Source organism: Vicugna pacos, chromosome 12 (genome assembly GCF_048564905.1).
Source record: "Vicugna pacos chromosome 12, VicPac4, whole genome shotgun sequence".
NCBI lineage: Eukaryota > Metazoa > Chordata > Mammalia > Artiodactyla > Camelidae > Vicugna > Vicugna pacos.
In genome coordinates this window covers 50,414,979-50,536,874 of record NC_132998.1, presented here as the reverse complement: position 1 = coordinate 50,536,874, position 121,896 = coordinate 50,414,979, and the positions used below count along the sequence as shown (strand labels likewise).

Below are 121,896 nucleotides of genomic sequence, written 5' to 3'. Positions count from 1 at the left end.
TCTGCCGATCAAATTGGCAACAATAAAAATAAAAAATTACCAAGAACTAATGGTAAGGTATGGGGCGAAGGGAACTCTTGTCCACTGCTGGCAGATCTGTAAATTGGCACAGCCCCTCTGGAGAGCAGTTTCACACTCTCTAGTGAAGTGGGAGACGCACATGTATTATAACTCAGCAATTACATTTCCCCGAGAAATGGCCACATGTGCCCAGGGAGACATGTACAAGAATGTTTATAATAGCACTGTTTGTGATATTGAAAAATAGAAAACAATAGAAATTTTTCTTTTTTTCTGAATTTTATTTAAGAGAATAAATCAAGAAGTTGTATTACTCAAACAGCACTGCAGTATATATTCACTAAAATGGCAGAACAAGAGCCTCTTGTAATAAGGTGGATAATTTATTTTAAAATATCGACTAAAAAAGCAAGTTCCAGATGATCATAAAGTATAATATCTTTAAATTAATTTTAAAGCATGCAGAATAAATTACATGCTGTTTGAAGACAACTCCATCTAAAATAAAATGTAAAAATTTGCATGGGAATTTAAATGCCAAATCTGGAGTAGAAGTTATCTATAAGTAAGAACATTGGAGATGAGATCTGGGAGGAATAAACTGATGATTTCAATTCTATTTTATTTCTTAAGCTTGATAATGGATGCACAAGTGCAAATTATATCATTAAATATATTTTCTTGTGTCAGAAATAGTTTCCTAAGCAATATACTGCTTATTGTACACTTTACTTAAAATTTTGTGCTTCAACTTTGTACTTTTATTTTTCAACTCGGAATCTCCTAGCTTAAGTAGACAATAATTTCTGAACCCCTATCTCTTAAAAACTATTTGTAACCTGTAGTTATAACTGCCCGAAAGAGTTTTAGTGTACACATTTTGGATCAGGATTGCTGACGGTTAAATCTTTTAACCTAAAATTATTTTTCAAACTGAAAAGTGAAGATAATGTTTTTAGACTATTTCTTTTTGCTTTGCTCCATACTGTGTCTAAAAGTTTGCAGATACTGCTTTTTTTTATCACTTCTGAAGAGAGAGACACCGCCTGAGAATTAAGGAGTTTCTCAGTTCTGTTCACATAAACACTGAATTAGTTGTCCTACAGTTTCTGCCTGGAAAGTAGCTGACTGATGCTCCAGGGGGCTCACGGGTGTTCCCAGGACCTTTGCCATTCTCAGTGTTATCACCCCAGGAGATTCTACCTTAAATGTTGTCAATCCTGGCTTTTAATTCCACTTTACCTTGCCTGTTCTCTGTTCTGTTTCTGTTAATGATTTATTCACCCCAGCAGTTTTAACCAAGGTTGGTAAAATTAACCATATGACTATAAATGGCTTCTTTTTACACACACTCACTTTATAGTATAGGTACCACCTGGCATACTCCTTTAGGGGGAAAAAAATCTTTCTCTTATTTCCAGCTACTCAAACATTTAGAGTAACATACCAAAGATCATCTAGAAAAACAGTCTGGTAATCTAGCACAATCTTGCTTCCCCTTGACATTCTAATATCATCCTAAAAATCCTCTAGACACATGGGTAGGCTAAAGCCATGTCTGCCATGTCAGTGTAGTTGTAGTTGTTCTAATGATAATGTAGTTTGAAAAATGATACTTAATAGTACAGTGGGAAAAAAAAATCCAGTATCCTTTAGTATTGTTGCATAGAAAAGGCTACAAAGAATAAGAGACAAAAACAATCCTAACTGAAGATGGGTATTTGCCTATCATTCAGAGTCCTGCAACATTCTACTAATGATACTATGTTATGGAGTAGGAATTCCGTCTGGTCCTTCAGCACACTTTTCTCTCTTATGCTCTTAAAGTTTCTAACCTCCTATTAAGTCCTAATTGCTATAGAAAGTCTTCTTATATACCTACCTGACCACAAAGGATCATCAAGTAAAGGTGAAAATTCCAGCATATTTATAAGTCTTCACTAACGGATATGGTAAAACAAATTTTAATTTTAGAAGTCAAGTTTTTGGCTAAATTGTTTTTCTAGTAGACTTATATTTTAGGCTATTTTAATTACCATAATTTACAAGTTACTAATTTTACATAAAATTATTCTCCAGTATTTCTGAAAAGTAAAATAAAACTTGAAATTGGCATGTATGACTGTTATCAGTCAGAATTCTTGTTAACAAAAAAATAAAACCTGAAGTAGAAAGTAGTTGTTAAAATGATAGATATTTCACAGAATTTTTCAGTCTGAGGAAATAAATTCTAGACTGAGATTCTAGAAGTGACTTTCCAACCCACACTGTAGAACTGACTCATTAAAAGAGCTATTTCCCTCCCCTGCCATGAATAGAAAGCTACAAATCAGGAAGCCGTTCTACTCCTGCAGTTTCAGGTCTTTCACTGGCATCAGCACATGATATATGTGGTACCCTAGTTCTTTTTCCATTTATCTAATCAAAATTTCCCTTGGTTGCATGTAATTGGTGGAATCTAAATTTCACATCCAAGCCTTAGCAGAGAAAAGAGGAAGTGATTTCTCTAAGTGTGGGGGAGTGGTTTGGGGGGGACTGTATTGGAAGGGCAAGTAAAATAGGACCGAGTGAAATGTAAAGAGAGTAACCCAAACGTGTAGGCAGTTACAGTCTTCCAGATCAGATAGTCATCACTACAGACACCCACCACAATTCCAGTATCGAAACAGCAGTAGCAGTATCCTACAACATAATATGTTACAACTGTACACATATAAATAAAAATATGGTCATCCCTTCCCACAAAAGACAAAGTTCCCAGTATCATCAATCACTGAATATAGCTTCAAGTCTAGGATTTCTAATCAATAGAATTTAATAGAATCTCTCCAATTTATTCACGGACTTATCTCAATATCCTCTAAACTACGTATTTAGGAATAAGATGAACCTCAATCAGTACAACCTATATAAATAAAAAGTAGAAGAGTGTGTTAAAAAAATTAATTAATACAGCTAATCCATGAGTTATTTCTATGGCCTTTATTTCTTCAACTTTTCACAAGGCGAAAATTACTATTTAAACAGCTTTTCTTGTTTTCTGGTTTGATATTCCCTTTGCTTTCAGTTAGCACTTCACTTGACCAGGACTATTTAACTGGTGGGATGTCTAAACTTTCCTGATGATTATGAACCTGTCTTAATAATACTATATGGTATTGCTGTTATCATGCACTACCCTTAAGCACTACATGTGGAATTTCTTGAAGGTGCCTTCGATCTCCCATGTTTGCATCTTATAACAGTAACAGTATTGCTCTTTGTTAATCAGCAGCAATAATTCCAGACTTGAGAAGTCTCTCTTTTCCTGTTTAACTCAATGACATGAGAAGCCCCAAAGGGCCACTTTGATGGTTAATTTTATGTGTCAACTTAATTGGCTTAAGAGATGCCCAGAGAGCAGATACAGCATTATTTGTAGGTGTGTCTGTGAGAGTATTTCTGGAAGAGATTAGCATTTGACTCAGTAGATTGAGGAAAGAAGATTCAGCCTCAACAAAGTGGGTGGGCATTATCCAATCCTTTGAGGGCCCGCATAGAGCAAAAGGTGAAGGAAGGGCAAGTTCTTTCTCTCTCCTCTTGTGCTGGAACATCCATTTTTTGTTGTCCTTGAACATTGGAGCTCCTGATTCATAGGGCTTTGGCTTCAGATTGACATACACCATCAGCTCCCCTGGTTCTCAGACCTCTGACTTTGAGCTGAATTGTACCACTGACTTTCCTGATTCTGCAACTTGCAGATGGAATACTGTAGGATTTCTCCATAATCACATGGGCCAGTTCCTGTAATAAATCTCTGTGTGTGTGTGTGTGTGTGTGTGTGTGTGTGTGTATATATATATATATATATATACATATATTAATAGTGTATATATATATTAATAGATAGATATTAATATCTCCAATTGATTCTGTTCATCTGAAAAACCCTAGCTAATATTACCATTTAGCAGTCACAGATTGTAAATTCAATAGAAACATGTTTTGAATCCTCTGATGGAAGGTTTTTATTTTTTCACTACTATTGTAAGATCTTTAAAATAATGGAAGTCTAAATGTTATATGTAAGAAAATCAATATTTTGAAAATTGGCCAGAAATTCTTATTGGAAACTGCCACTCTAGCTTGTAATCCTTGTTCCCTTGGGTCTGTATTTCTAACTCTGGGAGGAATGGCACTATTTACTCATCTTTTGTTCAGAGCCTATGTCCCATATCCCAAACCCAAAGTGTCATCCCCCTTAGAACATCTTAACTGAGTGTTCTATAGAATGTTCCACGCTTTCAGGCCAGCTGTTTTTGGGTGATGAGGAATATGGTAAAACTAATAACCTTATAAGCATGAGTTTATTTTCTTTTTTCTCTTTCTATAAGAATAATTTCTTCATCAAAGAAATATTCTGTGAGATATATAAGTGAATGAGGATTCAGTAAAGATGCAAATGGTGGCAGAATGAGGGTGAGGAAGGAAAATCCACCTCCATAATCCATCCCTTCACTGGTAAGTGAAAAGAGGGTCCCTTCCATGGTGGATAATATTCAATATAATCAACCTGCCAATGATAGGCAGGCTGGTCCCTCCACAGTATGGTGCCACGTGAAAGGCTCTGAATTGCAGATAGCTGGGTCCTGTCAAGTCATTAAGAACCTCATCGTAGTGGTAGCCAAGTCAGCTTTGGTTAAGGAAAAGAAAAAAAAAAAAACAGCAAAACATATTAATGAGCCCACGCATTGCTTCCATTCTTGCTACATACATTCTGTTCATTAGCCCACTTAGTAAGCAGTGTAGTAGTTGAAGAAAAGTCTTACTAACATCTACAGGGTAGATCATTTTGTCACTTGGTTATTGGGACGTTTTTTGCTGTGAGTATCACTTAATGAGCATTCACTTAAAACATGCATATTTTCAGTCCGGGTCTACAATGAAAATTTCTTCATCATCCACATTTCTTTCCCAAACTTCCTTGCCACCAGTATTACAATCTTGGTTCTTCCAAGTTCCCAGATATGTTTGTGGGCTTAGGGATAAAGTAATTACACAATAAATGCTGAGGTGATTACAGAAGGACCAGGTGAATGAATGAATAAATAAATGAAGCAATAAATTTACTCAAATCATACAACAAATAGGAAGCATGCAATTCTAAATGAACTGTTGGATCTGCCACAAGTTACTGTTTAACTTTAGATAAGTCTTTTTATAGTAACTTAGGCTCTTCATATTAGATAAAATTACATAAGGATATCCAGTGTATATAGACAGAATAAAAATTATTTGAGGAGAAAAGGGAATATGAACTAAATTTTTATCTTTCTGATATACTACAAACAAAAAGTGAGCTCACCAGTATTAGGATTTAATATTTTAGACGAAGATTTTTGCCACATTACAAAGGAAAAATAGTTGTTTTTAAGTTGTATCAACGGCCTTAAGACCATAGTATAATCAGAGACTATCTCTTCAAATAACATCACTCTTGATACCATTAATTGACATTACTGTTTTCTACTGAAGCAATGTATTTTAAACACATTTTGAAAATACTCATGATTCAATGCAGTATACCATCTTCGTTTAAAAACAACTTTTTTTTTTCTGGAGAGATTCAGAAAATGGTATTTATTGCTGGGAATGAATATCATTTGATGAGAAATTTATCATTAATAATGGCAAATACTAACTGGGTATTAGTACCCAGTTAAAATAATCCCTTAAAAAGACTCATTAATTATAACTTATACACAGTTTCCTTTTCATAAATAGTTTCAGTGACTCTTTGTATCTCTAGAATATCATTCATGTTGCCATATAGTTAATTGAATTGGAAACAAATTCAAGCGAATGAAATGATAGAAAGAATGACTTATTGATCGTGATTGTCTTCACATTCAACATCACCATTGTTTGTCTTAGGTTCACAGGTATGTCACTTTAGATTTTTTTTTTTTATTTTGTTGTTTTTTGTTGCAAGAATGAATTAGATGTGTTTTTAAAACTGTATAACTGGTTAGAAGAAGCAGTAGTTACGTGATTTTTCTGCTAATGTTAGTGATGTACGATAAGGCTCTAGCTGTTTGCTGTAATTGAGCGTTAAGAAACCAATATATCAAGAAAATATTAGATCAAATTAATCAATACTGAAACACAGGGAGACTATAGCTTGAAATGATTTTGACTGCTATCTAGGATAATTCATCTACATTTGTTATGTTAGTAAAATTTGCAGTAAACAATTTTCTCCCATAAATGGAAAGATTAATTGCAACGTTAACCAAATCTCTTTCATGTACCGGATGAATCCCTTTTTCTTTTGTTGAGAGTGCATTAATCATTGGAGATGAGGGTGTGCTAGAGTCTAATTAGTAACTAGATAATGCTTATAATGGGTTTTCTTCAGACTCATGCTGCTTAATTTTCTACCTTGATCCTACCGTGTGTGTATCTCATTGTAAAGAGGTAAATGGGGCAAACTAGATAAAAAAGCAGCTGGCAGCAAGAGTTAGCTATTAATATCCATGCTCAGCTAATGAAATATCACAAACCGCTACACTTTATGTGTATCATCTCCCATATAAGCCTGCCACACCAGATGGAAAAAAATAATTGCTCTTTCAAGGAAAAGAAGGTTATTTTGGATTCTATAAGGAATCATTTCAGAAGTGTGATTCCATCTCATTAATGGCAGACACTGTTAATAGTAAAGACACTATTATCTGTGCTAGTTAATATGACTCTCTCTGGAATTCGGGACTTTAATTAGACTGGTAAAGAATCAACCCTTGCACTACTGGCACTATAGAATGTTTTTATTTATTAATCACTTACATGAGTCAGTCTTCAGTTTTGCATTAGTTATATGTTCTGTAAGTAAAACCCATGCTTGTTTCTGCATTCATTGTTATTTTGAGCCCAGCATATATTAATAAATGAAGTAAGGAATGCAATCATGCATGCCATGACTTCTTCAGGGGGCGAAAACAGGATAATCACCGCAATTCATGCAGAACCAGGATCCTTACTTGCTTCCTCATTCTGAGATGATAGTTAATATTCATTACAAACTTAACTAGTGGTAACAGCAGAGGGCAAGGGTTTCTTTTTATAGACTTTCATTCTGTTTTGAGGCTGACAGGTATTATGTTTCAAAATTCATGGCTCCATCAGATTTCAGAGTAGCATTATCGGTAATTCTGTAGAGTCATGAAATGTACAGTTTTTTTATCCCCTAAGACTCTAAATCTTGTTCTTCCTATTTTTGTACTTTCTGAGTAAAATACCAGCTCTACAGTTGATTTCTTCTCTCCTATATATGCATGAAAGACTCAGAAAGAACCAGAATATCATGAAATGATTATACCCTCTTTTACTTTTATGATCATTTAAACAGAAAATGCACGTTTGTAACGCATCCTCCATTGTAAAATACAGTTTTACAGATATTATTTTAATTTGTTCTCACACTTCTCACTAAATGACAAGGACAGGTAATACTAATTCAATTTTAATAGGACATAGGGCTCATAGGGCAAAATTAATGAATCTGTCTTAAGTTGAATAGCTAGTAAGTGTGAGAGTCAAAATTTCAACTCAGTTCTCCAGGTTTTCAATCTGGTTCTCTTCCCTTTATGAAATATGGAGTTTTGGTTGTTTTTTTGTTTTGTTTTGTTTTAGATGGTCATCATTAAATAGACTAATCAAATTATCGCAGGCTTCTAGGTAGCACTCAATTGTTTCATCATTTGAAATTAAGCAGTGTTTAAAATTTGGCTCAGTAAAACTCATTTGTATCTTATTTGATTAAAAGCTTTTAACATACATACTCATACAGTAAGCATATGTATGCTTACCCAGTGAACCATATATGTATGTGTGTATATATATACACACACACACACACACACATATATATATACACACACACACACACAGCCTACTGCCACTGAGTATGTGAAGGAAAATCTGGGCTGGTCTAACAAGATAACTCACAAGTCTAGGAATGTGAAGGAGAGGCTGGGCTGGTCTAACAAGATAACTCTCAAATCTAAGTATTGGAAAACTGATTGATCTGAGTTCTGCTAGACTAACTTGTAAATCTAGGTTAATTAGTGTTGGTTTGCTGTTCATGTTTTTTTGCTAGCCAGCTGGATTTTCAAAGATACATATCTGGCTTTGGATGTTGGTTTGCTGCCTCCCTACCTCCACTTTTGTGATGATAATGCTGCTAAAGTTGTTCCATGCCTATTGGCCGAATACCCCAAGCTTGTACTTTACCCTATAAAGCCTCATGCGCACGTCTTGGAGGTGCTCAGAGCTTCAGAGCAGAAGCCCCTCTGAGCCCACCGGCGTAATACATCTGAGTGCTCCAACCCTCCGAGTGGTGCTTGTTTCTTGACTGGCCTGTCGTTTCCGTAACAAGTATGGTGAACTCTTACCCAGAACAAACCTAAAACAAACGAGAAAATGTCTGTACTTCTTATATTCAAATTCCCCACTAGAGGAGGATCTAAGGAGACAAAGGCAAAAACAAACAAAGAAATAAATACATTATAACTACATGACTAGCTTTTGTGTAAATTCCGTTAAGCAATATTATGCTACATACTAAAATAAAACCCTGAACAACTTTCTAGAAATAGTGCCTATAAATAAATTGTGTCACCTGACATTTTCTTAAAAGTCCTCTTTGTAAAATGAGAGTTGTGCCTCGTGTTCTAGTGTATATAGCTAAGGACATTTTAGGATTTGTCTGATAAGTGAACACCATCATCTGAGTGAATACCTCACCCATTTTGGCATCTAAACACGTGGCTTGAGGGAAATCCCAGCACCCATACGTTCATAACTCTTGCTGTTAATTTTGGCACCGATAGATCCTTCACGTCTGTGTGATACCAGATTTTCAAGTTCCGAGTGCTTTGTATGTGCTAGGAACATTTCATACAGCACAGAGACACTTCCCGTTTTTCAGACAGAGAAACCGAGGTTTGGAAAAATGAAGCAATTTACCAAAAATTCTACACCTAGGAACATCAATGAGCACAGATCTCTCTGACTGTAAAAGTCTTGAACTTGCCCTGTGTCCACAGTACTGTTGCTGAAATAATTTACTCACTCTCCAGCTTCTTGCTGTCTGATTGGCCCTGGGCAAATTTCTGAATGTGGAAAAATAAAAATGGTACAAAACTACTTCTCTTTTCCAATTTTTTTTTCTTCATATTCTTTGATCCCTAAAGAGGTTATGATTTAAAGAGAAGATAAAGTGCAAGATGTTCTGGAAGGTGCAAAGCTGAAATTATGAGAAGTTAATACAGAAGGGAAATTCTGTATTACCAGCATATTTCCTAAGTCTTTGAGGATATTCATGAAACATCTTTCATGTTATAGAATGTTCTACACTAAACAATGTAGCTATTGTGATATTTTGCATATGACTTATGAGCCTTTTAGGAAATGCTTAAACTTGTCCGCAACCTAAGGAAAAAGTATGAAAGACTTGACTTTACAGATGGGAAAAACTAAGGCCCAGAGAAGTTAATGGATTGCTTAAAATCATAGATCCAGAATTCAAATGCTACTCTTTTTGATTTAGATACATATGTTTTTAACTACTTCATTTCATTGCCACTGATCTTAATTGTAGTGTCAAGCCCAGTAGGGTATTGTTTTCATTAGATATTTTTATGAAGAAAGAGCCGGGCTGGGCTAACAAGATAACTCACAAATCTAAGTATCAGAATACTGATCTGAGTTCTGCTGAACTAACTCGTAAATCTAAGTTAATTAGTGTTGGTTTGCTGTTCGTGTTTTTTTTTTTTTTTTTGCTAGCCAGCTGGATTTTCAAAGAGATATATCTGGCTTTGGAATGTTGGTTTGCTGCCTCCCTGCCTCCGCTTTTGTGATAATGATGCTGCTAAAGCTGTTCCATGCCTATTGGCCGAATACCCCTTGTATTTTAAAGCTTGTACTTTACCCTATAAAACCTCATGCGCACGTCTTGGAGGTGCTCGGAGCTTCGGAGCAGAAGCCCCTCTGAGCCCGCTGGTGTAATACGTCTGAGTATGCCAACCCTCCGAGTGGTGCTTGTTTCTTGGCTGGCTTGTCGTTTCCGTAACAGCTTAAAGTTCACTTTAGGTTTACAAACAGGTAAACCATTTCAGGAATGCTCTTCGGAAATGATCAAATCCCAACAGACAATTAAAAATATTTCAGTAAAAAAGAATGTGGGTAAAGGAACAAGAAATAAAAAATCAATTATTTAAATTATGTAGCAGAAACAAATTAGAGAATTAAAATCAAGTTTCAAGAGTGCCTTCTATCTGTCACGTAAATAAGGGCACCCCCCCCACACACACACACAGAGATCAAAGACTATAGACTTATCTTTTACAGGATGTCAAAGCAGTCTTAGGTAAGTTTAGCCACAAAGAATTACAGTGTCAAAGCTGGTATTTGAAGGAAAGCAGATTCTTTAGATACGAAATGTCACTGAAGAAATCCCATACCCACTGTCAGAATCCCCTTGCCTAGAAATTGTGATCAGAGCATCACTCCTTTATTTACAAAGCTGAAGTTCTATTGTCTCAACCTTCTGTCAGTCACTTCAGTCAAAGGTTTTTGCTTATGCCGTATCACTCAACTGAAAGGTATTCTTTTATCTTTCAGTAACCACCCAACCACATTCCATGAAAATCTCTTGAAATGCATTCTGGTGATAAAGAAATGGAGTGAGGTTCGTCCCCTTCTAGAAGAATTTCTTCTAGTATCTAATCTTATCATGCATTGCCTATTCTAGTCCTTCTAGGATTTTTTTTAATTATTATATTAGTTGAGGCTCAACATCTATGCTACTCAGATGAGGAAAATATGTAGCTTTATTTTTGTCGACTGAAATAAATGCGCAGCCTAAAAGCTGAGAGTTACGTTTCATTTGGCGGGAGGACTCCAGCAGGGATGACAGCCCCTCAGATCGCTCTGAGGGACTGCTCCCAAGAGGTAGGGGAGGAGCTAGGATATATAGGAGCTTTACAAGAAAGACCAGGTAGTGGGAACAATAAAAGATTGCTTGTTATCTAAAGAAAACCAGGCATCTCAAGTTCAAGAATTGAGTGCTTTTCTATGTATGGGAGGAAGCAAACATTTGGGCTCATTGAATTCATTCCTTTGACAAGCACCTAGCTATCTAGGGCCAGTGTCCTGTCCTTTGTTATTCTGAGTCCCTCAGAGGGCACCACTGTGAGCGGCTGCAGAGGCTAGGCTGCAGGCTTGTCTTCCCTGGGGGGTGGGGGCAGCAGCTGATGACTTGATGGCTTCAGCATTCTTTGTTTACTGATGTGGTTTGCAGTATTTTTCGTTCACATTTTCTGTAACAGATATTATCTTTTTCTAGAATCTACATTCCTGCTCAATAATCAGGGAATAACAAATCAACAAACAAATAAATAAGAAAAGTTACAATTATAGGTAAAGTCTCCTATCTTTTTATTTAAAACCATCTCTTCCAGGTTAATTTACTATCTCTCTCTTATCTGAGCTCTGCCTGGCTCTTGCAACTGAATCCAATGAATTAAATATTGTTTGATTTGTAGAAGCATCGTCAAAGTCATTCTAGAGTAGTTTTACCATTTGCCAAATCAAAGCTTTTCTAGGGGCAACAAATGATGATTTTCAGAGCTGGAATAAGGCAATTCAAAGTAGGTTTAAGTTTTAGTGTCACAGAAAATGCTCTCATTTTTCAGATCTTTTTTCCTACTTTGTATTATGGGTCAAAACTTGCCTCTGTCAAAACTGTATGTCTTCTTTTACTCTAAGTGATATAATCCCATCAAAAGCTTAACTTGTGTAGCAACTTTTCAGTTGTTTTGGTTCTAATATATTTTAATAACATGGCATAGTATTCTACCTGTCTTTTTTCCAATCTCCAAATAAAATGTACATTGTTCATCATCCATGAATTATGTAGAAAAATAAAACTTCTAGATATAACCACATGCATATAAATTAAACTTTGAAGGTACATAGAGAGCTCTTTAATATACTTTCTTTATAAATGTGTGTATAAGAAACATATGTTAGAATCTATTTAGCAGGTAAACAAATGACGAATTTAAAATTACTTTTCAAAAATGCAAGTTTTTAATAACATGTATCAAGTGTTACAACTTTGAATACCAATAGTCTTGTGGTTTATTTAGAGAAGAAAGTTAATTTCTCAGATCACTTCACTCATCTGCAAAATGAAAAATGACTTGATTCTCATGGATGTTGTTAAGTTAAAACAATGTCAGTAAAGCATTTTTAGATTTACTTTGTGTTATAGATTTTAGAAACTGAGGATCTCTGTAAGTGAGAAGAAAAAGGGAAATGCTTTTTGTGAAGAAAATCAGGAAATGGTTGGTTCCTTCCATGCATAGCAGTCTGCTGCCTTTGTGTCAACCTGATATTTTTTCAAGTCCCATTTTTCCCCCTTTCTCTCATTTTGAAGCTCTCTGACATTTGGGTTTCTGACTTGAAAAAAAAATAGTTAAGAAATGGTCAGAAGATTGAAGATTTTGAAATAATGACAATTTTCATATGTTAGAAAGAGTTTCAAGGATCAGAAGATTGGTATAAATATATAGACAATGAAGGAAACTTGAAATTCTCAAATAACTTGTTTTTGTTCATTTTCAGGTGTTTGTCAATTTTTCCCTTTCCTGGCTTTTCTTCTCTTTGGTGTAAGAAATTTTTAAAATGTGTGTATTTTTATGTGTGTATATGTGCATGATGCCTGTTTTTCTTAAAGAATTATAGTATTCTGGTATAATTAAATTCTTCAGGCATTAAATAACCTTGTAAAGAAAGCAGAAGCTGGCTATAAATATATACTCACACAGCAAAAACATGATTATTATTTAAATGTGCACTTTTAATTGCATGAAATAGGAACTTGATTTTTAAAATACTTGTAAGATCTGTTTGTGTGAGTCATTAATTGAGTTAATTCCAATGAACAAAAATACAAATGTTTGTCTGTGTTTTTCTCCCCCCCTTACCAATATTACGTTCATGCAGGCTATGAAGGTACTTTTACATCCTGATATTTAAAATAAAGATGTACTATGCTATAAATTGACTACCTAGAAACATTCTTAATATTGGCTCAATTATGCAGTTAATAAATTGAAGTCCTCTGGAGAAAACTAGGATTAATCACCACTTTTAATATAACATTAGAGAAAATTTAATTTAAAAAGAAAAAAAGTTTTGTCACCTGAGAAATAGTTTTTGGTGGCTTTGGGAGTGGAAGGATTTCTAGGGTGGTAGAAAGAAGTGTCTCCATCTACCTTGAATATCTTGTTTTGCTCCAACAAGTCCGCCTTTACTGTGATTTTTTTTACAGGGTTGACTTACATTCAATGAATTCATTAGATCATGACTTAATTTACACAGAGACTATTTCTGGGAAACAATTTGTTGACCCAAACTGACGCTAAAAATCGCCAAATTGCAAAAGGGCACTGCCATATAGTGAGTAATCCATGTGATGAACTGAAACCATGTGTGTGAATGTGGATGTGGATTCTCCAGCCCAGTAAAGCCTTCAGATGGCAATTCTCGCTTATCATCCTGACTGCAGCCTCAGGAAATACCCAGACCAGGGCTATCCAGTTAGGATGCTGTCAGATTCCTGACGCTAACAAATTGTGTGAGATAATAAATAAGGTTTTGTTTGTTTGTTTTAAACAGTTAAGTTTTGGGATAATTTGTTACATTGAAGTAGATAACAACTATATCACACATATAAAGCATAAAACATTTATAATATATTAACTTTTTAATATTTTAAATGACCTGTGAGAAATTGTCATGTCTATGTTTTGAAGAAGACTCTCAAGATTGTAGTAGAGGTTAAGTATGCCCATTCTAGAAGGCTTTCACTCTATTATAGTTGCCTCTCCTATCAGCTATTAAAATAAATTATTACTTTAGAAGAGCTCAGGCAGTTGAAGTAAGGAAGAGTCTGAAGGCATGTGACAGAACACGGATGATACCACCCTTTTAAAGTAAGGAGTTACAAGCTTTTCCATTGAATAAACTGATAATTTATTACAGAAAATCCTAGAATCTGCTTTTAAGTTTCCAGAGCAATATACAGAAACACAACATTATGGAATATGTATATCAAAAAAAAACAGATTGCAGCAGAAAAATCTGATTTGCTGTAGAATTAAAAGTATACATAATGAGTTCTGTTTGCATAAAAAATATACCTTATTTTCGTAAGTATATGAAAACAAGAAATCACATTTATCAATCTCTCTAATCTTTACAAATTTAAACATTTTATGTAAATACGAGCTAACTCAAATCATTCATTCTATTTTGGATGGCCATTCACTTGTAAATTGAAAGGCTGCCATGTAAATATATATAAAAGAGTTATAAATCAGAGGGAAGCAGGATGTGTATGAATATGCAAATTGCATGGAAACTTGAAACTCATAGTATTCCACTAATCCAATTACCAGGAAGCTGATTGCCAATCTGATTCAAATATGTGAAGATGGCTGCCTCGTTAAAGTTAATGGCTCCCTCTGGCTAGAAATGAGTGGGGTTACCAACTGTTAAATTCTGGTAGCCCAATCAAAAATGTGTTAGCAGCCATCTAAACATAACTATTAGAACTGAGTATGAAGTACAGCCCTTTCTTATAGCTAAGACTCTGAGAATAAAACGAGGAGGTGACAAACACGACTCCCTTGATGCGGCAATAGATGGCGTCAAAAGATTTTCTGGCAAAAGAGGGTAAAAGGTGTGGTATAAGGAAAGCTTCATTTCATTATATTATATAAAACTGAGAACATTACAACTGACAGAACAGAGACTCTTTTTTTTTTTCTGCAGTTAACCTCTCTTTTCATGTTTATGAAGTGCTAAATTGAACATTTAAAAAATACAATAAAAGAATAATAATACATCAAATGAAATTTGGCATTTTACAAAGTCTCCAAGTACTGTTTTAACATTCACAAAGCATTCATTTAAACACTTTAGAAAACATTAACAAAACGTATATGTCTTGTGAAGTGTCATTTAATAAGATAATCATGCTTGTAGAGAAGTTTCCGAGTTTGGTGAATTAATAAAATCTGTGTCCATCAAGCTTATTTCATAAATTAATTTGTTTCACTGAAAGGTCCTTTTTTCCCCTTAATTAACAGCGTCATCTGAAGTACAGGGACCAAGCTATAATTAATGTGATGGGGATTGCATATTTTAAAAACTCATGGATAAAAATTGCTTTATTCCTGAATCTAGGCATCATTTTAGTTCCTCTGTTAGGCACATAAAAAATAGCAGGGAAATGTATAACCTTCTAGGACAACAGCACAGAATTTTGCGTCTCTCCTGGGATGTGCAAAGCCAGGACTTAAAGCAGCCCTGGGATGTTTCTTACCCTGTAACTGCTTTAGAGTCTTAACTTCAAAAATTGTAAACGAACTTGCATGGCAGAAGAGGAATCAGTTTCAACTGTCTAGAATGTAGTATATTTGCTTGAAACTGGTTTTTTTTTTTAAGTTTCTTTAAAATTAGCATTTGTTGACATGAACAATCAAGATGAAGAAAACAATAATTTTATACTCTGGTGAGCAAAGCATTTAAAGGGTCTACTAGTTTCAGTGACAGGAAAATTGCTGTGCCACTGACAAACATATTACTAGAAAAAGAGTTAAACTAAATTTTACATCAAGGCTCAAGCCAACAAACAAGTTTTCATGTTAGGCTTTGATTGAGAGATGAAACCATGAAAAATCGATAACCTTTTTGAAAGAGTAAAAGATACGATATTAAAGCTATACTTGATATAGAAATGAATCCTGAGAATCTCATATACCAAAAAAGAAAAGATGTTTTTCACTGCCGTTTTCCAAATTTGTGTGTGACTGTTAAAAGTGGAGTGTCTCTGAATAAGACTGAGGTTTGAAACATTCTAATTTGAAATAATTATTTTGAATTTGATGGTGAATAGAATTTCTCACAGGAATTTACATGCCTACTTTTCTTATTCTCTAAACAGGAGTACAGAATTATTTACATCTTTAAGATTGAAATAAGCATCTTGATAAAGTCTGCTTGAGTTCTATTTTTCCCCTAAGTGAAAAGTTTAGGGACAAAATAAAACAAGTAGTTATTCTATAAGCAACGGCTTAAGACAAATAACTTAAATGATGATAGAGCCCTCTCTGAAAATAAAAGGGCACAGAATATTTTAGCTCATTTTTTGTTCTGGCCAGGTGAAGATTATTTTTCAATTACTTGTTCAGAATGAAAGCTTGTGACCCAAACACCTGTGCCAGATTGGTATTTGAGATCACTAATTTGCTGTGCATGCTATCCCTTAGAACAGATGCGGGGGGACAGAAGTGACTGAAACTGCTCTGCTCTGATGGCTGACCAGAGGCTGATGTAGAAAACGAGAAACAGAGGAACAGAGGCTTAACTGAGAATCACTTACTGCATCAACAGTCCATCACGGAACCAGGGTCTGCAAACAAATAGATCGAGAATGTTATCAGTACTTGAAAGCACTAAATGTCTGTGGTAACTGTGGAAGCCACCTTCTCATGTGTTATTGAGAGTTATCATGAGACAGTATAAATTAAACCTACCAAATAATATACAGTGATATTACTTTAGGAGATGCTGTTTGCTGTTGATTTAAGATTATGCAATATCACTGTTAAAAACTTGCATTATCTACCTTGGAATTTATTTCAGCTAATGATTTGATATTCCCAAATAAAGGTGAAAGCGAAGTTAGGTTAACTATTTAGAGAGTTAGGTTAACTATTGTACCTTATGTTGAGATTTTTAATACCTAGAATATTCAATCATACAGAATCTCCTGCAAACCTAAATGGTTAATAAACAGGCAGCAATTTTTGCTTAGAACAGTGGTTTCCAAAGAAGTTTGCATGCAACCCATGGAAGGATGAGCAAAAATATTAGCACTTTTATTCATATTCATCTTTATAACTAAAAACTATAACATAATACAAAAAAAACCAGGATGTTCTAATATTTATCATATTAATTACAATGCTCCTTTCCTTATTTGAAACATCCTGTACTTAGGCAACTGAGTTATCCTAAGAGTGGGAATCTCATAATAGGCAAGATTGACAGTGGCACCCTCAAATTTTATTCATTTCTGTTAAGTTTATTTCATTTTAAACTATATTACTTCCCATAATTGACAGAAAAAAATAAAACCAGTAATGCAAGCACAGAGAATATGGCTGTGTAATTTAAACATATCAAATAATTCTCATATTTCTTACATGAGCTAATTCCCAGCCATGTCACATGGTTAAAAAAAGAAAAAAGAAAAAGAAAAATTCTAATCAGAGGTTACAACTAATAACTCCAAATGCTTTTTAAAAATTGAATTTGAATGGCAACCTTCACTTAAATATTGGAGATGAAGATGAAGATTGTTCTCATGCCCATAAAGAGAGAATTGCTTTGGAATGGACCCACAGTATCTCCATCGAAGCAAATCCTTGACCACAGTTCAGAAAGTTTAAGAAAGCTTGGAGTTCTGGGATTTGTTGAATTTTTATGGAACAGGATGAGAAAAAGTGAGACTTTTCAGGGCATGCTTACACGAGGGAGGCAGGGGCTGGTAAGTAGGAAGGTGGAGGATAACTGCCCAGCAGTTGTGAACCCCTCCTCCTGCCCTGCATGGTGATGGTCTTGCGTTGATGAACATACTGGATTGTCAGCAGTCTGGCTTATATTCCCCCTTCCTGGGGAGAAATTCTTTGTTTTCATCATTAACAAGAAAGCTGTATGAAACAGAGATTTCATAGGTGACTATGTGAAACTAGTGTGAAGGCTGAACTTCACCCAGAATAAAATTGCAACTTGAAATATAACTTCTTATAATTATAACTTTCATGTCATCAGTAAGATTTTTAAAAACTGAATATACAGAATATGAAGATAAGCTTTATAAATAACTGGAGAGTAAAAATCATTTTTATAGCCATATAAAATAAAGTGCTATTTTTTTCTCCTTAGCTCTTTACACTCTATTTCATATGTGCTTTATAATGCACATCATTCATCAGTAGAATAGCATATGCATATATAGTCTACATTAAATACATATATTTGGGTTATACGCTCATTACTTTTTATTGATGAGCATATACCATATTGCATGTGTTTGGAGATGTCTCATCTCCCAGATACACGAGAGCAGTTTGAAGGTATTCGGTGGTATTTAGAGTCTTTAACCATGAGGTTTTACCCACTAGGCTTCACCCATCTTTTCAACCTCATCTTCTTTCTTTTTCCCCTCATCCTTGCCTTAAGCTTACAACCATGTGAAGTCCTTCAGCAGACCAGTTTACTCTCACAAACCTATGCCTTTGCAACGATGAATAATACTAGGATGCAACCAAGTGAATTTCACTGTTTTTTATTGAAACTGGCCTATGGTCTTAGAAGTCTATTTTATAAGGATGGAAAATTTGTGAGAAATATTAGCATATTTGAAATAACCATTTATTACCCTGTTGTCTAAACCTGTAAACACATATAAAATTCCCTAGGAACTAACTATATAGAGACTTCAAAGAAAAAGTATTTTAAAGTAATAGACAATGAAAACTAATGAACATGGAGAAAAATAATGTCCTCATGTTCCTTATGAATCAAAACCACAAAAAAGAAAAAGTTAAATTAAGTTTAGCATCGTTAAAAAGTTCACATGTAAGATGGATTGTTAATTGTCTGCAAATTTTATTTTTACCTTTTTAGTCATAGACTCCCTTGTGTCTTAGCTTGTGCATAGTAGAGTTGGAGACCACGTGTCCCAGGCCCTTTCGCAACTAGTCATGACCAGGACTAAGTTCCACCTACTGACAAAGCAACTTAAGCAGTTTCTGAGTAACATCCTTAAAAGAAACCTGATTGTCCCTACTGAATGACTCTCCAACTTCACATGGGCTGTAACTTAAAGGTGGTTGTATTGTGCAAACTTGAACCAGGAAGGAAAACAGAAAATCTAAGGAAGGAAATCTGAGTCACCTCATGAATGAATCCTCCTGTCCCCCAAACCACCTATCAGCTTGGACTGGAAAGAAAGAAACATCCCATCCTTTTTGATCCTGTAGATTGGGTATAATTAGTGCATATTATATCAAGATATTTAATAACCATAATATCCAATTAAAAGAGTCTCATGCAAACCCAAATATGGGAAGTTTTTCATTTCTTTAAAGACAGTTCATAAGACACTCAGTGGTTTATTTATATCCTAGAAAGATAATAAACCGGTTCTTGCTTGCTATAATTTTTTCTATATCTTACTTTGGGAAATGGAGAAAGATAAATACATCCATCCATATATATATATGGATATATATATATCCATATATATATAGTGCTATTATAAGTGAAGAGGTTTAGCTCAGTGGTATAGTGCATGAAGGTCCTAGGTTCAATTCCCAGTACTGCCATTAAAAAAAGAAAGAAAGAAACCTCATAACCTGCCCCTCCAAAAGAAAAAAATTTTTACTTATTATGAAAATGATCTATTAAATGTCGTCAAATCTTTTGGAAATGTATACTGCCATTGAAATAGATTATTTCATCTACTCATGGTATAAAAATAAACAAACTTGTCACCTTAAAATTACGATCTGCTTTTATGGGTCAACATTACATATGTATATAGCTTACCCAAACAGGATTCTGAATATTTCTTCTGTACAGCTGTCCTGCTTAAAAAAAAGAAAGACCAAAAGGCCATGACATGTGAACAACACATTATAAATTTCAAGCATCTCACAAAAAATTTTGCTCTTCCTATTTTAAAAGAAAGTGAAGTGTCACCAGCTGCTTCCTATCAGTGTTATGGTAGGCACACCGTGTAATCTCACTTTTCTAGCATTTGGAGTGAGGGAAATGAAGAGTTCTCTAAGAAGCTTTAGTTCTGACGGGTTCCAATGCAGTCAACATAATAGAAATTTTGTTTATTGTTTTGGTCGGTGATTGCAGTAGAGAAATTAAAGAATTTTTGGAATTTAAAAAAATGACCATCTTAAAATTACAGAGATCGTAGAGTAATAAAACTTGAGTTGATTGATAGCCTTTAAAACTATTATCATATATTATTTGATAGTATATGAAATTAAAATATTATAGCTTTCCAGTCAATAAATACAGATCTGCAGTAAAGGTATTTTACTATAAATCAGTAACTTCAGTGTTATAGTAAAGGTATTTTTAAAGACAGTGAAGTATAATTATCTTGATTTTCTTCAATCTTACTCTGTTCTAAGATTATAAACAACTCTTAAGATATGGGAAAAAAAAAGATGTTGACATTCCATTAATTTTTCAGTATTTAGCAACCACTTTTTTTTAGGACTGGGAAGATACCTTTCACTTCTAAAACTTCTAAAAATTTTATCTGTTATTTGAAAGGGAGGGACTAATCCTCTTCTATTTTTATTCATTATCTGAGGCATGGTAATTTAATCTTTCTCAGCTGTAGGCAGGTACTAGACTCTACCTTCGCTCACTGCTATAATGTGAATTTGAACAATTGGATGTCCCAGCCCAGACAGAAATATTATATATGAATCTTGAGTGAAAAAGCATAGTGTTAAGTAAGACAAAACTGGATGAAGCAATTTGGGATGAGGTGAGCAAATGCTAACCTGTAAATGCACACCTGTTTTACATATATATGTGTGAAGCTTTGTATTGTATCATGTCCCTCTGCATTTTTTTTATCAATTCTGTAATACAGGCATATATGTAGTATTGGTTGTGTATGTGTGCATGCATGCATGCAAACAGTGTAAGCTAGATATGGTGGAGTTTTGTAGCAGACAAATGAAATTTCTTCTTTACTGTGAGGTACTGGTATGCACTAAAGCCATGTATAACGATGTTCAGAGTAACTTTATTCATAACAAAAAGCTGAAATCAACCCAAATGGTCATGAATAGATGTATCATTGTATAGTCACACAATGGAATTTCAGCAGACAAGACACAGCAGGAACTTTAAATATGCCAGCATAGTTTGGGCCGACAACTTGCACTCATATCATCTTTCATATCAAAAGCATCGCTCAGGTAGCCACGGGTCCTAGAATGAGGAGTTATGTGCAGAAGTTCAGTGGAAAGTTAAGCCTGCACAATCCAGTAAGAGTGTGTCAGAGCCAGAACTGACCTGCACAACTGTGGGTAAAAACCAAAATATTTGTTATTTTAATTCATTGACGTTAGGTAGCTACTTGTTACATAATAGTTTTGAATTAAAAGCTGGCATTGTAATACTTACAGAATAACATTTTATATTGTTTATTTTCTCTGTTTTGGTGAAGTATATTTTCTCGAGAGTCAGTCCATTTTACTATGTAGCCTAATTTATTTTATAAAGCTTTTTTAAACTTTCCTTTTGTTACCTTATTTGTGCTTGCAGAATATGTTAATAGTGTTTCCTATTACATTCTAAAAATTGATCATTTATGTACTTTTCATCTTTTTTTCTTAATCAGTCTCACAAGGGGTAGATAGATTTTATCAGCCTTTTGAAATTATTAACTTATGTCTTAGTAATCTTCTTTATAGAATGTTTGTTTTATAAATCAGTATTTTATATTATTTATTACATTGATTTCCTTTTTCCAGTTTGTGTTCATTTTACTTTCTCTCCAGTCTTAGTTTCCTAAAGCATGTGCTTAAACCTATCAATTTTCTTCCAAAAATTTCAACATGTTGTCAGTATGTGTACATTTTCTGTTTGCTTGAAAATAAGGTGTATTTTATTTTAAGTGCAATATTTTATATGCAATTAGGTAACTGGTAACTGTATTGCCTAAATACTCTACCACTCACTGATACTACATCAATGTTCTATCAGCTGCTGAATTAATTACATAAAAATTCCCTAGTATAGTTGTGGATTTATCTGCTTTTCCTTATAATGTATCTTGAGAATGGCTGTGTTTGGTGAATACACATTTAGAATTGTTTTGTGTTTTGGGGAATTGAAATTTCTTGTTAGTATATGTTTAAATCTAGTTACAGTTTTTCTATTAGAAGCTAATTTTTTCTAGTAATATCACTGCATAAGCATTCTTTTGTTAGTTTTTTGGCTGTACTTTACTTTTCTGGTCTATATTGATGAATGTTCTGTGTGAGGTTCAGAAGAATGTACACTCTGCTGTTGTTGGATAGAGTGTTCTATAAATGTCAATTACATCAAGATGTTTGATAATGCTGTTTAGGTCACTATGTCTTAACTGATTTTTCTGCCTGCTAATTTTGTCAATTAATGATAGAGGGGTGTTGAAGTCTCCAATTACAATAGTAGATTTGTCTACTTCTCCATGAACTTATATCAGCTTTTGCTTTATATATTTTGATTCTCTGTTGTTAGGTGCATACACATTAAGGATTGTTATGTCTTCTTAAGAAAGTGACCACTTTATAGTAATGTAATGCCTTCCTTTTTCATTGATAATATTTTTTGTTCTGTCGCTGATTCTTTTGAAATGAATATTAGTACTCTATAGTTTTCTTTTGATTAGCATTTGAATGCTTCATCTTTTTAAACTCCTTTAATTTTTTTATTGAGATATAGTTAATGTACAATATTCTATAAGTTTCAGGTGTACAACATAGTGATTCACAATTTTAAAGGTTACATTCCACTTGTAGTTATTATGGAATATTGACTATGTTTCTTGCATTGTACTATATATCTTTGTAGCTTATTTATTTTATCTATAGTAGATTGTATCTTTTAATCCCCTACCCCTAACTTGTCCCTCCCCACTTCCCTCTCTCCACTGGTAACTAATAGTTTGTTCTCTATATCTGTAAGTCTGCTTCTTATTGGTAGCATTCACTAGTTTGTTGTAGTTTTTAGATCCCACACATAAGGGATATCAGACAGTGTTTGACTTACTTCACTTAGCATAATAGCCTACAAGTCCATCCATGTTGTTGTAAATGGCAAAATTTTGTTCTTTTTTTTTATAACTAATATTCTATTATGTATGTATACCACCTCTTCTTTATCCATTCATCTGTTGATGGACACTTAGGTTTCTTCCATATCTTGACTATTGTAAATAATGCTGCTATGAACATTGGGGTGCATACACCTCTTCAAATTAGTGTTTTTGTTTTTTTAGGATAAATACCCAGGAGTGGAATTGCTGAGTCATATGACAGTTCAATTTTTAGTTTTATGAGGAGTTCCATACTGTTTTCCATAGTGGCTGCACCAATTTACATTCCCACCACCAGTGGATGAGGGTTCCCTTTTCTCCACATCCTTACTGACATTTGCTATTTATGTCTTTTTGATAATAGCCATTCCAACAGACGTGAGGTGATATGTCATTGTGGTTTTGATTTGCATTTCCCTGATGATTAGTGACACTGAGCATCTTTTCATGTGCCTGTTGGCCATCTGTATGTCTTCTATGGAAAAAATGTCCATTCAGGTCCTCTGCTGAATTTTTAATTGGGTATTTTTTTTTGATGTTTTGTTGTACAAGCTGTTTGTGTAGTTGATAATGAGGGAAGCTATACATATGTGAGTGCAAGGGATGTACAGGAAATTTCTGTGCCTCCTTGAATTGTGTTGTAAACCAAAAACTGCTCTAAAAAATACAGTATTAAAAATCTTATGAATAAAATGTGAGGTCTTTTAAGAATGGTCTAATTTTTATTTATAACCTCAATATAACAGGATACTTCACCTTAAGTATGTACTAAATTTTTGTGGAATAGGCTGTCATGAACAAAATACTTATTCACCTAATTTTAAAAAACATAAGTCATTCCCAGCTCATAACTCACTACACAAAATCATTTTTAATAAATATTTTTAATTTATGAATACATTCAAAAACCTTCAATTTTATTCTCACTTTACAGAAAGAGTCAAAATAACTATTGTATGATTTCCTAGCTCAAAGCAGTTATTCCTCAGACATCTCTCACAGTAAAATGTGTGTGTTTTTAGTCACAGAAAGAGATCTCTGTAAGGGAAATGCTGCTGAAATCTGTTTAGGTTTATGTTAATTACATCCCTAAATTCCCATACTTCTAATAGTTGAAGTGAGGAGCCCAGAGTTTTCCTAATTCTCTTCAAACATTCTAATGGGAAAAAAATTACTGTAATTCTGTGTGGTATATTCCTTCTCGGTTAATAGTCTTACTTGTATTTGTAGGGCAAGTCAGGTAATTTTCTACTAAAGAAGATTATGAGTACTACTGAGGAAAGATTAACAATAATAGAAAGTATTTTCCTAAAGATTCATGTTCAAAACTAGTTGGTAATACCAACATTATTTTTCAAAATTCTAACCTTCAGTTTACTCCCATGTGAGAAATTTAGTTAAGAGAAAAGATACTTGAATATATACTGTGGTATAATTATCTTGAAGTGACTAATTTCCACCAATAAGAATTTTGATACAAATAAGGCCCAGTGTGTTACTGTGATATTTTCCTTGATGAAAAAAGAGAAACTGATGTTCTCACCAATACTCAACTGGATTTGTTTTGGTAGTAATGTATTTTGTTACAGAAATGGATGTCCAAATTGTGTTTGATTGGACCAGTACTCAGGAAAGTAGAGGAGGACCTACTTGTAAAGAAACCATTAAATGGAGAAACCTTTCATTTTGTTTCCAGCTTTTACTTATAGCCACTGTATTCGTTCTGCCTATGTTTTCTATATTTTCTTATAGCACGTTTATTAAACACCATAGCCTGCTTTTATTGATTTAATCATAAGCCTTGAGAAATATATACTCCAATTCTTATTTTATTTAAAGGCTCAGTTTTATGAAGAGGGTATAAAGAAGGTGGAGTAAGAAGACCCTGAGCTCACCCTGTTTTATGAGCACAGCAAAGTTACAGCTACATACAGAGCAACTGTCTATGAGAATGGCCTAGCAGAAAAGATTTTCCATGATGGAAAATATTAAAAAAAAAACAAAACACAATGAGATGGGTAGGATGGGTGGAAATGTGGTCTTGTCGGAATGCACACCCCAGGCTGGTGACTCATAAACAGGTGGGACGTCACAACCGCTGAGGTCCTCCCCAAAGAGTAAGGGAACTAGGCCCACTTCTGGCTCCCCAGCCTGAATGTTCTGCACCAGGAAGAAGAGCCCTCAGAAAGTCAGACTTTGAAAACCAACAGGGCTTACATTTGAGAGAGCTGAACGAAATAGAAATTCTGCTCTTGGAGGGTACACACAAAATCTCACAGGCTCTGAGTCCCAGCACAGAGGCAGCGGTTTGAAAAGTGCCTGTGTCAGACCCATTTGCTGATCTTGGAGAGTCTTCCAGAGAGGCAAGAGGGAGCTGGGATTCTCCCTGTGGACTACGACATTGGAGGCAGCCATTTTTGGGATCTCACTGTATCATGTGACTTGGACACTGGCAAATGTCACGTTGGAATCCTCTCTTTAGCTCATTAGTGCTGGGACCAGCCCCACCCACCAGTGGGCCCACAGCAACTGCAGGAAGCAAAGTCTCACAGATAGCTGGACCAGGGCTAGCCCTGTCTACCAGCACACCGACGGCAGTTAACCCCACCACAGCAGAGGGCCACAGGCAGCCCACGTAGGGAACACTCCAGAAGCACTTAGCTCTGGTGACAGAGGGGGGCATGCTGCTAGTCCCCATAGGGCATCTCTTGCATAGAGTCACTTCTCCAAGTTCAGGAGACATAGCAAGCCTACGTAATGTATAAAAATAAACACAGAGATCTGGCAAAGTGAGGAGACAGAGGAATATGTTCCAAATGAAGGAACAAGACAAAACCTAGGGAAAATAACTAAATGAAAGAGATAAGCAATCTACCTAATAAAGAGTTCAAGATAATGATAATAAAGATACTCACCAATTTTGGAGAAGAATGGATGAACACAGTGAGAACTCCAATGAAGAGCTAGAAAATATTTTTTTAAAAATACACTAGAAGACATCAACAATATTATATAGACAAATGGGTTAACAAAACTGAAGACAGAGTGGTAGAAATCACTCAAGCTAAACTGAGGAAAAAATTTTTTTAATAAAGACAGTTTAAGAAACCTTTCAGATAACATCTAATGTACTAACATTCATATTACAAGGATCTCAGAAAAAAAGAAAGAGGGTTAAAGGGCAAAGAACTTATTAGAGGAAATAATAGTGGAAAATTTCCCTAACCTGGGAAGGACACTGACATCCAGGTCCAGGAAGCAGAGAAAATCCCAAAGAAGATGAACCCAAAGAAGTCCACACCAAGACTCTATATTACAATTAAAATAGTCATTTTTCATTCTTTTTCCTTTGTGTTTTAATTTCTGAGGTTTCTTTTGACCTGTCTTCCATATCACTGATTCTCTGCCATGTCAAGTCTACTGATAGTTTCTCAGAAGGTATTACTTACTTCTGTTAACCGTGGATTCTTTTTTCCCCCATCATTTTCATGATTCTTTCTTACAGTTTCCATTTCTCTGTTCACATCTGTTCTTGCATGTTATCTACTTTTGCCAATAGCATCCTTAACAGATTAACCATAGTTATTTTAAGTGACTTCTCTGATCATTTCAACATCTGTGTCACAGCTGTGTTTGGCTTTGGTGATCACTTCACCTTTCAGAATGTATTTTCCTTGCTTTTGGGAGTACTTTGTAATTTTTGTTGTCATTGTTGAAAGCCAACGATGTGGACTAATATGAATAAAGAAAACAGGTCTTTAATATGAGAATCTACATTAATTTAGCTAGGATTTAGGCTCTAATTAATGTTTGCTGTGGCTACAGGTGCCTCGGCTTCATATTCCTCTGGTGTCTTAGTTTTTAATCTCTCCTTTACTTTGGGCTTTTCTAAGTATGCCTCTTTGGAAAAATGTATGTCTTCTGGCTCCTTCAGCTGTAATCTTTGATCTTATATGGGAGCCATGAAGATATCGTGGAAAACTGTAGCTAAAAGAAATCTCTAAAATCTGATTAAATCTCATTGTTTTAACATCCTGTATCAGAAGATTGTGACTTTCCCAACTTTTTTTTTTTAATTGCTTTCTTCTTTCTTCTCCCTCATCCTTTCTTTGGTGTCACTCTTCTCAATCTGTTTCCTTGATGTTCTGACCGCTATTGACTATTTTCCATCTTTGGTGACACAAGAAGGCTAAAGAAGGCAGGAGTGGGAGCAGTGCCCTCCCCTGGCTGGAGTAATGCAGTGGCGGTCTTTTCCCATGTGGAGTAGCCTTTCTTATGGGGAAGGCTCTGCGCAGTATTTACACTGATTCTCTTCCCCTCCCCTAACATAGTTAGAGGGTATCTTTCCTTATCTGCATTATGAGAACCTAGTGTGATCCCTGGAGGTTAAACACACAAAAACTTAACCTTGGCTTTACCCCCAAGAGTTTCTCACTCTCAAACTGAAATCCACACCCAGTCTAGAATAATTTGTCAAAACAGCTTCTGCTCCCAGGTAACAAAATCTTGGCCATGTCTCCCTGGATGAGCACATCTCTACAGATTTTGGAGTGGTGGTTTGCCCTCTGATAGGTCCAAGTAGAATCCTTGGTTTTAAGTTTTTAAATTTGTTCATTTTTTCCTTGTTTTAAGAACAGGAGTGATGACTGCCAAGTTTTTACATGCGAGTCCCTTACTAGCAGTCCCCTTTAGACAGTTTAAATTTTCTCATTTATGGGATCAGAATGTTATTGTAGATCATAGTGAAAAAAACTCTTTTCATGGGTAACAAATGCTCTTCATTGAAATCACTTTGATGTACAAAGATTTAAACATAAAAAAATTTCATAAGTATTTTCCTAATTTAACTGTTATCAATTAATCAGTGAGTTCTGATTTTCTAATTTTTGTTGTAAGTGAAATAGCCATATGTTATATATTTTCAACTGAGCAGTTCCATTTGTTGATAAACATTTAGACTCATGTGATTTATCTTTTCTTCCAGATACACAGCTCCAACCCTGGCTACAGAAGATTGACAGAGTTGAGTGTGTCATGACTCTACCAAGATCCCTAAAGGTATTTTATGAGGAAGATAAATGTTTTTTTTTTGCTCCAGATAAATCTTGTAAAATCTTAGATTAATATAATTCCACTTATGGGCTAGAGAAAAGAAGGCAGATTTTACAGTACAGAAACGTTATTTTTTAATGCTAATGATGACATTTGTTTCTCTCCTACAGACATATTTTTAAAATTTTTAAATTTTATCTAGAGTATTATTTTTAATGAGAATTGTGGTAATTATTTTTCCACTTTACATAAATGATCTTATAGTTGATTATCTGATATAATTCTTTTCTTCCTGGGAGGCATTTGCCAAAATGTTTTCTTTTTTTTTTTAATTGAAGTATGGTCACTTACGATGTGTCAATTTCAAGTGTACATCATAATGTCCCAGTCATAGATATAGATATATACATATACACACAAACATACATATATTTGTTTTTATATTCTTTTTCATTAGAAATTATTATAAGATATTGAATATAGTTCCCCTATGCTATACAGAAGAAATTTTTGGGTTTTTTTAATCTAGTTTTATATATAGTGGTTAACACTTGCAAATCTCAAATGCCCAAATTTACCTCTTCCCACTCCCTTTCCCCCGGTAACCATAAGATTGTTTACTATGTCTGCAAGTCTGTTTCTTTTTTGTAGATGAGTTCATTAGTGTCTTCTTTTTTTCTTTTTCTGGATTCTCTGTATGATATCATATGGTATTTTTATTTCTCTTTCCTACAGACATATTCAGTGATAAATATGAATATTTTTGTATTTTGGGTTCCTTGGGGCAAAAAATCCATAATGTTATCTACTTTACTTGGTTTAATCATGAGTCAGAATTCAATCTAGCTTAGGATTCAGGAAATCTTCCTAGAGGTGAATAGTTGAGGAAAACTGACAATTAGCTAAGTAAGAAAGAATAACGGCCTTCTGTGTGGAAAGAATGGTTTCCAAGCAGAGAAGAAAAAAACGAATATATTAGGAAGCAAGAAACAGCATGACGTTTCCTAAGAACAGCAAGTGACTCCTCCTTATTCCAGCATGAAGGGGACGGGCAGAAAAGGAGTGCGGTCAGAGAGCTGTTGTGATGGTGCTGTTACTTCCTAAGTGAGAAGGAAAAATGAGGAGGGAGACACACCTGAGAGGGGGTGAACATGGGGAAGAAGGAGTAGACCCAGGTCGGTACTCTACGAATGGGGAATTTGTAACCTGCTGCGTATTTATAGTCAATAGCACAGCACTGATAGTGAGAGCAATGTGGGTGATTGCAGAGAGGAACGAGCGAAGGTGAGCAATTCAGGAAAAACCAGAATTTAATCAATAGAAAAAGGAGTCAAGGAAAATGAAGGTATACTAATGTCTAAATGGGAGAGAAAGCAGGGTGAATGGTGTCACAGTTATAACTCAGTGGGCAAATTATATATTCTCCTCACTTTAAGGAGAAAAATAAGGTCGCCAATATTAAAATCAGTGCATCAGTGACAAAGTACAGAGTGTCTGCTTTTCTTACAAATATAGAATTTGCCTATTGAATTGCTTTTTCCAGAGTACTTTCAGTAAAAATATAAAGATGTTAGTGGGTTAAGAAATGACGGAAACTGATGAAAGATATCATACCAACAGACTGAAGAAATTTAGTTGCAAAGTTAAAAGAGAGAGGGAGGGAGGGAACTGTAAATGGAGGGGAAACTCTTGAGTGTGTGTGTGCACTGCCATGGGAAAGACTTGAGCCTACTTGCAGTCTAGGGGAAAAGAGCAGGTAATGATGAATAAGGATGCAAATGCAGACGAGAGGAGAGTGCCCAGGTAGTGGAAAAGGGCTAGAGGGACACTTCCCTTCCTGCCACTTTGGATAATTGGTTAGTTCTGTGCTTGGATAACTGTGTGGGTTGGGGATGATATGGAGGGCAGAGAATTGCAGAAACCGTAGTTTATGATTTTATTTTCCTTGTTCTAAATCTGAGGAGACACTGTCAAGTTAGACATTCAGTTCTTTCAGTTTCTAAAAGTGTTTACATGGAAGCAAATGTTTATCTACCATCTTTACAAAGCCTCATGGTTTGTTGGTGATCTGTCCTTCTGAAAACAAACACATTTTTGAAAAAATAACCCCCCAAAATATATAAACAAGCCTATGTCCTCTTACGTAGCGTACTGAAAATAAATACTGAATTGCTTGGAACTTTGCGAACCCTTTGGAATTACATTACCTGAGGTAAAACTATGACCACATGTGAATTTGTCACTAACTTAATCAAGGGGAAAATACAGTAAATTCTTAGTGTGAAAAGAGAGGAAATAAGATAGACTTGCTGATTTGCCTTCCTGTTTCTTATCTGCTCCATTTTCCTTTCTGCATCTTTACTAAGCTCAGGGGAAGGGCAGCAGCTGCTCTGGAAGTGCCACACCAGCTTGTGCACAGGCACTTCTTCCCCATTGTGAGTGAAATTGACTAGAATCACACAATCTTCATCAATTTCCCACTCAGTAGAAATCAGTTCTTCTATGCAAGAGGGCTGCGCTACATTCGCTGTGCAGCTGGCAGTCCCATGGAGCTACGTTGGAGAGAGAAAAGAAGATGACCTGCTGCTAGTGAGTGAATGCACTCTGGGTGGGTGTGCTCACCTGATGCTGTGATTGGAATCAGCCTTCTATAGACGGAGAGCAGTGGAGGCTCAGATTGATCTGACGGAAATGAAGTTTCTTGTTTTGATGCTCAAGTTCCACTCTAACTCGTAACTAACGAACTAGCATCCTGCACAGTGGTACCCCGTTCCACACGCAGCAATTATGTAAGAATAGCATTCCAGACTTGCGTTCTGTGACTGGCTGGCGTACAGGCTGCTAGTGTGGGAAAAGCTTTCCACACAGATGTTAGCTGAAAACAATGGAAGTGACGGCAGCCTTACTGCGATCACAATAAGAGGACAAAGATTTAAATTTAAAATCTTTAAACTAAGGCACAGGATGATTCATGCTGAAAATAGTTTTGTTTTGTTTTTTTCTTTGTGTGATTTATGAGACTTCTAAATGAGTAGATTTCAAGTAAAAGCACTAAATGGGGTGATCTTAGTAACCAGCCTGGTGTAATCTCCCAATAGTCTGAATTGGAATTTCCTGCAAATTTATTACAAAACAGATGCCATAATTTTGTAATCTAGACCTTGTGGGTCTAATCAGTAATTATGGATGAGGCACAAGAATCAGTCATATAGAACAACTTCCCAGATAATTAATGTGCACAGTAAAGTTTAAGAACAATCCTTGTATACTGACCTTAGTAAATGACAAATTGGCAGCATAAGTATGAAAAAAGAATTCAAAGTCACCTTCAGTTTAAATGTTATCATTTTTAAACTAGTACCAGTGAAATAAACCCACACATGAAAAAAAAACAGAAAATGAAAATTGTATGAATAGAGGACAATTATCTGAGTAATTTTAGTTATCATTTGAATGGCAGAATCCATGTTTCTTTTCGTACAGACAATAATTGAGCCAAGCATTTGAAGACATTTAGTAATTGCTTTTGACTTCTCTGAGCATCTTAGAGTTAGATACCAAATGTGCCTACTGGAAAAGAAGGCTCACGTGGCTTGCTGAAATCATCATAATCCAACGTATTACAGAATTTAAGCTGTACATCACTTTAGCACACAAATGCGAAATATATGGCACAATAAGTGCCTCTCCCCTTCTTGAATCAGTGGTATCACTCCTTCATTATCGCAGTCCCACCCCATCCTCACTCCCAACCCACGGTCTGCCTGTGCCAGAATCTGTGTCAACGAGGCTCTCCATTTTCCTAATCTGTAAATTACAGGTAACCACGCTGAATACATAAATTATCTCATGGAAAACAATTTCCTTTTAGTTTAGGGACTCGGATTAGATTAAAGACCCTCGTAATCTTCAAAAGGAAAATTCTACACAATGTAGGGACATGCACTAATTAATAAGCCTTTGTTGGCTTAGTTTGAAAAACTCCAATATAGACTGATAACTTACTTTACCTAACTAAAAATTATCTTGGTTTTTATCATGGTCTTGGAAATAGAAATTCTTGTTTTTCATAAGCTATTTACTTATATAAAAAGATGCAACCAAAGAAGTAAAGATATTATCCTAAATGTCTCCATTGTTTCAATTAGTTCCTAGGAAATTAATTCACTGAAGAAAAAAATATTATTCAGCAAAAGTGAGCATAAGATGTATAACTGAAACAGTTTAGAAACAGTCTTTGAAATTTAACTAACCTAGGTAGAACAAAAAATAGTGAGCATGATTAGAATCTATCTTTAAAATGTTCAGATGTCTGTTGCCTTATTATCAAACATTATTGGTGAGTGCACCCCCGCCTCTGCTACATGCACTGGGGAAGGAAGAGTTTACACACTGAAATAAAGACACTTTGTAATGTTTATTCTGAACTTTCTGTATCAATGAACAAGAAAGCAAATTGTAGCCCATCAACTGGTGATAACCTTTTCTCTTTTGGGGGATGTTTTATCTGGCTTTCCAAATACTAGCATTGTCACGTACTGAATAGTTTCACTGTGGGAAAGAAAGGATGGGGAGTGATTCTTATGCACAGTTTTTGTGTTTTGTGTAACCACTCACATAATTTGTGTATCCCAAAAGGCATTAGGAACAGAACACATGAAATCAAATAAAAAGGAGTGACAAAGAAATTATCGTAAATCTTTTTTACCCTTAAATGCATAAATGATCCAAAACCAAAAAAGTTGTACTTCATAATGATACGCTGCATCCCAGGCTCTGTAATGATCCCTGTGACATCTTTTTTCCACCAACCCCAGCTAATAGCCAGGTCAACTTCGTAACTCTTTGCCCTTCTATCTTGTATTCATAATTTTCCAGTAATTACAAGATTACATTGTGAGATTACTCATTCTCTACTACTAGTCTTTTAATTCCTTGAGACTATGGACCAAGATTTGTTTATTTGTTATCCTCAGAATCTGCAGTATATTTTGTATATATCAGACAGCTAATACAATTTCGTTGAAAGCATAATGAGTCATTTGGGAAAAAAATCTTAAATATTAATGTGATACCAGATATCTTTTGAAAAATATAGATTATCTCCCCATAAATCTTTCTTTCCTCTCCAGGCTTTACAAACCAGAACAATATTCAGGGATTAAGAGTAGAGAGCTGTTAACTCATACTGCTTATGTTTCAATCATGAGACAAGTAACCTTTGTCCAAACTGTGCTCCAAGTGAATTGTGTTGAATTTATTCAGATCTGGATCAGCTACACTTAACATCAGATTTTTCAATAGCTTGCCGTTCTCTGTTGAACTGGAAGGAATTAAAGGATGAATCTGTTTAATTAAAAGCAAATACTACCTCGGTAAGTGTAGCTTATTTACTTCATGGATGTATTTTGAGGGTTAGTTTTTGTTTGCCAATTACTAAGAATAGGAGACAAGAATTACACAAAAACAAAATCATAACATTTAGAAAAAATATCTTGGGTAGATAACTTATTTTTACGATATGTGATGTGGTCTGTGCCTCACAACAGAGTTCTTTCTCTGAGCCCCTAAGGTAATCCTGAGCTGTTTGAACTGAAGGCACACAAAATAGAAAAGATAAAAATACATTTAATTTGATGGTGATTGACTTGAGCTTTGCAGTTTCTTCCATGTTAGTTTACAGATTGTGGTTTGTTTTCCATTCTAGCACTATGTATAACCTTCAAGTAATACTGATAGTGAACAGTTACCACACCTCAAAATAAATGTTATGTCCAATTTTCTAATCTGTGTTTTTCTTTACCCCCAGCTGATCTTTGTGTCATTTAAAGTTCATATAATGCTTTTGTCTTTCTAAGATGTCCAGCCATTCTTCAGGCTGGTATTTTCCATCTTTCCAGTCTTACCTGTCACACAATAAAATTACAGAAAAGAACAGAAACTCCAGTGATAAAGGAAATCAGCCGTGCATTTCCCAAGGTAATCCAGAGCAGAAAAGGAAGAAGGTAGTGTGTCTAAGGGGAGAATATTCTATTTTAGGAAATTCACTTGCAATACAACACTATTTTTAGATGGATACTCTTAAGTTTTTCCTCTTTCATTAATTATGATCAAAGTCTGAGAAACAGGAATAATTAAGTGTATATACATATATTCTACTGAAAGAATAATTCATAAAGAGACAGTTTACCTTCAAAGAGAAAAATGTATCAAGGCATAAGATGACCACTTTATCATGAGAGGGAGAAATAAATGATATGGCAAACTTGTTGAGATGAGAGACACAAGTTTCTCATTTCTTATCATTATTTAGGAATGTACATTTATTTTGGGGTAGACTTTTAAAAACAGAAACACATGAACTTCTGCTATACCCCATCACAGGTATCAAATGGCAAGTGAAGGGCTGAGAAGTTGCTGATTGGGACTGGAAAATGATCCTATTAAATAAAAGAAAAAGGAGAAAATGTTTCTTAATTATACCATATTTTGAAGCAATGACTGTCATGTATAAAATAAATTCTAATTGAGTATATCTCTTTATATATGAAGAAATAATATGAAGAATATATAGAAATAACAATGTAGAAACAGAGTCATAGAAGGGCTTAAGTCAAAGTTATCTATTATTAAATAATACGGACCTTTTAAAAACACTAAGCAAAAATTAGTCAACAGAGTGAATGCAATATATAATATCTTAACTAATATTGCCTGGGGCTTGCAAAACACCAAAAATGTATTCCCTCCTTTTTGTTTCCATTTTCTCTCTGATTTTCTAAGAAATCTGTATTCCATGAAGAATTCTAAAATTTGAAGCTATCAAAGGCAAAGGGCTATCAGTTACGAGGTGAGTAACTGAGACTTTTATGGATGCCATGAGATTTGTGTGTTGTGGTATGACTAACATGATTAACAGATTAGATAGAATATTGTTAGATTAAAATATGAGAGTTAGATTTTTTATATTCATTAGAATTACATAAAACTTTACTTAGAAGTATGCGTGTATAGACTAAGTGTGCCTCACACTGAGGGGAGATGCCAGCTTTAAATGCTGCTGTTATCTCCTCTGTTAGCGATTTTTCTATTCATATGCACTTTCCACACAGTCTTTCTGAAGATACAGAAATCTGGCCTCAGGAATAGACCCTTGCATTTACAAAACAAAACAAAACAAAAGAAGTATGTGTGTATGTGTATAATTAGAAGTACATACATGCATAAAATACATGATGAAGTGTACACAGTGGTAACAAAATGTATATACTGTATTATATAATACAGTGCAGATATATATATAGTCAGGCTATCGAAATATAAATATTACCAAATCAGTATATTGAAATAATAATTATATATTTTTATATATTAAAACAACATAACTCTTTAGGTCTGACAGAGAACTGAAATCACTGCCCCCAGAATTGGAGAGAAAGGAGGATACAGAGAGTCGCAACGTACTGGCACACCAACCCATGAGCAGAAGTGTCTGAGGGAACGAGTGCTGGGTGGGAGAACCTAACATGTAACTGACAGATAGCTGGAGGCTCAGTGTGGACAAGTCTGAGAGTTAAAAACTCCAGAGGGAACTGATCATAGACTAGCCCCCACAATTCTGCATTTTGCCTCCAAGAACTGGACCTGGTTCTCATAGTGAATATCAGACAAAAATCCCATCATGATTCCAGCCAAGGGTGGGGGGATTTTACTAAACACTAACCCAGTGGATTGTTTGTTTTCAATAACTGACCTGGAGGAAAGGATGTATCTAATTCTAGCCACCTCTGGCGTTCATGTGGAGAAGGGAAATGTCCAGCTCCAGCCACTTCTAGCCATCCCGCCCCATCCGAGGGGGCAGGGTTAGGGACTGAGAAGCATTCGTCAAGTTCACAGTCCCGTGGCACAGGCTCACTAAAAGACTGAGACTGAGTCATGAGACTATAGGAACATTCCCTTCTCCCATATCTTATCATCACATTACTAAGGCCCAGATTACTACAGTTCCTTTTACCCAGTACCTCATGTCCACCTATCAAGAAAAAATTTTCAAGGCATACCAAAAAGCAAAAACGTAATTTGAAAAGACAATGCAAGCATCAGAACCAGATATGGCAAGGATGGAATTATCAGACTGGGAGTTAAAAACAACTATGGTTAATATGCTAAAGGCTCTAATGGGTAAAATAAACACTATGCAAGAACACAGAGGCAATGTAAGAAGAGCTGGAAATTCTAAGAAAAAATGAAAAAGAAATGCTAGAGATTTAAAAAAAACGACTGTAACAGAAATGAAGAATGCCTTTAGTGGGCTCAGTAGTAGACTGGACCTGATTAGGAAAAAAATCTTTGAGCTTAAGAATATATCAATGCAAACATTTGAAACAGAAGAGCAAAGAGGAAAAAGACAAAAAAAAAATGGCACAGAATATCCATGAACACTGGAGCAGTTATGAAAAATATAACGTGTAATGGGAATATCTAAGAAGAAGAAAGAAAGAAAGGAATATAAGAAATATTTGAAGCAACAATGACTGAACATTTCCCCCAAATTAATGTCAGAAACCAAATCATAGTTCCAGAAAGCTCAGAAAACACCCACCTAACTAAATGCCTCTAAAAGGCATTTTATATGCAAATTAGGCACATTATATTTAACCTACAGAAAAAATCTTGAAAACAGCCAGAGAGAGAGAAAAACAAAACAAAATGAAACAAAACCCTTACGTTCAGAGGAGCAAAGACAAGAATAACATCTGACCCTTCCTTAGAAACCATGTAAGTGTGGAGTGAAATATTTGAAGTGTTGAAAGAAAAAGATTGCAAGCCTAGAATTTTGTACCCTTCAAAGCCTAGAATTTTGTACCCTTTCAAAGGAGAAATAAGGACTTTCTTATACAAACAAAAATTGAGGGAATTTGTTGCCAGTAGGCCGACCTTACAAGACATGTTAAAAATTCTTCAGAGAGAAGGGAAAACATATAGGTTAGAAACTCAGATCTTTAGGACAGTTAAAAAGACTGTATTTCAAAATACTTTAAAACTTTGTAAATATTATATATGTTAAAAAATTTTGCAAATCATTTAAAACTCAAGTAACAGTTAAAATATTTGTAATAATGGTACTTTAAAAATAATGTGTCAGACATTGTGCTAAATTCTGTAAATACAAAAATGAGTGAAAATATGTCCCATTTTGGGGGAAAGTTTGCAGTTCAGTGTAGGGATTTCTTGAGGGAAAAATTATAGATATATTCATATGGATTAATGTACTATCACTTCGTAAACAAACAGCAACCCAACTTTCTTCACAGAGGTGATTCTTGATATTTGCTCTGAAAAATTTTGATACCTTAATTGATATTCATAATGAACTATACATGTAAAAACCATTAAATTGAGAAAAATATCATTAATTAACAAACTAATCATATTCCTTCAATTAACTGTATTCTCCTCCTTTGAGATCACAACAAAGACAATCAGTCTATGGTGGAAATCAAATACAGAATTGTGGGAGTTTGTCTGATTTGACCAAATTTTTTGCAAATCTGAAATGGTAATTGCAATGTTATTTGTAGGCTCATAGGATTCCCAGGAATACATGAATTACACCAATTATCTGTAATAGGGATGGCAGAGGAAGAAACATGGAGTGGCTCAGAAATAATTTATATTACATGAATAAATTGTTCCTTTGGCTCACATCAACAGATTTTATGATTATATAACCAGTTACCAAATGAGATGAAAATAGAAATTGTCACTTACAGGAACTCTCCCTTATGCAGAACTTTTTAAAGTTTTCACAAGTTTGAAAACTATTTTTGCCTGAAAAACACTTTTATTACTTAGATTTTGACCATAGATAAAAATAAAGAGCTATACAAAATAAATGTGGTAGAATAATTTATATTTCGCTTTTAAGTTAAATATTTACTCCTTATGAAGACTTTTCAGATAAATAAAAATTACAAGTGTTAACCTTGAAAGAACTAGTATTTCAGTACTACTTATACCATCATGGCCAAGAGCAGAGAAATGCCTATTTAGCTATATTTGCTTTTCCTTTTGTACAAAGCATTAAAAAGTCCTGGCTCTAAAGAGCTTCCTTCAAAGTAGGAGAAAAATCTATTAAGGTGATAGGTGGAAATTGTAATGCAGGTACAAAATGTACATATATATTTGTAAATAATGAATTATGCTTTTTAAAATATTTTATCTGATTATAGCATTTCAGTGTTTAAAAAATTGTTTACTTTATTTAAAAATTCAGACTTCTTCTTTCTATTGAGGAATCTATAGCTCTTACAACGTTGGACCCTGATATATGTTAACACTTAGTTGGATTTTGAAAAGCCCGGTTCTCCACAGGTGTCTCCCTCTTTATCTCACCTATTAATAAAATAGTCTTATATTTTATAATAGTCTTATAATAGTCTGAAGCCATTGGAGCCTGACTTACCCAACGTGGAAAATTATGAACAAAAAAATCCTGGTCTATGTGGAAGAATAGGAAGAGAGTAACTAAAAAAATGGACAGTTGTTTAAAAGCTACGTGTATTTCCAAGTATTTATATCACTAGGAGTTCCCAGTTTCCAATTGCTCCACAGTCTACCTCCTAATTAAGCGAACACAATGCTTCTTACCACCCTTTACCCCCTCCATATTCTTGCTCTCCTGAAATTTAAGCCCTTGATATGAGCATTAAATCCCTTGACACAGGAGGCAACATGTACCTGATTAAAATTATAATTTGGCACATATTCTTATGTAAATCATGTTATATAGGGGCTGAGATTTTAGAGAATTACTTAAATAATATTTTATCTGGCATGTTCAAGATGACTTTGAGGTTAGTTATTTTATAAAAAAATAATCTCACTCTTAAAGATAAAAATTATTTCAAATTAAAGAGAAAAGTTATACACAAGCTTTTATAAAAATTTATAAAGTTTGTGAGCATGATATATTATTTACATAGGTACCTAGATAAGATAGACTTTAGATAGATGATAAGTAGATAGATAGACAGACAGACAGACGAACTTGATTTATCCAAATCACGTTACTTTCTCTGGAAGTAGGTTAATTTTCCTCACATTTCCTGTTATTAGACCAAATGATAGTTCACGGCTTTCTGATATCTTGATTTAGGATATCTTGATTTGTTATCATCTACTAAAGTATAATAAAATTGACCCAGTGATACCTGAAATTAGATTAAATGTCATCATTCCTGTAAAAATTTATAATTGATTTTCCTTCCTTATTTCCCCAATTTATTATGGTATATTATCACTTACAAATAATTCCACCAAAATATCAATAACTGAAACACTGTTTCACTTTGAGTATGAAAGGGGAGATTTTAGAGTCTACATTGTGGCCTGTTTAACTGTAAAAGCTTCATGGACTTCCTTCGAGTGGAAGCTTGCAACCTACTTTTTAGTCACATTCTTAGGTGATATGATTCACTTTCTTTAAAAATAGAAACATTCCGACTGGTGATAATATTGTCATAACTAAAACTCAGTTGCTCATAGATTCAGAAAATAGGCTGTCATATAATATGACTGTCTGAATGTTTCAAATAATCAACAAATTTGAGCATGGAACCCACCCAGCACAATGTTTGAATAGTGCAGTGTTTGACATGTGTATTGAAATTAATAAGATTAAATTTTACACTATTTTAAAAAAAGTTTATACTATTAACTTAGTTATTTCACCTAGAAATTCACCTAAGAATAAGAAAAAATATTGAAATTCAAGTGTAATTATTTAAAATAAGCATACAACTTTGCTGTTCTCGTGCTGAATTTATCAATTTGTTTTGACACTGGGTTGACACAGCCTTGGGCCGTTTTCTTGCTTTTTCTTATAAAATAGGCAATACTGCAATGAAAGAATAGAGCTGATATTTTCGTTCAACACACAAAGATAACAACTGTACATGCTCGAATGCATTTCCCTCCTCCCCACTCCTACAATCCCATGATAACTTTATTGTAAACCAAGAAGTTAAAATGTAATTGAGAGCTGGGTGTCCATATGATATGCCCGCAGTGACTTTGATGAAAATCTCATTGGTTAAGAATGGCTTACTTAAACACTTAGTAATCTAAGACAAAGCCATTTCAAATCTGTGTTCTTTAACATCACCCCATCTTTCAGCAAATCTGTACTGTTAGGAAAAAAATGCAATTCACTGTAAAATAGAGGTAGTTACTTAATCTTAGAAATCTGTTCTATTTTCTTTCTTTAGTCTTTCAGAATCCTTGTCTAGTTTTACATTATCATAATTTATTTCTCTAAAAATAACCTGACAATTATATCTATAGTCTGGACCACTAAATTGTTACTTGACTATGCAAAAAGCTTTGTTGATTGTCACCTCAAACTCACTTTATGCAAAATTTAACTCCTCCATATCATCCTTCAACATATATTTGCTTTCCAGAGCTAACCCAATTCTGTCAATGAGTTTTTTTTTTCTTTTGATGACTGTCTAGATTCCCTGTCTAGAAGCTTGCTTATATTTGATACATTTTTCTTTTTAAAAATCATTTTATGATCTTTACATCACTGAATCCTGCTAATTCTTTCAAAATAAGTTCAAATTTGATCTTTCTCCATGTCTACAGAAGGTTCCAGGAATACAGCCACGATTACCTTCTACCTGGGTAATTATAACAGATTAAAATTTACCTCCTTTCTATTTTAACCATTTAATTCACTACTGTCACAGGCTCTTAGGAACAGTGGTTTTCAAAGGAAATCTACACAAAATTAAATAATTATTGAAAAAAAGTTGCAAGTGATATGTTTACTTGATTGTAATAGCCCTGTCTTAAAGCACTATTTAAATGCATCCAAGAAATTCAAATACTATCACAATTTGATAAAACCATTATCTATTAAAATATCTGAATAAGCTCTTCATTAATTTTAGGTAATTATGCATCAACTATATTTTTAAAAGAGAACTTAATGGAAAAAAATCTTCCTGAGTTTGTAAGGTCCTAATAGTTATGTCAGGCCAGGTTGAGTGAATATAAGATACAGGCTTAATTTTCCTTGCTTGAATATCTTAAATATGTTATTCCATTGTCTTACAGTATTAAGTGTTGTCAAAAAGTCTGACAACAAACTGATTTTCCTTTCCTTATAATTATGTAACCTGTCTGCCTAAATGCCCAAATGGTTCTTTTCCTTTTTCTTTTCACTCAAAGCCAATAGTTTTGCTGGGATAGGTAAATCTATGGATAATTCTGTGTTGATTTACTCATTTATAAACTAGGACATTGCAATACTATGTTCCCAGTAGTTTTTTTTTTTAATGATTTTAAAAAATTACATTTCTGCTACATTGCTTGGTTTTCTTCTTGAAGAGTCTTATTTTTAATTAAGTTGGATTATTTTAGCCTGTCTTCTATTTCTTGTGATTTTGCTCCAATCCATTTTATTTATTTAAAATTTTCAAATGTCATTTTGTCAACATTTTATATTTCTTATGACATTATTCATAATTTTTCTTTCCTTTCAATTCAGTATTTCTGAAATGACTTCTTAAAAAATTTCTAATTACTTCCTATCGTATATGTTTCGTATATTTTCTCAAGTACATTTTTATTTTATTCTGTTTCTGATCTAAGCTGTTCTTTCAGAACTTCCATTATTTTTGTATTAATTTTAACCCAATATTAGGTTATATTTCAAAAATTGTTTTGTGCGCAGGTCTTTGTTACACTTTCACTTTTTTAGGGATGTTATTTTGCCTTTTATTGCTCTGTACTGATCTCTGTGGAATTCAGCCAACATTCTTTATTGGTTGCTCATTTTTACGTGATGTTAGTGTTTCTCTCCTTTTTTAGACAATAATTGTGGGCCTTCATAGCATGCTACCTCTACTCCTGTAGAACTTGTTTCTCCTGCTATTTTCATAAAATGATTAGATGTATCCACATGCATTTTGGAGATCTCTTTCCTCATTTTTTCTGCCCCTTATACCTTTGTCTTGCTCATTTTGACCATATTCCCAGTGCTTTCCCCTCAGTGTAAGGTCTTATCCTGATGTGAGCTTTGGTTTGTTGGATTTCACAGGAATCAGACTGCTTCAGCCCTTTCTTCCAACGATCGCTCATAAACTTAGTCCTGAAAACTCCCTCTCGGGTTCGGATGCTCGTCTCAGTTTGAGCTGGGACGCTTAGCAGTGGGTGTCCCTGGTGACCCGTGTATTCCTCAGGTCCCAGCGCTGTCACAGCCCAGTGCTTTCCCTCTGCTTTCCTTCCTGCAGTTTCTGATTCCATGTGGGTCTTGCAGGCTTGACTCCACACACGTATTTTTGAGTTCCTGAAACCGTTTTGCCACTTAATTTTATATATTTTCCATGGAACTTTTGGTCTTGCTATCTTAATTTGTTCTTGTTTTGTTTTTGGTTTTGTGGGGATTTTGGGTTAGTTTGGTTGGTTTTTCAAATTAGGAGATTGAAGAAGATTCACTAACCTTCCAGCCACTGCATTCATTTTTCCAGAATCCCTATTTTTGATAGTAAATTCTCAGCGATGGAGGACTAACTTGTATGTAGCCATATTTTTTTTTATTGCTTTTGAAGGTATAATCTCTTCACATTTTACTTGAAGAATTGTTTACTTGATTAACTCTGGATATTTTATCAATTTATAATAATAGATTTTCAATATCCAATGCATATAAAGTTGCCAAAAATATTTAAAGGAGGAACTCCTTATGTTTTTGGCGTTTTTAACATTTGACTTCCTATAAATCTAAATTTACGGTTAAGTCAGATGTTAATGCTTAGAAATATCTATAAGAATCAAACACACACCTTCCTTTCCATGATGTAATCTCCAAAAATCTTTTCATACATGATTATCTTAAGTTTACAGTTACTTTCAATGGCAATTCATAGGCTTTCATTGATTAGATGTTTTTAAATGTATACTCAGACTTCAGGCACAACTAAAATCCAGTAATATGAGATTTTTGTATCTGGAAGTTTACACTGAATATGATGCCATCTCTTCAGATATTTAACCCTCTTCCATAACTAACTTTATTTTTATCTTATACAATCAATTTACCTAAAGCCACAAAGTTCTCTCTTAATTTGAACCAGTTCTCTTAACATACATTCATAGCACTAATATATACGTTTGCACTTACATGTATAAGTTAGACCTATTAAATTCATTCCAAAGAAATAACTAGTTTCTTAAGTATTATTATCCAACCCAAACAATTATTAGTTATTAATACAATTTTCCCCTTCCTCTACCCTAGCTAGTCTGCATTCTGTTCTCTAAACAGCTACAGAAGAGGTCTTTTTAAAATCATTAGTCAAAATATAACTCTCTTTTACCCAAAACCATTCAGTAGCTCCCCACTTCACTCAGAGTGAAAGCAAAAGCTGTCTCTACAGCCCGAATTGAACTACAAGATCTGGCCTCTCTTTGTCTTTCTGTCTCAAATCTGGGTCACTCACTTGGTCACCAGTGCAACCTGTGTCATCATACAAGGTCCTTTGCTCAAATAGACCCCATACGTTAATTCTCCCTTTTCACCATCTTTAAATTCTTAATATTTTTAACACTTTTTTTTTTTGTAAATTATGTAACTAGCCCTGCTAGTCCTTTTGGTATTTCTTAAATATGACAGTCATCCCCATCATGTTTAGTTAGTTGTTCCCTCTTCCTCAAACCTTGTTCCCCCAGAACATTTCATGATTACCTTTCTCATCTCTTTACAATCTTTACTCCGCTGTCAGACATAATCTGAACACCCTGTAGTTAAGAACTAGTGCTGTTCCATTACCATCAGGCGTGTTAAATTTAAGATTGCTTGTTGCCATTCACATTTTTTTTCTATATTTCCTATTGCTTTACAATTCCCTTATTTACTGTGATTTTGTTTTCTTCTATTTCTTTATATCCCTCCATTTGTTTGTCTGTAAACTACACAAAGGCAGGACCTTTTGTTCACTGACAGAGTCCAACCACCAAGAAGAATGCTTGGCATAAGTAGGAGTTCAGTAAATGTGTGTTAAATAAATAAATCAATTTGGTCCCCTTAACTAGGAGTTAGCCTTTGTAGTTTTCCTCATATATATCATGGATCCACAAATGCAACAGAATTGCTGTTTAGGTCCCAATTTCCTAAGTGACATTTTCTTGATCAAAAGAATGTTATCCATCTAGAAATTAAACCACTTCTTTGGATTTTAGAAAAACGCTGATCTGATATTTATTAAGAACTTGCAATATGCTCTTTAAGCATTGTAATCTCTCATAAATTAGAATCAGAAGAGCTCTAGACTAGACTTATTACATTAATGCTTATGTAACAATGTGAGGAAAAAGTCACCCTTTCATGAGGCCCTAAGTTCTTTATTTGAGATGTGAGAGTCAGAAGAATACAAAGGTTAAAATGGACATTAGGGGGAGTCAGTTTGACTAGGATGTATTCTGGTTCCACCATTCTAGCTGTGGGATGCTGGGAACTTACCCACTTTCTATGCTTTGATTTCCTCATTCAATGTAAAGGAGGACAATTATAGAACTTCCTCAGAGTTGAAGTTTTGAAGACTAAATGAATTCATCAACACAGCACACTCTGTACAGGCAAATACTAAACACATACTAAACAGGAACATACTAGACACTATCAATTTGCTAACATTACACATAAAATGGGACTATCATTATTTGTGTGCTGTGTACATCTGTGGTTCTCATGAAACTCAAAAATAAAGTGAAAAATGTCAGGTTTAAAATTAAAAAAGAAATACATAAAATGTATTATATTGATTCAGTTTAATAACTATCATAAAATAATATTTCTTAAGAAAAAACTAATTTGGATGTAAAATAAACTTTTTTACCATATTTTACCTCCTCTCTCTGTCTGTATTTATCACTAAGATGACAGGTCCATTTTGTGGATTGTTGTCTGGACATTAGGAGGTTGAGAAATTATCAAGCCTGTATGACTCATGTGAAGTGTATGGTTATCTAGATATGGTCTCTTTGGGAAACATGATTGATGGGAAGGCAATTGTTTGGGGATTGAGATTTGTAAATAAGCACAAACTTTACAGGTAACCATTAGCTCCATGTTTTTTGAGCAATGCCATTTCTTAGAGTAAATAGTGCTAGCATTTGTATCTGTTAGAACTGTTAATTAAAGGGCCATTTTAGTCATTGTTATACAATGATGTTTATTTTTATAGACCATTTAATTTCAAGAAAAATTGCACTTTTATCTCCCAGTTCTTCCTGTGCATTTCTAGTTCGCATCATCAAACATTTAATTGCAGTTCAGTTACATGCTTTCTTTGGCTCTTGAAACTAAAAATTTTTTCTTACTAGATCAGAATCCTGTGAGAACATTAATAATTAAGCATAGGATTAAGAGAAAAAAGCACCCTATTTATTCTGTTCAACGAAGAATTTAGTCTGTAACTCTGGAGGACTATGTAAACTGACATGTTAAGTAAGAGAACAAAGAGCCAAAATGAAATTTTATCAAGGGCTCACATTTCTAAAATCAGTTTGATAACAGTTAGAAACATTCTTTATTTCCTGGGGACCAAGAAATGTCCCAGTTTGCTAAACAACCATTTGGAAAGCATGAAATCTAATTCTAACTCTGAGGCCAGCTTAATTCACAGTTGCTGAATAGTTGATATCTGATTGGTCCCGAGCAGGTATCTACTTGGAAAACTAAGCTATGAAAATGTTCAGATGCACTTAAATAAATCCAGATTTCACAACTGAAAGACACATCAAGCAGAGGTTTAAGCTGTAAGCAAAACCAGAATAAATGATACAGTTCTTTGGTGGTACCAGGACTCAGATCCCCCTAGAGACCAAGGAACATACATTTGCCTTAACTATATCACCTGCAATGTTATGGCTAACATGCAGCCTAACTTTAACATAATTTTGTCTTTGCCATTAACTTGGTAAATATCATTGGGAAACTTTTTTTTTATTTCAGTTACTTAATCTGTAAAATAATGGTGATTTTTCTTCTATATGAGGCAGACTAGAGATCTCACTCTAAATCTGTCATAAAAAATTTTATTTTGGAAAATAAAACCATTTATTGAAAAATAAAGAAGAAAGAAAATACTGAATTACCTTCAATTTATTGAAGGTAACTGGATATTTTTTAAGACATAATATACTTGACAAGAAAACAGTGCAGTTACCTGATAACAATCATCAATCAGCAAATCAGGTGTGCCTCACCCTCATTTTAAAAAAAATCAAATAAATCAAAAAAAAATAATAAAACAAAAAAACAATATGCTAAAGGTTTCTGGAGGCAACAGAAAAAAATGTTAAAAGATGCAGGTAGAGATAGGCATAAATAAATAAAGAGAGCAAGGAGTAATTTTCATTACTGTCGAGGTCAAGGCTTGGGGCCACAAGCATCAAAAGGAAAATTGCGACTCAAAAATTATCCTCCCCAAGTCACCATGACTGTATGTTCTACATGGGAGTCTGAGGTCAAAGCCTTGCACAATTACCTCTTCTGTAACCTCTGCATATCTTACCATGTGAGCTTGGCTAGGACAGAAAAGTGGTCAAGGATTCAGGATCCTAGTAGGTCTAAGAAGATGCATATAAAATATAGCATCGTATGATTGAACCTGATTTACCGTCACAGAAGTTTAGAGAGGGAAAGGTTACTGTGGGATGCTGTGCTTCAGTTTAAATGACTAACCTGCTTATGGGAAGTTGTGTCATCCCAGAACAATCTCATTTACTATAAATACTGAGTCTCGAAAATGCCACTTACTAATTCTGTGACATAAATGAGTCATGGGGAGTATCAGGCTGAGTATTTAAACAAATCATTTCAGGATGATTATCCACTAGGACTTACTGGTGAACTTTCTTATTAAGAAAGAAAGCTGACTGAAGACATAATCATTGAATTTTTAATCCAATATAATAATCATTCAATAGAGGAGATAGAAAGATACTGATGAGAGAGAATCCATTTACCGTTAACTATAGTGAAGTTTCACAGCAATTCTAACCTCTTTTGTGATTTTTTGAAAGATTTTATATTTTACCTAAACTCAAGTACCTTAATGCAGGTATGTGGATAATGGCAGTTTAGAGGCTTATAAAATCCCTGAATAGTTTATATGGCTGCCCAGAAGGGCTTTGGGGCCAAGATGTACTTTAGGTTGACATTCTGTGCGGTCATTTATATTGTAATGAAATGGGTCCACAAAGTATGTAGCAGACCAGAAAAAAATTGATTTTTTTTAAGAATAACATCCTTTTATCCCTTCTAATGCCCTTACCCTCTCAGGTTACCGAGTTTGTCAAAGCAATAAATAGCTTCTACCTCCTGCTATGCTATGCTCAGTGGGTGCTTAGTAAGGTCAGATAACTAAATAAGAACAAAAGAAAAAAAAATGAAAAGGGAACATTTTTATAAAAAGGCAGAAATATTAGAAAGAAATGAAAAGATAGATATGGTTAGTTCATGGTAGTATTTTGCAGGGCATGCTTCAAGTTACATTAATTCTATAAAATACTTTTATCGTGACACAATCAGTGAAAAAAGTGCCATGTTCAAATACATGTGGAAGATCTGCATATGCTAAAAACTTCTAGGGCATATTTGCATATCCAGTGCTCTAACTCATGAAGAGAAGAGACTTACTTAACTTTGCTTAGCTCTGTGATTCCCAGATGTGTCTGATTATAGAAGTCTTTCTATCATTCAATTCCTGTTAGGCAGCTTCTCAAATCAAGGCTTTGCAAATCACACTTTGGGAAAACATGGTTTGGATTAGAAAGCCAAGAGTTGAATGTTCTCTTCCAAAATGAAACCTGAAAGGGTTAAATATGTTCAAAAGATAATTTTTTATATTTTATATTTGGTTTTCTCATGTGGATATTCTTTATTTAGAAAATTAAAAATAAAACAACTGTCTGTGAGTTTTTCTTAGTAAAGCTGGGGCTCCTGTCACTCTATGGGCTAGATGGCACTTCCATCCCTTAGATCAAAATTAAAAATTAACTGTGGGCACAGAGAGATGCCATTTCCTTTTCCTCTACCCAATATACAGACAAGTAGAGTACAGCTATTTCCCAGCTGTTCCTATCTTTTGCAAGTATCCCGCTAGTCTTGTGACCAAGAGGAAAAAGCATGGCTCATGTAGAGAATGATGCTGGCAGAAGGATCCCACTCTAAAGCCACATATCTATGAATTTCACTGGTCAAACTTACCAACAGTCTGAGGAAGTGTTTTGACAATCTTATTAATTTTTCAGAGCAGAAATTGAAGACCCGTGTGACCTCAAGTCATAAATTTCAGATCTCACTGGTAATAAGAAGAGAAAGGTTTCTCTCAATTATTTATATAGAAATTAAAAAAGCAACCTAACATGATTTCTAAACAAAGAAATTCTTGATTTTTGTAGGTGTTATGTGTTTTCTATTAATTCAGACATGTCTGTTTTCAGAAAGGGATACATTGATCTTGGTGTACAATGAATAGTATTCTAGAACTTCTAATACCATCTTCTTCACATGAGAAGCCTCCATATGTGGGATAATCTTGATGGCAAGAGGTTAGGGGCATAGTCCTTGATGCAGTTACAGTCTAATAGAAAATATGCAAATTAGACACATAATTATAATACAATTAGTTTACTGGAAATAGGTGTATGCAGAGTACAAGAAAGAGTTTGAGAATTAGAGATATTTGAGCTGCTTCTAAAAATGATTTTTAAAATAGGAGTAATCAGAGAGACAAGAAACCATAATATGTCGTGTATAAAGAACTATTAAGCATATAATCAAAGATACAAAATGACTGGAAGTGGCCAATTATAAAACTGAGGAGGTCAAGTATGACACAGTGTTCTTAGCTGGGTGAGTGGTGAGGGGGGTTAAATGTGATGCTGCAAAATAATGCTGAGAATTTATAAATAGGTTTAGAGGAGAGGATGATGAGCTTATTGTAAGATTTTTTTTTCTAGAAGCATCTAAATGTTCAAATAGTAAACCCAGAGCAGAGAAGTCTTACTTAATGTTGACAATATTCATCATATAGGAGATAATTAAAAATATGACAGAGAATTAGATAATCCATATGGACAACGGGTTGGAAAAGATTTAGTGAGAACACCTTAATTTGAAGGAATGCATACGGACTATTACATCTAAATGTATTTTTTTTCCCTGTGGGGAAGGTAATTAGGCATATTTATTTTTTTGAAGAAGTACTGGGGATTGAACCCAGGACCTCATGCATGCTAAGCATGCCCTTTACCAACATCTAAATGCACATTATTTTAACATTACGTACTATTTTCATATCTTATTTCCCTATAGATGATACTTACTTTTTAAAGTATGTTTAGACCCCAAAATCACAGTCTTTTGGTATTACCCAAATAATTTAAATATTTGTAAAAAGAAAGCATCTATTTTTTAAATAGCTTATCAGAATTAGTATTGAGCCCACAAACTATGAGGATAAGAAAAGTCCTACTTTTTTACTTTCTCTTCAATATGAGCAGAGAAATTCCAATTTTTAAATCATAAATGGCTCTCCATTTGTGATGATACTGTATGCAGAATATTTGGTGAATTACATTGAATTGTTATCCCTACGTTAGTATGACTTCTTCAGTGTTCTTAATCAGGATAAATTCTCTTCCACTTTTCAAGGCTACTGAGCTGTAGAATTAGATCTAGATGGCACTATTTATCTCAGGAGGGCAACATGACATAATGGAGATTACCATGGATCTGAAATTTGAAAAATCCAAGCTAAAATAAGAAGCTACTTTCAGAGTAAGAAAGTATACCTCCACCTGCTGTGCTCACCTCCACCTGTCACAGAGCTTAAACGTAGATCTCAAAGACTGTTTACATATGTAACACTCAATATCATATATACCTCTGTGAAGTAGAAGGCCAGGCTGCTTTGCTTCCAAGGAATTTGGATACTGCCTTCAAAATCTCATATCAGAATCGTCCATCACTGGAAGGAATCCATTCTGAAGGTGCATGTTATAGCTGTTGACACCTTCTGCCACACCATTTCGCTTACTGAGTGGTGAAGAGTCTTCCATCTCTGATGAGTCTTTTGGAGTCAAATTCCCATCCAACGTTCTGCTTTTCACTGCAGCACAAACTTACTTCCATGACTCTCAGCATTTGACTGACAGAGAATCTACTTCTAACAAAGTTGCCTCGCCTGTTCCTAGTATTGGGTTTGCCTGCTCACATCAGGTTTATCCTTCTTCCCTGTTCGAAGCTGGAAAACATAGTTAACTTGACCTAATGTCATGTCAAATAAGTATACAGTTGCTCTCTTATCTCGTTACCCAAATTATTTTTAGAAGAAAACTCAACCTGTATCACTTCACTGATAGAATTAGCTTTTAAGAACTAATTTTATTTCAAGAACTACCTATATTTAAATACCGTAATTGTCGGTTTAAAACAAATTACTGGAACACAGCAGTAGTTTTTAGACAAAGGGTAACAGCGATATTTTTCCATAGAATTTTAATTTTTTTTAGTATGCACTGAATAATCACGTGCCACTCTGTAGTTGCTTTGAATGAAAAATAATAGTCAAACCCTGTGACTTGCTAGACTAGTGATAGTTATGTGTCCCCCCTTTCCTTCTTTCAGAAAAGCATTATGGAGGCACAGTTTGCTTTCTCTCTGCAGTTTGGTTACTCATTATCTGAATATACACATAACAAGGTGGTTTTCAACTATGTTTTTTTTTTCCTTCCTGTTCTCCCCTGAGAATTGTGTCTTGAAGTTGTTTACTTGAAAGCTTAAATGGTAAAGGGACGAGAATTGGTATTTAGGATTCTGCAAGGGAGTAAGGAATTGAGGGCAGACCCCTGAGACTAGTCTGTGGTGACATATCAACACAATTATGGTCCTAAATTGGCCACTGAGAATCCATGAACCAAGGAGTAGGCTGTAAAAAGAGTCGGTGCCCTTTTGCTGAGAGAGGCTTGGTTCCTCGGCTACTTTCATAGACAGCTCAGATAGAACAAAGAAAGACAAACATGCACGCTGAATGGTAACCAGGGCAGAGGAAGAAAGGTTAATTAATAGCAGAGATGGTAAGGTTACCCTGAAATCCAAGAAAAAGACCTTCTTCAGGACACCACTGAAAAGCAGATCATAAAAAGTTCTTAAAGGGCAACAGGCACACATAGTGGAGAAAAAGTTAGATTTTTGTTGTGCTGTAGAGTCTACATTTTTAAAGCGCTACTACGATGTAACTACAAAAGTGTACACCGATCTCTTGAACCTCTGAGTTCATATCTTCCCCCACAGGATTGTATTAGTGAATTACAAATGAAAAAAAAATTGTTAATATTATAATTTTATCAGCTGCTTCATGTTCAGATGGATTCTGAATATTTGGAGCTAACAGTATCATCGCTGTTCTCTTCTTTTGTGAATTGTCAATGCACAGTGTTCTCATTTACCTATTATCAATTAGTATTTCCTTCTAATTGTCTGAGGCATTTAAACTTTAATGATATAGACAGGGTCTATTTTAAATATTTTGATGCATAGTTATTTGTGCTTTAATTGTGGTTTTCTTACATTCGAAGTTGTGATGTTTTATCCTGGAAATCTACTGATACTCTCCTTTGGGAGTTCCGTTACTTTTAAATTCGGAAAATTCCCCTACCCTAAATATTTTATTTATAATATCTTTATAGTATATAACGCAGTCACTATTATATACAGCCTTGTTGTGATGTTATTAGGGCGTCTTAAAAATGTACATTTGTGTTTGTTTCTGTCTTAATTTGAAAGCTCCGAATCCTAGCCACTAGGCCACCAGGGAACCACACTGTTTCTGTCTTAATGTGAAAATAGATAGTATTTCTAAAGCAGTCTATCTGTTCCCTTGGATTTTTTTTTTTAATAGAACAAAACAAAGGGGTGGAGGGAGATGATGGAGGAAATACTGCCTATTTCAGCAAGAGTGTTTGAAAAGTACTGGTGGTTGAGTAACGTATTAATAATACAGTAGAATTCTTAAGGGCAGTAATTTCTTCAAAGCCATTACAAGCACCGTATCTTTTAAAATGACACGTGTGACAAAAAGAACAGAAGAAATGATGGCATCTTCCCTGCTAAGCTACAACCCAAGGAGAATAGGAAATTGTCAAAATATATATAATTTTCCTTTTCCACATAACATATATAGTAAAACATTGCAAGAACATGGAATGCCATAGAATGTCAAAGGAAACCTATCAGTTTGTTTAGCATTATGACATACCTATTAATTATGTAATTGAAAACTATATGGTGTGTGTATTTAAAATAAAAAATATCTAAAATCTATAATATATACATATTATTGGAGAAGACAATTTAGAATAATAAGGGACTTTATTCCAATTTTCTCACAAAAGAAAAGTGGTAATTGTAAGTTATTGAAATTTGTAAAAAGTCATGAAAGGGTCAGCACATGCATGTTTCACTTTATGTAGTTATTGGAGTGGGATATGGTATGCTTGGACAGGAATAGAGTCGATTCTGATGTAATTTTCCATGGCATTCGGTTTATTTTGACCATCTACAGGAGCATGAGGGCACTGACTATATGAATTGATATAGAATTATGGGTTTCATAATTATTTTCTTAACAAGCATGGAAAAAACAATTTTAATTAAAAGAGTAATTTGTTTAACAGCAAAAATATCAACTGAGAACTAAGCCAAGACTTTGGATTGAACAATGTTGATTGATTAAACAGTCATTAAATCATAAGCCAGAATTACAGTTATTAAATCATAAGCAAGAATTACACATATACAGCAACATAAAATAATGATAATAATATTAATCATCATAATAAAAACGATTAAAAAAAACATTCAGTATGCACCAAGCATTGCTTTGAGCACTTTAGATACCTCTTAATCTTCTTAGATTCGTTCAGTCTTCTTGAAAACTCTGCAAGGAAGGTATTAACAATACCTCCGACACCTTTTTATTTAGTTTTTTTAAGTTCAGAACAAAAATGTTAAAGCTACAGAGATAATATGAAACAACAGTAAGAAAAACTAAAACAAAAACAAATAAGTAAGATATGAATCCAATTCTGTCTGATTTTAGTGTGTTATACGGGTATTTAGCACTTCTAAAGCATTTTATTTTTTATCATATGTGATAAAATTATTTAAAAAAAAAAGAGAATCATCTCATAATTCAGGATAGTGGTTTCCAATGGGAGGGAGGAGGAGAGGATGATGTAGGGAAGGAGCAGATAGGCATTTTTTGCAGTGCTTGCTACTTAAGTTGGATGGTAGATTCATGGGTGTTTCTATATTTACTACCATTATGTGACATTTATTGTTCATATGTATATGTATCAAATTGTACATAATGAAACCATTTTAGAAGTTCCTACAAAATATTCTTAATTTAAAAAATCCCTTTAGATAATATAAAAGATATATGTTATGTGGACTGGTTGGACCTTTCCCGAACTTTTGTACTCAAAATACTGGGCCTATAAGAGCAAATGAGATCATCAGTATTATTTCCAGAAAGTTGGCTTAGTTATGCTTACTTATGGAATATATTAGGGTGAACAAACCCAACAGAATGTACATGATTTAACACAGGATCTAATTTTTATTATTATCATACACAATGCAGAAAAAAAGGATTTGCCTGTAACATCTTACTCACTTTCTCCATAAGCACTTATTTTGAAATGTTCATTGAACTGGCACAACAGAAAAGACAACTAATTTCCCTTCCCTAGCCTTTAAATAGATTGTTTTGTTTTGTCATGTAGACACACTCTCACACACACACACACACACACTCACAAATGGCAGCACTGTCTAAACACAGGACAAAAGGGTACACTGGTGCATAAGCAAGGAGTAACTGAGTATTACATCACAGTGGGTTTCCTCTGTAACTCTTGCTAGTGGTTCCGGAGACATATACAGTAAACAGTGAAATACACAGCATTAATCTATAGGGAAATGCTTTCCTAAGTGGAAAAGCTACATAAACATTCAAATATGATAAAATATTTAGCTCTTCATCTTCAATATCTTTTAGTAAACTTTCAAAGCTCAGGACAAGATTTTATGGACTTATAATTAATATAAATGCACAACATTAGAGGATAATTTCTGGAAGTTGGACATAGTCCCTAGATTTCACTCTTAGCTAGATTCATCTCAAATATTTATGTCTTAATTCTAAATATAAAACACACTGGTTTTTTTAGAGATCCTAAAACAAACTCATTGGTAATTACTTGAATGTAAAACAAAGCAAAAAAAACAATAAATTTAATTTTATATTGAAGAATTCCCTACTAGTTAGATAAGAACTTTACAAGTATTTTCTATACACATTTTCACATAATTAAGAAACATTGTCTGTATTAGTGTCAGCTTAATTTTTCAGGAAGTCCTCAGGAGAAAGCAGAATAATTTAACAGCTATGTTTGTGATTTTATCTTTATTACCATAAATCATTTGCTAAATTTATGAGGGTGAAGGAAAACAAAATTTTAATCTCAATAAAACTATTGAAGTCTGAATATTAACTTCAGATTTATGTACTAATTAAAAACAGCATTCCCCTTTCCGTGGCTTGTACTTTCTACCTGCCTGGTGTAACAAACAGGGTTTTCGTAGACAACTCAAGGAGAGAACACACTGCCTTGTATTTTCGAAGTAACTCAGATTTTCACATTTCATGTACTTGCATCTTGTGAACTTTCAGATTCTGAGATATAAGCCCTTTTGTAATGCTTTATAACATCTCTAAAACTACTAATAATGTAGAATTATTAATCATCTACATGTTATGAAATCTACTACCTTCTCTTACTCTCTTTGCATCAGGAAATTCTGAGCCCACTTTTTCCAATTTTCTAAGTAATCAGTATATGTCTTTAGCTTTAACCACTGCCATCTTCTCATTTTTAATTTGTTGTTATGAACCTATAAAACAAAGCAGAGGTTTCTACATCTCTTTTAACTTCCTTGAAAATGTGTATACCTTTTATCTGCCCCCTAAAATGTTTCTTCAGAGTAGCACTTTGTGTAATAAAACTTTTTCCTATAGAACTCCACTGTCCAGTAAGGTATCTGCAAGCTACATTAACTACCTAAATTTAATTTTAAGTTAATTACAATTAAATGAAAGTTAAAATTTGGTTCCTCAGGGCACTAGGCACATTTTAACGGCTCGATAGCTACATGTGGCTTGTGATTATCCTATTGTACGGTGCAAAAACATTTTCATAATTACATTAAAACAACAAAAAAAGAAAGATGTGAAAATATATATATTTATATTATTAAATATATAGTAAGATATTATATATATGTATATATTTATTTTGGCTTCTTCTAAGGGAATTAGTATTCTGTGTGCCTCCTAAAATTCTGAAATTGTGCCATCAAGGGTAAAGTGATGTGAATGTCCAGAAAGTGTGGAGTTGTCATAATCCACCAAAGCCATCCAAATACACCTAGAAATTTTTTCATATGGAAGTTAGTTTCATATTAAAATAATGTTCACATCATTTTTTCAATTTTCTTACTGGTTTTAAGGCCGTGTCTACACATAGTTAGTGGATAATTTATGCAGTTCTCTCAAAAGCCGAACAAAATATTCATCGTTCAAAATGCTTAAAAGTTTGGGAATAAGAGTGGAGGGTTTTTCTGATTTCATTTCAGTTACATAGATCGTTGCCTATACTATCAATTCACCATTTACTGTTTAAAGCATAGCCCTATTATTCTTTTTAATTAGGTTGAATTTTATATTTTTTCCTGATTAGCAACTCTAATAAATGTGAACATTTAAAGTTTTATAGTCTCTATAGTAATATTCCTGCAGTTTTGCATTTTAGTGAGTTTCTCATCATCCTCAAATTAAACACTTATTTTATTAAATAAATACTTATTTATTTTTTAGTCAGTGCTTAGGATCTGTGCATGTCTTAAACATCTTGAAAAATATAACGACTTTTTTTTCTAAGTTGTTTAAAACCTACATAGTTTAGTGCCCTGTATTCATATGTAATACATAAACCCCTTGAATTAAACACAATTTACAGTGTCTATTTAAGAATGTTACAAAGAGATAATACTTATATAACACAGGAAGAAATAAACCATAGATCCAGAGAATATTAGCTTCTTGAATGTTAAAGTTTTTCAGGAAGTAGAAATGTCAGTCCAACTTAAAATATCTGTATAGGTCTCTGTAGAGTCTCTCTAGTGATGGAGGTTTGGTCCGTGACATTTCAGAGTATTTCCAGGTTCAGTAGTCATGCACTTTGCAAGGCTTCCTAGTGTAACTAATAACATAGTGGCTCTGGTGGGTCTCTGGCATCAGCAGGGAATCATCCCTATATTCAGATTTACTATAAGGCCTGGTGAGCACTGAAGTATTATTTAGGAGTTACTCAGCATCTATCTACTATTACTTGAAATTTTATTTTTGGAGTTTATTGAGCTAAAACTACAGGAGGGCAACGGGATAAGACTTCCTAGAAGACTATCTTAGATTCGTCAGTATTGTTGAACACATTGTTTAAATTAAATGTTATTCTTGAAGAGCAATAACTAGACAAAAATTATTCATCAAGCCAGAAGAGTTTGAAAATGGTTTTCGTAGACAGGGATGTTTGCTGTATTTAAGGAAAACATACAAACATAGTTATTAAATGTGCATATCTAAGGGGGAAAAATCTCTTTCTGATATATGGAATGAGAAAAATATTTGCTGACAAAATTAAAATATATTAGATATATGCGGAATTTTTATCAATGGGACTAAAAAGCTTTATTTCTTTTGTTTTGTTTTTGTTTTTGTTTTTTAATTTTTTATTGATTTATAATCATTTTACAATGTTGTGTCAAATTCCAGTGTTCAGCACAATTTTTCAGTCATTCCTGGACATATACACACTCATTGTCACATTTTTTTTTCTGTGAGTTATCATAACATTTTGTGTATATTTCCCTGTGCTATACAGTGTAATCTTGTTTATCTATTTTGAAATCCCAGTCTATCCCTTCCCACCCTCTACCCCCCTGGTAACCACAAGTCTGTATTCTCTGTCCATGAGTCTATTTCTGTCCTGTATTTATGCTTTGTTTTTGTTTGTTTGTTTGTTTTTGTGTTTGTTTTTTAGATTCCACATATGAGCGATCTCGTATGGTATTTTTCTTTCTCTTTTTGGCTTACTTCACTTAGAATGACATTCTCCAGGAGCATCCATGTTGCTGCAAATGGCATTATGTTGTCGGTTTTTATGGCTGAGTAGTATTCCATTGTATAAATATACCACTTCTTCTTTATCCAGTCACCTGTTGATAGACATTTAGGCTGTTTCCATGTTTTGGCTATTGTAAATAGTGCTGCTATGAACATTGGGGTGCAGGTGTCATCCTGAAGTAGATTTCCTTCTGGATACAAGCCCAGGAGTGGGATTCCTGGGTCATATGGTAAGTCTATCCCTAGTCTTTTGAGGAATCTCCACACTGTTTTCCATAGTGGCTGCACCAAACTGCATTCCGACCAGCAGTGTAGGAGGGTTCCCCTTTCTCCACAGCCTCTCCAGCATTTGTCATTTTTGGATTTTTGAATGACGGCCATTCTGACTGGTGTGAGGTGATACCTCATTGTAGTTTTGATTTGCATTTCTCTGATAACTAGTGATATTGAGCATTTTTTCATGTGCTTTTTGATCATTTGTATGTCTTCCTTGGAGAATTGCTTGTTTAGGTCTTCTGCCCATTTTTGGATTGGGTTGTTTATTTTTTTCTTATTGAGTCGTATGAGCTGCTTATATATTTTGGAGATCAAGCCTTTGTCGGTTTCACTTGCAAAAATTTTCTCCCATTCCATAGGTTTTCTTCTTGTTTTATTTCTGGTTTCCTTTGCTGTGCAGAAGCTTGTAAGTTTCATTAGGTCCCATTTGTTTATTCTTGCTTTTATTTCTTCTAGGAGAAAATTTTTGAAATGTATGTCAGATAATGTTTTGCCTATGTTTTCCTCTAGGAGGTTTATTGTATCTTGTCTTATGTTTAAGTCCTTAATCCATTTTGAGTTGATTTTTGTATATGGTGTAAGGGTGTGTTCTAGCTTCATTGTTTTACATGCTGCTGTCCAGTTTTCCCAACACCATTTGCTGAAGAGACTGTCTTTATTCCATTGTATATTCTTGCCTCCTTTGTCAAAGATGAGTTGGCCAAAAGTTTGTGGGTTCATTTCTGGGCTCTCTATTCTGTTCCATTGGTCTAAATGTCTGTTTTGGTACCAATACCAAAAGCTTTATTTCTTGACACGTCTCTCAAGCAAGAAGGGTGTTACCCAATTTGTTCTGGAAGTATTGCTTTAAGAATGCTCTAAATTAGAATAAAAGTGGAAATCTGTATCTTTGGGCTATTTTCTACAGAAACTGGCTAAATCAAGTCAGTTTTTGATTGTGTGCCTAAGTGTTTATTCTATTACATTTCCTAGCTTTACAGTCTTTCATTCGTTTGGTTAATTATGCCCTTTATGCTAATTTTTTTTTCCTGCCTTATTTCACTTTGTTGATTGGGAAACACCATTTTTAAGAGCCAGTCTTTCTAACTGTGTACATGGTACATGTTACCATATGATCCTAATATTATAAGTGAGAATGGTAAATCCTAGGACTGACTTAGACCCAGAATCCACTGTAACACTCTGTATCATATAGAATCCTTTGACCATTTTTATTTTATTAATTATTAATATGTATTTAAGAGCTGAAAAAAAAGAAAGAATGGAAAATTGCCTTTTAGACCAAATGAATAGCTCATGATCATCTGCTAGAAATTTATCAGGTATTCCTGAGAACACTGTTGAGTTTGAAAGATTATTCTTAAGTTAAGCATTTGCTTAGGAACAATTATACATGGATTTTAAGTATTATATTTAAGCAAACCACAGTTTATTAGGAAGACCACCACAGAGGGGATTTGAAAACATAATAAACAAAAATAAACCGTGTAGAAACCTCAGAGAGTGAAGGATAAGTAAGATTAAAGTATACTGATTGTAAAAATAAAGATAATTTTTCATTTTAGAGGAAGGGGAAAAGCAGTATTATTTATAGAACAAGTATAGAAGGGGAGTTAAATTATAAGAATATATTAATATTATCAAATATACTAATTTTCATTATTGTAGTCATTATTGGATCATATTGGAATTAATCTGTAGAATTGCATTTAGTCATTATGCAATAAAAGCCAGATGTTCAGCTTATCGATTTTCTAAATATTTTTAAAATAACCATCTAATATTAAAAAAGAATGATGATCCTGCAGTTTTTAAAGAAATATGACTAAGAATTTCTCCATATGTTTATGATAAAATAGTAAATGTTCTATAGATATTTAGGTAGACTTTTAAAATTTGACAACACATGTCACCTAATCTTTAAGAAAATAAAGCAAGGAGGGAAAGTAAGGAGTACAGCAGATTGAAATAGGGTAGCCATGAAGGACCTCTTTATTTAAAAAGTATATTTGAGCAAAGGGTTAAAGTAGATGAAGGAGCTAGCCTGTGAATTTGTGAAAGGAGAACATCATGGACTGAGGAGAGCAAGTGCAAAGGCCCTGGGGTAGAAAGCCTAATTGGTAAGCGCAAAATTCATCAAGAAAGCCATTATAGCTAAAACGATATGTAAGATAAGAAGTCTGTAGGGGTGTACATCAAAGAAGTAAGGAACAGGTATGTGGGATTTTTCAGAATGCTATAAATACATTTTTTGTGTGTGCTAAATAATATGGGGAAGGCATTGTAAAATTTTTGAGAAAAAGAAGGAACTCTAATATAAGCATATTTTACAAAGGATCATCTGGCTTCTGTATTTAGAACATGCACTAAGGAACAGATGATGGCATTAGGAAGATCTTTAAAAGGCTTTTGCTACAGTCTAGACTTGAGCCAGAGAGGGACTACTGGAGGGGTGACAAAATGTCTAGTTCTGTATGTATGTGAATGGATTTGACATGGTTGTGAGAGAAAGGGAGAAGGCAGAGGAGACACCTGGACTTGGACCTGTGCACCTAGAAAGATAGAATTGCCATCAACTAACGTGTGTGGAAGACTGAGACAGGAGCAGATTGGGATGGGGAAACTGGTGTCGAGGAGACCAGGTCTGAGATGTCTCTTAGCTATCCAAACAGAGATGTTCAGTAGGCCATTGAGCAGACAAATGTTGCATTCATAATAGATGCAAATATGGGAGACTTCAGCATATAGGCTGCATGAGATTACCATGGGACTTAGCACAGACAGAGAAGAAAGGTCCCTGGGCCTTGGGTATCTCCATCTTTAAGAGATTGAAGCTACGAGGAGGAATCAGCAAGTGGGACTAAGGAGGAATGACCAGTGATGACCGAAAAATAGTAGTGGTGAGGAGTGGCCCTGGAAGCCAGCCATTAAAATATTCTCATGGGAAGGGAGTAATAGATCAATGTGTCCAGTAGTGCTGATTTGATGAGAACTGAGAAATAACATGAGGTTCAGTACCATAGTAGTCATCGATGGCCTTGACAGGGAAGTTTTCAAAGTTTTAAATGGGGAATAATCTCACTGGAGTGTATTTAAGAAAAAAAACGGAGGATGAGGATCGAAGAGCAGAAGCAATCCTAGTACAACATAGGAATGTTATAGCAGGACACATTATAATTCTGAGCTCTTTATATACACAAGCTCATTAAATCCTCATAGAAATTCTTGAGGCAGGGAAACACCTCTCTCCCCTTAGGACAGACTGAGTGACTTTAAATTTACAAAGGAAGGTTTGCAGGGGTTAGACACAAATGAAGTTTATCTGATGCCAGATTGCAAGTGTATAGCCTGACTCTATTTCACATTCTGGAAGAATATAAAACAGAGAGATTATTGAGAAAACACCATCTGAGTTCAGTTTTAAAGAACAAAAAGTGAAAGAATATGCCTAGTATAGGTAGTGGTGAGATAGGAAAGAGAAATAAATTCCTTATTAGCATCACTTTTGCTGCAATCTTTACTGTCTTTTCTGCTTGATTTTCTTTAGCTCTGTTTAAATTTCCTGTAGATTTGTGACGATGTGCTTATAGTTACATTCTATGCTACCATTCTAAGAAATGTTAAAAAAAAGGGAAAAAAGGCAGAGAGGAAGTATTTGATTACACTGAGAAATAGAAGACACATGGAAAGTAAGCTAAAATTAAGGCTATTTTTAGAAATTTACAATGAATTAAAAATAATTGTTACTCTCTTACATTAAGTATTTATTGAATTATTTTGCTTATTTTGTGTTTAGGAATTTGTTGGTGCAAGCATGAACCTGAAATAGGTAAAAGATCTGTAAAATCACACACGTTCTAAGAGTCTCGTGCTCACATGCAGCGTACAACACACTGCAAACATGTAGAAAAACTTTATATTCAGTAATTTACTAACCAAACTATTTTGAAGAATAATACTATTTAAAACTAAACCGTTTTTTAAAACTAAATTCTGATGCTTTTTGGTAAATTTTCATATCTGCTGAGCACTTTAAGAATCCTTGTTAACTAAATATAATTCCTTTACAGTTACTTGCAATCATGCCTTATAATCATTCTCTTTATGGAGAAAATCAAATTAAAAAATTTTCAATTTACTTCTTGCTTTTTAATTTCCCTACTTGCCTGTATCTCTCCTTATAGGATATTGCATTATCGTCAGATCTAGTGCTGAAGGGATCCCACTTTAAAATGAACAGTCTATCTTGAATGTTAGAGAGCTACCACTGAATTCTTACAAGACATGTTTTAAAGCAAGATTGCATTTGTTTTTATTTGGGTAATTTTAAATTACTGGGTTGAACCTGTAAAGAATGATTACCCATCAGTCGTGGTGAGATGATATGTAAATTCGAAGGCTCACCCATTATGGTCTGGTCTAGGAGGCCTGCCGAGTCACCCAGCGCTCCACTTGGTGCCTCGGGTCCTCTCCCAGAGAACTGCACAAGATGCAAACCAGCGTCAGTGCGCCTGCTCTTCCTGGTCTTTTTGAACCACCAAATCATTTCTCTCCCATGTTTCTTTATTCAAATCCTAATTACCCGATAAAGCCCAATTCTACAGTCACATCCTTCTTCAGGTATCCCCGAGCTTTTGCTGCGGAAAGAATTTTCAATTTCCTATGTCAAATTGAACTTTATTTGTACATCATTTCTCCAGGGACATATACTACTTACTGTATTTTAGTTATTTATGTGCATGTCTTGCTGATCTTATCTTCATGTTATACTGGGTTCATTTTTCACTGTCAATTCTATTACATCATGTCTTCCAAATGTGGATTTGTTTCAGCCCATCTCCTGGTCACTTAAATTACATCTTGATTAAATTTTCAGTGAGGGATCATGGGTATTTTTTCAAAACCCTTGAATATCTGATAATATCTTTTTTATTGACATTACATACGACATGAGAACCATAGAAAAGCTAATGGCATCTAGTCCTTGATGTGTATTTTAGTGAAAATTCATATCTAATTAATCATTGTATCCATTAAATAGCAATCAGTATAGTGACTGTGACTTTTACTTTGTACACTATCAGCTTTTAAAAATGATCATTTCCTGAATGAAGGGCATGATTTATATTTCTCATTCTAGTATATATTTCTGGGCTCTAAACTTGTACGTCCAAATGCCTATTTGACAGCTTTTCATGTAATAATTGTCACAACAAACTTTTCACCAATACTGTCCTTCATGGTCATAATACCATCCTGGGTAATGGCACCATCTCCATGCAGTCTCCCTAGATACAAAAATGGAAGTCATGTTTGACACTCCCCTACATCAACCACAGGTCAAAAATGTGTTTTAAATATAACCATTTTGTCACTGTCATGGTAAAAATGACTGCATTTATCTTTTGCTGTTTTCAGTGTAATAGCCTCTTAACCAAACTCCTTAATTAACTCCCGTTCTAATTCTTTTTCTATGAGAATTTAAAATATTTTAAAATAATCTTGTTTGTTTGTTTTCCATTTTTTATTTTTATTTTTTGGTGGGAGGAACTACCTAGGTTCATTTATTTTTTTTTTTTAGAGGAAGTACTGGGGATTGAACCCAGGACCTTGTGCACGCTAAGCATGCGCTCTACCACTTGACCTATATCCTCCCACAATAACCTTTTAAAAATAGTATCAAATTACATAACTCACCTGCATAGAACTCAGTAATTTTTCATTTCATTTTATTTTATTTTATTTATTTTGGGGGGAGGAGGTAATTAGGTTTATTTATTTTTAGAGAAGGTACTAGGGATTGAACCCAGGACCTTGTAGATGCTAAGCATTTGCTCTACCACTTGAGCTATACCCTGCCCCTTCACTGCGTTTTAAATTCGTGTTTTAACTGTTGCCTTGATGTATGAATATTATACTAGCTTAGTGCTTAAATAATGTCCTATTATTAAAAAAAAAATTGAACAGTTGACACCATCACTAGAAGCACCCTTTTCCCACTTCCCTTTGTATGCCCAGGCCTCTGTAAGGCAAATGGTAGAAAGAGAGGTGTTACGAAGGCAAAGTTTGCTTTAAGCCCGAAAATTTAAACGTTAACTACAGCAAAGGAGACCACAAGCCTAACTATCTTTCTGGAAATTGCAGAAGTGAGGGAATGGCAATATGAAAGGTAATTCCTATACTTTCTGATTATATTACAGCTATTAAAGCTTACACACACATGCAACCTTTAATATATCAGGAAAGTGTGTGTACAAACAGGATATAACACTCCTCATGGACTGCCAACATCTCTCCATAACCCGTTATTCTCCCCTTACTTTCCATACTTCAAGGACATTGTCCTTTTATCTCTTAGAACACATTAACGTTTTTACTACAGGTAGGACTTAGACTTTTCTGTCTGTCCTGCTGAATGAAAATATTCTCAGCAAGTCAGTGTTTTCAAACTTGTGTTTGAAATGTGTATCTAAATGACATTCTTATTAAAGTAGATACTTAGATTCATTCTGCTAAGTATAAACTGATGCACAGTTATTATCATCAACTATGTGACATTCATCAAACACAAAGAAAAATTTTCCTTCATTTATACTTTCATTCATTGGAAGAAGCTGAACAGAGTTATCATTTTCCTCCAAATATAATAGAAAGTTTTGTAAAAGGGCTGTTTTCAAATGTTAATACAGTGTCAATCTGTAAGTTAGCGCATGCTTACGTGAAAGAAAACAGAACGTTCTGAAAATAAAAGTTTCTTTATCATAAAATGAGGCCCTAATCTAAATTCAGAGATACCCATTTTTAAGACTGCTAGTCTTTAAAAATAATTGGATTTAGTAATTAGATACTTAGTAGCTACCTTTTCTGACACAAATCTCTTTAAAGCCTCCCTAGAGGACAGAAGACCCAGCTTTAGTGTACTAGGACACCACTGATAAAGGCTCTTCGTGCTTAACATATTTTCATTACCACCTCTGAACGAAGACTGTGGGAGGGGTGTTGGAAAGGGAAGAACAGTGTCCTGTTTTGGACATGTAAAATTTTGATGTTTTTTATTTTCAAACTTTCTTTGATAATTATATTCCAAGCAGAGAGAAAGTTGGTTTATATTTATTTTATCAGTTATCTGTCTTTATAATCTCTTAAATTTAGGGTGATTGTGATTCTCCTTTTTTGGGGGGGGAAGCTGAGACATATATGGGATAAGTAGTTCTTCAAGGTCACGCATGTAGTATTTAGCAAAAGGAAATCAAGGACTTAGGTCTGCAGACCCCAAAGTGCTCTCCTGTGCAATACATTATCCATACTACATTGTGTTCAAATCATCAAACCCAGTAGACAAGGATGCATTTTTAGGCATGTATAAAAACTGATAAAACTCCTCATTATTCTAACCAGGATTTCCTAGAAAGCTTATCAAATCCAGACAGGAATGGTTTTGTACTCTACTCTGAATTTTTTTAATTGCTTAATAGTTGAAACTTTTCGAACTAGAGGATTAAGAGTAAAATAATTTTTTCCCACTACTTTGCAAATGAGTTAACTCCTCCTAGCATATTTGCCCCAACTAATTGTCATAAAATTGTAGCTCATACAGAATTATATATGGTTTAGCCTTCTTATGCAATAGCTGGGGATAAATAAATGTAACGAGTCTAATACAATATGATTTTATAAGCACTGGAGTAAATTACTGTGAAATATACCATATGTTTATATCCCCAAAGGCAAAGCTCTTTGACAGAAGCAGTGAAGCCAAAGGGAGTAGAGAGAAGGGATAACTGCAGACTGATTTCTTAGCTAACATTTAGTAATTTAAAAAAATATATATTGATGCAAAACTGCATTAAACGAAAAAGATTTGACTATTCCAACTAATTTTATTGCTGAAGAGAAATCGCAGGCTTTGGCTCTCCAAATGAAACTAAACAGACCAATACTGTCTTGTTTATTGCAGTTTGTCCACAGTGCAGATTTTTGTGGAAAGAGCCAAAAGATACTTGCCTGGTGTTAACACAATTTCTGGTGCACTGTGTTTAGCTCTGGCTTGTGCTTTCACTTAAATTTCTTTGGTTGGCACAGGTTCTGCTACAGTTTGTTCTATTTTATACACGAAATGCAGTTATAGTACTTCTAATATTTTGAAATAGAAACATTGAAAGGAGAGGAGAATTGTTTTTATTTAAGGACACATTCCTTCATCAAGAAAAATTGGTTTCAATCTAAGAACAAGGGATGCTGGGGAAAAGATGACAGTAGAATAATGTTTAATCTCTTCAGATACCTCTGAAAAAGCAGACAGAGCAATTGAATAGTAAACCCAAGTCGATGGACCACATTTACAACAAAATTAGATTACAAGGTTTCCCAGCAAATGCAAACCCAAATACGAGGGGTGGGGAGAAAACGCGACAGTTACAAGCCCTGCATCGTCTCACCCTTCGTACAGATGGAGGGAAATAATCAGGCATCTTAAGACATGATACAAACCAGGAGCCAATTTGAAAACAGCAGCTAAAGTTAGAGGAGGGGTTGCCTAATCCTTAGTTGGTCAGTGCAGCAATCCGTAGGAAGGTCTGACAGGGCTGGAACGGTCCAGTCCCTTTGAATTCTTGGGTTGATTAAGTATGACCACCTTCCAGAACAAAGTTCCCACCCAAAGGGAAACAAAGAAAAAAGAAAACTGAGAACTGAATAACTGAATTCAAACTTACCAGGACAAGGACAATAGAAATGAAGAAAAGAAAAAGTCTAGATAAAGGGAGAGGAGGGAAATTGAGCCGGAAGAATCTCATATTTTTAAATACTAAAGAAGACATGACAGAGCTCTGTGGAGTTAGAAAAGCTATTGTGAAAGAAATTTTCTTTTAAAAAATTCAAGAAATTTAGAAAAATCTCAGATTTTCCTATGAAAAATAAGCCTTGGATATATAGCTAACCATATAAAACCAAAATTAAATGAGGATAGAATATAGAATGAAGTAGTATATGCTAGGATAAAGTGGATTTAGTAAAATTAGGAATAACTGAGGAAAAAGAATGCATTTGCAAATCTTTGACGTGTTCAGTAATTGCTTTAGTTTTGGAAGTATTTGCATTGTTTTGTGGAAATAAAATTTGAGCACGATGTGGGATAAGGCAATTGAATAATTTATTGAATAGTGTAAACATGAAAACAGAATTCTAAAGGTGAGAGATACAAAGTAGAAGAGGTTAAGGAGTCCTGCCCTCCTAAATTTGAGTTGGAAATTAGGATGAACTCTTTAGGCATTTTATCCATCCGTTCTCAATTCATTGTTTCACAATGTTTATTTTCCTCTAAGTTCCAGCCACAAAATTCTATAGGAAAAAGTCAGGTAAAAATAAGCATTCATAGCATTCAAATTGTAGACTTAAAAATACCTTTTTTCACTAAAGATAATGAGGGCTTCTTGGAGGAATGGCTGATCCAGTTCTGAGGCTGGAAATGACTCAAAATAAGCCAGGGTATCTTGGTGTTGCAAAGTTATCGAGATCACATCAAGAGGAGACAGAATCCAATGTGAAGCGGTGCTATCACTAAAGATAAGAAAATCTGAGCTTCAAAATGGACTCAGTTGATACTAAAGAAGTGAAACCCATCAAATATGTTTAAACACATAAGTTCTAAGGATACAGTCTAATTAGTTATTTTAGGGGATGTGAGGGAACAAACTGTCTGGAAGTCTATAAAATAAAGGGAAGAATCAGGGATGTACTTTGTTTTTTCCATATAAAGTGGTACTTTTTAAAAACATTTTATGAATTATTGTCATGATTAAGTTAAAAAGAATGAATACCTTCTTAATATAACAAATAGCAAACGCTAATAATTTACAAATGAGGGAAAATGAAACTTTATGGCACTACTCCTGGTAATAACTAAATAAGAAGAGAGAATGTAATTCTCAATGAATTAATGGATTAAGGCATTAAGCATAAAAAGAGAGAGACCAGCTAGAAAACCAAAATCATGTATGATCTTTGGAAAAAAATAAAAATTCTAAGATAGGCCTATTTTCTTCCAAGTTGCAGAAAATACAGAGGGCAGTGGAACATATGAATTGCAAAATGAGCATATAATCAGCAAACTCCAGACAGGGAAAAATTTGCAATTTAAATGGCTTGTGATTTTCAATTTGATATGATGTAAGGAAAAAAAATAGAATTTGCACCTGTAAATTAAGAAGCTGAAGAGACTACCAAATGTTAAGAAAATGGGTAATACTAAACTATTGTGTATACAGATGTATATTTAGATAATGAAAAAATAGAAATTCACAAGGAAATAATTGCATAAAAGACAGAATTGTGGGAGATTTGAGAGTGGTTATTGAGAGCTGGCAAATGGAAGGCGTTTCTGGGCCTTCAAGTAGTAGAATATTTATAATTCTATAGATACGTTATATCTAGTTATAATAACTAGGTATTTTGTGTCTAACCAATATAGATAAATGTGTATCTCTAATTTTATAAAATAAAATGGCCTTTTACATTTAGTATGTAGCATGATTTTTATTTAAACATTGTCTTAAATGAGTTTTACACCAATGGTATATAACTAAAAGATATTTAAAATACATGTAGTAATCTATAAAATTGCTACAGCACAGTTATTTTATTGTAATTAAATTCAGTCATCATTTTTAGACAGATTATTCATTTTAAACATTATAAACTGCACCATAATAACCATAGCTAAAATTTGCAAAACATTTATATATATAAATATATATGTGATTATTGAGCTACATGATGTGAAAAAAATAAGGACTTGGTATGTATTGATAAATTGCTCCCCTAGAAATTTCATGCCAATTTACACTTTATGCTATTTCCTATTTTCTCCAATTTGCCAACTGCTTATAATCTTCACATTTTCATGAATATTTATAGTCTGTAAATATTTCACAGAACTTTAAAATGTTTCATCATCTTTTTTTTATTCACATGTTTAATATAGTCCCACTGATAAAAGATTTAAAACAAAGAGAAAGTTATAATTAAATTTTAAAACTAGATTTTTTGATGGGTTACTGAGACACTTTGCTGAACCTTGATCATCATAGAATGTCACGCTTCATACCAAGTTTCAGTCATGTGTTGTCCTAAATTATATCTACCTGTTATTTGATTATTGGGGTAAAGCTAGATTTTTTTAAAATGTTTTATTGTGGAAAAAAACACTTAACATGAGATCTACCCTTTTAGCAAACTTTTATGCTCACCATACATTACTGTTAACTATAGTTACAATGGTGTACAGCAGATCTCCAGAGTGTATTCATAAAGTTTTGCTGAAACTTTATGCCCATTGATTAGTAACTGCTTATTTCCCCTTCCCCCAACGGCTGGCAACCACTTTATCATGCTTTGATTCTATGAGTTGGGACTATTGTAGATTCCTCTTACAAGTAGAATCATGCATTATGTGTTTTCGTGTGACTGGCTTATTTCACTAAGCGTCATGCCCTCAAGGTTCATCCATACTGTCGCATGTTGCAGAATTTCCTTCTTTATAAAGGCCCAGTAGAATTCCATTGGATGTATACACCTCATTTACTTCATCCATTCATCTGTTGATGGATATTTAGGTTGCTTCCACATTACAGCTTGATTTTTATAAATGTATTCTATTTTGTTAAATTTGTTTTCTTATTTTGCCCGTTTTCTATTAAGCATTTAATCTTTACCAGTTCATACAGAGACAGTCAGAGAAGTCTAGTAATCATAGGTCTGAAACTAAAGAGTTGCTTCATTCAGTCTTCTTAATGAATTCCATATTTGTCACAATTGCATTAAGTTTTTGAGGCATCTCTTTATGCCTAGTATCAACACTTTCATTTTTTCATTTTCCAGTAATTCATATAAAATAAGGGAAAATTCAATAAAATATCCATTGCACAAACCACAAACACTGCTATGAGGAGAAAGATGACGATACTATGATAACTGGAATTTTGGCTCTCTGACTGCATGACCAAATTATGAAAGTCCAAATTTGGGAGTGACATTATATAATGTATAAATATATGGATTGAAAAAAAAATCAAACATATAAAAGGCAAGATTTAGAAATAAAAATTCTATTCCAAGTGTGATGGCATACTAATTTTAAGGATCCAGTAGAAATTTAAAATACATCTTTGAATACTATATAATTATCTGTGAATTATTAAACTGTAATTTAAGAGGAAAATAAAATCCATCCATCCTTTCTATTGTAATGTACCTCTTCCAACCTTCTCCATTTTAAGAAATTACATCATCATTCTTTCAGATGCTTAAGCCATAACCTATAAGTTGTTCTTAATTCCTTACTTTTTCTCACACTCCATGTCCAATGTACCAGTAAACTTCATTGTTTTCACATTGAAAAGTGCCCAGAATCTGGCCACATTTCACTATTTCCCCTGTTCCTACCCTCCTTGTCCCAACAACTATTTTCTTTTTCATCTACTACGTCTGTTGGCCACCCAAATGGTTCCTTGCCTTTGTTCTTGCTTTTTATACCACAAAGTTCCAATGTGAACACAGCAGCTAGACTGATCTTTCTAAAAAACATGAAGTATGTTTTGTCACTTCTCCGTCTAAAACCTTCCAGTGGATTCCTTCTTCATTCAGAGTAAAATCCAAATGATTTACAATGGCCCACAAAGCTGTACACAGCCTTCCGTCCAGCATGTCTCTGACCTCATCTCTCGCCCTTGCTGACTCTGCTCCAGCAACAGCGGCCTCCCTTCTAACCCCTGAATGTGCTAACTTGGCTGCCACGTATGCAGTTACTGTCTATCCAGCCTGGACCCGTCTTTCTTCTGACACGCAAAAGGCTACTTTCTCCCTGTTTTCAGGTTTTTATTAAAATATCTACTTTTTAGTGTTGTCTCCCACACCAGCATATTTGAAATAAGAATACCACTTCTCTAGACACTCCTTCCCACGTGGCATCACCGCTATCAGATGTCCTTACTCTGCTTACTTGTGTGAGGTCTAATTCCACAACAGGCATCTAAGCTCCACGGAGAGCAGGTATCCCCCTATCGTGCTCACTGTGGTAGCAGTCCAACACCTAGATTAGTGTTGGTATTTATAGTCTCTATAAATACTTACAGAATAAACTGAGGACTATAAATTTGCATTACAACTTATTCATTTGACAACTATTCATTGAGTAGTGGCTGCCAGGACTTCCTGACAATGTGATGTCACGTGATCTGGACCTTCCACACAGGAGGCCCCCTTTCTCTGCATAGCCACGCTCTGGCAGTTCACCTGCACCCTGAAGAGTAGGTTCCAACTTACCTGGTGACACTGAACCACCTATAATCCAGGAAAACCAGCAAACATCTCTTTCATCGAATGAGCTGGCTGCAAGTACACCTTATCCTTGGATATGCTAAAATAAATTTCTAGGCTCCTGCCAAGCATGCTGCATCAGCAAACAGAGACTTAGACAACTCTCATGTCCCTGTGAATTCATGTCCCTGTGAATGCTTTGCTTGTCATGAAACTGAGGATATCCATCAGCCAATCCTCAAATGCTACGCCATCTCTGGGCTCTATACTAATTTCATTATTCCTTCTTACCCCAAATAAGGTTGAGTATATGGTTAGACAAGCAGGTATTTTCTGTTTTTCTCTTCTGGTCTCTGCTCTTTATCCTATAAAAGCTACTATCTTCTGTCCTATTTTGCAGTTCTCAGAAACGAGACTGTCCACTTCAGGAAGTGTTAAAGTTTATTCTTATCACCTAAATGTTTTCTTTAATCATTTCTTAACAGTTTTTCTGATGAAGAATGGGATCCTAAGCTGACCACTAATGGCCTTCGGGCAGTGAGATGCCCAGGCCAGGCACCCTCTGAACTCTGAATTCACTCTTCACTCGTCATTACTGAGGGCATTGGGTAAGTCACTCTTGGATTTAAGCTCTACTCTCTTTGTGCTTAGCTGTTACTTAAAAGGTAAACTGACACACGTTAAAATTTTCAAGAGTTCATTTGAGCAAACGTCAGTTGCCATGGGGCAGCACCAGACTGAACGTGGTCAGGAGCATTCCTCTGACGGGCGCTGAGACAGGTGTTCACGGAGCACGTGCAGAGGTGAAGCAAGGGGATTATCTGGCTCCCTGCCAGCTTAAGCGGTTGCTTTATTTGGGAAAACCTAATTGGCTGTTTGTGACTGGTTGTTCTTAAATTTCATTGTTGAGGATTTACGGGACTGTAATCTGCTTCGGTTTTGGTTTGCTATGTAGGTGACAAGGCTCAGAGCAACTTCGGTCTAAGGTCCTCCTGGTTTAATTACTTTAGCAGCTACATTGACAGCTGTCTATGTGCATTTTCATTTTCCTTCCGTCCAGTGTATTTTCTAGGGTCAGTTTTGATCTCCCCTTCTGGCCGTTGGATTATTTAGAATTGTCTTATCTAGGCTCTACATGTTTGGGGGTTTCTAGATACCTGTACCTTTGGGTACCTTGTTTTTATTTTTGTGAAGTCTAAAATATCTTCTGTGTTTGCTAGGGATAGTCCTTCTTCATTTATTTTTTTATTTAGAAGTTCTTTCAATCCTTTGAAATGTGTTGGGACTCATTTTATGGGTTAGCATGCGGTCTACCTTGGTTAACGTGCTGCGTGGATTTGAAAATGTTCATGCTGCAGTTGTATTACCTAGTGTTCATAAATATCAGTGAGGTCAGTATGTTGATAGTGTTTTTCAGGTAATTTATGTTGTTACTAATTTTTAAAACATACTTGTTCTATTCAATCTTGAAAGATGGGTTTAAATGCCTATAACTATGATTGTAAAATTGTTTATTTTTTACTTTAATTAGAATGATACTACCTGCATATCTGTTGTAGACACACAATTACAATTTTGATGTCTTTCTGATGAATTGACCCTTTAATCACTACATTAATTTATTCATTCATCATTCATTCATTCTTTCCCTTTGATCTAAGTTACTCATGTTATCGTCCCTCGGCAGCCCTGAGAAACTCCTTTAGCATCTCTTGCAGTACAGGAATACTGAGAACCACTTCTGTCATCTTTATTTTGTTTGAAAATGCCCTTAGTTTGCCTTTATTCTTGAAGATTGTTTTCACAGGACGTTAAATAATTAGTTGATTATCTTTTCCTAGTATTTTAGAATATTCTGGCCTTCGTAGTTTCTGATGTAATTAAACACTTTTTCTAAGATTCTATTCTGATTATTAACAACAAGTCTAGGACCTTTAAACAGACTTTAGATTTGATATCTATGAATATTTTCCCACATTTCTATAAGTTGTAAATGTAAATAAATCATGCTTTGTTTTTATAAACTACATTGTATGTGTGTGTTAAATGTACATGTGTGTATGTATGGGAGAGAGAGGAATAGAAGAGGTGATCAAAGGAGACTAATAACATAAGAGGGAAAAGAGAAAAAAAATAAGTAGATTGTGCTACACTAAATTATAACTACAGTTTATCCATCTTCTTTTATTTTAATGCAAAAATATTCAGAACTTGGATTTTTGAACATTTAAAGAAAGACTTAAACTATTTCTACATAATGGTGTGAACCTAAACCACGAAGTTAAATAGCACAATAGTGCTGCTAACTTAACTATTTGTGTATGATGCGTTCTATCATTATCTTGTCAACTTTTTCCAGCATTGCCTCTAAAGTTATTTTATGTTTAGAGGAAGAACACTAAGCTTGGATACTGGAGAACAAGATCTCTGACATTTGCTAACTTATAAAATGACTTTGGGCAAATAACTTAGAGTCTGTGAATCTTAGTTTAATCATCTGGGAAATGGAGATTCAATTAGAGAGATGATTGAATGATCACAAACAGGACTCTAGTTCTGAAGTTTGAGATTTTGTGGTTAAAGTTCAAGGTAGACATATTTTATATACACATGCACATATATAAATATGCAATACAGAGAGACATTATATTGAATTTGCTTTTGATTTGCATTTTATATACAAAAATGTGAAAGAATTGTTCTTGATTTTGACCATTTACCTAGCTAATTCAATGCAGTGTTCGTTCCACTAAACCCCAGTTGCATGCTAAGTGGTCTGGTGATTCCTTTTCTCCCTCCATGAATCTTCTGGTACAGGTGATAAAATATGAAGGGAAAAATATCTTCTAATAACCCCTCAACAATTATACAAACAGGCTCTTAAAAAGATAATTTATTCATCTCTTGTTATTAGTATTATCATTGTTGTTATGGATACACTTACTGCATATATTCTCTCATGGTCTATAAAAAATGACATTAAATAGACTGGTTTGAATAGCAAGTCACTGGTTGGTTGATTTCGGACATAACAAGCATACATTTATAACGATGTGTTCTTAAGCTTGCAGTCCTCAAGTCACTGACAGATAAAGGTGCTAATTGGCAAAGGCAGCTTACAAAACATACAGCTATTTTTTTTTCATTTTCTTTATTTTAGTTTTAGGTGGGATTTTGTGAACTCATCACATTTTTGTTGATTATTTTTCTGTGCTAAGTACAAGAAAACAAAAATCTAATTGAAGGCTCCAGAACTCTCCAAAACCAGTGTTGCCATTCAAGAAAATTACGACAAGCCAAGCTCTTCAGTGTTTATAAAAGCATCGGTTAGAGGAGCTTGAAAATCAATATTTCAAAATTTCCATTCAAAGCCAAAGTGAATGATTTTATGTCATATTAGTCAGCATTATTGTAAGTCCCTGAAAATATATAGGGCCATAAAGGATGTCAAATGAGATACAGGGGGAATACACATAGTCTGAAAAGGAAAAAGGTTCTTAAAATATACAGACCCTACACATAGCTTCACTTGAATATATATTCTACTTCTCTGTTTTTAGGGTTTCCTTTCTTCTTTTTTCTTTTTTCCTTCTCTTTTTTTTTTTTTTGGCCATTGTCTTATGGTAATTCACGTAGCTGCTGTTGTAAATTAAAACTCACATCTTTCAGCATTGGTATGAAAGAGGAATGACTCGTGATAAATAGCCATCGACGTGCCGTGTTTCCCAGATGATTTACTAATACAGTTCTTGCAAACTGCTGATAGGAATAGTCATTCATTTTTGATGTAGATCTTCCTTTGAAATTTTCATGTTGCACAAATGCCATCTAGGAGAGGCCTGAGGAAGTAAAAAGAAAAAAAAATCCACAACCATATTGGCCAGTATTTTTAGGTAGATGGTTACTTTGTGTGTAACAGCTTTTCATCTTAATAGTTATGAACTGAATCCTAACATCAGGCTTCCTGAGTATAAATTCCACCTTCAGCACTTCAACCTTGGGCAAGACTCATAACCACTGTAAGCCTCCGTTTTCCTGCCTGTAGCGTAAGGACATATTAGGACAGATCTCATGTATTCGCTGGGAGACAGGAAGTAAATCATACCTACAGTACCAGGTATCACACCTGGAGTAAATTAAGGATTAAAAATGTTAAGTTGCCTTAGTCTGTTCTGGCTGCTGTAACAAAACACCACAGACTATGTGGCTTATAAACAACATTTATTTCTCATATTTCTGGAGGCAGGAGGTCCCCATTCAGGGAGCCTGCAGGGTCGGGGAGGTGCCCTTCTCCCAGTCACACTTCTCATATCCCCATGTGATGGAGGGAGCTAAGGAGCTCTATGGAATTTCTATTTCAAGGGCATTAATCCCTTTGATGAGAGACCCACACTCATAGCCCAGTTGCCTCCCAAAGGCCCCGCCTCCTAAAATCACCACGTTGAGCATTAGGATTCCAACATGTGAACTGGGGGTGGAGGGAGACACGAACACTCAGACCTCAGCCCTTGTATTGCTGCTTTTATTCTCACTTTGTCACATCATTGTAACGAGCAATATGTTACTTATCAATTATGTCACTTATTACAGAGAGCAGTTTGTCACGTTTGGCAAGTAAACAGTGATAGTAATATTTAACAGACAGTGTATTTCCAAAATGTTCAAGATTAACTTAATTAGCACAATTTCTTAGTTAAGTTTGTGATACAATGCTCCACAAAAGTCTTAAATCCATACATTTATAAAATATGAAGAATAATATAAGTTCCACAAAGGTGATAAATGTATTTTGATGAAGTAAAACAGATTTCTAAATTATCCAATTAAATCTTAAATATATGTGCTAATGGAACACAGTAGCTTTTAGGAATGGGCGAATGAATTATGGGAAGAAAAGTGAGGCAAGGTAATTGAAGACACACTGGAATGTCATGGAAGCAAGCCAGAATAAGGGATACTTAAGAGCAGTTTAGTCACAGTGTAATCACGTTACTGATTGCAAAGTAAGCAGAGTCAAGAAAGACCTCTGGAGTCCGCTGGGATCAAAATCAGGACCAGGTCACTCTGTGTTCTGCCCTTTAAATGTTAAGTATGGTGAAAAAAAAATTGTTCTTGATAATTTGGCATGAAAACCCAACATAAGTAGCACAGAACCCAAAGATTAATCTGTGCGTGTAATTGCTAACTTTACCAGATATTTCACTATCCTGTGTTTATGTATTTGTTGAGGCAATTTTAGGTATTCACTCAAGTACAACAGTTTTTCTGAAATGAGGGCCACCTTTCTTTCAAAGATTCTCAGGATGATCTATCCAGTTACACTGAAAGTCCTTTAGAACTAGAAGATGGAGACAAGATGCCATGATGAATCGTAGAACACAAACTTCAAAGGAAGGTAGAGGAGTCATCCTTACACCTGACCATTTTCATCGACTGAGATCACCAATGAAACCTGCGGGGGAAAATGAGCTTTGCGCTAAAGGCAGGGTCTTGCTGTTCCACAGGCCCCATTCCCTTGATGAGACAAGTTATTTCATAAATACCCCTTTACTCTTGTACCTCGGAGTGGGAGGTATCGGGATATTAGACACTGAGTGCAGTAGGTGCACTCAATTGGACCTAGCAGAGGACAGATTGCTATTTGAGGGTCTCTGATTAAATTGTCCAGGAGCACTGTTTTCTAGTTTTGGCATTGCAATGGAAAATCTGAGGCGAACCTAATTTTTTTTTTCCTTTTCAATCGAAAATTTTTGAACTTTCTTCTTCTCTTTTGTAGATTTTTTAAAGTTTGATTTTTTTGTTTGTTTGTTTCTTTCTGGTTTTTTTTTTTTTTTGAATGTTCTTTACCTTGAATTTCCTGGAAATGTTATATCTTTTCAATCTACTTATTTAGGTAATGTTTTAGTCTGGGAAGTAATTCTGATGTTTGCTTCTTTTTCTAGCCACCTTAGTTGTTTTTGTTTTTGTTTTTCTTTTTGTTTTTGTTTTTGAGAGAGAAAATTAAAGATAAAGACCTGTTTGGCAGAGAAAGAATGAATCTGGGGAAACTATGTAATTAATTACAGGCATAATGACACTTAGTTTCTTGTGAAACACTCTGGAGCAAGTGTCCATCAGGCAGGTAACACTAAGCATCTTTAGCTCAGAAGCAGAGTTTTGTCTGATGAAAAAAATACGGAAGCCTCCAACCTACGACAGAATCTGAAGTCATGGGAGAGAAATCATTACAGGACAGTGCAGAATGAGAAGAGTGGGTGACAGTGGGCAGGCACTGATACTTAAGGGACTGCCTGATGGAAAGGAGCTGATAATGGCAGGGGTGGGGCGGGGCATACTAGTTACATGTTTGAGGTGAGTCAGTCACATCTTTTGGATTTATTTGGCATCTTTGTTTCCTTCTAACATTATTTTGTGGCAGGCTAGTTTCCTCTCTGCAATGAAATACTCACCCAATAGAGTTATTCAGAAAGTTAAAGGAGAAAAACACATTTGGAGTACTCATTAGTGTATTCTAAAATTGTTATGTACCTAATGGGTAGCAACTATGATGATTTAAGGGGAAAAACGTTGGAAAGATTAGAGAGGTACAAGGAGAGTGTGGTATCAAGGAAACCATGCGAGAACCTGTTTTTAAAATGCACTTTTTTCCACTTCTTATGGATGTGAACATCGGGTTGGAGATGGAAAGAAAAAATGGAATACATTTTATTTAGCCTCTGTCTCTCAGGAATAGTCTATCTTTGCACTTCAAAGACAGATGATTGCAAAGAAAATAAGGCAGCTTCTAATAACAGTGATTTTGTCATTATTAGTGAGTATTCTTATATAGGGCAAAATTCTTTCTCTCCTTGTGCAGGCACATATTCTTCTACCTTATTCATGTTGTAATTTTTTTTCCAACAACCAAGCGAACATTTGTGAATTGTGGGCATTCATCCAGAAAATGTTTAAGGACATTTGTCATAACTGTACATCATGAAATCATGATTAACACTCAAAATAAAGGCATAGTTATGATTGTTAACAGATATACTAACAGTAGTGAACCCACACGGGAGGAGATCAACTCTGGTCAAATTAGTAATGCAGAGGAGACTCTTACGTTTCTAGAGACAGGTGGGGATATTATCTTGGCAGTTTTGCCACTAGTTATCATGATAGTAAATGCAATTGCTGTACAAAGAAATTATCCATATGTTTTAATTGTGAAATATAACAAGTGGCACAGTCAAAATAGTAACTGACAATCAGTGAAGTGCAAAAGCTATGTATATTATCTCATTTTACTGCATTTTTAAGTTTCATGATACGAATCTGTCATTGTAAACATCAGGTACAAAAGATGAGCAAGTAGTAAGAGAATCTAAAAAACTATTGTAATTACTATAATTTAAATGTCTAAGGAAAGCATTTTTTCTATGGAAAGCTCAACGTTCATTTTAACAGGGATGCAGCTGAAGAAAAGCCATGGTTTTCTAGTATTTAAGAGTTTAGCATGGATTTAGAACTAAATGATAGACACATATTGCTGAAATACTTCCTTTTAATAAATTTTAATACTCTCTACCATTTAGTTATTTAATGAACTTCCTAAAATTTTATTAACTCTTAAGATAGCGTTTTAAAGGAACAAAGTTCCAACTTAATGTTTAGAATTATTTTTCTTTATTACTCAGAAGACAGAACATAAAGTATGCTGGGAATCTCTCATTCCACTAACAATAATTTATTCTATAAAAATAATCTAAATGGATATATCCCTGTGTTCAAGGATGCTCACCACAGAATTATGTAAAGCAAACAAAAACAACAGAAAAAATTTTTTTTTAATTAGAAACTTTTTGAATGTGTACAGTTGTTTTTCCTAAATGTCCATTCAGGGAAAAAGAAAAAGTTACACACATTTTGTTACACTCTGTATGCTGGAATATTATGGAATAAAAAAAACAATATTTGTAAAGAAATTTAAATAATAGAAGTCTTGACATTAGAATATTAAACAAAAGAATTTTTTAAAATTCATATTCTTTAAGCACTCAAATATTTTTGAATAATAGCAAAGTACTTACTAAATACCAGTAATGTTCAACATGAACTTCAAATATTAACTTATTTAATCTTTACAATGACCTATGAATGAATATCATTATTATTTTACCCCTCAGTGACCCTGTGAGTCTAGTTTTAGTATTGCCATTTTAAGAAGAAGAGTCTGAGGCAAAGAGATTCTTGCTCTTTGTCACACAACGATTAAGTAACAAGGTCAAGATTTAAAGGCAGACAGTCTGTCCCAGAGCCTGTGCTGTGAACCACTAAATTCCATCAGAAATACTCAGCAAAAAGAAAGACTAAAAAGAAATAACCCAGACCTAGAGTGTTAACAGCAATTATTCATATCAGATTCTCAAGGCCTTTATTAGTTCTGTCCTTCGCCTCCATCCCTTCAGCATTAATCTCTCCATTTCTGCCGATTTGTTCTCCATTATCTCTTACAGAACCATATTGCTCCATTATAAACCATCTTGTAGGACAACAATCAATCAATAAATAAATAAATAAAAACCTAAACAAAAAAATCTGCATTTTAATTCTGTGTCAGCAAACCCTTGAAAGAACTCTAGTTGTTTCTTTGCTTCCCATCCACTCTTCAACCCTTGGGAGAATTTGCACTGCGTCAAGCTAGCTAAACTGGAATGAGTGTACCTGAGTTCCCTGTCCCACGCGGTTCCCACGTGCGTGGGTCACAAGAAATATTGTGACCAAGACGTAGGCAATGGAAGTGAAACCATGTAGTTTATTATTTTTATTTTTTTAACTGTAGAAAGGACAGAGGAGGGGATAAGGTGCTGCCCTTCACCTGTGGCTCAGCTGCTTTAGCTGCTGCCTCATCTCCTCCTTAACGGTGTTGGACACTTCCACCTTTTGCACTCTGAGCTCATTGACAAAAGCCACCAGCTGTTCCTGCAGGACACCCCTACCGTTGAACCTGGAGGCCCAACCTGGAGGCAATGGGAGACCAAAGTCGGTTCCGTTCTGTGCTCAGAGTCCACTCATTTTCTAGCTGTCCTATGTTTCCCCACATCACATTAACGTCAGTCTCCCCTCGGTAGGTTGTACTGCTGGCTTCTGGCCACTGCTTTATACGGGGATAGCAATAATGAGTTCCCACAATTTTTAAGGTTGAATCCCTACAATAGATTGTTTACTTACACAAGTGGCTCCGTGTCTCTGATCAAACTCTGATAGAAATCTGTCCAAAAATGAATTTTGTTTCAATTAGGCCAGTGAAACGTTTTCAGGTACCACTTATCTCGTACCATTTCTTTCCAGAAATTCAGCGTGTTTGAAACACTCTCTTTTGTTTATAGTCACATTCTCAGGATGTTCCTTGTACCATCTGGCTTTTCCTTATTCTTCTTTGCTGGCTTCTCTTTCCCACCCAGTTTCTAAACGTTGGAGCGTTGCAAGGCCAAGCTCTCATTTCTATCTAACCCATGTCTAAGTGGACTGATACAGCTACTTCTACTCAGACGTCTGTGCTCATGACTCCCCCGTTCACGGCTGCTAGCGGAACCCTTGAGATCCAGGCTTGTGTGATTAAACTGCCTCCTTGATATTTGAACTTCCTTGTTGAGTTGTATCCTCAAGTATAATACGTGAAAACTAGAACTCTTGACTCTCTCCCTTCTCCTCCAGAAATTATCTTGATCACCCATCTTCTCTATCTCAGACTGTCCAGTTGCTTAAGTCACTTATCTGGGAGTTTTTCTCCATAGTTTTGTGTTTTCATAACTTTAGGTGTAATTCTATTAGATATGGAATGCTTTTGGATGAAAACAGAGTAGATGCCCAAAAGCTATTACTCGAAGTCATTAAACCTGAGTAAATATGCCACTAAAGTTGATTTTCTAAGAGAGAAATTTGGTGTATATTTGTAATAAAACAAATAAATAAATAAATAAACAAATAAATAAAACAAGTTGCTGGAATTTTATTTATAAATATGTGTGTTGTCAATGAATACATTAAACTGAAATACATAAATATTAAGAAATTTTGTTTACAGGGAAAAGATATGACTTCTTGCCTTAAATCTATTGTTTTATCTGGGGCAAAATGAGGACTATAGCCTGGGAGACAGCATCTCAGGATGCTGCTCCAAGGAACTGCTCCGAAAAGGCAGAGGGGAGCTCAGTGTTATATATGATTTCAGTGAAGGGCGGGCACGTGCAGTCAAGCACATGTGTAGGCAGAGGCTTGCTGCTCGTCACAAGGAGCAGATGTCACCGAATGATTTTAGTGCTTCTCTAGACAGGAAGACATGCAAACATTTGGACTCATAAAATCTTACCCTGAAAATATCCATCTGAAGGCCTGTTCTGCCACTTTTCCCAGAGCACAGAGTGCCTCATGCCTGATCTCCACCCTGACCTCCTTCCAGGGAGGGTTGGAGGTCAGCGGCTGCAGCAGCTTGTGATTTAACCCAAGACAAGGTAGATGGCAAGTGCTTTGTTTCTGGTTGGCAAGATCTAGTAAGTCACTTTACCTCTAAAAGTCAGTCGTGTCATCTGTCAAATGGAGAAAGTATTTTCTCTAGCTAGGTCACGGATTGGTTGTGAAGATTATGCAAAACTATTTATGAGACAGTGGTTTTTAAATGGTAAAAGCCATATTGTGTTGTAATGCTGCTGAATGAAAGCTACAGTCTTACTTCCACTGTTAATTCTGTGTCCTAAAGTTGTATTTTTATTATACTTCTAGTTTCCCATGTTAAAAACTTGGTATCAATTTCTGCATAATTCCAGGTAGACCAGAAGAGCCTGTCCTCTCCTCTTTCCCCATCCTTAGACCAGTGGAAGCACAAGGCTTAAAGAGTCAGTTTTGACCACTAGTAAATACACGGTGGGTAGAGTTTTCTGTTACCTTATGCCCAAGGGGAGAATGCAACTCAGATCAGAGTATGGATGGACTTTGAATGTATAGGGCATGACGTAGTGACCTCTAGCTGAGGCAGAGGAGCAGTCGAGGTGCTTATTGGAGACACTTCTCATCAGAAGAAGGCCCAGCCTTGAATGGCAGACACGTGAAGCCAGCTTTTCACATTTACCTTCATAAGCCCGTTGCTTAGTCTGAGCATGCTTCCTGATCTCAACACAGCCTTTCTTTCCTAATTGTGGACAAATTCGCCAGTATAAAACCCTCTGCTAGATCTGATGCTCTGATGATATGCAAATAGCCACAACAATAATGACATCGATGAATCCATTCCTTCAACACTTGCTGTGTGTTAGCACATTATACATATTACTTGATTTCAACTTTACAAAACCCTAGGGGGTAGATCCAATCATGATGCTCCTTATACAGGGGACAAAACTGAAGCAGACCATTTTGTATGAAGAAATAACTATGGACATGAAAAATGGAGGTCCATATACATAGTATTTTCTAGACCAATTTTTCGACCAATTATTAGAATCATTGAGCTTAAACAGATTATAACACTTTATTATGGTTTCTCTAATACAGAGAGAGGAAGAACAGAACAAGGACACCATGTTAGATTTATAAAGAAATAATGTCAAAATGGTTAATGGAATTCCCCAGTTCAATAAACTGGATTACATTTTAGTAGGACAAAAGATCAACGAAAGCCTATTTATATTCATTGGCTGTAGGCTGAAACAGCAGCCAGGTAAAGCTCTTTCCATCTTTAGATCATTAGCCGTGGCTATCATGTTTGTTGGGTCCCACAACAGCCAGGTGTTTCTGGACAGCTCAGCTGATTTCGTCCCCAATGTGCACATTACATAGTAACAGATAGCAGCTGAAAAAATTCAATCACTAGTCAAGGTTGGAGGCTCATTTTTTTGGTTGCTCTCTTTTGTCTGTATATTTTTCAAAATGTTGATATCTTCATACGACAAACCTTGACAACACATGACACTTCTCTCAAGGATAGGTATGGTACAAGAATTAGCAATGCATGATGTCCTCATCCATTCAGTCTACAGGCTTGGGTGATGTAGTACATGCTCTCTCCCTCTGGTTATTCCTTAAGCAAATCCAAAAGTAAGGACTCTAATAACATTATTTTCTCATTAACTTGCCTTTTCTTGGTTCTGCAATAGTCAGTATCGTTTTCCTGAAGAGAATAGTGTAGGTGTCAGTAACACGTCTCCAGTAGAAGACTGAGTTCTAATATTTCATTTTTTAGGTCATTAATTGAGTAAGAGACACACATGTTTTGTTTTATTTTTTCTAATGAAAAGTCACACACATATGTACATATACATATATTAATAATACTGAAAAGTCAAAATACATACAGAAGAAATAAAACTAAGGTATATTTCCAACATACAATTATATCATTATACCACTATAAAGAGTTATCAGCAATATTACATTCCTTTTTGTTGGTGGTGGTAATTCACAATTTTACATTCTTTTTTAATTATGAAAAGCATAATGGTGGTCTTGATAGATCTTGGAGATAAGGTAAAATATATTATTAAGATCCTGTTTATTTTGTGTATGTGTGTATGCACATGTGTACATTTGAAATGGATGGCTTTAAGTCTGTGTTCTTTCTATACAATATAATTATACTTCAACTAAAACACAGGCTTATAATTATCCTCATCCTGACATGAAGCATTGATTAAATGGCTGATTGCAAATGCCACTTTGGTGGCTATTGAATGATGAGAACTGATTGTAAGTAGTTTACCTCCTAGGAGTCTGCAGGCTATGGCAGACACCTCTCTGGATACGTATGTGAAAGAATCGTAGGGCGTTAGAATAAAAACATAAAATCATGGATGGCTTGTGAAGTATCTCCAGAATAGAGAAGTCAATGGCACATGAATGTCGGTACATTTTATAGTCAGGGATCAAGACAAGGATGTCATTAAGGTGAAGATCAAGGCAAGTAGCTGAGGGAGCCCGATGTCTGACAAGGGGATGATTTACTAACTTAATCATTTCAGAATCTTCCTAGATAAACAGGGGTGTCTGCTCTTTAATAGAAGCTACTCTCAGATGTGCCACTGAGTATTTGCTGACATACACAAATCTATATCTTATTCAGTTTAAAAATATGTCAGGATACTGGATGGTAGGCTCCGGTAAATGCCTTTGGCCTTCCTTTGCTTAATTAGAAAATTTGCATAAGTTACTATTTTTTTGTCTTTCTCTGCTCTGGCAGTCAGACAGCCAAGTTTGGGAATACCGACTTTCTCTAAGATATTTAATGTCAGAAGCATGCAAAAATAGAGTTGAAAAAAATGTTGGTACTCCTCATGAGATTCAGCCTTGATTTTAAACACAGATAGTATAATGAACTAAATAAAAGTGATTAGATATTTTGTGTTTGATTAGAAAAGGGAATATAATGCTAAGCTTTTATAAGAATGTACATATAGGTATAATCATTTGTATTCAGCAAATTTTAGCACATGGAAGATTGCTGTTTTCCATCTCAAAATTAGAAAGAATATTTAGATGCTTTAGCAAATCATACATTTGTTTTTGCAAATGAATGAACAGGAAAAGTGAAAGATTCAAAGATTTCTCACCAAAAGTTAGTTTCCTCTAAAGGAGAATAATAATTTTCTACCATTTTCGTTTCACTCTAATTCTACTTCCTTTTAGAGCACATGGTCCTATAATTTCTTCTCTCTTTTCCTATATCTCTTAGCAAAAATATTGTCAAAATAGGGAGTTTTTATTTCAGATCAATTATTCTGAAAACAAGAATAATGGGAAAGATTAGGTTCATATACAGTTAAATAAACCTATGATTATGCAGAAAACATGGTTATTTCCCACTGGATCATTATTTTAAATACTAGTTGACTTGACATACTGTTCCAGTGATCACTTCAGTAACATTTAAGGAAACAGTTCTTTCAAAATGTTGCCCCCTTTAAAATAACACTTCTTTTCTTTTCCCAAATTCTTTTTTTTAAATAAAAATTTTATTAGTAATCTAGAGCTGCAGCCATAAATGGATTAAATTAGACTGAAAATTAATTAAATTGGTTTATACATATAAAATGTTTTATTAATTTCTCTGTTCCTAACAAAGAACACAATCTTAGCATCAGGATAACTGAGAAATACTAACGGACAGAGTGACTTCATTGGACCAGCTGGCAATTCTGGCTTGGTTTCTTACTCCTTTTATAGTCTTGAGCCTTCTCCATAGATGTACCCCTCCTGGTAACCATAGGAACAGTGTCCACTATGAATTCCGGAAGTGGAAGAACAGCTACTGCCTAAAGACATCTATGAGGAAATATATGAACATAATTACATCCTAATTATTATATATGATATCTCACATTGTGTGTTAGATGTTAATGTCCTTCATGCCTGAATGAAGAATTAGATCTGTGACCTTTCCTCCACAGATGATTCTGATGGATGATATTGAAAGCAAATTCTCAAGATTTGGGGGGAGGAAAACTAATGAAGGCAATAGAGCCTTTTAATTTTATTCATGATGGAGCTTGTAAGTTTAAAGCTTTCTTAAAAAAAATCCTGTCTTACTTCAGCTGCTTCAGATACATCTGTTCATGGATGAAAACTCACCTGCCAATTTTTGCTTCTCTAAATGGGGACTCTATTTTAGAACTTTTTTTTTTAGTATTTCCTGCACCATATAGGGAACAGTAAGTACCTTGAAAATAATGTGCTAGGCAAATTCGTTTATAAATATTCTGTAATTTGTTATTACTGTTATTATTACATAATTTGTTAATATTTAGTTTAAATTTTAATGATTCATTATATTTTTCTCTACTGTGTGTTTATTCCATACATTAAAATGTCGTGCTTCCCTCAAAAAAGAAAACATTAAGTGATAATTAACTTTATAGCTTTAAAGAAATTTATATTTAATAGAGTTTTGTAGTAGCAAATTCTTAGTTACTTCAGTATTTAGTGAAGTTTTATGAATTAATGTAGATCATAAAATTACTTCAGGATCTGGAAGTAATTTTTCCTGCTTATTACATAATTTTCATAGCATTCTTTAATGGGTATAATATAAAGTAATAATCCATAAATTTAAATGTTAAAATGTATAATAATTTGATGAGCATTAAATGAGACATCTCTTATGATGTGAGCTTTTGTTGATTATTACAACGATGTAAAGGTCACAATTTTTACAAATTTTAACTAAAACACACAAAAAAATTTTCTTTAAAAAATAAAAAAAAATCTTTAAGAGAATTGTTATATTCAAATGATCAGAATGTTATAAAGTGCTATAAAGTATAATGTGAAATCGTGTTTCCTGTTTTGGTAGAATAATAAGGTCCTAGTCCTGGTATTCCAACTCTGGCCCTCCACGGGACCAGACGACCAGGGAGTGCGTGAGCTTTCTGACTCCACCATCTCAGTAATATGAGGAAATCTGGGGTGCTGGGCATGAAGGCTAGATCCCTGTAAGTGTAAGAAATGAGGGCGTAATCACTCCAGGTTGAATGGGGCATCCAGGTTTTACATCTGTTCTTGAGAAGCAGGGAATAATAGTGAACTGTCACATCTCTATGGGAAACAGTTTTAGAACATCTTCAACAAGAAAGGTGCTGACTGCTGCAGAACTGATGGGTTTTTTTTAGAAATTTAGATGTGGGAAGTGATCAAGATGAGTGATATTTATTTAAGTACACGGTGCTTCCGAGAATTCCTTGCACCCATTCCTAAGCCACTTCAAATATGAGCTCTCTTTTGTCCACTGAGACATAATTTTTATTAGAGCAACCAATTTTTCTAGTACTTTATGGTTTCAGTACTATATTCCACACAGTATTTCCTTTTGTTCCTATAACCCTATAAATTCAGTATTATTATGTCTCATACATAATAAAAAATACGGCTTAGAAATATCAGTTGATTAGGCCAGGATCATGCAGATAGTAAGTGACAAAGTCAAGTTTCTGACATGAAAGTTGAAGCTCAAAAAGTAATGCCTGTCATATTTACAATTATACTAGTACTCAGACACATAAAAGTAAAGTGATTCACAGCCTTTGAACTGTGAGAAGGTATAATATTTTGAACGGTTGAGTAAGAAAAATATAAATGCATGCAGTCTTACACACTGTTTAAACATTATGAACTAGTGTATAATATCAAATTGTGTATTGCAAGAAATAGATGCCTAATGGATTTGAAGAAATAGACCATATATGTTGAAATATTCAGGTAAATATTCATGATGGAAGTGAAACTTACACAGGACCTTGAAAGCTGGTTAAGATTTTAAGAGATGTGGGAAACAAAAAGAATCATGACACCATTTTATTTTATTTTTTTTAACACCTTTATTGTATAATTCCTGTACAGTAAACTATACATATTTAAGGTGTACAGTTTGATGAATTTTGATAGATGAATCCACGCCAATCAAGATAGCTGACATTTCCCCCACTCCCCAAGAGCGTGGCACCATTTTGATTGTGTCTCATCTAACTCTTGGAAAGTAAAACTATGTGAGTTAATTATCCCGGATATTCTGGATGAGGGTCTCAAACTAAGAACAATCTGAAACCATTTGAAAAGTAATTTGTAGTCTGTGGCATTGATAAGCTGACACAAAGTTCATGTGATGTGCTAGTCAGTAAATGTATCGTATGAAATGAAATAATTTGACATTAATAAGACTGAAATAAGAAATTAACAAGCTACGAATCCATTATTCTCAAAATCCTCTTTCTGGTTTTTTTAGCCTCTATTTTTATTACGGAACCTGTTTCTCCAGAACCACTTATGACTTTAACTCCTTCTGTTGTCAAACTCAGGCCCTAAGTACTTACACTTTCCCTCATTCACTTCCCATTTGTCCTCCATTTACAACAAGAAGACCAAAGAGCCCCTTCAATATTACTCATGAGAACTGGCACTTTCAAGACAGCAAGGGATGGGTCTTTCACAGGTCACAGATGAAAATGTTGCACACAGAAGGGAAGTAAGTTCAGAGAGCTTCTAAATATATTGGCAGCGCTGAGAGTAACTTTCCTCCCCATTTTTTTTTTTAATCAGAAATTTTAGCTCTTCACATTTTGGTATCTTTAAGAATTTAAATTCTGAGCCCTGTGGCTTACCTCAATTTGCATAGATGGATTAACCCATAAAATTTAAGTGCTTATCAGATTTTAATCCATCACTAGAGTTCAATAATTATGCCAAAATACACGATTTATAAATGCAAAGAATTTAAAATTACATATCTTTGCTTTTCTTTATCTGAAGACTCAATTTTAGCTGAAATGACTAACACCAACATTAGAAATGACATAGAGAAAATGTCAACTTTATTAGCCCAAAAAATAAATACACATTTAAGGTAAATTCCAGCTATTATACTGATATGTAATGAGCAATAGTTATAGTATAGTGTTGCATTTTTTCACTTTTAGAGCATCCAAGTAATAGAGCAACATAAGTGAGGCAAATAAAGCAACATGGTATGTCAAACTGTGAAACTATGTATAAGCTAGTGAATACATTAGATGCAAAAGGATAGGATAAGTCATAGAAAAGTAATGACACAAATAAGATGGTTCCATTAAAGAAAGACTTAGAAAACTTGCATTGTGAGCATGATTTTGAACATGAGGTAGAGAACGTGTCTGAGAGGGTCTCAAAAGCCAAAGCAAGGCAGCCTAGGACAGAGAGAGAACAAGAAGTCATACTTATTGTTACAAATATAGCAGGAACTCTGTTAAATGGCATACATGCTTGATTGAATTAAACAGATTTGTCTAAGGTACAGAGACCCTCTGAGATTTGTCTTGCCAGAGCTATTACAACATATCAAAAAATCATGATATATTCAGATTCCTGACTTTTGTAAAGTCATTGCTTTGTGACATTAGAGTCAGGAAATACATCACATTTTTCATGAACTAAGAAAGCTATATTAGCAAAGTGTGTGTGTATTATATATATGTATATATATATAATAAAACATCAATATATATAATATATATAATATATTGATGTTTTATTTGCTATGGTACCATAATAATATTCAGAAATATGAATTTACTTTGCTGTACCTTATTATTACAAAAGTAAATATTTTTATCTTAATCTAGCTCAGCCACATACGTAAGGAATTACTAAAAGTATATGAGAAGTATAAAAAGATTTAAAAATAAAAACATAAGATTTTTTTCATAGATTCTTTACTTTGCAAGAGTCAGCAGAAAAGTATTATGATATCATTTGACAATTTGATTCAGATTTAATAAATAATTATGGAAAAACAAAACACTGGGGGCAAGAGCATTGCTGGTGATAATATGGTTAGACTAATGCAGTGATGAGCATGTAGTGGTCAACAGAGTCAATTACATTCTTTGTCATTTTCTTACATTTTAATTTTAGGAGTAATTTGCAAATAGAAAAAATAAGCTAATATTAGGAACCTGTTTTTAAAATCCTGAGGATAACTGGGGCTTAGTACATGCATAATTGACATAATTTATAATTAGGTATGTTCATTAATCTTTACTGCTTGCATGAATAGTTAATATTCAGACAGATAAACGTGGCGCTGCAAATATTATACAATTTACAAAAGAATGAAAATATTGAATTTATTAAACTTGTTTGAACATGCCATTTATTTAAAGTTTTCCTTGTTTGCAGTAAATCTAGCATTAAAATCTTCACTCAGATGTATTCAAAGTTTTTCAAAATGAAAGAAAGATATTCTATCAGCTTATGTCATAAGACTTACATTGAGGGACAGATAATGCAAAATTACAGACAACTTTTGTAATGACTTTCGGGAGCATTTGATGTCTCATCACCATCCTCATCAGTCATCACTCCCACTGCCATTATTCGGTAGTACCTTTATACTTAATACTTGTGATTAATATCTTGTCTATTTTCGCATTTTATTTCCAAGTTTGAAAAATTTGTCTAAGATCACATACTTTAAAATGGTGAAATTTTGGTTTGCTTGTCCAATCCCAGCATCTAGTCTCTGAGCTTTTTACTTAGAACCCACTTAGGAATACCCTGTGTGACTATGGGTTTCAACTAATTCTTTATTCTGAATTTAACTGTTTCCTGGTCAGAAATTCAGTGAATTTTGAGGTTGTTTTTCATCTCTTCTAGCTCCTCACACCTGCATGCGGGCTCCTTTTTCCTCTGTTGAAGCCGGTGGGGGGAAAAGATAAGGGTGCATCCGTATTTGTAGGTGTTTGTGGCAGCAACATCAATTACAGTATCTGAGACAAATTCACATTCCACAGTCCTGGAAAATAAGAGGTGCCATAAGGGAGTGTGGGCTGAAGGATGAATTGAGAATGTCTTCCTGCTTTTTGCCACTTGGTGTATGTTGAAGTCTAGTAGTGACCCTTGGGCAAAATCAAATGTGTGTTTTGTGTCGTCGTTTTTTGAGCCTGAAATTTGACACGAGTTTAATATACTTCTGTATGATTACATCAGCGTCTTCCTCATCATTTCTCAGAATTACTTATAGTTGCCCTATTTCATTTTTATATGTCAAAAAAAGACATGCTTATTAATGCTGATTATTATATTAATAAAAAATGTAATGGCTATTTCCTTTGCATAGTACTTGACAGTGGTAAAGCTTTTTCACTTGAACTATTTTTAAATTACCAAATCTTCAAAACAATTCTTTGAAGTAGAGACAAATTATTACATCTTTCTGCATGAAGAAAACTGGGAAAGGCCACATCATCAAGGGGAAGGAAGAATAAGAATTTCTTTTTGTCTCTGTTGATTTGTTGTCTATTGGTGAAATGTCAACAAACTTACAAATAATACGTCGATGTAAAGTACGTGAAACTGTACTGAGCATTAATGCATAAACAATGCACACAAAACCAATGAAATCAAAGATAAATGAATCATGATTGTTGAAAGTTTTATTCTTCAGAATGCTTTAACTGTGTATCAATTATTGTGCTATCACCATTTTAATACATAATTTGTAGTATTAGAGAAAAAGATAGCATAAAAAGTCAATGCGAAACAATGGTTTAGGCATAAGGGTTTAACAGCAAGCTTTGTTTTTCTTCTCTCTATGAGACTTTTCTGAAACATAGATTTTTTTTCCCAGAAGCTTTTAAGAACAAAGCTTTGCCAATATCATTACATTGTCATTTCTCCCCTTCTGACTACCTTTGTTCATAAACTTCAGATATTATTGAATTTGTTTATTTTGCTATGTGGTTGAATTACTTTTAACTAGGAACCGGGGATTTCTAATCCTCTTAAGCCAAATTATTTTCTTTCTCTACCATGCACTAATGCACTTATGATTTCTTGTTGATAATACAACATGCTCTTTAATTGGCACTTCCCCTAATACAGTAGGGCTTATCTGGTTTCAGACTCCTGCTTAGCTTCTACTTTCCCCGAGGTATGAATTACAAGGGCCGTCAACGTGTGCCAGAGTGGAAAGGCAGACCAGCTTGCATCACCTTATTTCAAATTCTTATTTTTCTCCCTGCTGAGCAAAAAGTTTCACCTTACATATATTATAGAATTCACCAATGACATATTTGCATCAGGCTTAGAGATACAGCATCAGATGGACTCCTCGTTTCATTTCAAACCCACATTCACTTACAATTTATATCACACGTTAGCCTAAATTTTGGTTTTGCACAAAAAGTGGAGGGGAAAGATGATAACGTCTAACAAATTTTTAGCTGGATTCACAAAACAATGACTTTTGGTAAGTAAATGCTTTTTTTAAATAATTAAGCTAGGATAGCCTAAATCTTTTTTTCTATTTTATGTCCATTTTTTCCTATATTTTCATGATCTTGGTTTTATTATATGATGCTACATTGGCATTTTATCAAGTGTGAAGTTACACCGTATTTTATTACATTCATATGTAATAAATGTAATACAGTAATACATATATTCTTTTAAATGTGCATAGAAATCAGGGCACCAAAGTTCTAACCTATATAAATAAATAGAGTTGTTTTTATCACGGAGTATTTTTTTATAGCCCATATAATCAGACATTGACTTTGGCTAAAAAATAAGAAAATGTTCACCTTTGAGCAAAGCAACTTCCTGGTGAACCTATTAAAATCATATGTTCTAATTGTACATGGTAATCAAAAAAAGTTAACTTGTTCTGATAGATTGCTGTTTACAGTTCTTGGGCTAAATTATAAAAAGCAGTGGCTTTTGTTTTAGAATAGTTAGTTACTGGCCTTCAGACTTGCACCTGCGTCAGTAATCATGAACTAAGTAGTGCACAGCTATAAAACTCCCAGTGACTAGCTCTGAATCAGATGATACCCTCCAGAATAGAAGCTCCGTGAGGATGGGAGTTTTTGTCCGCTGTGTCCCAGAGCAGAGAATAATAATTCCTTGCCAATGGAGAGGTGCTCAATGGACAACGGATGAAGGAAGAAGGGAAGAGAAGTAACAGCTCAGAAGACATGCACCAGGGACTTCGTTTCCTACCCACTGGGAAGACTTTGCTTCTCAAGGTTACACTGGTTCTGGCTGGCAGTCAAGGATGTAAGGGCATAAACACATGTACCTTTTCTCTCCCTTATTATTAATTCAGCGTTGGGCCCTCTTTCCACCTGATCATCCGAAATGACATTTCTAGTCATTCCTTTCTGTTCTTACTATAATCTTCACATTTTCTGCAACTATCTAATCTATTTTTAACTCCTCTCTGCCTACAACACAGAAAGAAATATGATGCTTCATAGAAATACTATGTAGACTTCATAAAAGAAACACAACACCCTTACAGAACTACCTAATCTTTCCACTGACACTGGATAACCCAGCACAGAGCTCACTGTTTAGTGCAGTGTAGGTGCTCACTGCCTGTTTCTGGAACAAACTTAAAATTACACAGCTAATATTACCATTTGTGACATGTTAAGTTAGCGCTAATACAGCCATACCATCTGCATTGAGCTATATATAGGGATATGTAGATATCTGTCTATATATAGATATAGATATCTCAAATTGAAGTGTGACTTACAATATTATATTAGTTTCAGGTGTATAACATAATGCACTGATTTTGTTTGTTTTGTTTTTCGTTTTCTAGAGCATTCTAGCATGTATCCGGTTGATCTAAGGTACTATCAGATTATTAACAAAGGAGATTTTTTTTTAAAAAGGAAGGAAGAAATATATTCCTGTTTTGACTTCAAAAAGGTTTAACTGATTCATCAAGAGAATGATTCTCATAAATTTAATTCTCTCTGTAGTTTTGTGTCATGGATTCTTCAGAAAAATTACACTATGAAGCATTAAGAGAGGTCATGCCATCTAGGTCAGAACTGATGCATGTCAAAATCCAAAGGCCAAGAAACAGAAAATATAAGCTGCATATTTTCTAATACCTTTTCGGAGCCTAGCAATGGTGCCTAGTACTGAATAAATACATAACTTTAATGAAGAAGACATTGTTCCTAAAGACGCTTTCAAGAGAAGCATTCCATTGCTTTTTTCATCAATGGCAAAATCGCCAGCATAAATATTTCCATAATATACTGAAATAGAGCAAAATGGGTGTAAGGAAATGCTCCAGTCTATGTGTTAAAATAACCATCACCTTACTCAGTAATCCTTCAAGTTCACTACTTAGTATAGCATTTCCCGGAATGGTTGGCATTATTCAGTTTTCTTTGTTCAGTTCAAGAATAGTTCTTGGTTGCATGACGTCTATGTTAGTCCTGAGAAACATCTCTGTTCATTGAAAATATACTTGTTTATTTGTTAAGATAACAGGAAAAGACATGACTTCCTTCTGGTTAAAATTTCTGTATTATTAAGACATGAGCAGAAATTCGGAGACATTGTGGTATCCAGTTGGGTAGAGAGTGGCTCATTTTGTAATTAGAAAGTTGGAAAAGTAAAGCCAAATGAATCAGGGTATGTGTGGATGTACATGTCAGGAGGAAGCAGGCATATGGTTTAAGATAACATTGATGAAATTTCAGCACATGGAAACAACGGAACAAGGGTACCCTGTATTTTAATATCTTAGCTCAAAGAAGTTTGCATCATTTGCTTTTTTAACAAATTAAGAAAGCGTAAACTGGGGTAAAATATTTCTGGTGGCAAAACTAGTATTGTAGTAAGTTTATGATGTACATTCTTTGACTCTCTGCGAGGTTATCCTTTTTACTCTAGCCTTTAGAGAACCACAGAATTTTACCCTTATCGACAATTTGAAAATGCATGGAAAATAAGTTGTCGTGTCTTTAGAACTTTTTCCCATGTCCTTAGACAAAAATTAGTTGGGGAAATATATTCTCAGCTAATTAAGCACATGAATTTTACAGCAAATTTACTCTTGGAAATTTCTCTTCGTAAGAAACAAGAGAATAAAGAAAAAACATAGAGTTTAAGAATACCAAAACTGAGTATCTGCAGGACAATCCCCAAAACGGACAGATGGGGTTGTAGGGATGGGTTCTAGCTGCTCAGCATGCTGAGTTTTGGTGACAACATTATCACTGTAAATATTCCTGTGAAACTAGGTCACAGCATGCAGTTGTGGACCATCCTGCTTCCAAGATTATTTGAGACAGAAAACGCTAATTGTTATTTGTTAAGAAAAAGTATGCTCTACTGTTAGTCCTAACTTTCAGGTGCCCAAAGCAATTCAGCTATTTTTTAGGCCACACAACAATGAGTATAAGAAGAAAGGTAAAGCTATTTAGGAAAAAGAAAAAAATTATCTGTATGACACATAATGAATGTTAGCTGCTGTTACAATGGCCCTTCTTTGTCATTTAGTGTTTATGAACCTTTCTCTCTGTTGGCAAGAATAGAAGAATCACAGAATGAGTCTGGGTCAGTCAGTATGGTGTTTATGCCAGGCATTCATTCTGTTATCTGACTCTAAGAATACACAAAGCTCCATGCAAAAATTACAGAGATGGTCAGATTCCCTGTCTCACAGTCCCTTTGTATCTCCTAATGGTATTGTAAAACCAAGACAGAAATAGCAAAATAAAAAACAAAAAAAACAGAAAAACAATTTCTTAGCATTTCTCTAACCAAATGCTTGGAATCCATTAATTCTTTAAAACAAATAAGACCCCAAGCAAGATGTTTATATACATCCTACATTATTAATTTTTCATCACATTATGTAAAATGTTGAATGATAATAAGATAAATACATACTTACTACTTTCATGGTCCTGTATTCCTAAACACCTTGCCACTGGGTGTTCACATGGATGTAGAACTCTTCCAGTTTCAACTTCAACATGTATAGCGCTCGGAAGTCATCATTCCTAACCTCACAAGAAAAGAAGATAAACAAACAGAAAATCAAAGATTTTCATGGACCCATCAGAGAATTGCAATCACAGGACAAACCATCACACTGAAATCTGGAAAGACAGACGAGAAGATGAATAAAGAGAATCAGTGGACACTTGTTTACCTGGATGTGAAGCCATTGGAGCCATAAATTCCAATGATAATTTTGACAAACTGCTGGAGATTGAGTATGGACTAGTATGAGAGTGAGATCTCCTGAGATCTGCAGTTTTAGGAGTCTCCCTAAACTTTTGTGAATTTTACTTCCAAGAACCCCACCAGCTTCTTAGTGAAGAGACACAGAGATCCTCTGTGGCCTTGGCAGAAGGGGGAAAATGAAACCATTTTGAAATATTTCTGGGGCTCTCTTCATAACAAAGGGCTATTCTCCAAGAGAAAAAGACTTTATTAGATCATTACCTGACCTGCAGGAAGGGTAATTACCCAACTACAGCCCCTTTTAACCTTCCTGTCTTACCCAAGGGGAGAAAAAGAGTTAAGAAATATTAGTGGAGGTCAAAGTCCAGGGACACAGGCCCTCTAAAAGACTGATAGCTATAAACAAACAAGATAAACTAGACTAAAGCAAACACATATACAGAGAAAACAGATGGGTGGTTACCCGAGGGTTAGGGGTGAGAGGAGGGTCAGACAGGTAAAGAGGATCAACTGCATGGTGATGGATGGAAACTAAACTTTTGGTGGTGAGCACATTCTAGCGTGTACAGAAGTCAAAACAATGTACACATGAAACATACAATATTCTAAACTACTATTACCTTAATTTCTAAAAACAGTGTGTAAAACAGGTAAATACAGTTGAATGTTATTATTAATTTGTATTTTAATTTATTAAATCAGATAATTCCAGTATTTTTAACTTTTAAAACTGAAATTAATAAATATACAGTAAACTGTAGAGATCTTAAAAATAAATAAATAACTGATAGTTAATGATACTACTATAGAATGCTGTCCTGCTCAGCACCTTACCATCACATCACCAGTGGATTTACAGCTAGAAATTGCTGAAAGACAGACTCAATTGAAGAGGTTCTTATGGAGACCCAAGGAAAACAGGGGAGATTGAAAACAAGGACACTAGATCAATTGGAAACCTCTGGCAACTGCAACTACAGTAAACATTAAACCTAGCCCAGCCAGCCCCTAGTAAGTTTAACAACAACAACAACAAAAAAATCATGCTATATGACTATTACGGTTGGAGACATCAAGATACCTCTTTTAGTAACTGATTGATTCAGCAGGTAGAAAATCAGCAAATACGTAGGTGAGCTAAACAGTAGCACCATTATTAGTTAATTGAATTTAATTGACATTTATGGAATATTTAGTTCACAAACAGCAAAATATACATTCTTCTCAGGATTGTATGGAATAGTCACCAGGATAAATACACTTGGAAAAATGTAAAGAATAGAAGTCATACCAGTATGTTCTCAGACTACACTGGAATTAAACTAGAAATTAATAATTGCTAGAAATACCTGAACATTTCAGAAATATTTGGGGATTAAACAATACATGTAAATAACACATAGATGAAAGAAGATATCTCTAGAGAAATTTAAAATTTTGAACTAGATGAAAATAAAGACAAAACTTAAAATTTGTGAGTACAATGATAACAGTGCTTAGAGCCAAATTTATAACATAAAATACATATATTTTTTAAGAAGAGAGATCTTGCTAAAATCTTTCTAACTTAGTGAATTCATCCTATGAAACTAAAGGAAGAAAAGTTTAAGCCTAAAGAGAGTAGAAGAAGTAACAATTAGAGCAGAAATTGATGAAATTGAAAACAGGAAATCAGTAGAATCCACAACACCAAAAGCTGGTTCTTTGAAAAGATCAATAAAATAGATTAACCTCTAGATAGGTTAATTAAAAAGAAAAAGAAATAAGATAAAAATTACTAGTATCAAAATGAAGGAGGGGTCATCACCATTGATGCCACAGATATTTAAGAAATAATAAAAAAATTTCAATGCTCTATCAGCTTTTTAAGCTACTAAGGATCACTTGAGAACAGATGAGCCTTTGGACAAGCACTTTGAGCGTCTTTAATTACAAGTACTAAAGGGATGGATGAGTGGCTTTGAAATATAACATGAAGGAAATAGATATTTAGGGGAGCAGAGGACAAGGAGTATCCAGAGAATAGAAAAATATGGACAAGTGAGCATAGTCTTGGAGCAAATCCAGAGATGAACTAAGTGCCAGGAGGTTGGAACCTGCAAAGGCAGGTGGACAGTGAAAAACACCAAAAGAAAAAGTAGCCAAAAGACTTGTATGAAGAGAGCCTTGTATTTTTTAATTTAAAATTTCTACATTGACCGTGAACTTAAATGAACTTTTGTACAAACCCAGTGACTACTGGAAAAATCCAAGGAAAGGGGTTTATTTCCCATCTCGCTTCACAGTGCAGAAAAGTTAATGAACAGACACAAAGTCTGGGACTCATTGCCATGAGACGTCTCAGGTAGGACAGTAGATTTCAGAATACCAATCTTTGTATCAGTTACTATTTGATCAGAAAAGCAGGACAATTATGAAAGATAAAATGGATTTATTGGGGGGATTCAACCGTATGTGATTTTGGGAGCTAGTTAAGCGTTCTGCAGAGATCAGCTGCCTATGGATGAGCTTGTGTTGAAATGGAGAGACATCCATGAAGGAGGGAGAACAAGAATGAACCAGAAAGCTGGAGGAGCCCGTGGGATCCATGAAGAAAGACACTGTATCAATCTTTTAACCACCTCCAGCCTGCAACTGTGTTCATGCAAGTGACCTGCAGGAGAGCTGGGGTATTTCTCTATAGTGTTCCATGCAAATATGGCCTAAAGAAACTGGAAAAAAAAAAAAAAAGATCTGGTGGGAGCTGAAGGAGCTCTGGGCCTGGCTGCAGCCTCAAGGGGATCTGGCAGAAGCAAAGCTACTGTGGGCTGACTACTGCTTTAAGTGACTGGGGTGAGCCAGCCCATCCATCATAAGACATGCAACCTGCAAGAGCGCCTGATCTAGTCTGATCTCCCAAGCATAAAACACAGACACTGCTTCACCTCTTTCTTTCAGATCTTATTTATATATAATCTGTACCTTAAAATCATTCAAGGAAGGGAATTCTGAAAGTGGGTTCTAATTTAGAGATTTTGATGCCATAGAAAGCCACCAAGGTCTGTAACTGTGACCTATGCTGTGGGAAAATAGCTGTCCCACACAGCAGCGTAGAACCACCCTCATGCATTACGCTCTCTGACAGCGCTGGAGGCTGTCTGGGCTTGCTTGGCAAGGTGGTTCTCGCCCCCAGCATCTCATGTGACTGTAATCAGAGGGTAGGTCCAGCATTGTCTTGAAAGCTTTCTCTCTCACATGTCTGGGGGATGATGGTGTCATACACCCAGACCTCATCTGTGGCTGTGGGGTGGGACACAGCTATGTTACCTGGATTTATTCACAGCAACTGGTTGTTTCTCAAGGCAAGTATCTGAAAGAGAGCCAGGCAGAAGCTGTATCTATCGCCTGTTAGAATGTAGCCTTCAAAGTCATGCACAGTTCCTTCTGCCACATTAGTGACAGTTAGGGTTCAACCACAGAAACAAGAGTCGGTAGGGGATATATAGTAAAGGATTTGGGAAAGAAATTGGCTACACAATTTTGGGGGCTGGATAGGCAAGTTTGAAAACCATAAGGCAGGCCTTTAGGAAAAGCAGGCCAAACTCTTGGTCTCTGCTCTTAAGAACTCCCAAATGACTGACTTAGTTCCCCCCAGTTTATCTAGGACCATCTCTCTGCTTAAAGTCAAATTTACAAAGCACCTTCACAGCATCCTAGATTGGTATTTGATTGAAAAACTAGGTAACCTGCCCAGGTTGACACATAAAATCGATCATCATAGTGAGACATTATGACCAGTCAACATTCAAGGCAAGGAGAGCATTACCGAAGAATTTGTAGACATGTTTAAAAGTTACCACAAAATGGGCAATTTCAGTTACATTAAGGTGCATCTGCATATATATGTATATACACATGTATATAGCTTATAATATGTTTATTAATATACTGTCCCTATCATATGCATAGCACAGAGACTGTAAGAGTTACGTCTTGGAATTATGTTGGATTTTTTTTTTTAATTTATGGGTCTCTCTATAGTTCCTATAGTCTTTAGAGTGACTTTTATGTTATATATGTATATGGTAGATTTTTAACATCTTTGTGAATTCTAAATAATTATCCATAGAAATATAAAATACGTCTAACAGCCACAGAGCATCTGAAGTTTGTCTCCTACACCCAAAGGGAGGTATTTTCTCAAGCCACAATAAAGTAAGAATGTGTCCCTTACATTACTATTGCCCACCCCTCTCATAAATCCTCACTCTCCTCCTCCCTCACACCCACACATGACGGTGTGGATAAGCCAATCTACAGTCTGTTTTAAAGAAGCAGATGAATAAAGTCCAATCTGCAAGTAATCGAATTTCACAGAATTGCTGCTAAATGAAAATCACAGTCACTGCTTTAGTCACATCCGTTTCGAAACTGAAGTTCCTGAGGAGAACCTTTAACTGGCTCGTTGATACATAGGTACTACTATTCAAAACAAGTTAATGAGCCACTGAGGATGAGAACAGAAGGGCAGAGCTGACACTTGCAAATGAGTTTAATCTGCTTGTCCTGGAGATAAGAACCTTGATGTGGCAGCCCACATCACACTACATCATGCTAATTTAAAAGGCTTGGAAAGCTCCCCGGCCATTTTCAAATCACCAGCTGAATAGCTGGATGAGAATGTCTTGTGGCATCGATAGAATCAGATACTTTCCCCATGTCCATCTGTTTTTGTTTCTGTGTTGTTTAGTTTGGTTTTGCCTAAACTTGTATCTGTCACACATAATTTTCCTCTTCTGGGTTCTCAAAACAACATTCTTAAAATAATATTTATAAAGAGAAATCTAATTAAAATAGATGAAGTGGATTAAAAACTGTTTAACTCAGAAAAATTCTGACTTCATGTGGAATAAATTAAATGAAGTCTTGGGTAGAGATTTGTTGATACATGTAAGTTCTTCTTCACTGCTGATCACCAGCCTTGAAGAGTCTGTTCTCAGACCTTTAGATAACAGATGGCAAGATTCAGCCAATGACTTTGTGTAAAACAAATTCAATGATTGAAAATATTGAAACTGGATATTAATTTCTAGTGAACTGATAGAGAGGCTTTTTGTACTTGGTGAGATGATGAGTTACATATTCTTACGAATCCTTTTCAGCCCTCAGCATTCAGAGAGTTTCTCCCAGAGAGTGCTTATCCTAGCAAAAACATGTGAAATATAGATCTAAATACACAGTGCCCTGTTATGTCTTTGACATTACTGTGAAGCCTTCAAATAGAACATTTGTTTTCAAACCTTCTTTTCCAGGGAATTTAATACTCATAAAACAACCTTTTTTGTTAATTGTACAGTGGTCCCCTGGTTTAAGAAATTAAGTCAAAGATCTCCAACCATGCAGCATTACCAGTGAAAACCTGTGAGTTTGTCATACAACTTAGAATTCTACATCATAGCATGGTGTAGAATTTTTATTTTTATTTTTGATAGCTGAGACGACTTCTGGTATACCTCCAGGCCAGGGGATGCTTCCTAGAGGACAGGACATGAATTTCAAGCACCTGTTGAATACTCAGCTGACCAGGAAATAGTTTATGTGGGAATTTGTTGAAACATAACTGAGTTACTTCTGATTTTAATGTACTGAAAGGTACTTTAAGGGTAAGAAATATAAGCAAGCTATTAACAGATTTAGCCAAGAGAGTCTGTCTTTAGTACTGTCTGTCTGTGTTAAGAGAATTCCAGCTTATAAGGCATGGAAAACGGGAAAAGGAGACTCACTGTACTCTGTGCCAATCAGACCACCTGCCACAGTGGGAACCACCATTTTTAAGCGTGACATACGTGCACATAAGCGAGTTATTGGACGTGTTCTTGGTATCATGTACTATGATAAATAATGGCAGTTCTGGTGCTGTTTAATCTGAAAAAAATTCGTAGAGGATACATGACAACATTTCTCAAATACATGAAGGTTAGTCACAGGAAAGTGAGCTAAGACACTGTGAGAGTAAATCTGTAGAGCAAAGCAAGAGAGTAAATATTACAGTGAGGTTGGGTTTGCTTAATATAAGAGCAATTAGGCCTGCTCAACTAGGGATATATCTCATAGGAGGTAATGAAGCCTCTCATTTTTCTTTCCACTCACAATTTTTATTAATAAGAACAAAGACACTCACCAGATCACCTTTTCATCAACTCTGCACACATTAGCAAAGAGTTTAAGTGTCATTGTAGCTCAAGAGGAAATGGACTCAGAAAGGTCTTTTAAAAAGCTAAGCTATTTATAAGTAGAAGCATGTCAGTAGCTATTACCCTATGATTGAAAATATTGGAACTGGATATTAATTTCTAGTGAACTGATTGAGGGGCTTTTTGTACTGGATGGAATGTTGGGTTATATACTCTTAGGAATCCTTATGAAAGGCTAAGATTTTTACAGCTTTAATAAAGCTCACTAAAGTAGATTCAAGAGAGCTGTGCTTTACGATTGCCTTTTCTTCATCTGATTATGGAAAATTACTTAGCCTCTTTGGTTTTCACGCTGCCCAAAAGAGAGGATGGCGCTACATGATACTTATGGTTCCCTTTAATTCATTTTAATGTTTTTTTCCCCAGCTTGACCGAGATATTATTGACATACAATATGTATAAGTTTAAAGTGTTCAGTGTGATGATTAGATAAATGAATATATTGCAAAATGACTGACAGTAAGGTTACTTAGCACTCCCATCTCCTTATATAATTATGATTTTTTATGTGTGATGATAACATTTAAGATTTACTCTCTTAACAACTTCCAAGTATATAATACAGTATTCTTAACTACAGTCATGCTGTGCATTAGAACCCCAGATCTTTTGTATCTTATAACTAAATAAGAGTTTGTATCCATTTCCCCATTCCCTTCACCTCTCAGTCCCTGGCAACCACCATTCTACTATCCATTTCTATAAGGTCAGATTTTTTTAGATTTATTATTATATTATTACTAGATTAGATTATTAGATTATTTTATACTATGTCTTCTTTATCCATTCATCCACTGATGGGACACTTAGGTTATTTCCACCACTTTGCTACTGTGAATAATACTGCATTGAATATGGGGGTACAGATAGCTCTTTGATATAGTGATTTCATTTCCTTTGGATATATATATAGAAGTAGGTTTACCAGGTCATTAGTAGTTCTATTTTTAATTTTCTGAAGAACCTCCATACTGTTTTCTATAATGGCTGCACCAATTTGTATTCCTACCAGTAGTGCACAAGGGTTCCTTTTTCTCCATGGCCTCACCGACACTTGCCGTTTCTTATCATTTTGATAATAGTCATTCTAACAGGTGTGAGATGATACCTTATTGTGGTTTTGATCTGCATTGCCCTGAAGATTAGTGACTTTGAGTATCCGTTCATGTTCCCATTGGCCATGTATATGTTTTCTTTGGAAAAATGTTTATCAGGTTCTTTGCCCATTTTTAAAATTGGATTGTTTGTTTTTCTTTCTTAAAGACAGGATTCTATGTGCACAAATAATGAACACTGTAAGTCAACAGAGAGAAGATTGCTTAATGGGTGGAACAGTTTATGACAGTTTAATATACTCAAAATATCATGCTCACTGGAATTCTCTGATGAGATAGGTTTGCAAAGAGATTTGAAGAATGGCTATGGTTTAAATATGAAGGCAATTTTATACTAAAAAAAGAGCAAAGACAAAGGCTGATTATTGGCAGTGCGTAAATTTGGAAACAGTGGGAAAAAAACCTCTAGTGGGGTGTACACAGGTGAAATGGATGCTATGGTGATGCTCCCCTGCATGACAGAAGCCAGAAAATGAGAATCAATGGATCGATTCTGCCCTGTTTTCATAAATGAAATGTTACTGGATCCCAGCCATGCCACGTGTTTACTGACTGTCTATAGCTACTTTCCTGCTATGATGGTAGGGTTTCGTGGTTGTGACAGAAGACCCTGTGGCCAGCAGAATTCTAAAATATTTACTGTCATGCCCTTTAAGGAGAAAATTGCTGACTCTTGCTATAAGGAATCATTATGTGACCTTAGAAAGGAAATACAGAAATACCTTGCTTGTGAGAGATCTCCAAAGAATTTTCTCTACAGCAATGACTCCCTGTTCTTTATTATTTTGGAGAGGATTCACATGATAGTTGTTCAAATAGAAGAGACAATAATGGTTTAGTGGAAAAACAGGAAGATCCTACCGATTTACAGCAGCTAAATCTCTGTCTGATGAACAAGAGAGTTGATTTATAATTTATTTAAATGATAGTAATTTGATACCTGCAATGTATGATATTTTGTGTAACTTCAAGTGTTATTTCATCTTCAGTATTCAACAATAAATCTCGCCATGGCTTTAAGGATGGGGAAAACTGTAAATATAAAAGTAACTATACTGTACCCAGTAGATGGAAGATATATTAGAAAGTTTTCATGTCTCCAGTACCTCATTTTTCCTTTATTCATCTACTCATTTATTTCTTCTTTGCCAAAAAAAAAAAATCACTTCAAAAAGCTATATTGCTGAAAAGTATGGTGAAGGCATAACTCACCAAAATTGGACAATTCAAAGATAAGGCTGTGTCTAGCCCACCCCCAGTTTTCTGTTGATTTGTGCCTTTTTCCTTTCTACATAGCAGAAGTCAGGATGAGTTTTGCCGTAAGTCAGGTTAACTCAGCATCTGATTAGTTCCAAGTGGTTGGTGATAAGTATTGCTACCCATAAAACACACCTAGCTTCAGACCTGTAAACATAATGATGCCATTACTACATCAGTGTGAGTCTAAAACTGCTTTTTTAAGCCTTTTATTATTTAGTGCTGAGATAAAAATTCTCAAACCAATTGGGCTTTCATGGAAATTGCTTGGGAATCCTGAGTAAATCTTTTCACTAAAATACTGAGGACAAGTTGAGAAAGCATTGAGTTTATTGCTCGGAGATATGAAGTTGACATGATGTTTTTTTTCTCCCTCTTCCCACTACTTGTTTGAGAGAATTTAAAGTCTTCCTAATGTCCTTGAGAATGACCTGGAATCAGACAGATGGGAGCTTAATTACTGGCTGGTGTTTGGGAGTCAATGATTTTCCCAACCTCTCAACCTCAGTTTTCACATCTGTAAAATGAGGCTAATAATCTCTTTCGAACAGCTGTTAATATGTTTAAATAGAAGCCTAAGAAAACACGCAGTAGGCACTCTTTCTCATACACACAAACACTTTCTACGTGATATTACAAAAGCTGACTCTTCCTTATTGCACAGCATTCCACTTAGAGCCAAGTTCCATCACTTGACTAAGTATCACGTGTTCCAGAACGATTTAGGGAGTGGTGACAGTGCCGCTGCTTGGAAGGTGACTGTGAGCAATTAAACAGCTGCTCTGGCTCTAGACAGGTTGCTGGTCTGATTGGAATGACATGACATATTGTGTACACAAGACAGGTGGCTGATTGCAGAGGGAACTCCCTAATATTGATATCCTCCCACCTGTTTCTCTAAATCACTTCTAAAGATAAGCATGTCAACTTCATACATACACAGAAAATGTTACTTGAGATTGTAGTCCAGATAACTTTCTTACCCCTTTACTTTCCTTCTATTTGTTAAAATATAAAATAAAATATCTCTAAAGTAATACAAACACACATTTAATTTTCTGCTCTACTGATGTGATCACTATCTGTTTTGGGGGCAATAACTTGTCTTCAGAAGCTATACAGTTGACATACGTTGTACAGTTGGGAGAGGACGAAAGAGGGAGTAAGTCTCTTTCCATAACGTGTCGGGTGTCAGGTATTCTAACAGTGAGCCCTGTTGAGGATCTGTGACCCTTGCTTTTCCCTGAGAAGGCACTAGAATTGTTAAATGCTCTTACACAGACGGGGAGGGTATGTGATTGGAAACAGTGGCTCTGAAATAGATCACAATCTGGTCTTTAGTCAACTGGACGATCAGCAATTGGCTGTAACAAACCTTCATGCTCGCACTTCTGAAGATACCCGAAAATGACAACTCAATGTAAGAAGAGATTTAAAGGATTAAATATTTAAATGAATTGTTTGATTATATCTGAAAGTTCAACCACATTAGTTTTAAGTAAGGCAGCAGAAATCATACTATAAAATCATCAAGTTTAAAGAGTTTGTGTGTGGAATGTTGAAAATGGTTTCCTATCTCACCTTCCAAAAATATATCATGTAAACACAGAAGAGAGAAGTTAGGAACTTAGTAGATGTTTGTCACTGTTATAAATTATCCTGATGTACAGATTTTGTCATTTTTTGTTTCCCGACATAAGTGACCTCAAGCCTAGAATGCATTTTGTAGTTTAAAATACGCTCATGATTTTTTGGTAGGTATACAGACATTGCAACCATCATTTAGAGGCGGCATTATAGATATATGCAATCACAAGAAATTCAGTCAAAATAAATTCACTGTAGCTGGCCAAAAATTGACGAAACCTTAACTGAATCAGAGTTTAAGCTTTATAGTTCATTGACAATGCAGTAATATCAGAGGATTAAAAACAAGTATTTTATAGATGTAAAAAATCAACCAGATTTTAATGACAATTTTTTAGACTGTACATCGAAGAAGTTGTCACATTACAAAATTTTTATATCTCAGTGGTAGTTTGTCATAAAATGTACATGACCGGTGAATTAATTGATAGGATTAAAAATAAAACAATTAAATTTTATGGTTTTTATTACAACTACTTCTAGAAAGCGAGCCATACAGAAAGAGCCTGTTGTCACTGCAACGGGAAGAGGGTTGCAGAATAGCTCTTTCTGCACGCTCCTGGCAATTCCGTGAATTAAGACTTTAATCACATGCTGGCAACTGTTATAAATATATATATTTGTGGATTAATCATTGTGAAGTAGGTACATTTCATTTGGGTATTTTCATATATTTCTGCCTTCTCCATTATTTGGACAGTGCTTTTCCTTGCCTTTAACAAAGTTGACGAAGGACCGTCTTTCCCAGGCCTTAGATTCCTGCCTGCAAGAATTTCAGGCTGAAACTATACATTTCCTGATATTATTGATATGTTAAAGATGTTATATTTTTATCATTAGGGTATTTTTGATTATAGTACTGTGCTGATTGATACTCCTATGCTCATTTGTTAAAAGGATACAAATCTGGATAATGAAATAACTATATACAAATAGGAGTTATTAAAAATATTTATTGATGTATTACAAATGCTTAGCAGTGTTCTGTGCTTTGGACCTATTGATTTAATCCTCTTTTTCTATGTGTTTTGTTTGTTGCAATTTCACATAAAGAGAATGCTACATGGTTCTCATCATTTACTAAATTTTCAATTTGTATTTCAAGCATTTAGCTTATGTTTATGTTAGCTTATGTAAATTGTCTGACACGACCTTTGGGTATATCAATTACCTGATCTCTTTCTGAGTAAAAGCATCTTCTACTTCGACTTCTGTGAATTGGTGGGAAAAAAAAAGAAAGAAAGAAAAGGAAAAATAAAACTGGAAAATTAATTTGCCATTTCTTAAAACACAAAATTTTTTTTTAAAGAAAGCACTCAAAGAATCACCAACTGTGTTGTTAGTAAAATTAACAAACATAAAATTATGGAAACGTTTAACCTTTAGATTCAGCATAATTAGCAGCATTCATAATTCACCATTTAGAAGAAAATAAAAATAGACAGTTATGGTGTTATAAATGCTCTCTTTTTTCTGTAAAGAGGAACCCAGTATGTCTTTGTATAGGAATTTATCATTAATTTTAAAATAAAGGCAGTATATCAGGACATTCAATTAATCATTTTTTAAAGAAATATGTAGCCAATTGAAAGAAAGTTAATAAATTCTCGGTTGGACATCTTGTAGGTCCAATGCTTTAGGTTGTTTTACTTGCAGCTGAATCTTACAATGTGCTGTTTGTCCACTCCTTGTGTTGAACTCCTTCCACACTAGCTTTCCTACTCTCTCCATTGAAGTATATTTATATTAATATTTTCAAAATGAGGACTGAACAAATAGAAGTTAAATCCAATTTATGACAATTAAATGTGTGATACCACAATTAGTGTTAGAAAAAATTTTAGAACTTAGCATATTAGCATGAAGCGCTCTTAGAGAATATCAAAGATACAATCTTTGGGAAGTCTGTGCTGTGCTCTGGAATCCCAACTGCATAAGGGTCAGATCAAGTTGAGAGTAAAGTGATGCTGTATAAAATATTAGACCAGTTTGATGGGAGATTATGTGACTTTTAAAGGTTACACATCTAGAGACTGACCCAAATAAACCTTAAATCTGAAATCATGTCAAGTGGTATGACTACCACCCTAATACACCAGTCAGATGTGTAACTATGTCAAATTCTGATACTTGCGTCTTTTTAAAAGGCAACATTTCAACAATTTGTGGGGGCTTAAATGCACTCCAAGAATAAAAACATTAATGTAGATGGTCTGAAACACCCAGTAATAGATAAGTGACTTATCCTTGGTTGTGTTACACATTGCAATTCTATATTTTTCCTGAAGTATCTGCCTTTGTAGTTAAGCTTAACTATTAGAATGAGTTTAGATCATATAAACAGGAAGTAAAATATCTGTAAAATTTAAATTGACAATAATCAGTTAATTCCAGCCCTTTCCTCATCAGAGACCCTTCAGATTTTTTTTTTTTTTAAACGGGCAGTGTTTCAAGACTTCTTACGGAAAGGGGATATGAAAATAAAAATACTTGTGATGCCTTTGGAGGTTCTTCCTTCTCCGGGATGTTCCTGTGTTCTGAAGTTAGTTGTATATCAGGCTTACCTGCAGATGTGGCCGTTGCTTTTAAGACAACATGATGTCCTTACCATCTGCACTGCCCTTGATAACTCCACAACTAGTGTTAACAGAAGGAGCATGGAGGAGGAAGTGTTGCTGACAAGCAGTCTCATTTCCAGTGACATCTTTTTAGGGTTAATTTTGCTAAATAGTTGGATTTCCTTTCCAGATGTTGTTTATAATATTGACAGTGGTTCAGAGAAGCTTATTCTTATCAAAACATAAATATTTAACTTACATTAATATAGGCTATGAGCAGAATGTCTTGAGACTGATAAATAATTTAGAATAAGATTTTAAGTAACACTCTGTGTCATTTGTCTAATTTATGGTGTCCATCCCAGAGTTTTAAGCTACTATCACATTTTTTTAACTTTCCTTAGGATTTGTAATCTTGAAAAAGATCTATACTCCAGGTCGAATTTTGGACTGCTTCTCAACAGCTGCATTTCTCTTACATCAATACTTCTCTTAGGCACACACACACACGCACGCACACACACACACGCGCACACACACACACACATATTAACTGTAGTACTATATTTGTATAATCTCTCCCAGAAATGATAGTTCAGTCTAGATGTGAGACTCTTCTCTTTTCCTTTTCTCTTTCTGACGCTCCTTGAGCAAGGTACAGACAAAAGTAGGCATGATCGGGAGGAAGGCTGTACGTGTGAACATCTGTCATGCCAAATTCTAGTGTTTGCACTCATGTTCATATTTTCTCTCTCTCTCTCAAATTTAGACCTTGGATTTCAGAGGGATATCAGTGTGAATTAAATTAATCTGATTGCCCTCAAAATGTCCATTATTGGCACAATTTGCATTTGAAGGAATACTTTCACTGTCATAAAATTTCAAACACATTTTGAACATAACTCATGGCTTTGACCATATATGGATAACTGCTATTTTTTCCACATCGTCTAATAAAGACCTCTATAAATTTTTCAGCTATCTTGTGTTTCATCCATGTCATCAGTTTAATACCAAGCATATTCTTTTGATTTCACATACAGTGCTCCTTTCTGCCAAAAAAGCCTTTCTTGTTTTTCCCCCCTTTGCCTACATATTTTCTCTTCCTCCGTCATTTCCCTAAATATTTCCCTGACTTCTTTGACTTCTGCACTCTCTCCTGTTACAAGGTACATCTCTTATCCACAGTGCTTATCATATTTGTAACGTTAACTTTTTTGTACAGTTGATTAATGTCTGTTTCATTCATTCAGCAGATTATTAATGTCTGTCACATTCAACAAACCAAGGGTCCTTGTCTCTTTGTGCTCACAGTTGAAATTCAAGCACCTGGCCTATTCATTTGCACGAAAGAGGCTTCTGATACATGGTTTAGAATGAATGATTCTCAAGTCCCCAGGGTGTGAAGCAGGTGAATTTTTAAATCAAACTGACACACACTTCATCAAGTTAAATACATAAAAGTTATCATCATTGTATACAAAATACAGGGGCAAAAATGTAAGAAAGTAAAAAGAAGGTTGTGGAAGGAAACTCATTCATGGTGCCTCTTACTTTTCAGCATTCTTCTATGATTCCCACCATGACCCCACACGCTTTCAATTACTTTCCTTTTACAACTGAGAGACTTGTGATGCAGAGTTTAAGTAACTGCTTCAACTCCCGACCCCTAGAAAGGGTATGTGGAATGACATGTCATCATCTGTAAAGCCCACCCTCTTCCCACCACTCCATGATCAAACTACTTGTAGCTTCATGACCTTGGGTTCCCTCTTAGATCCTGTTCAGACTTGGCTCTAGTCTCTCGTCTGAAGAGTGAGTCATGTGGAAATGGTGAGTTTAAACCTATCTTAGACTCACACCTTCTTAATTGCACTTTCTCTCTTTCTCCATAAACACAGCCACAACTTAAATGCTTCTGCAGTAGTTGATGACTGCGCTTAACCATGTGCCAGATGTTGTCCCGTTTGAATGGTGCCCACACACTGCAGGTGCAAAAGGGAGGCCACAACTGAGTAAATTTGGACTTAAGCATCTCTGTGTTTTCGTTTCATCTGTATGCTTGGCCATGTAAATCATTTTCTTCTGATTCTTTTCAGCTTTCTCATTGCCTAGCAGACTTATTTTATATTACTTTAAGATTTCTGAAAAATGAGATTGCTCTATTTTACTTTTTAGAATAAAAAATTCTCGCCTCTGAGATAACTTTGCACTTCCCCAGACTATGAAGAGGGTACCCTTACGTATTTTTATTTCCACAAATATGATCTAGCTAAGCCAGTCATGCTTTCCAGAGAATAGAGCACTTTGTGGGACATGGCCATAAAATGTCATAGGAGAATGAATCTCGTATAATCCCACAATTGTTCTTCGTTTGTTTTAAGCAGAGAGTCACTTTACATTTCCTCTTAATTGTTTAAGAACGTAATCTCTGTTTACTCTTCTATGCTATCATGTCTGAAAACGCAAAACTCGTCACTTTGTGTGGCATCCGCAGTGGTGTTTCTGTTGACCGCTATTCCTACTTAATGAGGAAGCACAATGGAAACTTTAACATATTCATGAAAATGCTCATCTTAGGATACATTCTAGGTCACTATCTTCCAGCATCTGAGCATCTCTACTGTATTTCATTAAATCCAAAACACAGTCAGTTGTATGGCACACTGTTATGGAAATTACCATTACGAGAGAACAATAAGAAAACACTGCCAATTAAAAGCTGACTCAATACATTTTTGTTTATTTTATACTTAGAGAAATATATCTTTCAGGCTCAGTTTAGACTTTTGTTTCCTGTATCACTCTTGTATATACATTAAAAGGAAAATATAAGAGAAACAATTTGACTGAGTTATTCCTAAAACCTTCCATTCAGAGTCTGACTCTTTTCAATCACAGAATCGTCATTCTCTGTATTTTACCTAAGAATAGTTTGCCCTGTGGTGATATCAAGAATATTAGTGACACTATGATGCACAGTTCCTTTATAGAGAATTCTCTACTTGTGTCTCCAAAATATTTTTTCATGTCACCTATTTCTGTTCAGCATAGTAGATTTTGTCACTCTATTGAGCTTCCCACAGGATTTCAAGGCTTTTCTTTGGGCAACAATGAGAAACCATATTGTTTTTTCTCAAATGGTTCTTAAATACCCTGTTGATTTAAAAATGGAATTGTCCAGTCATGGCACCAGAAATAATAACCATATCTCCTCATCCTCAAGCAACCTTCTATTATTTGGTCTATGACAATTTTAAGAGCCATTAACATTTCAAAGAACTTTAACTACAAATAATTTAAAAGAGCTTCTTCCTAAGTAAATAAATGTAACGTAACCCAGCAGCAATCTATATTAGCTAGTGTTACACCATGCCCGATGTAACGGTATTAATAAGATAACTGTTGTCACGTTTCTGCTACATTAATAGGTTCGCTGATCCAATGAATTAGCACACTATAGATCTCCTCTCTGGAGATTTTAGACTTAAACACTGTGTTCCTAGTTCTTCGTAATCTGTGTCACTTTGTCTCCATCATGCCCTCCTCATAGTATGCTGCAATTTGTTTAAATAGTTGGAGAAATATTCACTAAGGGCTGCCCTGGGACAGAAGGGGTTTGCAGCTAACATTTTATGGGCACTTATCTATTATGAACAAGCCACTTTGATATGGGATTTATGTATTTTTGTTTTTAAATCCCAAGAACAATTCAGAATTTGAAATTGCCGTTTTTAAAATGACATAACAGGCACTGGTTTTGTTATATAATTTAACCCAAATCACCCGTCTAGTAGAATTTGCATGCTCGAACAGAAATTTTAACCATCTTTTTATGCTGTTTTTTTTTAATTTTGGGAGGTAGGTAATTGAGTTTTTATTTATTGACTTATTTTTAATGGAGGTACTGGGGATTGAACCCAGGACCCTGTGCTTGCTGGGCAGATGCTCTACCACTGAGCTATACCCTCCTCCCTTTCTTTTAACATCTCCCCTTCTTATTCTGAGTTTTAATTTCATACAAATTAGCCAACATGTATTAGATCTTTTTCTGTTTTATTTTTTATGATAGTTTCTCCATTTAGAAGATGCTTCCTTTAGCATCGCGACTACCTCATTTATACTTATTGAAATGCAAACCACACTTAATGTTTGATTTTGGATTTTAGATATATATTCGCTTTACCATGGACTGATTATATGCTCATTCCAAACAAGTCCTGCTTAATAAAGTCTCTTTGATTTTAAAACCTGTGATTTATGAACCAGGGAATCTGATCAACTTTCTTGATTAGAGCTAGGATTTAAAGTTTGTTGGAAATAGGCAGCAAAGATATAGGACCAAGATCAGGGGCTGCAAATCTGGGGCGCTGTCTTAGTATTTTCTTAGGGAAGTAAAGTGGTGCATAGGGAGCCGCAGCCGCTGTAGCAGAGGTGGACACAGGCGTGATTGCTCTGACGGGCAGACGGGAGTGTAATGCCGAGCTTGACCAACCATGATAAATGTCAGGCTCACTTTGAGCTGTTCAGTTCTCTGCTCTGAATTAAATACAGCATTAGGATATACACACCCACACTGCTATGGAGTTGATTTGGGTAGAACTGTTCAAAAGGTAAGACAGAAGAGACTATGTGCCCAGATGTATTATATTTCCACAGAAATGTGTGGGAAAATTTTTTTATTCAAAACCTGTGATTTAGGAACCAGAGGTGAGTCAATTTATTTTAAGTTAAACAAGGGAAGTTCACCTTATCTGATCATGAAGAGACTGTGATCTAGGCCTCCATAATTCTTTGTTTTTTCTTGAAAGAGTTACTGATTATTTCCTCTGGGGATACGTGGGTATATGCCTAGAGGTGGAGGATGGAATTTTACCCAGAGAGCATCCTCCCCATGAAGCCAATAGGTCCAATTTCCTTCAGTTTACTGTAGGGTCTGGGGCATATTTTCCTAATAGAGTGCCTGGGGATACTGGGGTTGCCAAATTCTACCATTTAAAACCTTGTCATTATAGCCACGAAAGATGGAGGAGGATAAGTTTAACCAAGACTGAGCCAGGACTCTGCAAAGCAGTCGTTTTTAAACTCAATACCTGCGAGCTACTGTTATGCCATTAATTCCTCCTTTTTTTCTAACAGCTGAGCGTTGAAAAAAAAAATCTAGTTAAATGAGGGGTTTCAGTACTTAAGATTTTATTGTATACAAATAATGGCACAATAAGAATATACAGATTAGCCCAGCAAATAGAAAACTTCAATTATTTTATGCCTCATTGGAAGATGGAAGTTTCAAGGAAGGTCCCCGGGGATCAGAATGCACATTGGTACTATTCAACATATTCATTAAGCAGTCAGTGGAAAATGTAAACGAGTGCACATCCAAATCTGTAATAATAAAATACTAGAAGCTAGAGATAATAAATCCACTTGATCAAAAATACAGATGGATCTGGACATCTGGGGAAATGATTCAGATGAGAAAGAGATGAGTTTTAATGGAAAGAACAGTACAATAATGCATTTGAAGGAGAAGAATATACAGCAGAAAAATACAAACTAATAAGAAGTTAAGATACATACGAAGTAATTATGGAGAACATTATTTTAGTGTATTTGTTGATAAACTGTAAAGTTCAGTGTCACAACAATGAAGGATAATTATATTCTAAATCCTCTAAGTTGAACAATTGGAAAAGAAGAGGAAAATTAAAATACCACTTAGCCAGACAATAAAATTCTGTCTATAATCTTAATGGAGTTTTGTTTTTTTTTTTTAAGTTAGCCACTTTCATGGCAAAGTAGCAATTGTAATGAGTTGATAGTTTCAACTAGCATGGGGTTAGCTGTTTGAATAGTTTTGTGTATAAAATGTTAAATTCCCTAAATATCCTCAATCTTGTAGATTAATTTCAATTTTTGTCCTCAGAGCTTTCCACTTGGTCACACTCGTGACATTTTTCCAAAGTCTTAACCTCAAAGCAACATGCCAACTCTTGCTTTGAACTTAAGATGCTTTTTTTTTTTTTTCTTGTAGAAGGCGCCAGCTTCCTTCAGCGTCTGCCCCAAGCTGTGGGCAAGGCTGGACAGGGAGGTGGGTCAGCTCACAAGCTCCCTGGGCCTCAGACATCATTTTCTGGGGCAGGGGTGGGAGAAGAAGGTGCAGGGTTCTCTGGAGGGTCTGGGGGCTCCAGGAAGGCAGGAGGGCAAGGGGAGGCCTTGGCATGGGCCTCAGGCCTAAGGGAAGGGTCAGCCGTCGGGGGTGTCTCCCAGAGGCCCCTGCTTTGGGGTCCCCGGGGCTGATTTTCCAGTCTGTTGAGAAATACTGTATGAAGAGTCTTCGGGGTGGGGCCCGGCCCAGGCCTGGGGGGCGGCCGGAGGGGAGCAGAGCAGGCCCTCCTAATGCTTCTCTGCTTGGCTGACTTTCAGGGCGCTGATGACACTGTTGATGTTCTCTTCTGGTATATATGTACAACACTTTTGTATATGTATGTGACAGTGTTTTTAAACAAAACACCACAGTAGAGCTTCACTGAACATCCAGAGATGTTGGGTGAAAGAGAAGCAGGAAGTATGCATGGACATGGTACACATATGTGTACATGCACATGTACATGCATGCATGTAGTGTCCTAGCCACAGCAATCAGGCAAGAGAAAGAAATATGCAGTGAAACTTACCAAACAAAAGATCCACAGCTGACTGTTGTTGTTGTTGTTGTTGTTGTTTTATTAAAGTATAATTGATTTACAATATTGTGTTGGTGTCTGGTGTACAGTAATACATATATGTGTATATATATTCCTTGTTATATTCTTTTCCATTAGTGGTTTTGACAAGATATTGACTATAGTTCCTTGTGCTATACAGTAGGTCCTTGTTGCTTATCTATTTTATATACAGTAGTTAGTATCTGCAAATTCCAAACTCCTAATCTGTCCCTGCCCCCACTTTCCCCTTTGGTAACCATAAGCTTGTTTTCTATGTCTATGAGTCTATTTCTGTTTTGTAAATAAGTTCATTTGTGTCATTTTGGTTTTTTAGATTTCACATATAAGTGATATCCTATGATATTTGTCTTTCTCTGTAGGATTTACATCATTTAGTATGATAATCTTTAGGTTCATCCATGTTGCTGCAAATGGCATTATTTCATTCTTTTTTATGGCCGAATAGTATTCCATTGTATAAATATACAACATCTTCTTTATCCAGTCATCTGTTGATGGACAGTTAGGTTGTTTTCATGTGTTGACTATTGTAAATAGTGCTCCTATGAACATTGGGGTGCACATATATTTCCAAATTATAGTTTTCTCCAGATATATGCCCAGGAGTGGGATTGCTGGATCATATGGTAAGTCTATTTTCAGTTGTTTTTTGTTTTTGGTTTTTTAAGGAATTTCAATACTGTTTTCCTGAGTGATTGAAAAATTACATTCTCACCAATAGTATAGGAGGGTTCCCTTTTCTTCACTCCCTCTCCACCATTTGTCACTCGTGAACTTTTTAATGATGGCCATTCTGACTGGTGTGAGGTGGATACCTCATTGTAGTTTTGATTTGCATTTTTCTAATAATAAGCAATATTGAGCATCTTTTCATATGCCTTTTGGCCATCTGTATGTATTCACTGGAGAAATGTCTGTTTAGGTCTTCTGCCCATTTTTTGATTGGGTTGTTTGGTTTTTGGTTATCGAGTTGTGTGAGCTGTTTGTATATTCTTGAAATTAAGCCCTTGTCAGTTGACTCATTTACAAATATTTTCTCCCATTCTGTAGGTTGTTTTTTTCATTTTGTTTGTTGTTTCCTTTGCACAGATGATTATTTTTACTGAATGAAACAGAATTGCAACCTCTCAGATATATCACACTCTCTTACTATAAATTGAGCCATGTCGTTTCCAATTTTATACATTTTTGTATTGCTAAGGGTAACAAGAAACTATTATTAGAACACATTCAGTATCAGTTTTTCCTGAAGGATACAAATAATAACCAATATAATAACTAGTTGGTTTACATAGAATATACCCTGAATTTAGGAAATTGATGGAATTATACATATTAGTAAGGCCGACTGAGATGGTAGTCTCTGTGTTACAAGTTTACAGAATTTGGAAAAACCTATTTGAGATGATGTACTGTGATGGTAGAGTATTTGGCTGAGCATTTAGAAAATATAAATTTTTGTCCCAATTTGCCTTATTGTCTTGACAAGCCTCTTATTCTCTCTGGGACTATCTAAAAACATGATATTAAGAGTTTATGAAAAAAAATAGAAACCCTATGTAAAAGTAATATATCATTAATAATATTAATATCAGCTTTAATATTATTTATTTATAAACATGTTTCAAATAAAATAGAAATGTTTGTTCTAGTGAGAGTACTTAAATATATTTTATTAAACTTAAGTTTAATCCTTCAAACTCCTGAATACTTAAATTTTAAACCTTTATTTCATGCAACCTCCTAATTTTTCTCCTCCTTCCATTTTTTCTTTATTTTAAGAAAGTAATTCTATCATCTTGAGTCTTTTTCTTTCACGTTCTTTTAGTCTTTATGTTTTGTTTAACTGTCCCTCCTGTCCTGGATAATCCTGTTTGTTTATCATCACCAACGATAATGATTTGAAACACCTCCAGTAAGTCATAATTACTGTCAGTTCTCATTCTGTAGGAAAGCCTATTCTGTCACTTGCCCAGAAAGGAGGGAAAAAAAATTAGTATTCACTGTAGCTACTTTACTTTTATAAATGGTGTTTCCTCCTGCACTGCTTTCTGCTGCAGTCCCAGAAGCACTTACTAATTCTGAAACCCTCTCTTGGGTGATTCTCTGAATTGAAAATTGTGACCTTGAGGCTATACTGATAGATCACTTCTTGTGTGCTCTGATTCCATGACTATGTTGAATTCCAGAGAAGAGCATCTTTCCTTTGCTCTGGGAGAAGTCATTTGTCTCAAGGGTCTGTGTTTCTCCTCCCTCGTGGGAAACGTTTCATGTTTGTGCACACGCTGGGCGCTGAATGCAAGTAGAAACAGATGGCCAATGATATACTTATGATGTGTTCACACAGGAAAAAGAGTGGGAGAGGTCAGGTAGAACATATAAATCAAGCCATAACCCCAGGCAAATAATTTCATAATATAGCCCGTATGAGTCAGAGAACATCTTTTTGAATGAATCATGTATCTTAGAAATTATTACTAAAAAAATAATTTGCCTGAGAATTGGACTCATTTTAGATGATTATTTTTACATAGGACTATAATACTCACATTGATACTAATAAATCACATTTTGTGGACCAATCAAGACTATCTAATTTAGTAATAATAACTACCACCCAACAAAACAGCCTATTAAGATTATCCTTTAAAAAAAAATCCTAGTTTACAAGGGAGGAATCTAAGTCCAAAGGACTTCCAGATAGGAAGCACAAGAGCCAGGGTTAGAATAGTGTCTTCATCACAATTCAGAGGACTCTGAGATCTTAAAAACTATCTCCACACATTGGGAAAATACTCCAGTCGGCAAAAAGTTGTCAGTCCCTGTGTGCATTAATGAGGCCAGAGGCATGGAGGTCAAAGTAACTCTAGCTCTTACTCCACACTGATCAATTATAGAACAGAAAGCCCGGGACCCAGACTTTCGACAATGAGGGAAACTCTTCTACTCCCGGGGTTCGCAGGTATACACTGCAGACCTTGATAAAGTCATTTGGGAAAGTCTCTACACTGCTGACTCTGCCCTGGAAGTACACATTCAAGAAGACATGCAATAAATTATGGATTGTTTAAAGGCTCAGTGTAATACAATGAAATGACAATCATCCTGGAAACCAAGGTCTTGCTGGGCAAATACTACACTTGGCTGCAACTCTCTCCTGACCTACAGGGCTCAGAGCTGTCATTGTACTCTGTTACTACCGTAGCTCATATTGTCTCCACTACACTGTGTTATATTTATACACCAGCTTCCTGTTAAACAAAATTGGCTAAATTAAAGAGGGAAGATCACTAAATACCATGAAACCAAAGTAGCTATACAGTACTTAGATAAACTGAGAAGATAACCAAAAATGAAAAGAAAGATAAGAAGGAACAAGCACCTCTCGTATTTGAATGCATATGCACATCACATCAAACGGCTTCTTAGCAGCAGGTGAAATGTTAGGTATTAGTGCCAGTAAAACACAGTATTTACTAATTTATCATAGGATAAACCATTGGCTTTATGCTAAAGTCTATGATTATATCATACTTTTGTTGTTTCTATTTTATTAACACCAGTGTTTGGAACTAAGGATATTGTTTTAATCAACGTACTTTATGATACAGTTTAGTTGTGGGTGACAGAAACCCAATTCAAATTGATGCTAGCAAAAATGGAGTGTTTGGTATAACAGAGAAGACTAAGTAGAAACAGCTTGAGGTATGGCTTGATATAGGTGTTCAAATGAGCTATTCAGGGGAGCTCTCTGAAAGTAGCTCTTCACCACTGCTTTGCTTTTGTCTTTATTAATTTTATTTTTAGACAGCTATCCTCAACCACAAGTAGTGCCAAATGATAACTAGTGACACCAAAACGATATTGTATCAGTTTAGACATAAAAACAAACAAACAAACAGAAGCCCTTCCTTTCCCTATTGACAGTAAAAGCCACATGTCAGGATCTCACTGGTCCAGCTGAGGTAATGAGCTTAGTGAGGAGATTGAAATGCCCTAAATGGTCACATGTATTGCTAAAGTTGAAGGTTGAATCAGCTCCCCTCAAATCACGTTGATTAAGATTAATATCTTCCAAAAAGAAAGGCGAAGTGCTTTTACCAAATGAAAGGGAAATTGTTGTTGGGTGGGCAAAATAATAGATCTCCAGTATAAATGGCACCCATGGAGGCAATGAAGATTAACACAGACTCTAAGAATAATAATGCATGCTCAGAGCTTAGAGAATCCTTGAACATTATCACTCCCTTTGTTCAGTATTTGGACAGGATTTATTGGCAAGCACTGTGTTAATGTTGTCTTCAGTTAGCAAAATGGAGCTGAAATTATCAAGATCCTGGACCAAAATGCATCAGTGGTATTATAGCCATGCTTACTAGACCTGCTCTCAAATGAAGCCAATATATTTTCCAGCCAAAAGAAAGACCGGACCACAGAAACTCAGCCTGTAGAAATGGAAAAGAGTTGTTGATTGCTTGAAAGAAACAGAAATAGGAACAGGCAGCTGGCAGGGAGGAATTAGAGATGAGTTGATACCATTTGGGGGGGGGAGGTCTCTGCAGATCTGTATTACAGAGATTAATAGACAAGAGGTTGTGCTTCAGATACAAAGGCATGCCATGAGAGCAGTAACCTCACCTGCTAAGCAGAGGGCAGCTTTCATAATTGCCTGCCTCAGAACAAATACTGGCCTTTTCAGCCTTATTCTCCACTAGCAGAGTCTGTAACGAATATTAAAGTATATTAACAACGTTTTTATACCATATAGGTGTAAATGTCACACAAACACAGCTAGTGCTGATCGAGAGTACCCATGGATCCATACAATATAGTGAGTCTGTCTGAAAAACAACCAGCCAATCAGACAAATACACAAACAAACTAGCAACAAAATTTTCATCCCTAAATCCCAGTAATCAAAACAGAGACTCTATAATTAAATCACAGTTAAATTTGAGGCTACTTGAAAAAAAGGGTGATTAAAAATTTAGAACAAGTGCATTGTGTAGTCTACTTGAAGCCAGGAAAATTGAAAGTTTGAATGATGTTTTATTCACATAAATTATATTAGCAAGCTCTTGTGTATATATGTGCTATATCTGATTTTTATCTCATCACAGTTTATCAAAATGTGTGAATATATATGTGTGTGTGTCTGCATGTATGCATTTGTGTGTGATACTCCCTTCAATGGGCCAGGTGTTTATTTTGACTCTTAGGGACATGCTATGAAAAGAGCAATTCTTATGGCCTAATTTAAATGTAAGAAGGAAAGGATTAAGTGCATGCACTTTCATTTAGCAGGTTCAGCTAGCTTATTTGTGCATCTAACATAATCTCTTAAAAATTACCATAAGCAAAATATAACAGATTGTAAACGGTTGCTCGTATTAACTTAGCTAAGTACTTGTAATCTGCCTAAGCGTTACTTAACAGAACATAATTGCAAAACAGTATGATACCTCCAGAGTTTGAAAGACTATTATGTGATTAAGTCATATGTAGCAATCAGAAGGCTAAAACAGAGAATATTTAAACACTGAATACTTTTCAAATACATGCAGATGGATTTTTTTGTTTGTTTGTTTGTTTGTTTTTCCAAATGAAAAGGTACATTTGATAGAAATAAAATCTTGTTCTTCCTCCTGGTATTTCATTTCGTTAATCTTAGTTGGAAACAGATCCAAAATATAGTAAGGAAAAAAGATAAAACCAGTGGTCTGAAAGACAAAGCACTTTTGATTTGTAAGAACTGGACTTTGGTGAGAGAGTAAAGGTTTTTCTAGAATTTCCAAAGTTCCACTTGAAATGTTAAGAGCCAATTTTGAAAGACCGAGAAATACAACTTATATTAAAAAATATAAAGATGGGATAATTCACCATGATGTTCTTCCAGCCCGAAAGGAAATGGCCGTCTGCGTCGGTGGTTTCCCAGGTACTGTTCCTGCGCCAGCAGCATCAGCAGCACCGGGAAACTAATCAGCAGCACCGGGAAACTTATTAGACATTCAGGTTATCAGGCTCCATCTGAGACTTACTAAATCAGAAACCATGGGTATAGTGCTCCGCAGTCTATGCTTCAAAACCCTCCAGGTGATTCTACTGCACCCTTGAGAACCACTGATCCAGGTTCAAAGAAATTTGATAAGAATGATTTAGACATCGTGCTTTGAAAAAAAGTCATTACACCTGTCCCATCCAGAGGCCAGAGGCCAGAGGCCAGAACAGGTCAGGGAGTAGCCAGTGGATCCACCCTGAGGGTACAGGAGGAAGCCCTGGGTTTGGACTCATGCCTCCCTTCTGAGCATGTGTTATGGGGAGGATGGAAGCCTTTCAACCTTGTCCTGAGTGAGGCTGAAGCCTGACAACTGCTTCACATCCCAGGTAGACGAGAGTTCCTGTTACCCTCAAATGGGGTCAGAAATGTTGGGAGGATCTAAAGTCAGGACAAGGAGGTCTCAGAGTCTGAGGGTCTTGGTGACCAAATGCTGTGGCAGAGTATAGAGAGATTTCAGGAAAAAAAAAAAATACAGACCCTACTCTCTTTCCTTACCACTGGATAATCCATAACATTCTGCCTCTGCTCCTAAATGTAGATCACCTGCAGAATCTATAGAACGAGAATCCTCAAGGTAGCTGAGTTCTCTTGAAAAGGAGGTCTTTGGGTTAACTTGTTTTTATTTGTAGAAAAGTAATGGCAGCTGTTTATTTTTTTTCTTATCACAGTCTGTAAGCATTTTAAAAAATGCTACCACTGAAAGAAGTGGAAGGCTTTAATAACTTTAAAAAAAACCTAAAAGTGCACATAATTGATACTTTGTTAACTTGAAAGACTTGACCATGCATT

General features: G+C 35.0%; 1 long non-coding RNA gene across 1 annotated transcript; it reads left to right on the top strand.

Annotated features, from left to right (window-relative positions):
- Nucleotides 1-4,436: 4,436 nt before the first annotated feature.
- Nucleotides 4,437-71,596, top strand: LOC140700248 (uncharacterized). The gene is made up of 3 exons (XR_012078614.1): nucleotides 4,437-4,521; nucleotides 28,029-28,102; nucleotides 71,499-71,596. It is a non-coding gene; the product is annotated as an uncharacterized lncRNA (long non-coding RNA).
- Nucleotides 71,597-121,896: the final 50,300 nt, after the last annotated feature.